The sequence below is a fragment of the Rana temporaria genome, chromosome 7 (assembly GCF_905171775.1).
Source record: "Rana temporaria chromosome 7, aRanTem1.1, whole genome shotgun sequence".
Taxonomy (NCBI): Eukaryota; Metazoa; Chordata; class Amphibia; order Anura; family Ranidae; genus Rana; species Rana temporaria.
This window is the reverse complement of record NC_053495.1, coordinates 14,152,445-14,274,340: the sequence shown is the minus strand read 5'-3', so window position 1 is coordinate 14,274,340 and position 121,896 is coordinate 14,152,445. Positions and strand designations below refer to the sequence as shown.

Below are 121,896 nucleotides of genomic sequence, written 5' to 3'. Positions count from 1 at the left end.
ATAAATCACAGGTTTATTTATTTATTTTGGGGGGGGGGGTTCTGGCATTCAGTTTTTGAGAATCGTGATCTTTAGTCTAAGCAAAAGAATCGTGATTCTCATTTTGACCAGAATCGTGCAGCTCTAATAGGAAGCAAGAGGAATTTTCTTCAAAATGAGGGGGAAGTCCCATCTAAGGCCCCGTACACACGAGAGGATTTATCCGCAGATACGGTCCAGCGGACCGTTTCCACGGATAAATCCTCTCAAAGATTTCCGCTGATTTCGATGGGATGGAGTGTACACACCATCGCATTGAAATCCGCGCGGAAATCCTCTGCCGATGACGTGTCGCGCCGTCGCCGCTATTATGACGCGGCGACGGGCGCGACGCTGTCATATAAGGAATTCCACGCATGCGTCAAATCATTACGACGCGTGCGGGGAATCCCTTTGGACGAATGGATCCGGTAAGTCTGTACAGACGAGCGGATCCATCCGTTGGAATGGATTCCAGCAGATGGATTTGTTGTGCAGCACAGCAAATATCCGATCTGCTGGAATCCATCCCAGAGGAGATTTCTCCGCGGAAACAGATCCGCTGGCGTGTACACACCATAGGATCTATCCGCAGAAACCCATTTGCTGGGATTTATCTGCGGATGGATTCTATCGTGTGTACGGGGCCTTAGACATTTGCCACCAGAACTGGAATATTTACTGTTCTGGTGACAGCTATTTTTCATCATTTTTGTCCTGGTGCAAAGGACGGGGAGGGGGGGGGGGGAGCTTACCAGTGGAGGACACAGAGTGCAATAAACACTTTTTAATACTTCCCTCAGTCTAACAAAGCAGAAATTAAGGAAACATCCATCCTCCCAAGGACACCAAACAAAACAGAGCAGATGTGAGGTGGGAGGGGTTATGGCCTCAATAGGCTGGCCTTTAGTTTCCATGTGCCTATTTCTCCTGTAGGTGGCAGTATAACCCTAGACTGCTTATAATCATTAAAGTGGATGTAAACCCCAATTTATTTTTTTGGATGTCACAATGTAGGGTATAAGATTTCCTATCATCGTCTGTACCCAGTCTTGCCACACGGAGTTAATCCAGCTCTGAGCAATCCTCTTATTGTTCAGTGAAATAAAACGGACTTGCAGAGAAAAACCTTAGCCCGTTCCGCCCCCTTGCTGTGAGTGACAGGTTATTTACATATCTCATGCACTAGCCTGGAGACAGGCATTATTTTTTAATTCCCACCCCTTTTCTAAAGTCATGTGGTTACTTTTCTGGATTTTTGATTGGATATTAGTGATCATAGCAGAATTCAGTGTAAGGAATACACAGGAAAAAATGCATGTTGAGTTACCAACATCACGACTCCACCTACCGAGCTCCAGACAACAGACCCACCCACAGAATCTGCAGTTTAACAGACAGAGGGGAGACATTTGACAGGTAAGGATACATGCAGGAGGCGTCTATATCCTTATAGATCAGCACTATGGCAGGAGATTAGAAAGGATGAGAGGGGCTTTACATCCACTTTAGGTTGTGTCCCTCTATGGATGATAAAGATGTTGGCTTTACAAAGATTTTTAGCCTTTGCTCAGAATTCTTATTTAATGTACATATAAAGTGTCCTGGCAGTCAGATTTCTACTCAGAGGGTCATTCCTGGTAGAAAAACTGCAGGATTTCCTCCTGCACAATAGCACACCCCTGATACGGGGTCACCACATGAACCTATGAATTCCAGTCTGACCCCCTCAGCACAGCGCAATGGGAAGCTAACTGAATCACGAATGCAAAATTAAAACAGGTTAACATTTCAGTAGCAAAGACACGTTGCGCCCGCAGCAAAAATCTGGATAAGACCTTGTGCCTCTTCCACAGGGGGAAGAAGGGGGGCGCTAGTACTGCTCTGTTAACAAGCCATGACCGACTGGCCGGGCCTCTCACAGAAAGACGATATACGGATTATGTAAACATTTGGAAACTCGGTGGTGCCCGTTCAGCCGCTCTTAGGGGACAAATTAGGGAACTCTCTGTAGATCTCCCGGATGATCATTTTGTCCATTTGACAATGAGGCCCTTCGTCTTCTTCGCCCAGGATACGTTGGCATATGCTATGCAGGTCTTGACGGCGATGGAGGTGCTGGAGATAGCCAGTTGAGCGGATGATGGCGTGCATCAAAGACAAGTATTCCATGCGAAGCTGCAAGACATAAAAAAGTGTGCATAAAAGTTTACTGGAATCCTTAAAATGGTTGTAAAACCTCACATATATCCAGTAGAGCGAACAGGCTCAGGTGATGCACAGAGACTAAACATTGAATAAAACGATAACTCAGGGATAAAATACTCACATACAAATGTGAAAAAAAAAGCATATCATTAATGATAACGGAGAAAAACATCTTAAATGGCGGCACCACACACCCATGCGTTTCACTCTCTAATGAGCTTCTTGACCTGCTGAAGAAGCTCATTAGAGAGCGTAACGCGTACAGGTGTGAGGTGCCGCCATTCAGGACAATTTTCTCCGTTATTGATATGCACGATTTTCATATAATATATATATTACAGTGGGGGGGAGATGTCTGCGGCTATTACAGTGGGGGGGGGAGATGTCTGTGGATATTACAGTGGGGGGGAGAGGTCTGCGGCTATTACAGTGGGGGGAGATGTCTGCGGCTATTACAGTGGGGGGAGATGTCTGCGGCTATTACAGTGGGGGAGATGTCTGCGGCTATTACAGTGGGGGGGAGATGTCTGCGGCTATTACAGTGGGGGGGAGATGTCTGCGGCTATTACAGTGGGGGGAGATGTCTGCGGCTATTACAGTGGGGGGAGATGTCTGCGGCTATTACAGTGGGGGGAGATGTCTGCGGCTATTACAGTGGGGGAGATGTCTGTGGATATTACAGTGGGGGGGAGATGTCTGTGGATATTACAGTGGGGGGGAGATGTCTGTGGATATTACAGTGGGGGGGAGAGGTCTGCGGATATTACAGTGGGGGGGAGAGGTCTGCGGCTATTACAGTGGGGGGAGATGTCTGCGGCTATTACAGTGGGGGGAGATGTCTGCGGCTATTACAGTGGGGGGAGATGTCTGCGGCTATTACAGTGGGGGGAGATGTCTGCGGCTATTACAGTGGGGGGAGATGTCTGCGGCTATTACAGTGGGGGGAGATGTCTGCGGCTATTACAGTGGGGGGAGATGTCTGCGGCTATTACAGTGGGGGGAGATGTCTGCGGCTATTACAGTGGGGGGAGATGTCTGCGGCTATTACAGTGGGGGGAGATGTCTGCGGCTATTACAGTGGGGGGAGATGTCTGCGGCTATTACAGTGGGGGGAGATGTCTGCGGCTATTACAGTGGGGGGAGATGTCTGCGGCTATTACAGTGGGGGGAGATGTCTGCGGCTATTACAGTGGGGGGGAGATGTCTGCGGCTATTACAGTGGGGGGAGATGTCTGCGGCTATTACAGTGGGGGGAGATGTCTGCGGCTATTACAGTGGGGGGAGATGTCTGCGGCTATTACAGTGGGGGGAGATGTCTGCGGCTATTACAGTGGGGGGAGATGTCTGCGGCTATTACAGTGGGGGGAGAGGTCTGTGGATATTACAGTGGGGGGAGATGTCTGCGGCTATTACAGTGGGGGGAGATGTCTGCGGCTATAACAGTGGGGGGAGATGTCTGTGGATATTACAGTGGGGGGAGATGTCTGCGGCTATTACAGTGGGGGGAGATGTCTGCGGCTATAACAGTGGGGGGAGATGTCTGTGGATATTACAGTGGGGGGAGATGTCTGTGGATATTACAGTGGGGGGAGAGGTCTGTGGATATTACAGTGGGGGAGATGTCTGTGGATATTACAGGGGGGGGAGATGTCTGTGGATATTACAGGGGGGGGAGATGTCTGTGGATATTACAGGGGGGGGAGATGTCTGTGGATATTACAGGGGGGGGAGATGTCTGTGGATATTACAGTGGGGGGAGATGTCTGTGGATATTACAGTGGGGGGAGATGTCTGTGGATATTACAGTGGGGGGGAGATGTCTGTGGATATTACAGTGGGGGGGGAGATGTCTGTGGATATTACAGTGGGGGAGATGTATGTGGATATTACAGTGGGGGGGGGAGAAGTCTGTGGATATTACAGTGGGGGGTGATGTCTGTGGATATTACAGTGGGGGGTGATGTCTGTGGATATTACAGTGGGGGGTGATGTCTGTGGATATTACAGTGGGGGGGAGATGTCTGTGGATATTACAGTGGGGGGGAGATGTCTGTGGATATTACAGTGGGGGAGATGTCTGTGGATATTACAGTGGGGGAGATGTCTGTGGATATTACAGTGGGGGAGATGTATGTGGATATTACAGTGGGGGGAGATGTCTGGAGATTACAGTGGGGGAGATGTCTGTGGAGATTACAGTTAGGCCTATATATGGTGGTGATCCGAAAAATGTATGTGCGTTATAATCGAAATCAGACGATTAAAAAATAAAAATAAAAAATTGGATTAATCGAACACGATTTTTTTTTATCAGTAACAGCCCTAATTATATATATACACACACACAAAAAATATTAAAGTGGATTCACTCTTAGTGGTGTGGGCAGCAATCACGTCAAGTCTATTAGTAGGCTATTATATTGATTATTTTATTTTAATTTTCACAATCACATTGTTTGTTGAATTGATTATATTTTCTTCACTATATGCTTCAAAGAATGTTCTTCAAACATCAACACTTCTTGCAGTTCTCTAGCAACAAGCACAGGGAATGCTTTGACTGAACCTTGAAATACAGAAGGCCGAAGAGAGAGCAAAGATCTGGCTGACTGTTTTCCACAATTATTCTGAAAGAGGAACTATGCTTTCCAGAGCAACCAACCATGCTCCTGTATCTACGGCCAGAAACAAATTCAGTGCTATAGGACATGAAACTATACCCTGCACGGCATTCCTCAATTTGGCACAATTATATTACAGAAACACATTGTACATTATATAATACTGTAATAGAGTGGATTATAGGATTTTACAAGCATTTTAAAACTAGGTCTTATTTTTGTGGTAGGGTTTATATTGCAGCCCTCCTGAAATATAGCGCTAGGTCTTATTTTCGGGGTAGGTCTTATTCTTGGGGAAACACGGTAGATGTCCTCGTCTGATGGCCAGCATTATATGTCTGAGCCCGGGTCATCCTGGACCCGCCCCCAGCCTGTGACTGGACAGTGAAAGGAGAAGCAGTACAGGGATGAGCTCGTCTCTCCACCCCCATCAGTATGCTTTTTGTCAGCACATGAACTGATAGGCTCCTTGTACTGAACTTTCCTCTCACACTCCATCCCTGCTGTATAGGGACTGTAAGAGGTTGATACCAAGTCACATTCAGGTCCTTAGACTGCTTGCATTTAACCACTTCCCGCCCAAGGACATCATATGACGTCCTGGACTTTCAGTGGGGATATCTGAAAGATGCCTGCAGCTACAGGCATCATTCAGATATCCATCACTTCAGCCGGCGAATCTCTGCACCATAAGAACGATCATAGCGGCGGTCCCGCCGCCATCTGGTGCTTCTCCGGGCTCTCCTTTGCCATCGGAGACCCGGAGAAACGATCCGCTGGCGTCCGATGGAAACCATAGTTATAGTTATAGTTAGTCAGGTTGAAAAAAGACACAAGTCCATCCAGTTCAACCACAAAAAATAAAAAAAATAAATAAAAAACACAATACAATCCTATACACCCAACTCCATACCCACAGTTGGAGTTGGGTGTATAGGATTGTATTGTGTTTTTTATTTTGTTTTTTTATTTTTTGTGGTTGAACTGGATGGACTTGTGTCTTTTTTCAACCTGACTAACTATAACTATAACTATGGTTTCCATCGGATGGTCACCAGTCATCTCTATGATCGTCGGAGGCCCGGGCGCGATGTTATGACGTCACGCCCGGGTCCCGGAATGTAAACACAGCCGCAATCGCGGCTGAAAGCATTAGATCGGTGAATTTTTTTTCACGATCTAATGCTTTCCAGCCTGGAGGAGAGATGTGGGGTCTTATTGACCACCCCACATCTCTCCATAAAGAGGACCTGTCGCAAACATTCCTATTACAAGGGATGTTTACATTCCTTGTAATAGGAATAAAAGTGATCAAAAAAAAAAAAAGACAAAAAAAAGTGTGAAAATAAAAGAAATCGAGTAAAATAAAAAATGAGATTAAATTCTTTTTTTTTTTATTAACGCCCCTATCCCCGGTAGCTCGCGTTTAGAAGCGAACACACACGCAAGTCCCGCCAACATATGTAAACGCCGTTCAAACCACACATGTGAGGTATCGCCGCGTGCGTTAGAGTGCCAGCAACAATTCTAGCACTAGACCTACTCTGTAACTCTAAATTTGTAACTTGTAAAAAAAATTAAGCAACGCCTATGGAGATTTTTAAGTACTGACGTTTGGCGCCATTCCATGAGTGTGCGCAATTTTAAAGCGTGACATGTTAGGTATCTATTTACTCGGCGTAACTTCATCTTTCACATTATACAAAAAAATTGGGCTAACTTCACTGTTTTGTTATTTTTTAATTCACAAAACTGTTTTTTTTCCCAAAAAAAAGGCGTTTGAAAAATATTTGCGCAAATACTGTGCGAGATAAAAAGTTGCAATGGCCGGCATTTTATTCCCTAGGGTGTCTGCTAAAAAAACATATATAGTGTTTGGGGGTTCTGAGTAATTTTCTAACAAAAAAAAATATGATTTATGCATGTAGGAGAGAAGTGCCAAAATAGGCCCGGTATGGAAGTGGTTAAAATATGAATTTTATGATGTATTAAGGATTACAAATATGCATTACGTTGCAACTTTTACAGGTGAAACTTGAATTTTTTTTTATGGGTTTCACCTGTATATCTGCCTCGAGCTCAGCTTTAAACATACTGAAAACTACTTTCAATGATATTCACATAAAAACATATTAGATTTTAAGGTTTACATATACGTCACACCTAGCGCTAGGGCACATGAAGTGGTTAAAAGCACAGTGCTCATTGTTGCGAATAATAGACTCTTGTCAGACACCCGGCATGGCTCACCTTGTCTCCAGGAGACAGATCTGCTATCTGGCGGACAATGATATCGATCATGACCATCATATCACTGTGATAGAAGATGTTCGCCGTCTCGGAGCTGGCGAAAACGTCCTGTAAGACCTTCAGAACGGAGTGCGGCGGCTGCGGCTGATGTTTGAAGATACAGACGGGATCGTCTGCAGATGAGGAGGAAGAAGCTTAGTGACCTCTTCATTATACACAAGGCAGGGAAAGCGCCGTGACTCGGATACTCACCTCCTCTGTTAAGAAGCAGCAGAAGCTTCTCTGTCAATATCTTGACATTGGGTCGCTTGCACAGAGTCTTCATAATCACGTTGTTCGCCGGAACTGCAGAAGTAAAAAAGTAAAATGAAAAAATACTGAAAATCGCTTATCTACAGTATTATTTATTTCATGTATCTATATAGATATGACAATATACACAGTGCTTTACATACTGTACATCAGTCCCTGCCCTCAAGGAGCCTACAATCTATGGTCCTTTTCTCAGGTGCATACATATACAGTGGATATAAAAAGTCTACACACCCCTGGGAAAATGTCAGGTTTCGGTGATGTAAAAAAGTGAGATAAAGATAAATAATTTCTAAACCTTTTCCACCTTTAATGTGACCTATAAATGCAACTCAATTGAAAAACAATCTGAAATCTTTTAACCACTTAAGCCCCGGACCAAAATGCAGCTAAAGGCCCAGGCCAGGTTTCGCGATTCGGCACTGCGTCGCTTTAACAGACAATTGCGCGGTCGTGCGTCGCGGCTCCCAAACAAAATTGGTGTCCTTTTTTCCCCACAAACAGAGCTTTCTTTTGGTGGTATCTGATCACCTCTGCAGTTTTTAGTTTTTGCGCTATAAACAAAAATAGAGCGACAATTTTGAAAAAAAAAAAATATTTTTTACTTTTTGCTATAATAAATATCCCCCAAAAATATATATATATCAGTTTAGGCCGATACGTATTCTTCTACATATTTTTCGTAAAAAAAAAAACGCAATAAGCGTTTATTGGTTTGCGCAAAAGTTATAGCGTTTACAAAATAGGGGGTATTTTTATTAATATTGTTGTTTACTAGTAATGGTGGCGATCAGCGTTTTTTTTTCGGTACTGCAACATTATGGCGGACACTTCGGACACTTCGGACACATTTTTGGGACCATTGGCATTTTTATAGCGATCAGTGCTATAAAAATGCACTAGGGGGCGGGGAAGGGGCCAAGTATGTTCCCTGGGTGTGTTCTAACTGTAGGGGGGGGGGGTGGACTGACTGGGGGAAATGACTGATCACTGTTCATACATTGTATGAACAGAAGATCAGCATTTCTCCCCCTGACAGGACCGGGAGCCGTGTGTTTACACACACAGCTCCCGGTCCCCGCTCTGTAACGAGCGATCGTGTGTGCCCGGCGGCGATCGCGTCCGCCAGGCATGCGCACGGGAGCAAGCGGGGGGCACGTGCGCGACGCCGCGAGAGCCGACTTCCCTCCGCAAAACGACGGCGGCTGGTTGGCATGTGGTTGGTTAAACTTTTCTATGGATAGAACACAGAAAAGCTTCTTTTGGTATCTTGTGTCACCTCTAGCAGAAGAGATGGTAAAAATGATGGTGAATACACAGCAAACACACCTGCAATGTGCAGATTAAAGGCTAGCAGCACGTTGATGAACAGATCCGGCAGCTGCTCGGTGGTGTCAGAAGGCAGGCCGTCCTCAATGACATCCAGCAGGAACTGAATAAACTGGGAGTTGAGATGCTCTGCAATGAGAGAAACATAAATGTATTTACATGGACAGGTGGGGGAGACCATAGGGGAGGAGTCAGGGATTAGTGGAACCACATACAATGTCCAATGTCTAAAGCCAACCATAGACAACGAGATTTTCTGTCCTGCAAACACAGTTCTGCCCCGTGCACACGATCAGAAATTCCAACAGCAAAAGTCCGATGTGAGCTTTTGAAACCGAAATTCCGACCGTGTGTAGGCTCCATCGGACTTTTCCTGTCGGAATTTCGGCCAACAAAAGATTGAGAGCTGGTTCTCAAATTTTCAGACGGAAAAAATTCCTATCGGAAAATCTGAGCAGTCTGTAGCAATTTCGACGAGCAAAATTCCGACGCATGCTCGGAAGCATTGAACTTAATTTTCTCGGCTCGTCGTAGTGTTTTCTACGTCACCGCGTTCTTGACGGACGAAAGTTCAGAGAACTTGTGTGACCGTGTGAATGCAAGACAAGCTTGAGCGGAATTCCGTCAGAAAAACCATCCAAGGTTTTTCCGATGGATGGGAGAACACAGTGATGACAGCTAGCGGCTATAATAGCTGCTAGCAATAACTGCATGTAAAATCCGACAGGCTGGTTGTACCCAAGATGATTGATCGATCAACTTGGGTACATTCAGCCTGCCCATACATGGTTCGAATCTCGGCTAGTTCAGCAGGGATTTGAACTGGCTTAAAGCGGATGTCCGCTGAAAAAAAAAATATTAAAAGCCAGCAGCTACAAATACTGCAGCTGCTGACTTTTAATATAAGGACACTTACCTGTCCTGGAGTCCAGCGCCGTCCGCAGCAGAGGACGAGCGATCGCTCGTCACTCTGCTGCTCCCCCCGCCATCCTGGGTGAGGGAACCAGGAAGTGAAGCGCTCCGGCTTCACTGCCCGGTTCCCTACGGCGCATGCGCGAGTCGCGCTACTCCTGCCGGTTGGCTCCCGCTGTGTCTTGGGAGCCGAGTGTTCCCAGAACGGGGGGGGGGCGGCCGGGAGGTGACGTCATGCCCGCAGTCTGCCCGAGACTGTGTGGCCGGAAGTGGGTGCAAATACCTGGTATCTACACCCCCCTCCCCCCTGAAAGGTGTCAAATGTGACACCGGAGGGGGGAGGGTTCCGATTAGGGTGGAGCTCCGGGGGGGAAACAAATTGTCACAGATGCCAGCAGGTGTGTCTGGAGGAAATCTATTTCATCAGTTCACATCACAGCCTGAGTGCAAAGATCCCATCACATGAACCTGTGTGCACCTAGGCCCAGATTCACAAAGGAGATACTCCGTCGTATCTCTGTTTCTATCTATGCGGCTGATTCATAGAATCAGCCGCATAGATATCCCTAAGATCCGACAGGTGTAATTGTTTTACACTGTCGGATCTTAGGATGCAGTACCGCGGCCACCGCTGGGGGGGTTCACGTCGTAAACCAGCGTCGGGTATGCAAATTAGGAGTTACGGCGATGCACGACGGTTTTTCGCGTTCGCTACGTCGCCGCTAGTCTAGTTTCCCGTCGCAAAGTTAGTCGTCGTTTTGGGTGCCTTAACTTTAGACAGCAAACGTATTGCTGTCTAAAGTATGGCCGTCGTTCCCGCGTCAGAATTTAAAACTTCACGCCGTTTGCGTAACACGTCAGGGAAAACGGAAGTACGCTACGCACGCCGCCTTTTGCAAAAATGAGGTCAGTTCGTGGCAAAGCACGGCGGGAATTTCGAAACGGAGCATGCGCAGTAGGTCCGGCGCGGGAGCGCGCCTAATTTAAATGGTACCCGCCCATTCGATTTGGATTGCCTTGCGCCGGACGTATTTACGATACACCGCCGCAAGTTTCCAGGTAAGTGCTTTGTGGATCGGGCACTAAAACTGAAAACTTGCGGCGGTGTAACGTAAACGGCTTACGTTACACGGGCGCAATTGTACCTGAATCTGGCCCCTAGAACCTAAAACTGGCCATGAATTCCTCCATTCACACAAATGAAGTGGATGAAGGAAAAACTAGCCACATCAGGGGGCCCCGGGGGCACAACCCCATTGATACATGTTTGATATCAGAGGACTGGACACTTACCATAATGGTGATAAGGAAGAGGTTCTCCCATAGAGAAAATCATGGACAGGACTAATGCTGAATAACACATTTTCTGGTGTTCTGCAAGAGAAAACAGTCACCGGTTCAGGAGATATACAGGACCAGGTACACAGAGATGCCGGCTTCTATAGGAACAATATACACAGCATTACTATTGGAGGAGAGACGGACTTCTAGAGCCGAAAGGATTTACACTTTTCCTTATTCTAAAAGTACGAAGTACAGAAAACCAAACCAACCAATTACACTTTACTTATCTGAAACTGGCGAGTAAACTCCCATACATAATGTGTACCTATAGCCAAGCTTATAACAAGGCCTACCTATAGGTACTGTAAATTCCTCCTAAATGTGCGCCGTTTAGGAGATATTTACTGTACCTGGCAACGGTTACGTCATTGGCGCATGCGCTCTGAAGGAACGGCGACCCTGGCCGTTTCTTCAGGGCCATGTGCCATAAAACGGTGGCTCTGTAAACATTGGTCAAAGCCCTTCCAGATGCGGGCTGTCACCGACAAGGCTTCCATCTTCACCTGTCTTCCTTCCAGGGTCACAGACTCCGGCTGTGTTAGGGCTCTTTCACACGGGAGGCCCGTTCAGGTCCGCCTGTCAGCGCTCCGTGCTCCTCTATGGAGCCGCGGATGTCAGCGGTGACATGCCCGCTGACATCCGACCCGCTCCGCCAAAGTGCGACGGAGGAAAAACCTACTTTTCCATCTGTCTGGCGGATCGGGTGAACACGGACAGACGGTCCGTGTTCATCCAATCCCCCTATAAGCACAGTGTGCGGGGACCGCCCTGTGATACGCCGGCTCAGAGGGGATTAACGGAGTGATCCTCATGTGAAAGGGGCCTATGTGGCTGAAGTCTGCGAACCTGAAAGGAAGACGGGTAAAGATGGAAGCCTTGTCAGCAGTGGGCTTTGTTCTAAGGCAAGTTTCACATAATGTGCTAGTATGCAATGCAAGATAGAAGGCAACACATATGTGCATAGATTATAAATATATATATATAATAATAATTTAAAAAAAACACACACACACACGACAGACAGACATTCTAAATATATATTTTTTCCTTTTCTATAAGTAATCACATTCCCTCTGTTCTCAGCTGCATAAAGAGCTCAGAGAGCTGGAGGAGGAGAAACAGCAGTACACTGGGTCCTCCCAGTAAATGGCTGTGTGTGTGTGGGGGAGGGGGGGGGGGGGTCTGCACAAGATCATTGGGGACAGCAAGCTGAGTTCCCAGCACAGCCAGAAAACTGACCACGTTATGCTCTCATGCCTAGTGTGGTCAACTTGTAATAGGAACGTTGAGGGACTGGCAGGAACACCAGGGGTTTCAAACAAATGAAGCAATACAAAAAAAACAGGAGACTCTCATAGTACATGGTACAGCAGGCACATATCAGGAATATGAAATGTTGGGGTAACATTCTTTAACTACTTGCCGACCAGCCGCCGTAGCAGTTCTACGGCGGCAGGTCGGCTCCCCTGCGCGAGAGCCCGTAGTATAACGTCGGCTCTCTAAGCGGCCACTAGGGGCGCGTGCCTGACTCCCGTGCGCGTGCCTGGCGGGCGCGATCGCCGCCGGGCATCCGCGATTGCTCGTTACAGAGCGAGGACCGGGAGCTGTGTGTGTAAACTCGCAGCTCCTGGTCCTGTCAGGGGAGAAATGCCTGACCAGCGATTTGTCATTTCCCCAAGTCAGTCGCACCCCCCCCCCTTCAGTTAGAACACACCCAGGGAACATACTTAACCCCTTCCCCGCCCCCTAGTGTTAACCCCTTCCCAGCCAGTGGCATTTTTATAGTAATCCTATGCATTTTTATAGCACTGTTTGTTATAAAAATGCCAATGGTCCCAAAAATGTGTCCGAAGTGTCCGCCATAATGTCGCAGTACCGAAAAAAACAAAACCGATGATCGCCGCCATTACTAGTAAAAAAAAAAATATTAATAAAAATGCCATAAAACTACCCCATATTTTGTAAACGCTATAAATTTTGCGCAAACCAATCAAACGTTTATTGCTAATTTTTTTTATATATTTTTGGGGGATATTTATTATAGCAAAAAGTAAAAAATATATATTTTTTTCAAAATTGTCGCTCTATTTTTGTTTATAGCGCAAAAACTAAAAACCACAGAGGTGATCAAAAACCACCAAAAGAAAGCTCTATTTGTGGGGAAAAAAGGACGACAATTTTGTTTGGGAGCCACGTCGCACGACCGCGTAATTGTCAGTTAAAGCGACGCAGTGCCGAATCGCAAAAAGTGCTCTGGTCTTTGACCAGCAATATGGTCCGGGGGTTAAGTGGTTAAAGCAGATATAAACCCAATTAGTGGAATGTTCAATGATTTACCCTGTTAATGTATTTACAGTAGAAGTTTACAATCTTTTACAATGTGATGGTTTAATTAAAATAATATCCAATGAAGTCCTTGCTCAGGCACGTCCTCCAATTGCTCTCTTACCCCATCACCCCCCTGATGATCAGGGACGGTCGGGGTAAACATTGCACAGACATGGACCACCGTTGTCACCATCCTAAAGCCGATCCAGAGCAATGATGCCCCTGACATTGGACATTGCTGCTGCAGGAGATCAGCAAAGGATAAAACATAAAAAAAGGGTGAAAACTATTTTAAAGCGAGAGTTCACCCGAATTTTTTTTTGAACATTAGATTGATGCTCATTTTGTGAAGGGGAATCGGGTAGTTTTTTTTTTTAAATCGAAGCAGTACTTACCGTTTTAGAGATAGATCTTCTCCGCCACTTCCGGGTATGGTCTTCGGGACTGGGCATTCCTATTTGATTGACAGGCTTCCGACGGTCGCATACATCGCGTCACGAGTAGCCGAAAGAAGCCGAACGTAGGTGTGGCTCTATAGGGCGCCTGCGCACCGACGTTCGGCTACTTTCGGAAAATCGTGACGCGATGGATGCGACCGTCAGAAGCCTGTCAATCAAATAGAAAATCCCAGTCCCACAACCCATACCAGGAAGCGGCGGAGAAGATCGCTCTCTAAAATGGTAAGTACTGCTTCGATTTTAAAAAAACTACCCGATTACCATTCACAAAATGAGCATCAATCTAATGTTAAAAATTAACTTTTCGGGTGAACCTCCACTTTAATCTGAAAAAAATAATAATAATAATAATAATAATAATAATAATAATAATAATGGCGTTGTGCGTGTCACACGGCGCCTTAGCAAGCCAAATGTCATCCAGTTAGGGCTTAATCCACATTAAGCCTGAAAAAGCCAAACCTTTGACATCTTTACATTATTGTCTAATGACTTTCATAAAAACCTCTCTTCGGCAAGCTGCCATCCCAACATCCAAGTGGGAATTTCGCGCTCGCAGATCACAAAAACACCGCACGGTATCGACCAAGCGGAATAAATCGAGGAATTTAAGGAATTAATTTTAGGGATTAGTGGTGGAATGTTTACACTCTAATGGAGTTACAATTACACGCAATTAGCGGTGCGTTTCCAATACTTCCGTGTGCGCCGCTGACATCAGAATACATTTTATTTTAAATACCTAGGGTTGTGGGAGGAGGCAGGAGCAACTGTCAACATGCATGGCTGTCAGTCCCGGTGGAAAAACTCCAAACACTTCAAAGGCCTTAAAACGTTTAACCAGTTGGCTTCAGACCTATGGAGCAGTTGACACGGATCCCAGGGAGAGCTCACTGAAGATTTTTTTTTTTTTTTTATATTCCCAAACTGAAAAGGGGCCACTGACTGTATCACCGAGTGGAAAAAGGATTATAACCGACAATGGAGCAGTCACCAGCTTTGAATTCCTAAGACCCAAAACAGCTTATGTTGTCTACAATTCAAGGTCACTCAATGTGGGGACGGGAAGACGGTCTTGCGAGTAAATCATCTATAAATAAGACGACCTTGCTACAAGTCGATTAGTTTGGCTTGACTTTGAGAAGAGCGATTAAAACAAAAACGGGACTAACAAAAAAACAAACATCTGAGCTATTGTCACACCGAATTCCTTCTAACCGTGCTGGTTGCCCGGGAAGCTTCCGATTTGAATAATTTCGGAGTCGCTGAAACAGGACCGCAAAAATTAAAAAAAAACTCCTGGCTGCCTCGCATTTGGGCGATGGAAATTTGGAAGCAAAAAAACCAGAGACAGATAATTTACGAAGAGTTTAAACATTGATCGGATGCAGTCACTGTTCGCTCGACAGTTTTGCACCCGGCTCCTTAGATCCTGAAATCACATTTTGTGGAGCCAGGTGATACCAAGAAGGCCACCCATGGATGGAATTTTGCATAACTGAGCAGCAATCAGCCAAAATTCGAGCCATGCCTTATGGTATAATTCAAGTGGTTGTAAAGGCACAAGTTTTTTTTACCTTCGTGCATTCTATGCAAGAAGGTAAAAAACCTTGCGTGCAGCAGCCTCCCCCTAATACTTACCTGAGTCTTGCCTCTCCGGGGACTCTTACTCCTGATTGGCTTTTGTCAATCACAGGCAGTAAGTCGATAAGATGATGAAGGGGGTGGGGCTGAGCTGCAGATTCGTGTCTGATTGGACACACAGAGCAGTGGATCGGGTGCCCCCAGAGCAAGCTGCTGGCTCTGGGGGCATTAAGCAGGAGGGAGGGGCCAGGAGTGCCAACAAGGAACCAGAGAAGAGGCCTGCCCGGTGCAAAATCACTGCACAGAGCAGGCAAACATAATGTTTTTTTAAATAAGGAGGAGACTTGTATATCATTTTAAAGGCAAAACTTTTTTTTTTATTTCAGTTTTGAATAGAGTGGAGACTATGGTTTAGTGACAGGTTAGAGGTCAGGATGAGACTATGGTTTAGGGACAGGTTAGAGGTCAGGATGAGACTATGGTTTAGTGGCAGGTTAGAGGCTGGGATGAGACTATGGTTTAGTGGCAGGTTAGAGGCTGGGATGAGACTATGGTTTAGGGACAGGTTAGAGGTCAGGATGAGACTATGGTTTAGTGGCAGGTTAGAGGTCAGGATGAGACTATGGTTTAGTGGTAGGTTAGAGAGGCCAGGATGAGACTATGGTTTAGGGACAGGTTAGAGGTCAGGATGAGACTATGGTTTAGTGGTAGGTTAGAGAGGCCAGGATGAGACTATGGTTTAGGGACAGGTTAGAGGTCAGGATGAGACTATGGTTTAGTGACAGGTTAGAGGTCAGGATGAGACTATGGTTTAGTGACAGGTTAGAGGTCAGGATGAGACTATGGTTTAGTGACAGGTTAGAGGTCAGGATGAGACTATGGTTTAGGGACAGGTTAGAGGCTGGGATGAGACTATGGTTTAGGGACAGGTTAGAGGTCAGGGTGAGACTATGGTTTAGCGACAGGTTAGAGGCTGGGATGAGACTATGGTTTAGTGACAGGTTAGAGGTCAGGATGAGACTATGGTTTAGGGACAGGTTAGAGGCTGGGATGAGACTATGGTTTAGGGACAGGTTAGAGGTCAGAATGAGACTATGGTTTAGGGACAGGTTAGAGGCTGGGATGAGACTATGGTTTAGGGACAGGTTAGAAGTCAGGATGAGACTATGGTTTAGTGGCAGGTTAGAGGCTGGAATGAGACTATGGTTCAGTGGTAGGTTAGAGAGGCCAGGATGAGACTATGGCTTAGGGACAGGTTAGAGGTCAGGATGAGACTATGGTTTAGGGACAGGTTAGAGGTCAGGATGAGACTATGGTTTAGTGGTAGGTTAGAGAGGCCAGGATGAGACTATGGTTTAGTGACAGGTTAGAGGCTGGGATGAGACAATGGTTTAGGGACAGGTTAGAGGCTGGGATGAGACTATGGTTTAGTGACAGGTTAGAGAGGCCAGAATGAGACTATGGTTAAGTGACAGGTTAGAGGTCAGGATGAGACTATGGTTTAGGGACAGGTTAGAGGCTGGGATGATACTGTGGTTTAGGGACAGGTTAGAGGTCAGGATGAGACTATGGTTTAGGGACAGGTTAGAGATCAGGATGAAACTATCCTTTAGTGACAGGTTAGAGGTCAGGATGAGACTATGGTTTAGGGACAGGTTAGAGGTCAGGGTGAGACTATGGTTTAGGGACAGGTTAGAGGTCAGGGTGAGACTATGGTTTAGTGGCAGGTTAGAGGTCAGGATGAGACTATGGTTTAGTGGCAGGTTAGAGGCTGGGATGAGACTATGGTTTAGGGACAGGTTAGAAGTCAGGATGAAACTATCCTTTAGTGACAGGTTAGAAAGGCCAGGATGAGACTATGGTTTAGTGACAGGTTAGAGGTCAGGATGAGACTATGGTTTAGGGACAGGTTAGAGGCTGAGATGAGACTATGGTTTAGTGGTAGGTTAGAGAGGCCAGGATGAGACTATGGTTTAGTGGTAGGTTAGAGAGGCCAGGATGAGACTATGGTTTAGGGACAGGTAAGAAATCAGAATGGAGCCAAGGGTTAGGGTCAGACCAGACTGAGGCTACATCTTAGGCACAGGTTAAAGGTCAGGGTGAATTTTTTTTTTTTCAATGGACTGCAGTTATATTATGTGGTCAGTCTAAAAGCAAGTCAGTGCTTGGTGTAGTTCTTGTTCAAGAAACGCTCCTTGTATCCAAGTAAATCTTAGGATAAAGCCTCCTAAACCTCAGAGATGAGTGCGCTTTAAGATGACACAATTGGCGGTTTTCCACACACGGCGCACTGTGGTTTTCCAATCACTTATTTATACAGCGTACACGTTCTGTAACGTCTTGCGGTGATTTATAAATGGTTATTCTCTTCGATCAGGGAACACAGAGGACCGGAGCATTCCGGCTGCCTCAGCTCCACCAGCCGACCCTACTTTGACTTGAAGGCTTTCAACACAAAGTGACATTCATTTAGTGCGCATAATAAATACATAAAGTCAGGCTGCGCTAGATCAAAGAGCGTATAAATGTGACAAAGCCCAAACATACAATAAAATGAGAGGAAGAAATAAGCCACCTAGAAACCAGGAAAGCTGTCCACCCAACATTGCCCGGCCTCTGGAGAAATTCAGGGTTTATTTTTCCTCCGAATCTGTACGGAATATCATTGTAAAAGCAACAGCCATCTCGTGAAGCTTAAAGTGGACCTTTGCAGTCTGCATGTATAAATTCCTAGCATGTCACCTATAAAAAAATCGACCGTATATATTTTTTTTTTAAAATGCTCCACCTCATTAAAAAGCCACTCGAGCTCCATTTGGAGCCTAGGCCGAGATGAGGTCATCAGTCTGCTGCAGCTAGGAGGAAGCATTTAGCCCTGGCTCACTATGCTGCGACTTCTCATGCAACTTGCAAGTGAAGAAATGTCACCAGCAGACCAAGGATTCCTCAAAAAGGGTCCTGTCAGGGAAATGGCCATAGAAGAAGTACTGGCTATCTTGCCACTAGAAGAAATGGGCGCCATAGGCACATCATGTGACAGGTGGATCCTCCTGCTGGCCTATAAATGGCTGCCACTGTCTGATCCAAATTGCTGGATTGTCGTCAGTCTTCCTGAGCCTCTGTACTACTGCTGTTTGGATTTCCTGTTGTGACCCGGCTTGTCCCTGACCTGTCTGATCCGCTCTCCTGGTTTGACCCCCTGGCTTGCTTTACTGACTTGTTACCTTCTCCAGCACCCGATCCCGGCTTGTTTCATGGACTTTGCTTTAGTTATCTGTTCCTGCCTGTTTTCCAATACCAGATTTTTGGCTTGTCTCCGTTCATGCAACCTGCATCTCCTGCCTGGATCCACAGTGTTTGATCCCCAGCCAAGTTCCATTGTTGCTCCTTGTGCACACCTTGCCAAGTGTTACCGAGGATTCCTAGAGACTGCAGCCCAGCAGTGTTTCCTGTATTCTTCAGGCACTCGCCAGCCCTGTGCTTCTCTGGGCACTACACCCTCTGTACCCAACCTCAGAGGTGTACTGCACTCATTCGCAAGGGGAGCCCTCTCTGCATTTTGGCCTCCAACCAGGTACGTGACAGGTCCAAAGCTTTTTTTTTTCGTGGTCAAGTAGTACATATGAGGCAATGTTTCGGAGCCGCGTAGTGCCCCTTCGTCAGGCAAGTCAGACATCCGTTATTACTGAATAGCCATTCCCAGGAACATGTGCCTGGAGAATATTGTGTTTGTACTTGCTGCGACGTTCAACATAAAAAGTCGCATAACAAATCAAAACATTAATTTTAAATGGGTATTGTCATAATTGCTGCGATTGGCCCTGTCACAGTAGCCCTTTACTATGTGATCAGCTGTGTCCAAACATAGGTGATCACATGTAAACAGACTTGCTGGATATGAGCAGTCCTTTCCTCTTAGTCCCCTTTCACACTTATACGACTTGTCTCACGATTTTGGACTGCAAAATCGTATGACAAAGTCATTCTCCATGATTTTCAATGACTACCATTCATACTGGCACGACTTTAGGTAGTGCCGACTTCAAAGTAGTCCTTGCACTTACTGGTCCGATTTTGATGCCACTTACACAGGCATTCATTGAAATTGCGGCCGCAAATGGCGGTAAAATCGTGCGACTTTGAAGTCGTACAAGTGTGAAAGGGGGCGAACATTGTGTCTGTATAAGGAAAGGAGAGACGTTAGGCGGCAAGCCTATCAGCACATGGTTGACACTGATAATAAGGACATTGATCATCAGTGACGACCCAACAGTGCCAACCCACCAGCACATATCAGTGAAGGAGAAAAATTACCTATTAGCAAAAAAAATTAAACCCAGTGGTGATTCAATAAAAAGAAAGCTCTGTCTCCAAAAGAATTATAAAAAATGTCATATGGGTACAGTGTTGCATGACCGCGCAACTGACCGCGATGAAAGCAGAAAATTGTCCTGGGTAGAAAAGGGATGGCAGTGACCAGTAATGAAGTGATAAACACCCACATGTCAGAAATCTGTATCCATGGGCGGCTAAGGTTTCTGTGCTCAGAGCGCACTCACAGCACAGTGACCGAGCTGTCACACAGCGCCTCATCATGTGACCACTGGGACATCCAATCACTCCCGGGTGTAAAGCAGCGCCGCCATCGGGGTGGGAATTACAGCTCATACACATGTAGGGGGCCCTGGTGTCCCAAGGGTCCCCGGCCACCCAGGCCCTAACCAAAAAGACAGTTGTTGCGGCTGTAGTAACTAGCTTTAAAAGCTAAAGAAAGGTGATCGCAGAGTGAGCGATGCACTCCAAGGAATCTGGCTTCCTTTACCTTAGTGCAGTCCTCCTTCACTTACCTCATCCTTCCATTTTGCTTTTAAATGTCCTTATTTCTTCTGAGAAATCCTCACTTCCTGTTCTTCTGTCTGTAACTCCACACAGTAATGCGAGGCTTTCTCCCTGGTGTGGAGTGTCGTGCTCGCCCCCTCCCTTGAACTACGGAGAGTCAGGACGCTCTCTACGCTGCAGATAGAGAAATGAGCGGTATTTTAGTGGGCGTCCTGACTCTCCTGTAGTCTAAGGGAAAGGGCGAACACGACACTGACACGATCAGTGAGTCCAGGGGGTGTGTCCATGACAACCGGTCCGAGAAGAAGCAGGTTGACCGACGCTGGTCGTCATTCAACCTAGAAGAGGAACACCTTCTAGTAGAGTTGTGGGAAAAAAAGAGATTTTTAATACAGCTTACCTGTAAAATCTTTTTCTTGGAGTACATCACGGGACACAGAGCGGCATTCATTACTATATGGGTTATATGGAGTACCTTCAGGTGTAGACACTGGCAATCTCAAACAGGAAATGCCCCTCCCTATATAACCCCCTCCCATAGGAGGAGTACCTCAGTTTTGTAGCAAGCAGTATGCCTCCCAAAATGGTCCTCAAAAAAGAGGGGTGGGAGCTCTGTGTCCCGTGATGTACTCCAAGAAAAAGATTTTACAGGTAAGCTGTATTAAAAATCTCTTTTTCTTTATCGTACATCACGGGACACAGAGCGGCATTCATTACTATATGGGATGTCCCAAAGCAATGCTTACAATGAGGGGAGGGAGAACATCTCCAAGACAAAAGGATTTAATTTAGAGATATACTCAAATCATAATAAATCCAACTTAGTTGAGAAAAATAAAAATTTTAAATTTAACTCGAACAAGAGGAGCCCCCGGAATCCGAGGGTCTCAAACTGCAGCCTGCAGCACTGCCTGCCCGAAGGCAGTATCAGTATTCCTTCTTACGTCCAACTTGTAGAATTTTGTAAACGTGTGGACAGAAGACCAGGTTGCCGCCTTGCAAACTTGAGCCATAGAGATCTGGTGGTGTGCTGCCCAGGAGGCGCCCATGGCCCTAGTAGAATGAGCCTTTAATGATACTGGAGGAGGCAACCCTTTCAAGCCGTAGGCCTGAGTGATTAATTGCTTAATCCACCTAGAAATGGTGGACTTTGCAGCTGCCTGCCCCTTCTTGGGCCCATCCGGTAGAATGAACAGCACATCTGTCTTCCGGATCTTCTTTGTAGCTTTAAGATAGGCCTTCATGGCCCTGACAATATCCAAGGTATGCAGCAACCCTTCCTTTCTGGAAGTAGGTTTAGGGAAGAAGGATGGTAATACCAAATCCTGGTTCAAATGAAAACTGGATATGACCTTCGGAAGGAAGGAAGGATGAGGGCGGAGAACGACCCTGTCCTTATGAAAAACAAGATATGGTTCCTTACAGGATAAGGCTGCCAGCTCCGAAACTCTTCTTGCGGAAACTATGGCAACCAAAAATACTAACTTCCTTGTCAGTAGAACCAAAGGAATATCAGCCAACGGCTCAAACGGTTGTTTCTGTAAACTTGACAGAACAAGATTTAAATCCCACGGACAAAGCGGGGATTTAACTGGAGGTCTAATACGTAAGACCCCTTGAAGGAAGGTCTTAACCAGCGAGTGGGTGGCCAGCGGCCGCTGAAACCACACTGACAGAGCAGAAATCTGTCCTTTGATTGTGCTTAATGCCAATCCTTTATCCACTCCTAGCTGGAGAAAACTTAATACTCTATCGATGGTAAATTTGCGAGAAAGCCATCGCTTGGACTCACACCAGCCTACATAGGCCTTCCAGACCCTGTAATAAATCACCCTAGAGACCGGTTTCCTGGCTCTGATTAGGGTAGAGATTACTTTCTGAGACAGACCTCTACCCCTGAGAATCAGGGATTCAGCTTCCAGGCCGTCAAATTTAGATGCCGTAAGGCAGGGTGGAGGATCGGACCTTGCGATAGCAGGTCTGGCCGTAGAGGAAGAGTCCAAGGGTCTCCCACTACCATCCTTAAGATTAGTGAGTACCATGCCCTTCTGGGCCATGCTGGAGCTACCAGGATGACTGGTATGTGCTCCACCCGGATCCTGCGCAGCAGGCGGGGTAGTAACTGGAGCGGGGGAAACGCATAAAGAAGTTTGAACTGATGCCAAGGGCAAACCAACGCATCGGTTCCGCAGGCCATCGGATCCCTTGAGCGGGACATGAACCTGTCTAGTTTCTTGTTGAGTCTCGATGCCATGATATCCACGTCCGGCACTCCCCATCTTTGGCAGAGTGCTTGAAAGACTAGTGGATGCAGAGACCATTCCCCCGGCCATAGAGTCTGGCGGCTTAAGAAGTCCGCCTGAAAGTTGTCCACTCCTGGAATGAATATTGCCGATATGCAGGGCACATGAGCCTCTGCCCATAGAAGAATCAAGCTCACCTCTCTCTGAGCGGCTTGACTCCTGGTTCCCCCTTGGTGATTTATGTGTGCCACGGCCGTGGCATTGTCTGATTGAATTCTCACCGGGAACCCCTGCAATTTTGACGTCCAAGCCCTGAGGGCTAGTCGAGCAGCTCTGAGCTCCTAGATGTTGATGGGCAACTGCTTCTCTGGCTTTGCCCAAGTACCTTGGCGAGTGCAACCATCCAAAATTGCTCCCCAGCCCGTCAGGCTGGCGTCTGTGGTCACTATCTTCCAAGCCACTGGGCTGAAAGACCTCCCCTTCAGTAGATTCTGAGGGTCTAACCACCAACACAGACTTTGTCGGACTCTTGATGAGAGCGGCAACGGGATATCCAAGGCCTGTGGCCTTCTGCTCCATGCTGACAGGATGGCTGCCTGTAGGATGCGAGTGTGGCTCTGGGCGTATGGTACCGCCTCGAAATGTGGCCACCATCTTGCCTAGTAACCTCATACATAGGCGAATAGTCGGTTCTTTCTTGCTTAGAACCAGTAGGATTAATTCCTTGATGGCTTTTACCTTCCTCAGAGGTAGGAACACTCCTTGTTGTTCTGTGTCTAATCTCATGCCGAGATATTCCAACTGCTTTGTGGGCTGGAAAGCTGACTTTTCTCGATTTAGGACCCAGCCGAACCTCTCGAGGTATTGGACCGTGAGGGCCACTGCTCGCTCCAAGCCGGGAGACGAGTGATCTATGACTAGGAGGTCGTCCAGGTATGCTAGGATCGTGACCCCTTGGATCCTTAGTTTGGCTAGGATTGGAGCTAGGACCTTCGTGAACACCCGGGGGGCCGTAGCCAACCCGAAGGGAAGCGCCACGAATTGGAAGTGACGCGAAGCCACCATGAAGCGTAGATATCTTTGATGTGGCTGATAAATTGGAACATGAAGGTAGGCATCCTTTATGTCTATGGACGCCATGAAGTCGTCCTTCTGGAGTGTGGCAGCTGCTGACCGCACGGATTCCATCCGAAATGAGCGGATCTTTAGATATGCATTTACCATCTTTAGGTCCAAAATTGGCAATCTTTAGGTCCAAAATTGGCCTGACATCTCCATTGGATTTTGGGATGATGAATAGGTTGGAGTAGAAACCCAGCCCCTGTTCCAGGACTGGTACCTCTACTATTACCTCCTGGGAAAGTAGATCTAATGCCGAACTTAATGCGGCTCCCTTCTCCGGATCGTTTGGAATCCTCGACTCCTGGAAATGAGGAGGAGGAAACCTTAGGAAATCTAGTTTGTAGCCTGTGGCCACGGAAGACCGTACCCACTCGTCGGGAATGCTGGCTTCCCAAATCTCTGAAAAGAGTCGCAGCCTTCCCCCCACCTTCGTGGGTGGGGGCGCCCCTTCATAAGGTTGGCTTGGGGGCTGGTTTTGCTGGTTTGCGAAACCACTGCCTTTTGCCTCTAACAGCCTGTCCTTGTGATCTGCTGTTGAAGCCGAAGTTTGCTTTTGCAGGAGGCCGTCGATACTGCTTGGCATTAGAGGGCCCCTGCCCAGGGGAATACTGTCGTTTAAACGCAGGTCCCTGAACCTTCTTCTTAGTTGGCAAGAGAGTACTCTTGCCGTTTGAAATGGTCTGAATGTATTTATCTAGGTCTTCTCCGAAGAGTCGTCCTCCATGGAAGGGGAACCCTACCAGGAGCTTCTTGCATGGGGGCTCAGCCTCCCAGCTTTTTAACCATAAGAGTCTTCTCATATGGATAAGGGATAACGATAAACGTGACGCTTGCTGGATAGAATCCTTGATTGCGTCTACCGTAAAACATATGGCCTTAGGGACATCCGAAAATTTTTCTGCCTGCTGGGCCGGAATAAGTTTAAGCATCTGCTTAAATTGATCCGATAATGCTTGAGCGACCCCAATCGCAGCCACAGCTGGCTGTACTACTGCCCCTGCAGTAGTGAAGGAGTTCTTAAGTAGTGCTTCCAAGCGCTTATCAACTGGATCCTTGAACACCTGTATGTTTTCTACAGGGCATGTTAACGATCTGTTAACACATGAGATGGCTGCGTCCACTGCAGGAGTAGCCCATCTTTTGGAAAAATTTTCTTCCATAGGATATAGGACAGAGAACCTTTTAGGTGGTAAGAAGATCTTATCTGGCTTGTTCCAATCTTGGAACAAAATTCCCTCTAATAGAGGATGGATCGGAAACACAGCATTGCTTTGAGGCGCCCTCAGTGAGCCCAAAGCTGAAACCGTCGATACCTGGAGATCTGGTACTGGCAAGTTGAATGTCCTATGGACCAAGTCCGACAATCCTTGAATCCACCAGCTCTCCCTCAGGGAGACTGCCCCAGACTCCTCTGTATCCGGGTCTTCGATCCCTGAACCTACTTGGTCCGTGTCCAAGAGGTCGTCCAATTCCCCTGAGGAAAGGACCTCCTCTTCTGAGGGTCCGCGCTCGGGCGACGGAGATCTATTCCACTTACTGCCCCGCATAGCTGCGGATATCATTTTTCCCATGCTTTTCTGCATCTCTTTTAAAGAGGTGAGTAATACCTCCTCCGTGACCATCTTAGGGTTGGACTGACCCGCGTCAGCTCCAGCCCCAGATCCCGATGGCCCCAAGGCTCCCTGTAGGGAAAACAGCGGCATACCATGGTACAATACCGAGGTACACCTGCTACCTATTGGTATTTGGAACTATAAAAGTTAATTGTCCAAACACCTGTTTGGGGGATAAAAAAATGCTTCCTCTCCCCTAGATGACTTTTTTTTTTTTTTTTCGTTTTTGTTTCAAATCCAGGAAAGAAAAAACATTCTGTCCCCCTGAGTAGTATTGCAAAGAAAAACTATGAGATGGAAAAGAAACAGCCTATTTCTAGGCTTGAAAAAACAGTCCTCTGAAGACTGCAATATCCTTTCTGGCCACTGTGTGTCCTCGGCGCCCCGTGCTGCCGCTCTGGTCTTTCTCCTCAGTTCCAAAGTATTGATGGAACAAACAAGGAAGGGCCGCCCCTTCCTTTAAGCCACTGACCCACCCTTACCCCCCAGCAACCTCAAACAGGAAATGCCCCTCCCGACAGGGGGAGGGGGGGGGGGATTTTGGGAGGAAGGGACCTCTCTGTTCCAGCAAACTGCAGCCTGCAGCCTGGAACCATGAGGAGGTCAGCGTTTTGCCTGCTTGCAGGCTCTGAGGAGGAAGACTGAATGGAGCATCGCCTGGAGGCCTGCAGGTAAGCAAAGCTCTCTGACACACACATATATTTTTATATAACACAGGCCCCACTCAATGCTTTTCCAACACTACAAGGGAGGTCACATCTTATGGGGAATAATACATAGAGAGCCATCCTATCTTTATGATATGTGACTAGTTTGCCAGATGCAGTGCATAACTTTAGGCATGTCCCCTGTGACCCCCCAGAAAAAAACCTGCTAAGAACCAAGTTCCGCAAGTTTTCCCCTCACTTACCTGCTCCATGCCGCAGGACTTTGCCAAGCAAGAGGCCCAATCTTCCCCCATCTCCGTGGGGATGTCTAGACCTTCAGGCCCTGGGTTCCTATGAAGGATCCACTGTCCTGGGCCCATATAGCACCCTGGCAACAGAAAACTTTAGGTACCCAAAGGTTTCTAAGTTCTGGGCCCAGGGTCCAGCTCTCTAAAAAGAAAAGCATTATGGGCTATACCCCAAGGGTTTGGGGTCCGGTTACTGACCACTTTAGCGCTGAGGCTTTTTTGGACAGAACCGGTAGCTCACCTAATCCCAAGGATGCGGAGGCAAGCTAAACCATGACTAACACCTAAGACACTGGCGTAAAAACTGAGGTACTCCTCCTATGGGAGGGGGTTATATAGGGAGGGGCATTTCCTGTTTGAGATTGCCAGTGTCTACACCTGAAGGTACTCCATATAACCCATATAGTAATGAATGCCGCTCTGTGTCCCGTGATGTACGATAAAGAAACAGGGCCGGATTAAATGTAACTACTACAGCACAGGCTGCTTTTTTATTTGTAATCGTTTTTTTTAAAACTAGAGTTCTTCTTTAAGACTGGAGCACACCGTTGTCTTTACCCCCCCTCAGTGTACACTAATCCATCAATCACACATCTCTCTATGGAACAGACAGTTATTATATTGCTTTCTACAATCACACAATCCACTTTCTACAATTGCCTTCCTGAAATTTAAGCAAAAAAAAAAAAAAGTGCTTTTACTGCTGTAGCGCCGTGCCTTGATCTATCAATCAGTAAAATTCCCCCTGAAAGGTAGCAGAAAAACAATCACGCACAAAAAAAAAAAAAGCAGATCATTACCTGGTCATATGACCACTTTTGCTATTCTATAATTGTCATGGCAACCGACCCTATTCAAAATGTCCGCACAATCGAACAAAGAAGGGGGCCGCGTGTAAAACGACTTCAATCGCCATAAATCTTTCCCACAGCTGCCACAGCTGGATTTCTGTTATAATATTTTCCCTTTTACTTACAAAAATAAATGAAAAAAATCCCAGGCTGAGAGTCTTGCTCTACAAAAAAAAAAAATTGTGTGCCGGCGAGTTCACTACCAAATCCCGATTCGTTAGGGAGCATGGCTGTCATAGCGAAAAGCTTTTGTATTTCTTTTTTTCTGCATTCAAGGGAAGAATACACTAGGGCCGAAACAACGAATCGATTAATCAACAACTAATCGATTATGAAATTAATCGATTACAATTAGAGGTCAACCGATATGGGTTTTTCTCTGGCCGATGCCGATATTTAGAAATCGGGGCGGCCGATATATGATGCCAATTTTTGAGGCCCATATTTTAGGCCGTTTTTTTTTTGGTGCCACTGGATGCCACTAATTGGCACTGAAAGATGGTACTAGCAGATGGCACTGATTGGCAGGAGGCACTAATTGACCCTGGCAGGTGGCACTGATTGGCAGATGGCACCGATTGGCACCAACAGGTGACACTGGAAAGTGGCACTGGTTGGCAATAGTTAGCACTGGCAGGTGGCACTGATGGCTTTAGTTGGCACTGGCAGGTGGCACTGGTATTGGCAGATGGCACTGGATGGAAGGTGGCAATGGTGCAAAAAAAAAGTGTCACCACCCTCAGTACAGACCCCCTCTCCCTCCAGTATAGACACCCACTCCCCCCTTAGTACAGACACCAGAGAGCGGTGATATATATATTTTTTTATTCCTGAATAAACAAAAAGAGTTCACAAAGCCAGTGTACATTCACTTTAGACAATAACAACCCATCAAGTGATGTTTTCTCGCTATAGGTGATGCAAAGCCTTTACCTTGGGTATGTGTCTGCATGTCACGAGCCAGCTCCATAGGAAGGACACAGTTCACCAACGAGGAAATAATGGAAGCATCCAGACTGCACATGGCCCCGAAACACTTCAGCAGCAGCAGACGCAGAGCAACCCTGTGCTCCTGTCATTTAGGAGAGATACAAGAGCATAGATGTTATAAAAACACTATAAAGAACCAATAAAGCAGTGGTTCTCAACCTTTTAGTGCCGTGACCCCTTGATAACATTTCCCAAGTTGTGGGGGACCCCTAACAGTAAAATTATTTTCGTAGCGTGGGTTGACAGCACCCAAGGCAAGACAAGTAATTTGCACCCCTAACCCATGGAAATTTAGCGGTACTGAGCCCCTCCACTCGTACACTATTAATACCTCATATGGTACATTTTAGGATTTATCTATCTCTTTGTTCCCCTATCTTTCCCTTTTATCTCTCGCTATCCAAGTTTCTTGTCTTTCCCCCTCTCTCTAGCCATCTTTTTTTTCTCCCTTTCTTTCTTCCTCTCCTCTTTTCCTCTCCCTTCCATGTATTCTCTATTTTTATTCCTTCTCTTACTCCTTGGTGGGGGGGGGGGTGGGATGAGTGGCAATGCTTGGGGGTTGTTCTGATCACCCTTAGGTGCTCTTGATCATGGTCATCTGCTAATCTGAGAACTGTAGTGGGGCCTTTTAATGGCAACTAGAATCACAGGTAGTGTTACCCACTGTCTCCGACTTTGTGGTGCCTCGTAGCAGTGACAACTATGCAGAAATCAGGAGATGGGGTCTCCTCCAGCCCCTCCCACCTCACAATCCTCACCAGTCAGTGGACCTCTAGTCTGGGTGGGCAGCCGTGGGCTCCAGGAACAGCCCAGCTGGGCAGACACAAAAAAGGCTGAGAGAGGGGTGCGGGCTTCAGGAACAGCCCAGGATTTGGTGACCCCTGGCAAATCATCACTTGACCCCCGAGGGGGTCCCGACACCCCAGGTTGAGAACCACTGCAATAAAGCCTTAGCCACAAACATCCTACTAGGATTCGAGCATGAAAATAGGAAGCTTCCTGGTAAAGGATCGGATCCAAGTCTTGTCTTACCGCCTTTGAGGGCTGGGGGTTGTGGTAAATGGAGGGGGGGGGGGGGGGGGCGGTGGAAAGGGTGAAAGCTGTAATTGAGCTTTTAAGTATATAAAGCAGAAAAGGACAAACTCAACGAGATGACGAGGGAATTCAAGAAAAATAAAAAATAAACAGAAAAAAAAACGAAATGCTGCCAGGAAATATTGCTTTGTTTGCGGGCTGCCAGATGCTTTCTACACTCCGGTAAACTTGCCTTACTCTGTGCCAGGAATCGGGGGAGACTCCACTCACCATCTGATAATAGGACACCAGAGACTCCAGAGCCTCGGCCTGGTTCCTCTTGCACATCTTCTTGCACACTTCGGGGTCTGCATCGGTCTGAAAAGAGAAGGGCAGATAATTTACTGCTTGTGAAGAACCAAGACAGATTATGGGGCAGATTGGGGCCCCACAGGAAAGGTAACAATTTTTGGGCCCCTATCCCTTTAACCACTTAAGACCCGGACCAAAATGCAGCTAAAAGCCCAGGCCAGGTTTTGCGATTCGGCACTGCGTTGCTTTAACAGACAATTGCGCGGTCGTGCGACGTGGCTCACAAACAAAATTGACGTCCTTTTTTTCCCCACAAATAGAGCTTTCTTTTGGTGGTATTTGATCACCTCTACGGTTTTTATTTTTTGCGCTATAAACAAAAATAGAGCGACAATTTTGAAAAAAATTCAATATTTAAAATGTTTTGCTATAATAAATATCCCCCAAATTTTTTTTCCCTCAGTTTAGGACGATACGTATTCTTCTACATATTTTTGGTAAAAAAAAAAAAACGCAATAAGCGTTTATCAGTTGGTTTGCGCAAAATTTATAGCGTTTACAAAATAGGGGATAGTTTTATTGCATTTTTATAAATTCTTTTTTTTACTACTAATGGCGGTGATCAGCGATTTTTTTCGTGACTGCGACATTATGGCAGACACTTCGCACAATTTTGACACATTTTTTGGGACCATTGTCCTTTTCATAGCAAAAAATGCATTTAAATTGCATTGTTTACTTTCACAGGCTGAACAGGCTGTCTGTTGCACCTGTCCCTCCTAGGCGCACTAACGTCGGGAGGGACAGACTGCAGCTGGACGGCTCTGTATGCAAGGGACCTTACAATTTATGTCTCCGGTGCTAGATCTCCCAAGAAATGTTTATTTAAAGGGGCTGTAAAGATTTGTTTTTTATTTTCTAAATAGGTTCCTTTTAAGCTAGTGCATTGTTGGTTCACGTACCTTTTCCGTCAATTTCCCTTCTAAATGTTTTTTTCTTTGATTGAATTTCTCACTTCCTGTTCCTCCTCAGTAAGCTTGCCCCCATCAGCCAAGCCGTTCTGGCTGGGGGTTAGTCAGTGTGCTCGCCCCCTCCCTTGGGACTACATCCCTGCAAAGAGAGACTTTGGGCCAGATTCACAAAAGAGATATGCCGGAGTATCTACTGATACTCCGGCGTATTTTCAAATTTGCCGCGTTGTATCTTAATTTGTGATTCACAAACAAGATACGACGGCTTTTGGCTAAGATCCGACAGGCTTACGGCTTCGTACGCCTTCGGATCTTAGGCTGCAATACTTCGGCCGCCGCTGGGTGGAGTTTGCGTCGTTTTCCAGCGACAGGGGTATGCAAATTAGCTTTTACGGCGATCCACGGAGTCGTTTTTTCCCGTCACATAGTTAAGGCTGCTTTTTCATGCCTTAACTTTAGACCAGCCATGTTAAAGTATGGCCGTCGTTCCCGCGTCTAATTTTAAATTTTTTTTTCGGCGCAAGTACGTTACGCACGTCGCCATTCACAAACACGTCGGGGCGCCGTAATTTCACGCAAAGCACGTCGGGAAATTTACTAACGGAGCATGCGCAGAACAAAAAAAAATTCTAACATTATATCCAGCCCAGTTCTGCAAATAACATGACACTGACCTTTTTTTTTTCCCCCTGTAGATATCGTTTAGCCATAGAATTCACCGCGGCTTCCGGGTAGGGAATCCCGCGGGAGTAGGCGTTCCTATTGACATGCCAATCAATTGGCATGCTAAACGACGGCGCACACAGCGCGTCACGACTTCCCGAAGGAAGCTCGGGTCGGTTTGGCTCTATTCGGTGCCGGTGCGTAGAAGTGAGCATGTGAAATTCCCAGGTGATGTAGAGCAACAATGGGTGTAGCTGGACGCGTGATTTTAATTTGCATCATGATGATAGGAACTTGAAACCATTAGATACTCACCAAAATGACCAGAAGCTCCTCCAAATAACAAAGGATGACATTCTCATCTTCGTACAGAGCCCAGCTCCGCTGCTGGGAATCATCTTTGTGCCGGGTCAGGTCTGTAAAGATAACTTCCAAACGCTGCTCATCATGGCAGATCTGCCCAGATGGTAATCCAGACCTGGAATCCTGACAACCACAAAAGATTTATTTAGGCATCAATAAAAAAGAAAAAAAAAAAAAAAAAACACAACAAGATTCAAGTGATACTAAAAGTTGTGAGCGTGTGCGCTCCTGAGCGCTCGCTGTGCGACTCCTCCATAGACACACAGAGCCAGTAACCCAAGCCCTCGCTCCATCCCATCAGCACCCTATGGCTCTGCTGCCCTCAGTGTCTCCTGTGAAAACAGAAAGTGAAGGGTGCAGTGGTGGAGGCGGCGACATCGCTGGAGCCATGACATGGGGTCAGGTAGGGTTTAGGGACAGGGGGGTCTGGGACAAGTAGTGGGCATTTTTTTTACCTTAACACAGAGAATGCATTAAGGTGAAAACGTTTAAAATAAAATCTAAAATTGTCCCTGGGTCCAAATATATATGGCCCCAACTGTGTGTGTGTGTGTGTGCGTGTGCGTGCGCATGTGTCATTGAAAGACATGCAAAGAATGTTGAGACATATTGGCCTGTAAAACACTGCTGAGATGCCAGAATTCGGCATTCACACCTGGTTTCTTGGCTGCTAAAAAGAAAAAAAAGAGCGCATAGCTCTAAATTAAGATTGTTGGTGCGCCTGGACAAGTTGTCGAAATGTAGGATCTGCCAGGGCCAGCAGTGCTACATCTAAACTGGAAGAGGCCAAAACTGACCCAGAGACATGGTTCCTCCATGGAGCCCAGATAAGTGTCAAAGCATTCCCATGAACCCCAAGGGCCCTTTCACATGGGCGGATCAGTGATGATACGCTCCGTGTGTACGCATTTGCTCAGCGGGGATCCTCCGTAAAATCCCCGCTGAGCTGGCAGCTGACAGGGCGGTCCCCGCACACTGTGCAGGGACCGCCCTGTCTTTCCTCCGCTCTCCCCTATGGGGGATCGGATGAACACGGATCGTATGTCCGTATTCATCCGATCCGGCAGATGGAAGAAAAATAGGATTTTCTTCCGTCTGCAAATACGGATCTTTGCGGAGGCGGACAATTACGGGTGTCAGCGGATGACCATGTATGTCCTGTTTTCATCTGCAACGGACAGATGAAAATGCGGACATACGGTCCGTACGTGTGAAAGGGCCCTTAGGGCTCTTTCACACGGGCGGCCCATTCAGGTCCGCCTGACAGTTATTTTTGCGGACCTGAACAGGCGCTCCATGCTCCTCTATGGAGCCGCGGATGTCAGCGGTGACATGCCCGCTGACATCCGACCCGCCAAGGTGTGACGGAGGAAAAACCTACTTTTCCATCCGTCTGGCGGATCGGATCGGGTGAACATGGACAGACGGTCCGTGTTCATCCGATCCCCCCATAAGGGAGAGCGGCTGAAAAGACAGGGTGGTCCATGCACAGTGTGCAGGGACCGCCCTGTCATCCACCGGCTCAGCTGGGATCAACGGAGCGATCCCCGCTGAGCAAGCATTACTGATCCGCCCCGTGTGAAAGGGGCCTTACAGGTACAGGTCCACTCCTCTGCCTCCGTGATCTCCGTCACCTTCCCAATCAAGTCCTGTTTACTTAGAACATGTGTGCCCGACTCTGCTTTTAACTAAACTTGGCACATCCATGGTGTACTGCCAGCTGTACCCCTACTCACCTGATACCAGAACAGTCAAGTTCCAGCCCACAGTGTCAGCACCAGTGTACTTGTGCCTTTCCATCACCCGTGCGGGTACAGTCTCAATTTCCAGGGGTACTTGGATGGAAACGTGCAAGAGGTCACCCTTGTCATCTTGGGCTCTACAAACACACAGGGCTGGATTCAAAAAAAGAGTTAGGCCGGTGTATCAGTAGATACGCCGACGTAACTCGGAATCTAAGCCCGTCATAAGTTTAAGTGTATGCTCAAACCGAGATACACTTAAACCTAGCCAAGATACGATGGTGCTGGCCGCTAGGTGGCGCTTCCGTTGATTTCAGCGTAGAATATGAAAATGACTAGATACGCCGATTCACGAACGTACGCTTGCCCGTCGCAGTAAAGATACGCTGTTTCTGTAAGAGATACGCCGCGTAAAGATAAAGCTGCCCCCTAGGTGGCGTAGCCAATGTTAAGTATGGCCGTCGTTCCCGCGTCGAAATTTGAAAATTTTACGTCGTTTGCGCAAGTCGTCCGTGAATGGGGCTGGACGTAATTTGCGTTCACGTCGAAACCAATGACGTCCTTGCGGCGTACTTTGGAGCAATGCACACTGGGATATGTCCACGGACGGCGCATGCGCCGTTCGTAAAAAAACGTCAATCACGTCGGGTCACCAATCATTTACATAAAACACACCCCTTCATCCTCATTTGAATTAGGCGCGCTTACGCCGGCCCCATTCACGCTACGCCGCCGTAACTTAGCAGGCAAGTGCTTTGTGAATACAGCACTTGCCTCTCTGACTTACGGCGGCGTAGCATAAATACGAAACGCTACGCCGCCTCAAAGATGCGCCGATCTACGTGAATCCAGCCCACAGTCGTGAGACTCATGGGTTCAACATCAGCAGCCAGTCTGGCCCAGTACTGGTGACATGACCAGCTGACAGAGGAAGCCAAGACTGGAGTTATTATAGCAACAAGTTGTTTTTTTTTTTCCCCAACATTCCATCAAATCACGGAGTTTAAGCATTAAGCTTAAAAAAAAAAAGAAGAAGGAAGGACTTTAATTTAGAGTTCAGACCCGATTTAAATTATGCCCCCAGATCGAGAGAAATGATGTTTCAAGCCGGCGGCATTTGACAGTGTGTAATTTTAATGGACTAATGACGGCACCGCACCATATTTCAAGCCGTAATTTCACTCATGATCGCCGCACTATTAGCGGCTTTTCATTTTAACCAGGGCGGGAAAAAAGTACAAAGCGCAGAATAATAATAACTGATCTCATTTCAAGCTTCCGCGGTCTAATTAAAGGTAGCCGCGAACGCAAGGAATTTTCGTGACAAATGTGACAATAAAATCCTTAATTAGAATTCGGCTGCTGGATTTTTAGAATAAAACATACACTTGTGCACAATTTCACAGAAACTTAGAAAATCCTTCACCGACGGCAAATTCTTTTCACGGAGCTGAACGATCGGTCTTTATAAATGAAACATATTTGAATACCAAAAGAATAATAATAATAATAAAAAAAAAAAAAAACACACCACTATTGGCAATGTTTGGAATTCAAGGTCAAAAGCTGACAGACGTTCATTTTAAGTGACAAGTAAAAAAGAAACCAAAAAAATTAAAAATTAAATAAAAAAAAAAGATAGGAGACAAAATGTCTGCATTCCTAAAATATATTTTTTTTAAAGAGTGGGTTGAGAATTTTGATAAAAGCAATGTTGGAAATGTTTTCCTTGGGAAATGCTGCTCTTTTTATTCATTAGAGTTACAACGGTATCAACGCAAGCTGCCAAATGGGCAACGCAATGGACAGAGCACTTCACATGCAAATTAGATTATCCCAAGAAGCGGACTCCATTGCAAACTATGGGCCTCATGTTCCAAAAAGTCAGTAGGGCATTTACCACCCAAGAGCCCCCAATCAGATTCAGATTATTCCATGTGACTGCACCTGGCTATCATAAAACTCGTTTTCTGGTCCCCTGATGCTTGAAACCCTGGATCTGTTGCAATCTACTGGACGTTTTCCTGCACTGCGGCAAGACGGTGCTTCAGGTATTCACACCTGTCCTCATTAGCAAACTTTAAAGGGGTTGTAAACCCTTGTTTTTTTTTTTTGTTTTTTTTAAATAACATACATGTCATACTTACCTCCACTGTGCAGTTAGTTTTGCACAGAGTAGCCCCGATCCTCAACATTTGGGGTCCTCCGGCAGTGCTGGTGGCTCCTCGCCACATTGAGTGCCCACGTTGGGGAAACGCTCTCCTAGGGTGGACACCAGTGCGGGCGCGCTCCCGAGTCCGGCTTCTGTGTACATTCATAGAATGCAGGACTCGGCCCTGCCCCCGGGTGCCCACGTCATTGGGTTTGATTGACAGCAGCAGGAGCCAATGGCTGCGCTGCTGTCAATCTATCCAATCAAGAGCGGAGACAACGGGCAGAGAGGTAGAGTGCATCTCTGCCGAGGGAACGAACAGGCTCAGGTGAGTAAAACGGGGGGTTGGGGGGCCAGTCAGCGCGAGAAGTTTTTTCAACTTAATGCATAGGATTCAATTAAATGGAGGCCATAGCAGCAAGCATGTGCCTGAATAAGTTCAGTCGTTTATGGCTGTACAGTGTACAATAATAAAGACGGTTCCTTATAGCGACACTTCGAAAGTCTAAGGCAGGCCCATATATTATGCAATTCTCTTTCTTTTAACCACGTGTTGAAGGAAAGAAAATTGCTAGGTCGTCCCCCCCCCCCCCCCCCCCCATCAACACATTTAGTGTGGAAGAGAGAATTCCTTCCTACTGCGCTTTTGTATTCCGACAGCAGGTTTTCCCACCAACAGAATACAATGATCACTGCAGCCAGCTACAGCACCCCTGTCAGTAGTGAATGGTTTGCCTCATCCCTCTAACTGCTACATCTACAATAGCCCTTATTCTTAAAAACAGGCTTACTAGCCAGATCTCTAGGTGAAAATAAAAGAAAGAAAGCCTAAAAACCCATCAATGAATTGATAAGCTGCATTATAATATAAATGATTGCTTTTGGGTTTAATACGACTTTCAGCTTTAAGGCTGGGGTCACACTGGTGCAATGTTAGACATCGCATGCAATTCACACTGCACTGCAGATTACATGCGATGTCTGTGCGAAAGGAATTCAGCCAGATTGCATGGCTGAATTTGCATCAAATTCGCACCTTAGCCCAGGGTTCACACTGGGCTGCGGGAATGAAGCCGTGCGAGTTTAGCTGAACTCACTCGATTTCACTCCCGCTTGTCAGTCTCGATTTTGGCTGCAATCGCAGACATCTGTGTAGTTTCTGAAATCTCAAAAAGTAGTACAGAAACTACTTTTTGAACGCTGCACCGATTAGGACAGTGCCATTGCCGGCAAATGCCGCCAATTTGACATGTCAACTCGCACCAGTGTGAACCAGAGCAAAATGTTGCAGGACATTTTTTGTCCGCACTGGAATCGGATCGCACAAGTGTTTACACCCATGCAATCCTATTCCTGCACCATTTGGCAGTTTGCACTGCAATCCGATCTGGGGGTGTCATTAAATTTACATTGACACCCACATGGGGATTGCAGATGTCAATGCAAAGCGCCGGCAGGTGACATGCGATGTGAGAACCCGCACTGGAATCACGGTGGTTCCCGCAACGCATATGTGTGAACTCGCATGATTTCAACCCGGCAACGCACTCAGACTTAAAGCGGAGGTTCACCCTAAATTTCATGTTTGTCTAAATCTAACCACTAGCCATCGTTTAAGCACAATCCGTTTTTTTTTTTTTTAATCCGACTCCTTACCTTTGTAATGCCGCATTTAGTGTTGTGTCAGTCATCCATCCCCCGCGGGAGTGGGCGTGTATTATCTTTTCCCCGACAAGCGCTATGTCTCCTGGGAGTGAGTGATGAGAATCCCAGGAGACGCGCTGTACTGTAATCCCACGATATCTCGCGGGTCACGTGATTCGGCAACTGTGCAGTGTTGACGCTCGCCGTCAACACTGCACATGCGCAGGATAGAGTGGTGAATGCTGGGACGTCAGCATTCACCGTATCCCGGAAGGACATCCTGGTGGGCTTCAGAGTGCCCACAATCAAGATGGAAACGTCCATCTATGAATTTTATAAAGCAGGGGTCTCCAAACTGCGGCCCGAGGGCCAGATGTGGGCCTTTGCTTGCTTCTATACAGCCCTTGGGGTGCTATTGCTTCCACTGATATGAGGCACTATTCCTCACACTGACACCAACAATGGGGCACTCTTTCTTCCACTGATACTAATGATGGGATACTATTCCTCCTTCTAATTGGGACACCACTCCGCCTATTGAACACCAATCACGAGGCCATGTTTATCGTCACCAATACCAAAATTTTCTGCCCCTGCTGGCCACAAACCGGCCCTCCTAAAGTCTGAAGGACAATAAACTGGCCCTTTGCTTGAAAAGTTTGAAGACCCCTGTTATAAAGTATCGTTTGCGGGACAAAAACAATGCTGGCGGCTACACGATTGGGACACATGAGTTGCCGATTACCAAAGGTAAGAGAGAGCCAGAAGGATCCAAAAAAAAAAACCTAAAACCCGCGGAACCCCCGCTTTAAGGGGCGATTTGACAGTCATCTGTGTGGGTTCCTGTTCAGGTGTCTATACAAAATCGCCCCCCGAAGTCGCCAAAAGTAATACAGGAACCACTTTTTGGGATCGGTGCCACTGCCAGCAATAGCCACCGATTTGACATGTAAAAATCGCATGAGAAATCGTGTTTTTAAGAAAAAGGCGTGAATGGGTTGCAAGGTTTGCTCATTACTAGCAAATTTACACCAGAGAATGTCAAATGAAAGCTTTTCATCCAGCAATAAAGGCAGCGATTTCCTGACTGCGTCCAGCACCTCCCAGCAAAATCAGGAACGAAGTCCAGCGTGCTTTACACTGGAAGGCTTTCTGTTGTTGGTTTAATCAAACAATTTTTTTTTTTAAAACCTGTTCTTTGAATGGTTTTGCCTATCCAGCAGCTGCGCTCCTACCAGGAAGCGATCCAGCGATGGAGCACACAGCTGCGTACAGCACTATAAAATCTCAATTAAAGAGAGAAAACAGCTGTATGGCTGCCACACAAACATACACAGGGGCTGTGCGGAGCATAATCTGCCTCCCGCGAGTGCAGCCTTCCAGAGCCTGCATAAAGAGGCAACCCGCCACCCATTCCTCTTTCTACAGGAGGAGAAAAGAAAGGCAACTATAGAAAATACTATTATAGCCAAATGTCAATGAAAAACCAAGACTGCATTTAGGATGGGGGTGAAAACATCGAGCACCTGTAGTGCCCATTATAAAAAAAAAAATTTTACATTTTATCTGAAATGTTGCTTATTTATAGTGTATGTTCTGAAGTATAACCTAAATATATTTTGCCTTTCCTGGTTTCTTCCTCGCCCTTATCAATATGTTATTTACATTCTTAACCACCTTCCACCTGGCCGCTGTACATATACGGCCAGGTGGGCGCTTCCTCCTCGGTGGACGTTCAGGAACGTCCCTCAGAAGGAGTGGGATCACGCGCACGTGACCGCACATGGGCACGATCCCGATGCGCTTGTGTCACCTGAACACGCCGCATCTCTGATCGGCAGAAGGGCTCTGTGATTGGCCCTCCTGATCACATGACAGCTGTGTCCAATCACCGAAGATCCACCACTACTGAAGAGCAGTGGCACTGGTCAGCTATGATATCTGACCAATTCCCGATCTGCACCCACTACTCCTCTACCACGGGACTACAGCTGACGAAAATCAGAATCCCAAGCAAGTGGCTGGGGCAGTAGTAGAGGAGTAGTCAGAATTGCAATTGGTCAGATATCATAGCCGACCAGTGCCACTGCTCTTCAGTAGTGGTGGATCTTCGGTGTTGGCACAGAAATTCGAACCCCTGTCCCCACTCGCTCTGGAGGACTGGGGTAGTGCACACTTAACCTCTCTCACCCCCCCTCTCCCCTCCCCCTAATTCTTTCACCCCACCTCTGAAGATGTGGCGCTCTAATAGAAAGAGGAAAGCCTAAAGGAGGAAGGGGTGGATCTCAAACAGGAAGGGGTAGGACAAATTTAGATGGGGGGGGTGTTGCCAATTTTAGTCTTGCCTAGGGCAGCTCAAAACCAAAATACACTACTGTCCATATATAAAGCATAACAACAAATGCGTATAAGGCCTCGTACACACGATAGGTTAACCAGAAGACAACGGTCTGAAGGACCGTTTTCATCGGTCAAAACCGATCGTGTGTGGGCCCCATAGGTTATTTAGTTAAAAAAAAAAGCCAACTTGCTTTAAAATTAACCGATGGATTCCTAACCGATAGGTCAAAACCGATCGTTCGTAGGCACGACCATCGGTTAAAAATCCACGCATGCTCAGAATCAAGTCGACGCATGCTTGGAAGCATTGAACTTCGTTTTTTTCAGCACGCCGTTGTGTTTTACGTCACCGCGTTCTGACACGATTGGTTATATAACCTATGGTGTGTAGGCGTGACGGACCATCAGTCAGCTTCATCGGTTAACCGATGACAACTGTCCTTCAGACCATTGTCCTCTGGTTAACCTATCGTGTGTACGAGGCTTTAGGGTTCATTTACAGCAGGGTTTTACAAATTTGCTTGGAATCTAGGAGCCAGCTCAAAAAGTTAGGAGCCAGAAAACGCACCCCGTCCCGACGAGCTTGCGCGCAGAAGCGAACACATACGTAAGCAGCGCCCACATATGTAAACGGTGTTCAAACCACACATGTGAGGTATCGCCGCGATTGGTAGAGCGAGAGCAATAATTCTAGCCCTAGACCTCCTCTGTAACTCAAAACATGCAACCTGTAGATTTTTTTAAACGTCGCCTATGAAGATTTTAAAGGGTAAAAGTTTGTCGGCATTCCACGAGCGGACGCAATTTTGAAGCGTGACATGTTGGGTATGAATTTACTCGGCGTAACATTATCTTTCATAATATTTAAAAAAATGGGGATAACTTTACTGTTGTCTTATTTTTTTATTTAAAAAAGTGTAATTTCTTCACAAAAAAGTGCGCTTGTAAGACCGCTGCGCAAATACAACGTGACAGAAAGTATTGCAACGATCGCCATTTTATTCTCTACGGTGTTAGGATAAAAAAATATATATAAATGTTTGGGGGTTCTAATTAGAGGGAAGAAGATGGCAGTGAAAAATAGTGAAAAATGACATTAGAATTGCTGTTTAACTTGTAATGCTTAACTTGTAATACCAACTGCCACCACCAGATGGCGCCAGCTCACCTTCCAAGCCAAGTCGCCAGGACACTATTTCTAGTCGTCATGGCGACCTGGATTTGTCGAGCCCTGATTTACAGGCATCTATCTTAAATGCCCAATGTAAATTTACTGGTGCTTTTTCAAGCGCGTACAGCTTGCCATACGTGAGAATGTTGTACTGTTGTGAATGCCCAATGCCTCATTGCATCAGTGTTTACCCGCAGAGCTGAACCTGGGACAACAAGCTCCCATCGAACATTTGTAGTCAGAAATTCCGATCGTGTGTACGCGGCATTAGACCAACAAATGTAAGTAGGCACAGATACATGAAAAAGGGAAAAAATGAACAACATAATTATGGAAGTCACTACAAGAGCGAGATATCTATATCTCAGAGCTGAACCTTCCCAGGAGATCTGGATTGGGAAGCAGGCGGCTGCATTACAGAAAAGAAGTTTAATTTAATTTATTGAATGTAATTCTCCGGAGAGCTCATTTGAGAATACGGCCTCATTTATTAGTGAATTTCTCCTGCTGGGCGGGTTATAATTACATACATGCATGTCTGGTGCAGGCTGGGACACAGCGCCGGGGCTCGCAGGAAGGTCGGTGCATATAGGGGAGTGTAGGATTACCAATTACTCCCCATTTTATCAAATATACAGGAAAGGGAAATTTATTTATTGGACACCAAAGCATTCTGAAACAATAGCTGCAAGCTGTAGAGCTCTCATAGAAGAGAAAATAGAATTAGGAACCATTTCCTACTACAGTAAAGGGCAGCGGAAACCACAAACCTCTGTAGGAACAATTACATTTTATTTATTTGCTCCCCATTATAAACTGCCCTTTGAAATGACACTTTGTTACAATGTTGTGTAGTGAGTGTACAGTTTGTATAACAGTGTAAATTTGCTGTCCCCTCAAATAACTCAACACAGCCATTAAAGCGGAGTTCTACCCAAAAGTGTAACTTCCGCTTAAACCACTCCTCGCCCCCTTACAGGCCACATTTGGCATGTCATTTTCTTGGGGGGGGGTGGGACTTCCTGTCCCACTTCCTCCTTCCGCCCAGGGGCCGCTAAGGCCAGCCCTCAAAATTTCAACTCGCCTGCTCGCATTTGGCGAGTTGAAATAAGTTGAGGGCGAGCATGAAAGAGGGTTGCCAACTGTCTGTTTTTACAGATGGCTGCTGCCCATAAAAAATATGGCCACGGGCAGGCTTTAGAACTGTGCAAGCTCAGTGCTGAGGCCAGGCCAGGCTCAGACAAGGGGCAGACAGCTAGGCGCATACTTGGTGACATCACGGCAGCGGAGCCTTTTATCAATCACAGGCTACCGCAGGGGTAGCTGGGATGATCCAGGGACACGGCAGCCCGAGTGCGGAGGCATCTCATGAGTTCCGGCTGCCTCCTTGGAGCCCTGGATGGTGTGCCCGAAAGAGGCCAAGTAAAGGAGAGGCGGGGAGCAGAGCCCAGGCGGAGTTGGTACAGCTATCCCCACCAAAGGGTAAGACCAGCCGGGGAGAAGGAGGAATGAAAGTAGTTTGCGTAAGTGAATCGTGAATGGCGCTGGATGCCATTCACGTTCACTTTGAAGCAAATGATGTCCTTGCGACGTCATTTACCGCCATGCACGTCGGGAAAGTTTCCAGACGGAGCATGCGCTCTACGCTCGGCAACACGCCTAATTTAAATGATTCCCGCCCCCTACGGGATCATTTGCATTAGGCGCCCTTACGCAGGGCATTTTTGAAGAGCGCCCACGCAAATTACGTGGCTACTGCTTCATGAATGAAGCGTAGCGCAGGTTAAAAGGCGCAGGGTAAAAAGGGTACACTGCGCCTCCGTAAGGAGCACGCAGCTGTACCTGAATCTACCCCAGTATATTCCCACATAACAGGTTTCCTTTAATACCCAACAAATGTCATTAGACAGACAAGAAAAAAAAACCCTTGTCAGCGCGTGTAATCTAAACGAACATTTGAATGCAATTAACATGACAAGAGTATCCTGCAGAGCAATTAAATAATAACAGTAATTAGCAGTCACTCGATGATAGATTACAAAACATGGGAGAATTTTACTGACGTATCTGTGTGTAAAACAAGAGGCGGTAGCTGTGCGGTGGTAAAGGTCCGGTTACGGCACAGCTGCAGGCTTCACGTTCACCCGTCATTTATACAGCGGAGACAGACATGTTACATGGAAAGCGTTCTTTAGGGAGGAGCTCCAGGGAACACATAAAATGAAAAGTCGCGAATCACTTACACATTTGGTGCAAAAATTTTAGTGCAAATTTTTTTGGTGTGTTGTGGTTTAGTGTCAATGTGACACGAGTTTGCTGTCATTTTTAACCACTTAAGCCCCGGACCATTATGTAGCTAAAAAGGACCAGGCCCCTTTTTGCGATTCGGCAATGCGTCACTTTAACTGACAATTGCGCGGTCGTGGCTCCCAAACAAAATTGGCGTCCTTTCTTTCCCACAAATAGAGCTTTCTTTAGTGGTGTTTAATGACCTCTGCGGTTTTTATTTTTTGTGCTATAAACAAAAATAGAGCGTCAATTTTGAAAAAAAAAAATATATATATATATATATATATATATATATATATATATATATATATATATATATATATATATATATATATATATTTTTTACTTTTTGCTATAATAAATATCCCCAAAAAGGATATAAAAAAAAAAATAATAAATCGCAATAAGAGTTTATGGATTGGTTTGCAATAAAACTATCCCCTATTTGGTAGACGCTATAAATTTTGCGTTTTTATTAATAATTTTTTTTCTAGTAATGGCGGCGATCATCGATTTTTATCGTGACTGCGACATTATGGTGGACACATCGGACACTTTTGACACTATTTTGGGACCATTGTCATTTTTACAGCGAACAGTGCTATAAAAATTCACCGATTACTGTAAAAATGATCTTACTGTTCTTACTGTGGGGGCGTGGCTGTGCATGTGACGTCACTGAACGTTGTTCCCTATGACAGGGAACAGACGATCAGTCACAGCCACACTAGGAAGCACGGGGAGAGGTTTGTTTACACTTACCTCATAATTCTGTCCTTTAATGGCAACCAATGAAGGGATCTCAGTGAAGACGAGATTGATTCCCATGTTTTTTTCCCAGTCACGAGTCGAGCGGCCGTATTTTGAACGACTTGCAGACAAGAGATTTGGTATTGGGTTTCCAACCCTGAAGATCCTAAGCGGTATAGCTGTTCGGTGGGGGGGGGGCCATCTGAGGAGAACCAACGAGAGGCTGGAGATTCAATAGGGTCTCGACAAACCACCGGGGATCGAGGTATCCGGACACTGAGGCTGGTCACCTGTCAGTCGGTACCTGAAAGCAATTTGAAGGAGATCCAGGCGTAATTCTATCAAGGAGGTTCATCTCCGTAACCACAATCAGGAGGGTCTGTGGCAGAGGTTTCTCCCCCCGAGTCCATTCAAGGAGGGTCTGTGGCAGAGGGTTCTCCCCGAGTCCATTCCAGGAGGGTTTGTGGCAGAGGTTTCTCCCCGAGTCCATTCCAGGAGGGCCTGTGGCAGAGGTTTCTCCCCGAGTCCATTCCAGGAGGGTTTGTGGCAGAGGTTTCTCCCCGAGTCCATTCCAGGAGGGCCTGTGGCAGAGGTTTCTCCCCGAGTCCATTCCAGGAGGGCCTGTGGCAGAGGTTTCTCCCCGAGTCCATTCCAGGAGGGCCTGTGGCAGAGGTTTCTCCCCGAGTCCATTCCAGGAGGGCCTGTGGCAGAGGTTTCTCCCCGAGTCCATTCCAGGAGGGCCTGTGGCAGAGGTTTCTCCCCGAGTCCATTCCAGGAGGGCCTGTGGCAGAGGTTTCTCCCCGAGTCCATTCCAGGAGGGCCTGTGGCAGAGGTTTCTCCCCGAGTCCATTCCAGGAGGGCCTGTGGCAGAGGTTTCTCCCCGAGTCCATTCCAGGAGGGCCTGTGGCAGAGGTTTCTCCCCGAGTCCATTCCAGGAGGGCCTGTGGCAGAGGTTTCTCCCCGAGTCCATTCCAGGAGGGCCTGTGGCAGAGGTTTCTCCCCGAGTCCATTCCAGGAGGGCCTGTGGCAGAGGTTTCTCCCCGAGTCCATTCCAGGAGGGCCTGTGGCAGAGGTTTCTCCCCGAGTCCATTCCAGGAGGGCCTGTGGCAGAGGTTTCTCCCCAAGTCCATTCCAGGAGGGCCTGTGGCAGAGGTTTCTCCCCGAGTCCATTCCAGGAGGGCCTGTGGCAGAGGTTTCTCCCCGAGTCCATTCCAGGAGGGTCTGTGGCAGAGACTTTTTCCTAAAGGTTCCAGTTCATTCCAGGAGGGTCTGTGGCAGAGACTTTTCCCTAAAGGTTCCAGTTCATTCCAGGAGGGTCTGTGGCAGAGACTTTTCCCTAAAGGTTCCAGTTCATTCCAGGAGGGTCTGTGGCAGAGACTTTTCCCTAAAGGTTCCAGTTCATTCCAGGAGGGTCTGTGGCAGAGACTTTTTCCTTAAAGGTTCGAGTGATACTCTGGCTGCCAGGTCAGTGAGAGAGGCCTGTCCAGGTACGCTATTCCCACTCAAGCAGGAGTGGCGCAAGAAGTGCAACACGTGGGAGCAGGACTGTTTCCCTATTGCTACACCTGAATCTGCTATTCTCCTTCTCCTTTCAACTCTACCTTCTTCATTACAAGTTTTATCGTTTTTACCCGGCTGGGTAATAAAGAGCACAGCAAAAGACACCTGTCGTGGACATTCCGGGCCAGATTCAGATACAATTACGTTGCTCCATGGCAGCGTAACGTATCCGATTTACGTTACACCGCCACAGGTTTACAGCGTAAGTGCCTGATTCTCAAAACTCTTACCTGTAAACTTGCGGCGGTGTAACGTAAATGCGCTCGGCGCAAGCCCGCCCAATTGAAAAGGGGCGGGCACCATATAAATTAGACGCGTTCCTGCGCCGAACGTACTGCGCATGCTCCGTCGGGTAGATAGGAGATACGCCGTCGCATCTCTTCTGTGAATCTGGCCCCCCATTACTACTGCTAGATGCACCATTCACCCCTAAGAAGGCAAAGGAGCCACGAGGTAACATGCCACCCAAAAACAAACCAGGAGCTCCTTCGGGGGTAGTGCTACATTTAAATTAAAGTTTTTGCGCCCAGAGTTCAGCTTTAACGCTAGTCGTGTAGCACAGGCAGATGCCATGTAGGCTGGTGGCACAGAGTGGATCAATTAAGCCCCAGGAATGAGACGTCTTCCTGCTGGAGGAGGGAAGTAGTAAGAAGAAAATAAATCACATCAATTACTCGTCTGTCGCATAAGAACGGCTGAAATCACATTTATATTATGTAGATGAGATATTCCTCATCTATAATCGCACATTCACTGCCCTCATTTATAATTGATATCAGGAATGAGCCCTAGTTGTATATTTAGGAAAGAAAGCCAAACGTTTTTAATGTGGTAAATATAAAGTTCAGCACACAAATGTAATAAACGGCATGGAAAATAAAGCGGAACTCCGGGAAAATATAAATAAAGGACCCCCTTAGTAAGTCGGGCTTCCCCCCTTCCAGGGACACACCAGGGCTCTGATCTCTCCGCTGGGTTTATAGACGGCAGGGAAAACTGAGGGGAGAATTCACTTTAAAGCCCCACTCTGGCATTTCTACACAAACAACCTTCACATGAAGGAACTCTCAGCACTGCAAGGGTTAAATGTTGAAATATCCTTCCGTCGCTCTCAGCCTCCGCTAAATTCTTTTTTTGTTGCTGCTGCGATCAGACTTCCTGGTTATAGGGTGGCTACGTTTGTTTTCCATGGTCCCACTGTATGTAGGAATGTAGCCACCCTCTTATGATGTACTGTGGACTATGGGATGTGTAGTAAGCATAAAGCAGTGCACGTGACCGCAACTAACATGCACCGCTAGTACCACATAAAAGGGAAGTGAAGGGGTTCAGGGACTCAAAGAGAGAATTACAAGGGAGTCTTAAAAAAAAAAAAAAAATGTATATATATATATATGTAAGAAAGAAAGAAAGAAAGAAAGAAAGAAAGAAAGAAAGAAAGAAAGAAAGAAAGAAAGAAAGAAAGAAAGAAAGAAAGAAAGAAAGAAAGAAAGAAAGAAAGAAATTAGACTGTGGACTATGGGATGTGTAGTGTGCATAGAGCAGTGCATGTGACTGCAACCAACATGCACCGCTCGTACCCACATAAAGAAGTGAGGGGGAAAAGGAGGGGTTCGGGGGACTCAAAAAGGGCATTACAAGGGAGGCATAAAAAAACATCCAGTAGTATATATTATATATATAAAAAATAGCGAGAAAGAAAGAGAAGGTGAAAAAGAGATAGATATAGAGAGAGAGCGCGAGAAGGAGAGCTAGAGAGCGAGAGAGAGAGAGAGAAGGAGAGCTAGAGAGCGAGAGAGAAGGAGAGCTAGAGAGCGAGAGAGAGAGAGAGAGAGAGAGAGAGAGAGAGAGAGAGAGAGAAGGAGAGCGAGAAGGAGAGCTAGAGAGCGAGAAGGAGAGCTAGAGAGCGAGAGAGCGAGAAGGAGAGCGAGAGAGCGAGAGAGAAGGAGAGCTAGAGAGCGAGAGCGAGAGAGAAGGAGAGCGAGAGAGAAGGAGAGCTAGAGAGGAGAGCTAGAGAGCGAGAGAGAGAAGGAGAGCTAGAGAGCGAGAGCGAGAGAGCGAGAGAAGGAGAGCTAGAGAGCGAGAGAGAAAGAGAGCTAGAGAGAAGGAGAGCTAGAGAGCGAGAGCGAGAGAGAGAAGGAGAGCTAGAGAGAGAGAGAGAGAGAGAGAGAGAGAGAGAGAGAGAGAGAGAGAGAGAGAGCGAGAGAGCGAGAGAGAGCTAGAGAGCGAGAGAGCGAGAGAGAGCTAGAGAGCGAGAGAGCGAGAGAGAGCTAGAGAGCGAGAGAGCGAGAGAGAAGGAGAGCGAGAGAGAAGGAGAGCGAGAGAGAAGGAGAGCTAGAGAGAAGAAGGAGAGCTAGAGAGAAGGAGAGCTAGAGAGCGAGAGGGGGAGAAGGAGAGCGAGAGAGAGAGAAGGAGAGCGAGAGAGAGAGAAGGAGAGCGAGAGAGAGAGAAGGAGAGCGAGAGAGAGAGAAGGAGAGCTAGAAAGCGAGAGAGAGGGAGAGCTAGAGAGCGAGAGAGAGGGAGAGCTAGAGAGCGAGAGAGAAGGAGAGCGAGAGAGAAGGAGAGCTAGAGAGCGAGAGAGAGAGAAGGAGAGCTAGAGAGCGAGAGAGAGAGAAGGAGAGCTAGAGAGAGAAGGAGAGCGAGAGAGAGAGAAGGAGAGCGAGAGCGAGAGAAGGAGAGCTAGAGAGAGAAGGAGAGCGAGAGAAGGAGAGCTAGAGAGAGAAGGAGAGCGAGAGAGAGAGAGAAGGAGAGCGAGAGAGAGAGAGAAGGAGAGCGAGAGAGAGAGAGAAGGAGAGCGAGAGAGAGAGAGAAGGAGAGCGAGAGAGAGAGAGAAGGAGAGCGAGAGAGAGAGAGAGAGAGAGAGAAGGAGAGCGAGAGAGCGAGAGAGAGAGAGAGAGAGAGAAGGAGAGCGAGAGAGAGAGAGAGAGAGAGAAGGAGAGCGAGAGAGAGAGAGAAGGAGAGCGAGAGAGAGAAGGAGAGCGAGAGAGAGAGAGAAGGAGAGCGAGAGAGAGAGAGAAGGAGAGCGAGAGAGAGAGAGAAGGAGAGCGAGAGAGAGAGAGAAGGAGAGCGAGAGAGAGAAGGAGAGCTAGAAAGCGAGAGAGAAGGAGAGCTAGAAAGCGAGAGAGAGGGAGAGCTAGAGAGCGAGAGAGAAGAAGGAGAGCTAGAGAGCGAGAGAGAAGAAGGAGAGCTAGAGAGCGAGAGAGAAGGAGAGCTAGAGAGCGAGAGAGAAGGAGAGCTAGAGAGCGAGAGAGAAGGAGAGCTAGAGAGCGAGAGAGAAGGAGAGCTAGAGAGCGAGAGAGAAGGAGAGCTAGAGAGCGAGAGAGAAGGAGAGCTAGAGAGCGAGAGAGAAGGAGAGCTAGAGAGCGAGAGAGAAGGAGAGCTAGAGAGCAGGAGAGCTAGAGAGCAGGAGAGCGAGAGAGCAGGAGAGCGAGAGAGCAGGAGAGCGAGAGAGCAGGAGAGCGAGAGAGCTAGAGAGCGAGAGAGCTAGAGAGCTAGAGAGCTAGAGAGCGAGAGAGAAGGAGAGCGAAGGAGAGCGAGAGAGCAGGAGAGCGAGAGAGCAGGAGAGCGAGAGAGCAGGAGAGCGAGAGAGCAGGAGAGCGAGAGAGCAGGAGAGCGAGAGAGCAGGAGAGCGAGAGAGCAGGAGAGCGAGAGAGCAGGAGAGCGAGAGCGAAGGAGAAAAAGAGCGAGAGCTAGAGAGCGAGAGAGAAGGAGAAAAAGAGCGAGAGCTAGAGAGCAGAGAGAGAGAGATAACACACATATACAGTCTTTGGAGAATAGAGTCATTGTTTAGTGTCACTTTAGCAATAAGCAAGGTGCCCCCCACTGCCAGAGTATTCTTTTTAATCCCGTTGAGTCTAACTTCAATGGTGAACAAACCTGACAGTTCTATATTTTTATATTTCGCACAACATGTCGTCTTATTACAGGAACACACAAGAGCCAGATTTCTCTGAACCACAAAGTACAAAACATATTCCAGAGACGGCTCAGAGAGCGAACATCCGATTCCAATTAGGGAGTTTGTCTTCATAATTTACAACATAACAGACATTTCTCTTTGTAGGAGGAAGAAGAAAAAAAAAAAAAGCACACATTATCTAAAAGAACAGCAAAAACACAGATGACAAACCTTTTACCGAGAAATAAACCTTCTATTAGCCGACTCAAAGTCAGACGTTTTGTTTAATTACTCCTAAACTGTACCGGATCGTCTAAAAGGTCCGTCATATCACCACGGCTTTCAAGGTTACTGATAATTACTGAAAAATTCATCTATACACTCAGCGCCCCCTACAGGTTGTTCCTCTACTGAACAGGATGCTTAGATTAGATATAGATGTGCGTCTAAATCTCCCTTTCCTCTGAAGCCCGATTCATGTTCAGCTTGTGCTTCAGAGGCTACTGACAGGTGGTGAGGAAGTGATGAGACGCCTCCACATCGCCTGTCTCTCTCTCATTGAAGACACCTATAGACGAAAACACTTCTAAGCGCAAGTTACCGCTGTTACAAGCAATTGGCGTTTCAAATGCCTCTGAACATCCGCCTTGAATGCATTTTATTTTTTGCTTTCCAAAAAAAGATTCTAATAACCTCAACTGCCTGGAAACGACTATAAATGACTTTGTCTACATGTACCGATAAGATAATATTGAGGAGAGTTCAGGGGCTGCTGAATTAAAATGCTAAACATTTTTTTTTAAAAAGGAAAAATAGGATTTTTTTTATACTCTCCTTTAGAACAGGGACATAACCCACAAGTCAAGATTGAAGGGAGCCGTGTCCGTCCATGGACGAAAGGAGAAAATAGGATTTTTTATACTCACCATAAAATCCTTTTCTCTGTTGTCCATGGACGGACACGGCTTCCCTTAAATCTTGACTTGTGGGTTATGTTCCTGTTCTATAGGAGAAGCAAACAGGAACATAACCCACAAGTCAAGATTTAAGGAAGCTGTGTCCGTCCATGATCGAAAAGAGAAAATGTTTTTTTTTAAAAAGACCTAAAACGCTGTTTTGCAGATTTTCAGACAGGATTGTAATTTATTATCATCCATGACAGACTCCCTTAGGCTTAAAGGGGTTGTAAAGCTTCCTTTTTTTTTTAAATAACAAACATGTCATACTTTCCTCCACTGTGCAGTTCGTTTTGGCCCCGATCCTAGTCTTCTGGGGGCCCTCGGCGGCTGTCTCTGCTCCTTCTCGCAAAAGCTTTCCACGTTCATGCGAGCTCCCTCGCATGGTGGAAAGCTTTTGCGAGCGCGCTCCTGTAAAACTGATTGATTATGAAAATAATCGCTCGTTTCAGCCCTATAGTCAATATTTCCACATGCCTGAAGGGGTTCTGCGCTTCTTCAAACACGTTGCACTTGGTCCTTTGTGATGCGCCCTTTCTGCAATAAAAGCTTTGGACGACATTTGACGATCCTTGGTGTGCTGGCTAATATGTGCCTTGACAGAACACGACAAGGCAAGACCTTAAAGTGGAGGTTCACCCAAAAAAAATTTTTTAAACATTACATTCAGCCGAGTTGTCCTAATGACAATCGGCTGCTTTTTGTTTTTTTCCCCGTACATACCGTAGTTTCACCGCCGCTTTCCGGTATGTCTTCTGCGGGACTGGGCGTTACTATCTGATTGACAGGCTTCCGACCGTTGCATACTACGCGTCACGAGTTGCCAAAAGAAGCCGAATGTCGGTGCGCAGGCGCCGTATAGAGCCACACCGACGTTCGGCTTCTTTCAGGAACTCGTGATGCGCTGTATGCGACGGTCGGAAGCCTGTCAATCAGATAGGAACGCCCAGTCCCGCAGAAGACATACCCGGAAGCAGCGGTGAAATACGGTATGTACGGGGGGAAAAAAAAACAGCCGAATGTCTTTAGGACAACTCGGCTGAATGTAATGTTAAATTAATTTTTGGGTGAACCCCCGCTTTAATAGGGATCAGCTGCAGAGAGACCAGAGGACATACTGGCGACTAGTCAGTTATCCTCTGCCTGCTTTTGGCACAGGTTTCAGAGTTTGGTTCCCCTTTAAAGTCTCTGCATTCCCATCACCTGCACAACACCGAATGACTGGTTATAAGCCAATGACCCTCGACCACCCACAAACTCCTCCACCACACTTACAAATACTCACAACCCCAAGATATGTGAACCTGCCGACAGCTTGGCAGTTTAGGTGTGCCGTTTTTTTGGAGTACAGTGATCGATACGTTCTCTTTAATTCCTACAGTTCAACAAACTGGCACATCTATTTTGACAAGATACAACAAAAAGACAGCAATGTTTCCTTGCCACGTAACTCACACCAGACACGATCATTCCAGAAATGAACCCCTCTTACCTTGTTTTCTATCAGAGAGATGAGAATCTGCTCCATCACAGGCCCGGTAGACGGTACCGTTGACTGAATGTGTCCGACAATCACTCCAATCGCCACGCGAGACAGCTCATAGCTAAGGTTGGTGTTCTTTCTGACCAGTTCAATTAACTCCGCACCCATGGACTTTGGCACACTGCTGGACCTGCTTGTAGGCTCCGTGGAGGCAGGCTTTGAAGGCGTTTTGGATTTGCTGTCATAAATGACGGAGTTGAACGCTTCCACGCTAGGAGGGGCCGGAGCCGTGCGCTTGGTCTGGGCATTTTGATGAATTTCGGCAAGATTCTCCTGCTCCGGAGGCCCCGGGGCTGCATGCTTACTGTGGGAGCTCAGGGATCCGGGGACCAAGGTGCAGGCCTCCAGGTTATGAGACACTGTAGTGTGCATGCTTCTACTGGGCACTGGTGGCGGGGTGTTACTGGGACTGGAAGTTGCCGAGATATGACAAGAGTCTGTGGAAGCTGTGCAGGCTGTGTCAAGAGACGACACGCTTGTAGTGGACATGTGCAGTATGGACCGGGAGGATTTGTCAGTGCTATCTGCAGAGTTTGTAAAGAAATTAATACTTTAATTAGGAGATTCAAAGATTTAACAGTGCCGACAGACGGCAGAAGAAAACACTTTTCTGGTCAAAAAGAATACACAGTTTTGAAGTAGATCTATACTGTTACAAAAACATCTAACTTTAAAGAATCAGTAGAAGCATAGGTGTGCGCAGCCTATTGCATTAGGGTGTGCACCCCAAAGCTCAAACACACACACACACACACACACACACACACACACACAAAATTGGCGTCCTTTTTTCCCCACAAATAGAGCTTTCTTTTGGTGGTATTTGATCACCTCTGCGGTTTTTATTTTTTGCGCTATAAACAAAAATAGAGTGACAATTTTGAAAAAAATGCAATATTTTTTACTTTTTGCTGTAATAAATATCCCCCAAAAACATATATAACTTTTTTTTTTTTTCCTCAGTTTAGGCCGATACGTATTCTTCTACATATTTTTGGTAAAAAAAAAAAAAAAATCGCAATAAGCGTTTATCGATTTGTTTGCGCAAAATTTATAGTGTTTACAAAATAGGGGATATTTTTATTGCATTTTTATTAATTTTTTTTTTTTTTTACTACTAATGGCGGCGATCAGCGATTTTTTTTCATGACTGCGACATTATGGTGGACACTTCGGACAATTTTGACACATTTTTGGGTCCATTGTCATTTTCACAGCAAAAAATGCATTTAAAATGCATTCTTTATTCTGAAAATGACAGTTGCAGTTTGGGAGTTAACCACAGGGGGCGCTGAAGGTGTTAGGCTTCACCTAGTGTGTGTTTACAACTGTAGGGGGGTGTGGCTGTAGGTCTGACGTCATCGATTGTGTCTCCCCTATAAAGGGGATGACACGATCGATGCGCCGTCACAGTGAAGCACGGGGAAGCCGTGTTTACATACGGCTCTCCCTGTTCTTCAGCTCCGGGGAGCGATCGCGAGGGGGCGGCTATAAACGAATAGCCGCGCCGTCGTCCCGGATCGCTCCCCGCGAGTTTCTGACCGCCGCATGTACCGGGGGGGACCCCCGGAAACGTACATGTACTCCCATATGCCTGTACGTGCCATTCTGTGGACGTACATGTACATGCGGCGGTCGGCAACTGGTTAATAAATTAATAAGGTTTTTTTTTTTACAATTTTTTAGGAGCCCTATTATGGGCCTTTGGTATCCAAACAACGTTTCTAGAATAAAATAAAAAAAGGAGCAATTTTACAGACTTTAAAACTGTATCAGAAAGAGACGCAGCAACCAAAATTATATCAAAAATTACTAAATTTGTTAAAATAACATGAATAAAACCATTAAGAGCCATATAAGCTGTTGGCCAAGCTATGTTGGCTTGTACTGTTCTGTCAAGAGGTTGACGCATTTCGCAATCTGCTTCCTCAGGACCGTTATATATCTTAACAGACAATAGTAGGCCTATCCAAAAAAATGACTTCCGACCCTTTTTTTTTTACATATGCTATAAGATTGCTAATACAACTAGTAGTTGGAATGTAGTACCTCCCATTCCAGACTGAGGCTTTCCCATTTGTCTGATACTACCTTATACACTGCTGGACAAACAGGTGGGCTGACTGGGCTGGAGAGGGGCAGAAACTCAGCTGAAGTTATTTTTTGCTAATCGGTGCACGATTGCCGCCATGACACCACCTGCCTGGAGTTTGTTTGTTCTCCCTGTGTTTTTGTTTCTTCCGGGTACTCCGGTTTCCTCCCACCCTCCAAAAGACATGCTGGTAGGTTTATTGGCTCCTGTCTAAAATTGGTCCTAGTATGTGTATTTATGAATGCGAATTAGGGACCTTCGATTGTAAGCTCCTTGAGAGCAGGGACTGATGTGAATGTACAATTGATATGTAAAGCTCTGCATAAATTGTTGGCGCTACCTGTAATAAATACCTGCTCCAGCTTATTCACTCACTAGGCAGTAAAGCCATGGTCAGGAGGACATGCCTGGCTGGAGTTATCCTCATAAGTTCTCTGCAAACAAAAAAAAATCTTTGCTTTTTTTTTTATTATTTTATTTTTTAGAAAAAACTGAACCTGGGGCTCCACTTTAAGAGGATGCAAAATTTCTCTCATGTTGCATCAAGTGGTCTAAAGATTAGTGTACTTGACACTTGTGGAATTCTATTTTATTTCTGTCCAGGTTTTAGACCCATTCCTCCCTACACAAGGAATCTTACCATCACAAATACAAACAGCTGTCAGGTCATCTGATCTGTATATAGGCTGTAGATTCTCCGGAGACAAAAGATACAATTTCTACTACTCCATAAATACCTCGCTCAGGAAGTCAGAGCATTGGGGTCCTCATCTGTGGCCAAGTGTTCCTTTAAGAATATTTTCCCTCTTCCATATACACATTAAAGTGGAGTTCCACCCATAAATATAACATTACATCAGTAGTTTAAAAAAAATGTCATTAGTCCTTTATGAAAAATTCATTTTTTTTTTAGATGCCTTCAAAGTGTTGTTGCTAGGCAGAATAGTTAATCTTCCCTCTTCCTGCACCTAGGTGCTTAAGCTTCCTAACCTACACCGCACAGACTCCTGGGAATGTAGTGGGTGTAACTTTCCAGGAGTCTGTGCACTCCCCAGTCTCAAAGAATCATGTGACTTGGACAGCACGGGTGCTGAAACCTGATCTGACACTGCTTGTGCAGCACTGAGCATGTGCGAGATCTCTAAGGCTGAAATCCAGGAAGTCATACAGTCTGGCTTCATGATGCCCACACTTAAGATGGCCCCAGTCAATTTCTATTTTATAAAGTGTCTAAATGCTGTAACAACCTAACAAAACGGACCTTAGTTTACAGACTAACTTTACTAGAATACATTAAGCTTGTGTATTACAGGGGTATTTATATATAAAAAGTGAAATTGTGGCCGGAACTCCGCTTTAAAAAGAACATGTGCTAGTGTAGTAGTGGAAGGGTATTGTGAGATAATGAAAAGCACTTTCCAGCCTATACCATCTTTTCAAGCGGTAGTAAACTGCACCTTCAAAAGAAAAAAAAAAACTACAAGACAAGTGGCATAATGTGCTAGTACTTACCTTAGAACCAAACCCACCAGCCAATTCACCGTTTAGGACAGGGGTCTTCAAACTATGGCCCTCCAGTTGTTCAGGAACTACAATTCCCATCATGCCTAGTCATGTCTGTGAATGTCAGAGTTTTGCAATGCCTTATGGGATGTGTAGTTCTGCAACAGCTGGACGGCCATAGTTTGAGGATCCCTGGTTTAGGAGATATTCTAATGAGCAGCAGCCAGTGACGTCACCGATGCATGCGCTCTGAAGGAACGGCATACCCATGCCCCGCTCCTTCAGAGCTGTGTGTCGTGCCAGAGACTCTCACATGCAAGCACGGGAGGGACGTCAATGCAGCTCAGCCATTCAAGCCTTGGCAGTCTGCGAACCTGGAAGGAAGACCGGGTGAAGATGTATGCCTCTGCAGTGGTGACAGAGCGCCGCTGGAAGGCTTTGTTTCTCATAATGTGCCAGTATGCAGTGCATAGTTTTAGTCTTTTAGGAAAAAAATAAAATGATATGCCTTATAACCACCAATGAGTAGTCCAAGGCTGGCCATACACGGTGCAAATGTCTTATCTGCAACCACGGGTTGCAGGAAAGAAATTTGCACGATTCCCTCATGAACACAGACAGTGCAATCCCTCCTGCTGAGCTACTGTCTGCTCCCAGGGGGTGGGCAGGGGAAGCTGTCCCCGCCGGGAGAAGACAGTGATTATTGCTAGTCAGGGGAAGCTGTCCCCGCCGGGAGAAGACAGTGATTATTGCTAGTCAGGGGAAGCTGTCCCCGCCGGGAGAAGATAGTGATTATTGCTAGAGAAGACAGTGATTGGACACGGCTGATCACGTGGTAAAGAGTCTTCGTCGGAGACTCTTTACCTAGATCGGTGTTGCGGGGTGTCAGACTGACACCCCGCAACAACGATCGTCGCGATGCGCCCCCGGGGGCGCGCATCGGCTCAATATCCTGAGAACATCATATGATGTCCAGTCAGGATATTCAAACCACTTTGCCAACGTCAATTTGCAATGGGCGGGCGGCAAGTGGTTAAAATGGCCACAGTCCGGCCCCCCCAAAGTCCGAGGGACAGTAAACTAGCCCCTCGTTTAGAAAGTTTGGAGACCCCTGATCTATCACCACAGACCACTATGTGGCGCCTGGTTATACACTGTTGTACCTTGTTGCCTATAGTGCATACGCACATAATTGATGCGTGTGTGAGTATTATGCAATGACATTAGAATGTTTTTTGTCTCATGCGATTTCTGTTCTTGAGATGTGTCATGCATTTTTTATGATCAATAAATATGTACCTCCTTTAATTCCCCTATACCATGTCTACAGCCTCAAAGTCCCAAACTGCTTCAATACCTGCAGCCAAATGTATGCAATTGCTCGTGCAGCAAGCACATGTGAGTGATCAGCCCTGGGTGCAAGGCAGTCTGCGTCCAGGGCTGATCACTTGCATGTGATCACTGCATGAACGAATGGCTAAAAGGAGCTGCAGGAGCCAGTAGCCTCCCATTGCTTTCAATGGGGCTACATCCCACAGCTAGTCGTGTGAACCCCTGCTAGGGTTCACGCATCTAATCAGAAGCAGGCCGCATTCGTAGGTATGAAAGCACCCTTTAAAGGCATGTTCTGTTATAGATTTCCCCCAGTTGTTATCCAACACAGGTGACTACAATGCAAGACTTATAGTCAAGTGAAGTTTATGGCTTACTTTTAGTAGTCTGTTTTGTCTGGGCACTTCTGAGTTTCTCTGGGGGAGGAGGTGTGGTAGGAGCAGCACGACGGGCCTGAGGGGGAACCTACAGAGAGACAGTGGAAATAAAATCTCAGTACTCTACAAGAAGAGAATATTAAAAAGCAACTGCAAGCAACCAGTAAAGCCAATCGATGAACTGCTAATGTCGTTTATGGAACATCGCCAAGGTTTAGTTTTTTGTTTCAAAATTCTTTAGAAGCTTCATCTCATTCTATGTGCATCATCAAAAGGAGAGGCAATTGTCAGCGCAGATACAAAGTGCATGTATAAGTAGGGGTATGGCGATTAGTAAATTAGAAATAATGGTAACAGGCAGTTCAATGGTTAAAAATACAGGTGATGTGGCTGTTCAATGGCGGCTGCTATCCCCACTCGGTTCCCTTTTTAGGTTCAAAGTGGCCTGGCTTTCCTAACTCTCCTTCAATGAAATTCATAAGACAGGCCTACTTGCACGTGCAGAAATGTCAGCGCCCCAGTGAATCCTCTCCAAAATGGCATTGTAATTAGGTGGCCCATACTTTCCCTACTTCGATTCAATGTGCCCTCTTACACCATCCCACACTCCCTGCAAATTTTACGGAGCACACGTCACAGAAGATTGCCTGGCCATTTGCAGCGTGGCTCGCGCATGCGCAGTGCGTGCCCGGCTGTGAAGCCACAGCCGGGCGCCCACAGTAAGAATGGCGGCACCGTGGAGAGGAGGGGGGGGGCTTAGTTTCCGATAAGGATGAATCACAGGCAGCGAGACATTTCCTGGTCTCTGCAGCCACGCGTCGGAACTCCTTGCCTGTGATTAGCGCCGCGCCGACTTCTAGGCGGGCTCTGCAGGTGAAGTGTATGAACACTTATTAAAGTCATTAGCTACGCTTTTTGTAGCTGCTGACTTTTTTTTTCCGGCAGGCCTCCGCTTTAAGGCTCCATATATAGCCACTCTATGGTCCAGCGTCAGTAGACTGCTGTCTAATAATTGTTTAATAATTTCCATGTCACAGGTTGAATGTGACACCATCATGCTTTACTGGAATGCAGCTCAAAGTCAATACAAGCTTTAACATACCTGGTAGGTGGCGTCTTCCTCAGACGTCACATCTGAGTTGGGCAAACTCATGTGATGGTCAAAACCACTCCGGCAAACACCGTTAGGCTGTCGGCCGGAATCCAAGTGGTGGTCACTAGACGAGGCGTTCAAGGAGTTTGAATGGCCGGTCGGTGAGTGGGTCTTTCGAGACTGAGTTTCCTTCCTGTGATGGATAAGTTTTCTATAAAAGAAAAATGTAAAAACTGTCTGAACATAAAAAAGGTACAGCCAAGCCACAATCATAGTGCAGAGATTAAGGTACACATTGAAATAAAACACTGAAAGGTCTAATATTCAAAAAGAAAGGACAACTGGATGCATAAATACAAGGATCCCACGTCTTATGTCCACAAGTATTTCTTAAAGCGGAGCTCCACCCAAAAGGGGAAGTTCCGCATTAAGGCCTCCTTCCCAGCTTCGATTGCTAGGCATCCGCTCCCTCTTCCGCTTTGATCACCTTAAGCGGTGATGCCAATAGCAAAGATGCTGGCGCCACCGAGGGGAGGACATGGAGAAAACGGCTGCGATGAGCACACTGCTGGATCGAGGGAAAGGTGAGCGGCTGTTTATTAAAAGTCAGCAGCTAGAGTTTCTGTAGCTGCTGACTTAATTTTCACCTAAGAGACTGGAGCTCCGCCGCTTTAACCACTTGACCTCCAGAAGATTTACCCCCCCCCCCTTCATGACCACCCAATTTTTTGCGATACGGCACTGCATTATTTTAACCGACAATTGCGCAGCCATGCAACGCTGTACACAAATAAAATGTACCCTAATTTTCCAGGAAAAAATTTGGTTTTGGGATATACTCTCCATATAAGACTACCCCCTTCCTACTAGTCTTTCTGGAAGCTGAGGGGTAGCCGGAACCGCTGACAGAAACAGGCTTTTTTCAAATCTCACTGTGCCATTACATTACATGCCTCACTGTGCCATTACATTACATGCCCCCACTGTGCCATTACATTACATGCCCTCACTGTGCCATTACATTGCATGCCCCCACTGTGCCATTACATGCCCCCACTGTGCCATTACATTACATGCCCCCACTGTGCCATTACATTACATGCCCCCACTGTGCCGTGCCATCACTTGCCCCCACTGTGCCATCACTTGCCCCCACTGTGCCATCACTTGCCCCCACTGTGCCATCACTTGCCCCCACTGTGCCATCACTTGCCCCCACTGTGCCATCACTTGCCCCCACTGTGCCATCACTCACGTTTTGTTGATTCTGACAAGCTGATGACAGTCTCCATGCTGCGAGCGTCCATGATTTAACAGCCGCTCCTTCTCCTCAGAGTGTCCTGTGATAGGCGGAACACAAATTTTCCCAGCAGCGCCTCTGTTCTGTGTTCCGCCTATCACGGACGTCCCAGAGTCGTTTCTGGGAAAATTTGTGTTCCGCCTATCACAGGACAGTCTGAGAAGGAGCGGCTTTTAAATCATGGACGCTCGCAGCACGGAGACTGTCACCGGCGTATAAGACGACCCCCGACTTTGGATGCATTTTTTTGCATCCAGAAAGTCGTCTTATACACTGGAAAATCCGGTATGTGCCCCCCCCCGTCCCACAAAAAGAGCTTTCTTTTGGTGGTATTTGATCGACACTGTAAAAAAAAGAGCTATAAAACATATCCAATATAAAAATAAATCATTTTTTCCCCATAAAATTTAGGCCTATCAATATTCTGCTACATATTTTTGGTGTATATTGATTGGTTTATGCAAAAGCTACAGCATCTACAAACTATGGGATATATACTCAAATTATTATTTATTTCTCCTTACCAGGATTGGAGACGATCAGCAAATTATAGCGGGACTGTGATATTGCAGTGGACAATCTGACAAACCTGTCTCTTGTCCAGTAAAAAGTCTAGGCTTAGGACACCATGCACAGCTCTCTCTCTCACTCTTGTGAGAGTTTGCCAGGAAAGGAGGGTGGATGAGTCATAAGAGGGCCAATGAGAGCTGCAGAGCTGGAGGTGTTCCTCTGTGTAAATCCAGGAAGTGAACAGGCAGCAGGTTCAGCTGCCCACAGTTAAAATGGTTGCTGTCAGACTCGGTGGAGGGAGATTTCTGCAGAATATTTGTACAGAATCCCAGTATATATAAAATAATATGCAAAGTGGTTGGAGGGAAGCTTCAGAATGGCAAAGATGTTTTTATTACACATTATGTGAGCAGACTGCAGTTCTTTTAATGCAGGGAATGCAGTAGTAGGGTACAAAATGTTTTAATCTAAGAACCAATTTAACTTGTATTGTAGAATTGAGGGGCATTCGTGGCTGTTCTGAGCTCCTCTTTATCATGCTGATGTTTGCTGCACTTACTGTAGGACATCTCTTTGCTCCAGGTTGTATTTGCCCCCGTTCTTCATGGCGGCATTGTGTATGGCCTCGATGGCACGATCGATGGATTGGAGAACCACGTCTTGTTCCTGCACCTGGAAATGAACAAAGACCTTGTTAAAACAGGAACATGCGCCGCTCACCACGGGCAATGCCCAGGGCAAAAGTGGTTTCTGTGAAAAGATCAACATTCAAAAGATGGTTGCAAAAAAGAAAAAAAAAAAGAAGTATAATGGCAAAAGCATTGCTATCCACAATAGCACATAATAGTGGACCTAACATCAGAGATAGTTCTTTCTAGTCAAGTCCATGTAGCGGTCAATGATTTGTATAAAAAAAAAAAAACACCCACACTATATATATATATATATACATACACACATATATATATATATACACATACATACATACATACATACATACATACATATGTATATATATAATCCCATATCCCACTCTCTTAATACTTTCAAGTCCATGCCAAGTAGGGTTGTCCCGATACCACTCTAATACCGAGTACAAGTACCGATTCCCCCCCCCCCCCCCCCAGTACTCGCCGATACTTTTTTTTTTTTAATGTCATGTGACAATTTGAATAATGGGCACTGACGAATGGATGGCACTGATGTCACTTATAGGTAGGCACTGATGGGCACTTGCATAGTAAATGACATGAATGAGGAGAGGAGAGCCGCCGCAAGTTTTACAGGCAAGTGCTTTATTCACAAAGAACTTGCCTGTAAAGTTGCGGCGGCGTAGCGTAAATCCCCCGGCGCAAGCCCGCCTAATTCAAATGAGCCGGGTAGGGGGCGTGGAACATTTAAATTAGGCGCGTTCCCGCGCCGAACGTAATGCGCATGCGCCTTCCCTAAAATTTCCCGACGTGCATTGCACTAAATGACGTCATTGGTTTCGACGTGAACGTAAGAAGCGTCCAGCCCCATTCACGGACGACTTACGCAAACAGCGTAAATTTTTAAATTTCAACGCGGGAATGACGGCCATACTCAACATTGGTTGACCCTCATATAGCAGGGGCAACTTTACGCGTCGCAAATCTAACGTAAACATCGTAACTTCACTGCGTCGACCGCGCGTACGTTCGGGAATTCGCGTATTTTGCTAATTTGCATACTCGACGGGGAAAACGACACCTAGCGGCGAAAAAAAATTGCATTTAAGATCCGACAGCGTAAGAGCCTTACGCCTGTCGGATCTAATGGATATCTATGCGTAACTGATTCTAAGAATCAGTCGCATAGATACGACGGCCCAGATTAGGACTTACGTAAGCCCTTTGAGAATCTGGGCCCGAGTCTACTTCCCAGGCTCACAGATGACAAATCATCAGTCACTCTCACATTGCTACAAAGTCATAATGTTGCAATGTGATCACTGGGGAAGAGAAGAAGTGTCTGTATTGCTACAGCGGTTCTACCCCAAATACCAACTCTTGGCAAAGTGACTATTGGCAACATTTATTGACGTTTTTGGAAAGAATATACAAAACTGAAGCCACAATGTTTCTTTTTTTGCCCAGAGGAAATTGCCTGACAAACCCCCCCCCCCCCCCCCCTTTAAAAAGGCTAGAAGACACGTGAGACCTTTAAATGTAGCAAATCAAAAGCTCCGTTTTCTTTGAGCACAAAGCAGATAAAACGGAACGATGGCCGTCGCAGAGGTTAGCGCACGCAGTGACATTTAAGTCGCAGTTGTGTTTTTTAGGTAACTGTGGCAACAAGTTACTTTGCAGTACCGTTAGTGTTGAATTTCTCCAAGCTGCTCATGGTTTTTTCTCTTTTTTTTGTACTACAAGGCAAAAAAGAAAAAAGAAAAAAGGAAGCCTGGCATATTGCATGCACGTCCTCATGTGAAAGACGACATACAAGGTCAGATCATCACTGTGCTGTATATAACCTGTGCAGAGAGCAGAGATGTGGGAGGGGCCCAGCAGGCTCCACCCTCTACGGGCTGCCTGCACAAAAAAAACAGGAGGGGGCGGAGACAAGACCAGTCACCCTGCACAAAGAAGAGAGAAGAGGTCTATTGCAGGGACCGCCATTTTATTCTCTAGGGCAGGGGTCCTCAAACTCCGGCCCGCCAGTGTGATTTACACGGCCCGCGGACTGCCCCTTTAATATCGCAGCAATCCCCCTCCCCTCCGCTACCCATTTATCACACAAGATTACTAACATGGTAGGTCTGGACAAAAAGGCGGGTCTTCTGAGTTAAGCGGTGGGGCGGTTTCAGCAAACACCTGCCTTCCACTAGCAGAGTCCCGCCCTTTGTCCGGACCCACCATGCTTCGCATCTTGTGTGATTGAGGTAGCAGAAAGGCGGAGTGCTGGGATGTTATAGAAGGGGCAGCAGTGTAATATCGATGGGGGGGGGGGGGTCTGTGATGGGGGAGCTATGCGAGGAGAGGAGTTTGTGTTGGGTGGGCTTTGTGATGGGGGGAGGGAGTCTGATGGGGAGGATCTGCTATGGGGGTCTGTGATGGGGGGAGGGGTCTGTTATTCTGGGATTTGTGATGTAGAGGAGTTTGTGGTGGGGGGGCTTTGTGACTTTGTGATGAAGAGAAGTTTGTGTTGGGGGGTGATCCGTGATGGGGGAGTTCCATGATGGGGGGGGGGATCTGTCATGGGGGAGCTATGTGAGGAGAGGCGTTTGTATTGGGTGGGCTTTATGATGGGGGGGAGGGAGTCTGATGGGGAGGATCTGCTATGGGGGTCTGTGATGGGGGAGGGGTCTGTTATGGTTTTTTTTTTGATGGAGAGGAGTTTGTGGTGGGAGGGCTTTGTGATTAAGAGAAGTTTGTGTTGGGGGCGCTCCGTGATGGGGGGGGGGGAACTGTGAGGAGAGGAGTTTGTGTTGGGTGGGCTTTGTGATTGGGGGGGGGGGGGTGAGTCTGATGGGGAGGATCTGCTATGGGGGGGGGGGTCTGTTATGGGGGGTTTTTGATGGAGAGAAGTTTGTGGTGGGGGGGCTTTGTGATGAAGAGAAGTTTGTGTTGGGGGAGGTCTGTGATGGGGGATTTCTGTGATGGTGGTGCTATGTGAGGAGAGGAGTTTGTGTTGGGTGGGCTTTGTGATGGGGGGGGGGGGGGAAGTCTGATGGGGAGGATCTGCTATGGGGGGGGTCTGTTATTCTGGGCTTTGTGATGGAGAGGAGTTTGTGTTGGGGGGGCTTTATGATGGGGAGGAACTGTTATGGGGGCTTTTTGATGGAGGAGTTTGTGGTGCTGGTGGTGGGGGGGTCTGTTATTGGGGGCTTTGTGATGGGGGTCAGGGGGGCTTTGTGATGGGGGTCAGTTATTGGGATCTTTGTGATGGAGAAGTTTGTGTTGGGGGGGGATATGTGATGGAGAGGAATCTGATGGGGGGAGTTCCGGATGAGGGGGGTCTGTGATGAGGGGGGCCTGTTTTGGGGAGGGGTCTGTGATGAGGGGAGTCTGAAATACTAATAGGTTTACATTGATTAAAATTGTTCTTTATTTTAAACATTGTATTGTTTTTGCCTGTTTTCTTTTTGCACTTCAAATAAGATGTGTGCATAGGTTCATATTTTTTTTTAAACTATAGTCCGGCCCCCCAACAGTCTGAGGGACCGTGAACTGGCCCTTTGTTTAAAAAGTTTGAGGACCCCTGCTCTAGGGTGATAGAGAGATTATATATATATATATATATATATATATATATATATATATATATATATATATATATATATATATATATATATATATATATATATATATATATATATATATATATTTATATTTATATTTGGAGGTTCTAGGAAAAAAGAAAAAAAAATAATAAAGAGGCTCGGGGCTGTAGTGTTTTTTTTTTAAATATGCACAAGATTATTTTTTTGGGGGGGAAAAACAAGCAATCTACACTACCAGTACTGAAGGTTAAAACAATAAAAATGATTTTATCCCTTAAAACCCCCTCTTTCCCTGTGAATGCAATCTATGAAAGGAGAGGTGTACACATGCATGACAAAATGCGATCATCTTGCTTTATTACCAATCACTTGTAACACTGGAAGACACAGAATACGGTTTTCCATTTGGATTGCGTCTCTGTAACGCACGCAGACATTCTAGAGAAAGCAGCTGCCTCCAATATGTGAATATGTTCAGACATGATTTGAAAATAAACTTGTCTTGTTAAAAATAATGCAGCCACTCGGTCCCAGAGCTGGTGACGGGCAAGAGATTGGTGATAAACGTCGGAACGAAGAAAAAGGACTGGAGATATAATGACATCACAATGGGAGAGACAAGGAGAACACAGCTAGAGGCAATCTTCACAGACTGGAGGAATCTCCGAGGTTCTGTCCACACAATTCTGCAAGGCTGGGGAGAGTCGGCTTGTATTTGATAAGCTGTCAGCGCGGTGACACGCAGATCTTCAATGTAGGCCGGCACAGAAGTACAAATTCTCTCTACTACAGATATCTGGAGGACGGTCTATTTTGTACAGTGAGCGCACAAAATGCAATAACCTGCAAGGCAGAGACCTAATTACTTGTGTCTGTTTTTCTGTTTGTTGGCGCTCCATTTGGGAGAAAAATAAATAAATAAATAAATAAATAAATAAAATAAATAATGGAGGAATCCGATAACATCCTGCGTCTGCATGCTCGGGATGATGTACTAGCCATTACACACCATGAACATTATTTCCTAAGGGTGACATCTGATGGCAAACAACTCCCCGAGAACAAGAGATGGAAAATATCTGCCTGCTTTCCCTCAACAAAAGAAAAATAAAGCATTGTTTGTCGTAAACGTTTTAAAAATGTAATAATGAGTGCCTCCAGCTTTTAGAGATTCTCAATATGGCTTCCTAGGAGACTGAAGGGGCCCAACGGTGGCCGGCTCAAAACTGATATTGGGGAATCGATGGCAAGCGTAAAAAAACGAGTTCCACCTAAAAATGGAACTTCCTCTTTTTGGACCCCCCCCCCTTCCGTGTCAATTTGGCACCTTTCAGCAGGGAGGAGGGAGCAGATACCCGTGTAATCCAGGCATTTGCTCCCACTTCCGGGCATTGGTCGCCACGGCAACCTATGCCACATCTGATGCCTACTTTGTACACCCCCCGCTGTCATCTGGGAGACACACAGGTCCCAGAAGACAGCAGGGACCAGTGGTATCGCGCAGCGCAACTCGTGCATGCGCAGTAAGAAACCAGGAAGTGAAGACACAAGGCTTCACTTCCCAATTCCCTTCCCAAAGATGGCGGCGCCGAGAGCCGAGGGACAGATCAGCTTCTGGTGCCAACATCACAGGCGCCCTGGACAGGTAAGTGTCCATATATAAAAAGTCAGCAGCTGCAGTATTTGAAGCTGCTGACGTAAAACATTTATATTTTTTATTTTGGCAGAACTCCGCTTTGAAGGGCATATCCACCTAACCAGTTCTGCTCTCACATCTGTGGACCTGAGCAACTTTTACATTTCAGCTATGACCGGTTTATTTGGCAGTAACTTCGTTCACCTTTACAGGAAAAAAAAAAGTGAACGGTGGAAACCTCCCCACAACCTCCTGATCCCCACTGTACTTGCCTCAGGGGTTGCCGAGCTGTCAGCACCCCTGTAGAAAAGTCCAGAGGTCTAGGGATTTGAAATCTCTGATCCTCTACTTCATTCTCATTGGTCCCTGAAATGCTGACGGAGAAGAGCGAGGATTTCAGAACCATGAATCACTGGGCCAGCTGCAGGGGGGGGGGGGGGGGTGGTGTTAGTTAAATTTTCAAAGATCAATTGCCCTGGCCGCACACTACAGGCTCGCCCAAGTAAGACTAGGATCCAAAACATGCCTGTGCTCACCCCAAGTCAAAATACAACTAAAGCAGATCTTCACCCCCACCCTCATTTTTTTTTCTGTAAACTGATACTAAAAAGGTTCCCCCCCCCATTAAGAAAAACAAACATGTTGTACTTGCCTGCCCTGTGTAATGGTTTTGCACAGAGCAGCCCAGATCCTCCTCTTCTCGGGTCCCTCTTCTGTGCTCCTGGCCCCTCCCTCCTGTTGAGTGCTCCCACAGCAAGCAGCTTGCAAGAGGGGGCATCCGAGCCGTGCTGCAGCTCCGTGTGTCCATTCAAATGCGGAGCCATGGCCCAGTTCAGCCCCCTTTCTCTCCTCATTGGCTCACTGACTTTGACTGACAGCAGCGGGAGCTGCTACTGTGTCTAAACCAATGAGGAGGAGAGTCCCGGACAGCCAAGTGTCTTGTGCAACAAAACTGGATCGAGATGGACCTCAAGTATTGGGGGGGGGGGGGCTGCTGCACCCTTTAAAGGGGAGTTTCAGCCTTTTTATGTTTATTAAAAGTCAGCAGCTACAAAAAGTGTAGCAGCTGACTTTAACAGACACTTACCTGTTCCACGGTCCAGCGATGCGGCCGTACAGAGTGTCGCTCCTCTCCTCTGCACCTCCATTCACATCCTGGGCACCTGGCCATGACAGCTTTAGGCTTCACGGCCCGGGCACGCACTGCGCTCCCAGAATGGACAGACGAGCTCCTGGGACCGGCCACGCATCCCAGGAGATCGCATAGGAGGGAGGGGCCGCCTAGGGGCAGAGGAGGGGTCGCATAGGCGGTCCCTACGTGGAAGTAGGAAGTGGAACAGGAAGTTCAACTCCTACTGAAGCCCCCACTCCCCAAATGACATGCCAAATGTGGCATGTAAGGGGGTGAGGAGTGCTTAAAGTGGAAGTTCAACTTTTGGGTGGAACTCTGCTTTAAGCTTAACAAACAATGTTTCAAGACAATGTTTGCACGTTAGAGCGGCACGATTAATCGTGAAGAATTGAAATCGCAATCTTTTTCCCTTCCCGATCTTCAAAACAGCAAGTCATGATCTTTCTAACATGTGCAGAGAGTTCTCACAGCTGGAAAAACAAAATCCAGGCAGCCTCCCAAGTGGAAACAAAGTATCTTTTTGTTCCTTTATCAAAGAAAAGGAAGTTTAAATGGTTAAAGACCAAACCTTTTCTGACATTTGTTGCTTACAAGTAAAAAAAAATCATTATTTTCTGCTAGAAAATTACTTGGAACACCCAAACATGATATATATATTTTTTTTAGCAGAGACCCTAGAGAATAAAATGGTGGTTGTTGCAATATTTTATGTCACACCGTAATTGCACAGCAGTTTTTCAAACGTAATTTTTTTTAACAAAATACACGTTAATGAATTAAAAAAATGAAACAGCAAAGTTAGCCCAATTTTTTTGTATAATGTGTAAGAAGATGTTACACCGCGAGAATCGTGATCTTTATTCTAAGCAAAAAAAATTGGGATTCTCATTTTGGGCAGAATCGTGCAGATCTATTGCATGTGCATAAAAAATGTATGAAATTTGAAATATAATTTAGAGCCCAATTATCACGGACTGTTAATGCTGACGGAGCCGCGATCTCTGGCAGGGGATCTCAATCTATTTCCCCCTTTACAGCAGGTCCTGGCAGAGGATCGATAACACACTGCAGCAGGAACGGCGCACAAGCTGCCTCCAGCGGTTCTCGCGTCTACACACTGCTGGGAGGGCTCTCTGTCAGCATTCTGAAGAGGAAAAAATTGAAATAAAGAAACACTGGGGAAATGAAGGAAAGCTATACATCTACTTGCAGACAAAAGATTATTATTGCATTCCAGGAGACATCCTCATCTGTGTGTCACAATGTGAGAGAACGTCAGGAAATGTACAGACACGGGACATAAAAAGCGACAAGTAGAACATGAGGAGGGATGAGGTTCGGGTTTGCGCTGCCTTGGGTTTTAGGTCTGTGGTTCTGGTGATATTTGTGCAGATGATTCGCCCAGAAGATTTTATTAAAGTGGCACTTTACCCATAACAACGTCATGAAAAATATATTTTTTTTAGCAAGGAACATACATTCCACACCAATAATTATTCTACCAAAATGTGTGTGTGCTGCAAACTGCCTCCAGCATCCCTCCTGTTTCTTCTTGCTGGAGGCGGCCATTTTGCTGAAGCCCAGGACCCTGGAACAGCAGTAAATCATGAAGTGGAACTTAAATCGGAAGTTCCACCCAAAAAGAACATGCTGAGGGAACAGTTAACCCCTTGATCACCCCCTAGTGTTAACCCCTTCTCTGCCAGTGTGACATTTTACACAGTAATCGGTGCATATAAATGTCAATGTGCCCAAAAATGTGTCAAACGTGTCCCCAATCTGTCCGCCACAATACCGCAAAAAACTAAAAAAAAAAAAGCCATAAATCTTTCCTATAGTTTGAAGACGCTATAACTTTTGCACAAACCAATCAATATACGCTTATTGCGGTTTTTTTTACCAAAAATATTTAGAATTATACATATAGTCCTAAACTGATGAAAAAACGCCATTTACGTCGGGTCACAACGTATTTACATAAAACACGCCCCCATCACATCCATTTGAATTGCGCGCCCTTACGCCGCCAAAGTTACACTACGCCGCTGTAACTTACGGAATGGTGCCCCCGTCGCTGGCACCAGTGGGGAGGAATGGCGCCCCCGTCGCTGGCGCCAGTGGGGAGGAATAGCGCCCCCGTCGCTGGCGCCAGTGGGGAGGAATAGCGCCCCCGTCGCCAGTGGGGAGGAATAGCGCCCCCGTCGCTGGCGCCAGTGGGGAGGTATAGCGCCCCGTCGCCAGTGGGGAGGAATAGCGCCCCGTCGCTGGCGCCAGTGGGGAGGTATAGCGCCCCGTCGCTGGCGCCAGTGGGGAGGTATAGCGCCCCCTCGCTGGCGCCAGTGGGGAGGTATAGCGCCCCCTCGCTGGCGCCAGTGGGGAGGTATAGCGCCCCCTCGCTGGCGCCAGTGGGGAGGTATAGCGCCCCCTCGCTGGCGCCAGTGGGGAGGTATAGCGCCCCCTCGCTGGCGCCAGTGGGGAGGAATAGCGCCCCGTCGCTGGCGCCAGAGAGCGAATTTAACATGGAACAACATTGCGATTTCAGTACACATAAATGTGAACGCAGGCGCCAGGACACAATTTTTAGTCACCACGGCGACCTGGCGTCTGGGATTTGTCGAGCCCTCTATAGAAACCAATCAGTTTCAAGGTTTTATTGTAAAAATTTAATTGAACAAGGTGAAGTTAGAAGCAGATTGGCTCCAACGTAGAGCAGCACCAGATTCTGAGTGCTCCAGTTTTAGTACATCTCCCCCCCCCCCCCCCCCCCATTGTGTCACTGCTAGCTACCTGGAAACAAAAGTTTTTTGGACCAGAATTTTTTTTGGTACTAGACTTCTATACTGTCCTTGTTCTTGCCATCTTCCTCCCAATCTCTTCATGTCACGAGCGACAGATGACAGAGACAATAAATCATCTTTTCTATTCGATTTACTGCCATTGTGCTTCCATTCTACACTAATGAATGAAAAAAGAAAAGTACCTACGCTAACAATAATTACAATGATTAAATCTTCATTGGTTTGATTTTGATAAGCAGTGGATCTTCCATATTCTATTAATCCGACTTAATTTGCCTCTCTGCAAAAACGGATGTAACGGTCCTGTGAAGTGCTAATTAATGTCAGAGATTAATCATAGAGTTCTGCATGGCCGTGCTTGAGCGGGTTGTTTGCACGGCGTTGGGTGCCGCAGCGGGTCAGGGACAGCGGGGGGGGGGCAAGACATGATATTCTCTTGTGCTACATGGAAAGACTGTTCAAGTGCTAAATGGATTAGGTGATGCTTTCAGATCGACTTTATTCAGACAAAAAATATTATTGAGAAATAAAAAACATTTTTCAAGCAATTACAATGGGATTTTTCTGCCTTTAAGATTTTAACTAAACAAATGCAAAAACCACACCGGATTGGCAAGCTGTAATATACTACAATGGGTATAGAAAAAGAAAATGACTCAAATCAGGTGTAGCCAAATCACCTTCTTAACCACTTCAGCCATGGAAGAATTTACCCCCTTCCTGACCAGAGCAGTTTTTGCGATTCGGCACTGCGTCGATTTAACGGACAATTGCGCGGTCGTATGATGCTGTACCCAAACAAAATTGACGTCCTTTTTTCCCCACAAATAGAGCTTTCTTTTGGTGGTATGCGATCACCTCTGCGGTTTTTATTTTTTGCACTATAAGCACCACTAATAGAAACAATGGGGCAGATCCACAAAGAAGATACGCCGCGTAACTTCTAATTTGCTCCGGCGTATCTTTGTTTTGTATCCACAAAACAAGATACGCCTGAAGCTGTGCTAGATGCGACTGGCGTACGTCTTAGTACGCCGTCGGATCTAAGGTGCATATTTACGCTGGCCGCTAGGTGGCGTATCCGTCGATTTGCGCGTTGAGTATGCAAATTAGCTAGATACAGCGATCCACGAACGTACGTGAGTGAGTAACTTGTATAGCGCAGCAAATGCGAACTTAATCGCCTCACGGCGCTTGGCGTCCAGAGTTGTACAGGTCTTTCAGAAGAGGTGGGTCTTTAGCTTTTTCCTGAATGCCCGATGGTTTTCTTCCAAGCGGATGGTCGTGGGTAGAGCATTCCAGAGCCGTGGTCCTTGGACCGAAAATCTTCGTTCTCCTTTCGATTTGTAGCGGGATTTAGGAATTTGGAGAAGGTTTTGGTCGGTTGACCGGAGCATGCGATTGGTGACGTACGGTTTTATTTTCGGAGCTTTTCCCTGTGTACATTTGTGGGTGAGGCAGAGCGTCTTGAATGTCACCCTGTCTTGTACGGCGCATTTTTTTTACGTAGTTTCCGTAAGGCTTTTTTCGGCGTATAGTTACCCCTGCTATATGAGGCGTATCCTATGTTAAGTATGGCCGTCATTCCCGCGTCGAATTTTTCGAATTTTTTACGTCGTTTAGGGCTTTGCATAGAATGACGTTCACGTCGTAAGCATTGGCTTGTTCCGGGTTAATTTCGAGCATGCGCACTGGGATACCCCCACGGACGGCGCATGCGCCGTTTCTAAAAAAATTGCATTTACGTCGGGTCACGATGTATTTACATAAAACACGCCCCCATCACATCCATTTGAATTGCGTGCCCTTACGCCGCCAAAGTTACACTACGCCGCCGTAACTTACAGGGCGAATTCTTTGAGGATAAGGAAAATACGCTGTAAGTTACGGCGGCGTAGTGTATCAGAGATACGCTACGCCGGCCGCAAAAATGCGCCAGGCTACGTGGATCTGGCCCCATATCTGCAAACTTTTATTCTGGGTTTCCTTAGGCCTCGTACACACGATAGGTTAACCAGAGGACAACGGTCTGATGAACCGTTTTCAACGGTCAAAACCGATCGTGTGTGGGCCCCATAGGGTATTTAACCATAGGTTAAAAAAAAGTCAACTTGCTTTAAATTTAACCAATGGATTCCTAACTGATGGGAAAAAAAACGATCGTTAGTAGGCACGACCATCGGTTAAAAATCCACGCATGCTCAGAATCAAGTCGACGCTTGCTCGGAAGCATTGAACTTCGTTTTTTTCAGCACGTCGTTGTGTTTTACGTCACCGCGTTCTGACACGATCGTTTTTTTAACCGATGGTGTGTAGGCGCGACGGACCATCAGTCAGCTTCATCGGTTAACCGGCGACAACGGTCCATCAGACCGTTCTCATCGGATGGACTGATCGTGTGTACGAGGCTTTACACTTTAATAAAGCCGTATGTGGCCCGCGATCCTGCGTGCAGCCGAATTCCCTTGTACTCGTTTCCAACTGACATTTCATCTTCCCTACCTTCTCCGAGAGGTTGTAACAATAAATTTAATACATCAGAAGCACAGTGTTGTTCTCTGGCTCTGAATGATTAGATGCCGTCTCTCTGTTCTCTCTTCTTTTATTATCTGGGGTTTTGGCGTAGGTTGTACGCCGCCTGTCAAGCGGCTGAACATCTTCATGCCACGGGAAATTCAACATTCACTCCAGGGTTAGAATAATTGACTACAATAACTGTCGTCCTCGCGTGCACCGACAGAGGTAAAAAAAAAAAAAAAAAAAAAAATGAAGGCCGTCTGCGGGGACTAAAAATAGCGCCAGCTGTTCCCTAGACAAAACGCATCAAAGCGCAAAGGTAGGATCCAGGTGACAAGTTCGCTCGATGCAATTCTGAGGTAAAGGCCAGCGAAAATCTCTTTTTAATGCAATTGTCGCTCTTGTTATTTTATGAGCATCGTGAGCGGTAGCTGCCATGATTTTCATGATTGCCATATTGATTTTTTTTTTTTTTTTTTAAAGCGCATACAAGGCTGCAAAAAAAACAAAAATGAATTATAGAAGACTGGCGGAGGAGAGGGGCTGCGAGGAACGCGTCTTGTTGTCTCAGCGCAAACAGTGAAAAACAGGAACATCCGTCTGCTTTTTATTATTAATTCAAGCAAAGAAATAGGGTGGGAAATTACGTTATACTAAAAATTGACACGGCCTGGTGTGAACGCGGGCTTATGGCGAGATACTCCCAGTAGGAAATAAAGTCTTAGGCTGGGTTCACACTGGTACAACACGACAGCCCTGCGACTCTTTGCCCTGCGACTTGAAGTCCGACATGCGTCCGACTTCAATGAACAGGGGGCCAGATTCACAAAGAGATACAACGGTGTATCTCCTGATACGCCGTCGTATCTCTGACTTAAACTGGTCATATCTTTGCGCCTGATTCATAGAATCAGTTACGCATAGATATGGCTAAGATCTGACAGTGTTACACTGTGTTACACCGTCGGATCTTATTTTCAATTTGAAAATGGCGCGGGGGGGCGTTTCCGCTGATTTACGTTGAATAATATGTAAATCAGCGAGATACGCGAATTCACGAACGTACGCGGACCCGACGCAGTGTTGTTACGACGTTTCCGTAGCGGTTTTCCCGGCGTATACTTACCCCTGCTTCTATGAGGCGCAGCCAATGTTAGGTATAGCCGGCGTTCCCGCGTCGAGTTTGAATTTTTTTACGTCGTTTGCGTACGCCGATTCAGAAACCCGCGCGTCGCAAGTTACGCTCACGTCGAAACCACTGACGTCCTAGTGACGTCAGTGGGAGCAATGCACGCCGGGAAATTTCGCGGACGGCGCATGCTCATTTAAATCGGCGCGGGAACGCGCCTGATTTAAATAGTACACTCCCCCTAGCCGCGGAATTTGAATTCCGCCGGGGGTTTTACGATCCGCCGCCGCAAGTTTGGAGGCAAGTGGTTTGTGAATTACCCACTTGCCTCTCAAACTTGCGGCAGCGGATCTTAAATCAGATAGATCGAGCGGATCTAAGCATCCGCTGATCTACGTGAATCTGGCCCAGGGATCCTACTAAAGCGGGGGTCCACCTAAACAAAAAAATATTAAAAGTCAGCAGCTACAAATATGGCAGCTGCTGACTTTTAATAAATGGACACTTACCTGTCCAGGGTGCCCGCGATGCCGGCAGCAGTAGACGAGCGTTGCGGCTTCACTGCCCGGTTCCCTACTGCGCATGCGTGAGTCGTGCTGCGCATCTTCACTGGTCCCCGCTGGGTTCTGGAAACTGTGCGTTTCCCAGAACACAGCGGGGGGGAGTGGCATAGATACCCGCAGATTCTGTGGCTATCTATGCCCGGAAGTGGGTGCAAATACCTGTATTATATTGTATTAAAGGTGCCAAATGTGACACCGGAGGGAGGGCAGGGTTCCGAAAAGTGGAGATTCACTTTTTGTGTGGACCTCTGCTTTAATCCCCAACAATACCAGGCACTGTGTCCGGTATGAATCTTGAGGGGAAACTCTACGCAAAATAAAAAACCGGCATGGGTTCCCCCTTTAAGAGCATACCAGGCCCTTCAGCCCGCTTCTCAATTCGTGGCAGCCTCCCTGCTTCTCAATTTCAGGCGGCAGCACCCCCCCCCCCCCCGGTTCTCTTCTCCAGGGGTCCCATGACTGAAGCTGTGTAAGGGGCCCCATAATTCCTGATGACGGCCCTGTTCAGAGGCCAGCTATAAAACGGTGCATAGCTTTGTACAGGCCACGGCTCTCCAGGGCTGTGCATTCGGGGGGCCATACACCCGCACCTTCATGGATGTCACATTCAGGACAGTGAGTGTCTGTGCAGCTTCTGCATCCCAACTGACAACTATGGAACTGCAGACACAGGGGTGGCATGCCAATTCCATGTGCCGGTTCATCCGTGTGCCAGTAAAACACGGCTCCGCACAGGGCATGAATTAAAAATTCCCAAGTGAACAAGGTCTAATAAAGAAATTGCTTATGTCCCTGCAACTAATTTCCAGCCACATTAAAGGAAATCTAAACCAACAGCTTAGCTACAGAAACGTGGCCGAGGTCCAAGAATCTGCAATACATTACAAGTCAATCATTAAAACATGATGACGTTTGTCAGCGAACGACAAAAGCCACATTTACTAAACCACAAAAAAAATATTCCTTCTTTACTAAAGTTTTGCCAGAAACACAACTTCCCACCAACAAAACAAACAAATGGGGATTTTCTGGTCTGGCCGTACAACGATTACATTTCCAGACCCAGGAAAGGCGGAAAGTGATCTGTGCTTTTAATTCCAGCAGAGTAAAAATCGGGAGCTGGCAAAGTTTCAACAAGCAGGCCGGGGTGCCTTGTGCCAAATATAAATCACTGCAAAGTTAGCGGCCACGGCTGCAGTTCTCCTGAATGCCAGCAGATGGCAAAATGAGCCACTGATAAGAGGACAGCAAGGACATGTAGAAGAAAATAGGATACTCAACGAAAGGGCAACAAGGGCAGTACAGGACACAAATAAAACACCCAACGGCTGTAAATGATCCCAAGGCCCCTTTCAGACGGACGGCAGTTTTGCCGCAATTAAAAGCATGTACATTTTCAGTGAAATTCAAGGCTCTGGGCACTGCGATTAGCTGCATTTGTACATTGCGATTACGTGTGGTTACATGCGGCCGCGTTTAGCTGCGGTAGTCATTTCCATAGCAAACCTTTTTATTTATTTTTGATTATGATGTGCTTCCTGTTTTTTTTTTTCTCACGCTGCTATCCGCAGTTGACACAAAAGACTGCGATTACCTGCGGTTAAGTGCATATAGCTGCGCTAAATCGCACCTGGACGCATTCAATTCTATTTTTTCTATTCGCACCAAACCGCATGCAACGAAATCGCAGCTAAACGTTGTGTGTGAATGGGGCCATAGGAAAGCATTGTGTGCTTTTAGCTGCGGTAGAAAAATAGAAAATCCGCAGCTAAAAGCACCATTCTATCCGTCCGTCTGAAAGGCCCCTTAAAGAGACCTTGTCACCGACTCATAAAAAAAAAAAAAAAGCAAGTAATAAAAAAACACAAAAAAAAAAAAAAAAAAAGCAAATATGTTAAATGCACCCCAGATACCATAGGCCCTTTGAGGGCAACCATGCTGCCAAAATCACCTGCAATTAAATAGATTTTGAGACCCCTGCTATAGAGGGTCATTCGAATGAATCTGCCAACATCACATCCAAGATGATCAGACTGCAACTCTAACTTTGTGGCATATCGGAAGGCGATAGGCTTGTTGGCAAATTTCACATACGGCACACCTGGCGCGCAACTCGCTCCCAGAAACCTGCGCGCGCAACTCGCTCCCAGAAACCAATGCGCCAACCTCGCTCCCAGAAACCAATGCGCCAACCTCGCTCCCAGAAACCAATGCGCCAACCTCGCTCCCAGAAACCAATGCGCCAACCTCGCTCCCAGAAACCAATGCGCCAAACTCGCTCCCAGAAACCAATGCGCCAAACTCGCTCCCAGAAACCAATGCGCCAAACTCGCTCCCAGAAACCAATGCGCCAAACTCGCTCCCAGAAACCAATGCGCCAAACTCGCTCCCAGAAACCAATGCGCCAAACTCGCTCCCAGAAACCAATGCGCCAAACTCGCTCCCAGAACCCGGCGCCAAACTCGCTCCCAGAACCATACCTTATAGTAGGTGGTCATATAGTTATGGCTGATCAGTGTATATCCCACATGTGAAGAGTTCAATGGCTACAGAGATTCCTTTAGATTTACCACCAGTGGTGCAATGCCCGGGCCTGCCTGGTAGAGAAAAAGGTGAATAGAACACGTAGGTCGTGCCTCAGCCTATGTCGTTGCTGCCAAACCTATAGGGGAGATCATACAATCAGAATTGAACACACAGTATTGTGCCTAAAAGGTAAAAGGAGTGATCACGCTGATTTTAGCACAGCTGCAGATCTTTCTGGGAAGTATTTTTGTGGTTTTGGAATTTCTCTTTAACATGAAACATCTCATTTATGCAGAAACCTTGGGCAGGATTAACTTCCCTTGCTAATAATTTACCCGGCAAGTAGGCTTCCCAGTGTTTCCAGAATTGGAATCCTGACATTCGAGAGACAGCGAGGCGGCTCAGCGGCGCTTCGCTCTCAAGCTGTACAGAGGGAGCTTTAAAGGAGCGCTCCACCCCAACAGCTATATGTACCGCTAGAATGTGACAACCGCATCCCTTATCGACTAGGGGGGAAAAAGTATAAAACACATTTAAACTACGACTTCCAGCTGCTGCTTTTTTATTTTTCTTTGCAAAAGAGCAATTAACCACTTAAGGACCCCTTCACCCCGATATATGTCGGCAGAATGGCACGGCTGGGCACATCCACCTACATGTATGTGGCCCTTTAAGCCCAGCCGTGGGGTCGCACCGGCGCGTGCACGCGACCCGGTCCGAAGCTCCGTGACCGCGGGACCTGATCGCCACCGGTGTCCCGCGATCGGTCCTCCGGAGCTGAAGAACGGGGAGAGCTGTGTGTAAACACACCTTCCCTGTTCTTTGTTGTGGCGCGGTCATTGATCGTGTTTTCCCTGATATAGGGAAACATGATCAATGACGTCACACGTCCAGCCCCGCCCCCCTACAGTTAGAAACACATATGAGGTCACACTTAAACCCTTCAGCGCCTCCTAGTGGTTAACTCCCAAAACTGCAATTGTCATTTTCACAGTAAACAATGCATTTTTATAGCACTTTTTGCTGTGAAAATGACAATGGTCCCAAAAATGTGTCCGCCATAATTGTCTGATGTGTCGCGGTCACGAAAAAAAAAATAATAATAATAATATCGCTAATCGCCACCATTAGTAGTAGTAAAAAAAAAAATAATAATATAAAAATGCAATAAAACTATCTCCTATTTTGTAAACGCTATAAATTTTGCGCAAACCAATCGATAAACGCATTTTGCGATTTTTTTTTTTACCAAAAATAGGTAGAAGAATACGTATCGGCCTAAACTGAGGAAAAAAATGTTTTTTTTATATCTTTTTTGGGGATATTTATTATAGCAAAAAAGTAAAAAATATTGTTTTTTTTTTCAAAATTGTCGCTCTATTTTTGTTTATAGCGCAAAAAATTAAAACCGCAGAGGTGATCAAATACCACCAAAAGAAAGCTCGATTTGTGGGAAGCTCCATTTGTGGGAAAAAAAGGACGCCAATTTTGTTTGGGAGCCACGTCGCACGACTGCGCAATTGTCAGTTGAAGCGACACAGTGCCGAATCGCAAAAACTGGTCAGGTCCTTTACCTGCATAAAGGTCCGGGTCTTAAGTGGTTAAAATTTAATTATAGTTTCCTTTTTTCCACAGCCACAAGCCGAGCATTTGGCTTGTGGCTGTAGCGCAGTCCCATTGACTTGAATGGGTGAGATTATCAGATGGTGCCATCTGTCAAGAGAAGCTGCATTAAAATTTGATGCAACTGAGGCAAAGCATTGCAACATCTGACTGTATGTTAGGTTTTTAGATGAGTGGTTGAGGGGGGGGGGGGGTAAAACTGTGGCTCAACCACGTGTTTATTTTACTGCCAACTGGAGTCCCATGTGAAAGTGTCCTAGCTCCAAATATGTTTCGTCACATGCAACATCAGCAGCATGGATGTATAGCAATGCAGAAAAAAAAATAAAGCTGCACTATAATATTATTATTATTAATAATAATAATAATAAATACAATTAATAAAGTGCAGCTTTATTTTATTCTGCATTGTTCTACATCCTTGCCCCTGATGACGTCACATATGACAAAACGCGTTAGTTGGAGCTAGTACAAACATTCATCACCATGCATGCCAAAACTCATGCAAACACCAGCAAACAGAAAACATAGCAAACGTGAAGATTTGAGCTGCACCGCCCACTCACCACAACTGAAAACTGAATGCTGCCTGCCCACTAAAATTGAGCATTTAGCATGCAGGCAGCGTGAATTCTTACTATAGCATTTTTTGAAAGTGTGTAAAATTGTGCGAACTTGCCTGCATTTAAAAACTGCACATTCATTGGGAAGGGTACCCCAAACCTTGTCCATTCCCAGACTTAGTTGGGGTAGGCGGTACACTTTGGTGGGGGTGGGTCAGCCACGCCCTGTGACCTAGCCATATTCTTCAATGGGAAACCCTAACCCTCACTCTAACCCCTGACCCTCTAACACGTATTTGGAAAAAGAAAATGCAGGAAGCTTGAAGCGCAATAAAAGGTACATGAACTACAACGCCACGTTTGTCACTCATTGGTCAGCCCACTAACAGGAAGGATGTCCTATGCGTGTAGCGCAACGTCTGGTGCCGAAGGTCATAATGTGAATGGGGCCTTTAAGAAATGCGCAGGCGAATGGAGAATACTTGCACATCCAATCTATTCCACCCACACCAAACAATAGCTATTTCTTAAAGTGGTTGTAAACCCTTACAGACCCCTTTTATCTACTGATAAGCCTAGATTAAAGGGGTTGTAAAGGTACAATTTATTTTTCCTTAAATAGCTTCCTTTACCTTAGTGCAGTCCTCCTTCACTTACCTCATCCTTCCATTTTGCTTTTAAATGTCCTTATTTCTTCTGAGAAATGTTCACTTCCTGTTCTTCTGTCTGTAACTCCACACAGTAATGCGAGGCTTTCTCTCTAGTGTGGAGTGTCGTGCTCGCCCCCTCCCTTGAACTACAGGAGAGTCAGGACACCCACTAACACACAGCTCCTTTATCTGCAACGTAGAGAGCGTCCTGACTCTCCTGTAGTCCAAGGGAGGGGGCGATCACGACACTCCACACCAGGGAGAAAGCCTCGCATTACTGTGTGGAGTTACAGACAGAAGAACAGGAAGTGAGGATTTCTCAGAAGAAATAAGGACATTTAAAAGCAAAATGGAAGGATGAGGTAAGTGAAGGAGGACTGCACTAAGGTAAAGGAAGCTATTTAGAAAGAAAAAAAAAAAAAAAAAATTGTACCTTTACAACCCCTTAAGGCCCCTTTCACACGTGGCGGATCAGTAATTATCCGCCCGTGAACCTCTGCTTGCTCAGCGGGGATCGCTCCGTTGATTCCCGCTGAGCCGGCGGATGACAGGGCGGTCCCCGCACACTGTGCAGGGACCGCCCTGTCTTTTCTCCGCTCTCCCCTATGGGGGGGGGATCGGATGAACACTCACTGTCTGTCCGTGTTCACCCGATACACCAGACGGATGGAAAAGTAGGTTTTTCCTCCGTCACACTTTGGCGGATCGGAGCGGGTCGGATGTCAGCGGGCATGTCACCGCTGACATCCGCGGCTCCATAGAGGAGCACAGAGCGCCCGTTCAGGTCCGCCTAAAAAACTGGCAGGCGGACGTGAATGGGCCGCCCGTGTGAAAGAGCCCTAAGGCTTACCTGTAGGCGCAAGAAATATCTCCTAAACCTACAGGCGCACTGTGGAAACCTTTAGAAATGGTGAGCATGCGGTTTCTAAAAGGCGATCGTGCCGTGACTGGCGGCTCCTGCGCGCATGCACGGGAGTGACGTCATTGCGACTCCGGCAAGTCACAGAGCCGGAGCCGCGATACCCAGAAGTCACTCCGGGAGAGAGGGCGACGGAGGAGGGGAACAAGAACCGCTGCGGGGGCTTCGATCTCAGGTAAGTAATTCATACTAGTATTATTATTATTATTATTATTATTATTATACAGGATTTACATAGCGCCAACAGTTTGCTCAGCGCTTTACATCAGGGAAGACAGTACAGTCACAGTACAAATCAATACAGGAGGGATCAGAGGGCCCTGCTCGTTAGAGCTTACAATCTAGAAGGGAGGGTCAAGTGGAACAAAGGGTAGTAGCTGTGGGAGATGATCTGATGTTGTAAAGCGCTGCGTAAACTGTTGGCGCTATATAAATCCTGTATAATAATAATAATCAGATGGACTCAAATGAAAATACAGTTAGGGGTGGGAAGGATAGGCTTCTCTGAAGAGGAGGGTTTTCAGGGATCCTCTAAAAGCCAATAGAGAAGGAGATAGGCGGATAGATTGGGGGTAAGGAGTTCCATAGGCTTGGAGAGGCTCTGGAAAAGTCCTGGAGACAAGCTCATTATGCCTTTGTCTTGCAGGATGATTTCTTCCTCTTTAACCACTATAGGAGAAAGTTTTACATCCTTTTGAAAAGATTTCTCCAAAAAAAAAAAAAAAAAAAAAAAATACAAAGAAGGGGAAAATAAGGGCAGAATGATTAAACACGGGAATTACAGCTGACAGGCGCAGACAGACAAGCACATAAACCTTCTAAAACCACGTGAAATCTCATATTAAATGCCATCAATAACGTCACACAAAGAGGCCTAATCTAATTTGTACTATTAATTTTACGCAGGGAAGCTTGATTAAATTATCCTCACATTTCATGAGAACGGAATGCTAATACAAGAGTTCAACTGATTAAAAGTAAAGAGCATGAAACCCAAGAGGAATACTAAAACACAAAACGCATGAGCACTGCAAGTCCTACTTCACAGAGTCCACTCAATCTAACTTGAAAGTGGACCTACCATCAGATAGTTACAATGTTGCAGTCTGAGAAGATGCTTCCTCCTGCCTGCAGCTCACACGATCCAAAAATCTGACACGGAAAATACCGCTTTCGACGCGATCGTACGATAAATCGGATTGTTGGTACAGAGCTATCGAGAGCCGATCACGACAGTTCATCCGAAATTATTTTAATCGGACATGCACGAAAATTTCTCGTACGATTTTTGTTTAACCACTTAAAGTGGAGGTTCACCCTAAAACAATTATATAACATTACATCCAGCATACTAACGACATGTACAGTATGCTGGCGCCCGGTCGCAATTGCGACAAGAAATTGTGACCTGTCGCCACCGCCCGCCGGTAATTCAGGCCGCGGCTTTGCGGCCTTCACAGAAGGAAGCTTAGGCCTGCAGAAGGCCGCAAAGCCGCGGCCTTAATTACCGGATGCTGCGATCACACGGGGGGGATAGTGAGGACGCACGGAGACACAGGATCCTGTGTCTCCGTGCACCCCCACCGAGCGATCACGGCGGGCCCGCGCCCGCCGGTAATTGAGGCCGCGGCTTTGCGGCCTTCTGCAGGCCTAAGCTTCCTTCTGTGATCTGGCGCCATCTTGTGGTGGCCGTTGGCATTACAAGTAAAACAGCAGTTCTAATTTGCCATCTCCTTCCCTCTAATTAGAACCCCCAAACATATTTTTTATTCTAACAGCCTAGAGAATAAAATGGCGGTCATTGCAATACTTTCCGTCACACCGTATTTGCGCAGCGGTCTTACAAGCGCACTTTTTTGGGGGGAAAATACTTTTTTTTTTAATAAAAAAAATAAGACAACAGTAAAGTTAGCCCAATTTTTTTTTATATTGTGAAAGATAATGTTACGCCGAGTAAATGGATACCCAACATGTCACGCTTCAAAATTACGTCCGCTCGAGGAATGGCGTCAAACTTTTACCCTTTAAAATCTCCATAGGCGACGTTTAATAAATTCTACAGGTTGCATGTTTTGAGTTACAGAGGAGGTCTAGGGCTAGAATTATTGCTCTCGCTCTACCAATCGCGGCGATACCTCACATGTGTGGTTTGAATACCGTTTACATATGCGGGCGCTACTCACGTATGTGTTCGCTTCTGCGTGCAAGCTCGTCCGGACGGGGTGCGTTTTCTGGCTCCTAACCTTTTTAGCTGGCTCCGAGATTCCAAGCAAATTTGTCAAACCCTGCTGTAACCACACACTGCCCTTTAGAGTCAAAGTCCAGCGCGAGTTGTGTTCAACGAGGAAACGCGATGGCAAATTAAAACGTACTAACACATACCCACCAGGGAAGAGCATAAACATCTACAGTCTATATGGCACAGCAACCTTAATGAGCCTCCAGGGAACGGCCCTGCTGAGCGCGACTCCCGGATTTTAATAATGCATGGCAGAAGCCCACAGGGGCCCGACCCGTGCTTCATCGCTACCACAACACTGTAAATTATGTATGCAACAAGGCCTTGTAAATGAAAAGTAAACAGCTGCTATCAGCGCTCTGATTTGTGGCGGCTATTTTAGCATTCTTTCATAATTAGAAACATTTCAACAAAGTTATTTTAGGATGACTTATCTCCGCACAGAGCACATTACATTACAAGTTAATGAGGAGCCTGCCGGCTAAATAATAGCCGTGTGACAGAATCAGGTGATGAGAATTGAAGTAATGGAAGATTGAATACCCAATACCCTGCCAAAGGAACAGCACAGACCCAATTCTCCGTCAACAGAAAGAGCGCAGACCCAATTCTCCGTCAACAGAAAGAGCGCAGACCCAAGTCTCCGTCAACAGAAAGAGCGCAGACCCAAGTCTCCGTCAACAGAAAGAGCGCAGACCCAAGTCTCCGTCAACAGAAAGAGCGCAGACCCAAGTCTCCGTCAACAGAAAGAGCGCAGACCCAAGTCTCCGTCAACAGAAAGAGCGCAGACCCAAGTCTCCGTCAACAGAAAGAGCGCAGACCCAAGTCTCCGTCAACAGAAAGAGCGCAGACCCAAGTCTCCGTCAACAGAAAGAGCGCAGACCCAAGTCTCCGTCAACAGAAAGAGCGCACACCCAAGTCTCCGTCAACAGAAAGAGCGCACACCCAAGTCTCCGTCAACAGAAAGAGCGCACACCCAAGTCTCCGTCAACAGAAAGAGCGCACACCCAAGTCTCCGTCAACAGAAAGAGCGCACACCCAAGTCTCCGTCAACAGAAAGAGCGCACACCCAAGTCTCCGTCAACAGAAAGAGCGCAGACCCAAGTCTCCGTCAACAGAAAGAGCGCAGACCCAAGTCTCCGTCAACAGAAAGAGCGCAGACCCAAGTCTCCGTCAACAGAAAGAGCGCAGACCCAAGTCTCCGTCAACAGAAAGAGCGCAGACCCAAGTCTCCGTCAACAGAAAGAGCGCAGACCCAAGTCTCCGTCAACAGAAAGAGCGCAGACCCAAGTCTCCGTCAACAGAAAGAGCGCAGACCCAAGTCTCCGTCAACAGAAAGAGCGCAGACCCAAGTCTCCGTCAACAGAAAGAGCGCAGACCCAAGTCTCCGTCAACAGAAAGAGCGCAGACCCAAGTCTCCGTCAACAGAAAGAGCGCAGACCCAAGTCTCCGTCAACAGAAAGAGCGCAGACCCAAGTCTCCGTCAACAGAAAGAGCGCAGACCCAAGTCTCCGTCAACAGAAAGAGCGCAGACCCAAGTCTCCGTCAACAGAAAGAGCGCAGACCCAATTCTACATCAACAGAAGAGCGCAGACCCAATTCTCCGTCAACAGAAAGAGCGCAGACCCAATTCTTCATCAACAGAAAGAGCGCAGACCCAATTCTCCGTCAACAGAAGACTTACTGCTCTGTAGTCTGGTGCTGCTCCTTGATCTGGGAGCAGAAGGTCAAGGACCCCGTTTCCGGAGGAGTGTTAATTGGAGAACTGAGAGGAATGGCAGTGGGGAGACTGGCACTGAAGCCTTAAAGTGATACTAAAGTCTCTTTTCTTTTTTTAAATAACAAACATGTTATACTTGCCTACCCTGTGCAGTTGGTTTTGCACAGAGCAGCTCAGATCCCCCTCCTCTCAGGTCCCTCTTTGGTGCTCCTGGCCCCTCCCTCCTGTTGAGTGCCCCCACAGCAAACAGCTTGCTAGAACTCACTCTCTCTCCTCATTGGCCGACTGGCTTTGATTGACAGCATCGGGAGCAAATGGCACCATGCTGCTGTCTCAGCCAATGAGGGGGGGGGGGGGAAGTCCCGGCCAGCCAAGACACGCCTACAACATCGCAGGATCTAGATGGAGCTCAGGTAAGTATTAGAGGGGCTGCTGCACAGAGAAGACTTTTTATCTTATTAAAAAAAAGCCTTCTGCCTTTACAACCACCATAGGATTTTTTTTTTATCCCAATGCATTCTCTGCATTAAAAAGGTAAAAAAATGAAATAAAAATTAAATAGTGATATTGGTGCATCCCTAAAATTAGATTATGTACATTTAGGAAAGTATCCAGGTGTTTTTTTTTAAAGCAATCTTCCGAGTTGGCCAGAACCACCTCTGCAGGGAGTCTATTCCACATTTTCACAGCTCTTACTGTGAAGAAACCTTTCAGTATTTGGAGATGAAATCTCTTTTCCTCTAGAACAGCGGTTCTCAACCTTCTGACGCCATGACCCCTTGATAAAGTTTCCCAAGTTGTGGGGACCCCTAACAGTAAAATTATTTGCGTGGCAAGACAAGTAATTAGCGCCCCTAACCCACAGACATTTAGCGCTCACAGAGTACCTTCCACTCATACAACCCCTTAAAACCCCTTATGGTACATGGACAGCCCTGCTGGTGGGCCGCAAATGACAGGAAGAGCGATGTGGGTTTCAGGAACAGCCCAGGATTTGGTGACCCCTGGCAAATCATCATTTGACCCCCGAGGGGGTCCCAACCCCCAGGTTGAGAACCACTGCTCTAGAAGTAAAGAGTGCCCCCTTGTCCTCCGTGATGACCTTAAAGGGGTTGTAAAGGTACAATTTTTTCCCTAAATAGCTTCCTTTCCCTTAGTGCAGTCCTCCTTCACTTACCTCATCCTTCCATTTTGCTTTTAAATGTCCTTATTTCTTCTGAGAAATCCTCACTTCCTGTTCTTCTGTCTGTAACTCCACACCGTAATGTTAAGCTCTCCCTGGTGTGGAGAAAGCCTCTTGAGGGGGCGAGCAGGAGTGTCAGGACACTCTACTTTGCAGATAGGAAGAAAGGAGCAGTGTGTTAGTGGGCATCCTGACACTCCTGCTCGCCCCCTCCCCACTTAAGAGGCTTTCTCCACACCAGGGAGAAAGCCTCGCATTACTGTGTGGAGTTACAGACAGAAGAACAGGAAGTGAGGATTTCTCAGAAGAAATAAGGACATTTAAAAGCAAAATGGAAGGATGAGGTAAGTGAAGGAGGACTGAACTAAGGTAAAGGAAGATATTTAGGGAAAAATTACCTTTACAACCCCTTTAAAGTAAATAACTTATCACACCGAGTTCACTATATGGACCAATTAAGGCTCCATTCACACCTTGGCGTTCCAGGGGGAAACGCCGCGATTCAGATACGCCACAAATCCTGGGACGCCCTCGCAAACCCAGTTATTTTTTTGAATGGCACCAAATCGCGGTGGAATTTTGCCACCCGATGAATCGCAGTAAAAAAACGTGCAAACAAAGGCGGGATGCCAATTGCGGCAAAAAACGCAGCACGATTTGGTGCCATGCAAAATAGCGGGGATCACAAGAACATCACGTGATTCGTGGCGCTTCCAAATCGCGGCGATTCCGTCCGCAAAACGGAACGCCCGAGGTGTGAATGGAGCCTTATGTATTTGTACATGTTGATCACATCCCCCCCCCCTTAATCTCCTCTTCTCAAGAGAAGGAATTCAGTTCCTCTCATCTTTCCTCATAGCGGAGCTCCTCCGCGCCTCTCGTGACCTGGGTGTCGCTCACGGAACAGTTTTAGGTTAGAAGATCATTTTTTTTTCCCTGTAATCTTTTCTTGTTATAGTTTATTGTAACACTTCATGCCTTCATTTTCCAAGTGACATTTCTTCAATGTAAGCAGATTTTACCTTAATTTATGAAATGCAGTGATTAGACGGCTAATGTGCAGCTTATAAAGCGTGGAAAGGACTTGCTGTTGCGTTAAATGAGACATTTTACACGAGACGATGAGAAATTTGTTCTAGTAATTGAATATCCTTGAGGTCAGATAAATGAAAGTTATGTACAAATAATGCTTTCCTGCAATTCTATATAACACGGCCCTGGAAAACCCATCGCCAGATGAAAAGGTTTCATTTTAGAGGGGTGATAGGCAATGGCGACCCTAGGGGGGGCCATACTAGCGCATTATGAAATACTTACCTTGGAACGAAGTGTGAGGAACTTACCTGGTTCACGCCGAGAGAGATGTCATCTTGCCTTGGCGTGTCTTCCGGGTATGACGTCCTCGTCTTTTAAAGCCACTGGGGGGGGGGGGGGTGTGCGCACCCGCCGCGTTACTGGGAACACGATGCGCGCACCTGCGATGGCTGCCGGGCACCCACGATTGCCCAGTAACTGAGCAGGACCGTGTAAACACAGAGATCCACGTCCTGTCAGGGAGAGGAGACCGATGCTGTGTCCCTGGTACATAGGGACACAGATCGGTCACCTCCCCCAGTCAGTCCCCTCCCCCTACAGTTAGAATCACTCACTAGGCTACACATTTAACCCCTTCCTCGCCCCCTAGTGTTAACCCCTTCCTTGCCAGTCACATTTATACAGTAATCAGTGCATATTTATAGCACTGTTCACTGTATAAATGCCAATGGTCCCAAAAATGTGTCAAAAGTGTCCGATGTGTCCGCTATAATGTCGCAGTCCCAATAAAAAAAAAAAAAAAAATGCAAATCGCTGCCATTCCTAGTAAAAAATAAATAAATAAAAAAAAACACACATAATTATGTCCCCTATTTTGTAGGCGCTATAACTTTTGCGCAAACCAGTCACTATACGCCTATTGCGATTTTTTTTTTTTTTACCAAAAATATGTAGAAGAATCGGCCTAAACTGAGAATTTTTTTTTTTTTTTTTTTAAATGTGATTTTTTTTATAGCAAAAAGTAAAAAATATTGTGTTTTTTTTTCAAAATTGTTGCTCTATTTTTGTTTATAGCGCAAAAAATAAAAACCGCAGAGGTGATCAAATACCACCAAAAGAAAGCTCTATTTGTGAAAAAAAAAAAAAAAGGACGTAAATTTTGTTTGGGAGCCACGTCGCACGATTTTAATTTCCTAAGGGGAAGTGAAGCGCTCCGGCTTCACTGCCCGGTTCCCTATGGCGCATGCGCGAGTCGCGCTACGCCTGCCGATTGGCTCCCGCTGTGTTCTGGGAGCCGAGTGTTCCCAGAACACAACAGGGCGGGGGGAGGTGACGTCATGCCCGCAGTTTACCCGAGACTGTGTGGCCGGGAGTGGTGTGCAAATACCTGAGGGGTATTGTACAATATGAGGTCAAACCGAAACAATTTAGATTTGTATGCAGTCAGTTACATAGTTGCAGGTAAATCTAAAGGAAATTGAATAAGATAATTGTATAATGTATGGTCAGCTTTCTACAACCGATAGCATGCATCTCTACAGATGTTCACGAGAGATCTTTGATTATACCAGTCACCTGAGCCCTGCGCCTTCCTCTGTGTGACCACATCGGCCGCGCTGTCACACGCTCTCCACCTAACAAATGACAGCGTCCCTCTTGTATGAGGATCTCCACTGACAGACTCACCAACAATAAAGCTCACATACCGAGCCAAGCACTTCAAATACGGCGCACAAAGGCCACATTGATTCCAATGTAAAAGAGCTCACTGTATCTGCACAGCACAACGGTTTGTATTAAAGAGGATCCCCGCCAAGCACTGTTTGCATCTAAATTGGCGCACATAACAAAGATGTCATCTCAGGCAAACGATAACATTATCTTTGAATGGGGGGGGGGCACTAATGGTAAGGGGGGCCTCTGTGGGGAAAATATACATTAGGACCGGTGTTGGCTCTTCTTACTCTGCATGGCAAAGAAGGCCGGGGCAGAACCAGGAAAATTCAGCAGCAGCTTCCTCAATCGGGGGTGGGTAGGACAACTCCAAAGGGCACTCCCGAATGTAAGGGGGGGGGGGGGGCTGATTCCAATGGCCACGCCTAGATGGAGCCAATATATATTCTTGGTGTAAAAAAATAAATAAAATATGGATTGGTTTGCGCAAAATTTATAGAGTCTACAAACTATGGGATAGATTAATAGCATTTTAAATAATATATATATATATATATATATATATACACACATACATATATATATATACACATACATACATAATATATATTTTTTACTAGTAATGACGGTGAGCAGAGATTTTTAGCGGGACTGCGGCAGACAGATTGGACACTATTAACGTTTATACATCGATCAGTAGTATAAAAATGCACGGATTACTGTGTAAAATGTCACTGGCAGGGAAGGGGTTAACACTAGGGTGGCGATCAAGGGGTTAATTTTGTTCCCTAGGGAGGGGTTTCTAACTGTGGGGGGGATGGGACTGCCTGGAGGAGGAGAGAGAGATCGCTGTTCCTGATCACTAAGAACAGCGGATCCCTGACAGAACGGGAATCTGCTTTATTTATATTGACAGATCCCTGTTCTGGATGCTGCCGGCCACGTGCATCAGCTCCCCCGCCGTGCAGCGGGCGCCTGCTATAGCCGGTAAAGGGACCAACATACAAATACGGCGATTTGCGGGAACAAGCCGACCTGACGCAGTATAATGAAGGTGGCTGGTCGGCAAGCAGTTAGGCCCCGCCCACTTTGCATTACATGAGCAATATGTTAAAAATCAGGTGTATATGGGGCCGAAAACACTTCCTGTCCTAGAGTGACAACCCACCATTCGGGATCTATAGAGGCCTTGTTGGCGACCACCCGTCCTTCTACATCCATGGGGGCCTTGTTGGCGACCACCTGCCCTTCCTCCCTCCATGGAGGCCGTGTTGGCGACCACCCGCCCTTCCTCCCTCCATGGAGGCCGTGTTGGCGACCACCCGCCCTTCTCCATCCATGGAGGCCTTGTTGGTGACCACCCACCCTTCTCCATCCATGGAGGCCTTGTTGGTGACCACCCGCCCTTCTCCATCCATGGGGGCCTTGTTGGCGACCACCCGCCCTTCTCCATCCATGGAGGCCTTGTTGGTGACCACCCACCCTTCTCCATCCATGGAGGCCTTGTTGGTGACCACCCACCCTTCTCCATCCATGGGGGCCTTGTTGGCGACCACCTGCCCTTCCTCCCTCCATGGAGGCCGTGTTGGCGACCACCCGCCCTTCTCCATCCATGGGGGCCTTGTTGGCGACCACCCGCCCTTCTCCATCCATGGGGGCCTTGTTGGCGACCACCCACCCTTCTCCATCCATGGGGGCCTTGTTGGCGACCACCCACCCTTCTCCATCCATGGAGACCTTGTTGGCGACCACCCACCCTTCTCCATCCATGGAGACGTTGTTGGCGACCACCCACCCTTCTCCATCCATGGAGACGTTGTTGGCGACCACCCACCCTTCTCCATCCATGGAGACGTTGTTGGCGACCACCCACCCTTCTCCATCCATGGAGACGTTGTTGGCGACCACCCACCCTTCTCCATCCATGGAGACGTTGTTGGCGACCACCCACCCTTCTCCATCCATGGAGACGTTGTTGGCGACCACCCGCCCTTCTCCATCCATGGAGACGTTGTTGGCGACCACCCACCCTTCTCCATCTATGGAGTCCTTGTTGGCGACCCCCCGCCCTTCTCCATCTATGGAGACGTTGTTGGCGACCACCCACCCTTCATCTATTGAGATGTTGTTGGCGACCACCCACCCTTCTCCATCCATGGAGACGTTGTTGGCGACCACCCACCCTTCTCCATCCATGGAGACGTTGTTGGCGACCACCCACCCTTCTCCATCCATGGAGACGTTGTTGGCGACCACCCACCCTTCTCCATCTATGGAGTCCTTGTTGGCGACCCCCCGCCCTTCTCCATCTATGGAGACGTTGTTGGCGACCACCCACCCTTCATCTATTGAGATGTTGTTGGCGACCACCCACCCTTCTCCATCCATGGAGGCGTTGTTGGCGACCGCCCACCCTTCTCCATCTATGGAGACGTTGTTGGCGACCACCCACCCTTCTCCATCTATGGAGACGTTGTTGGCGACCACCCACCCTTCTCCATCTATGGAGACGTTGTTGGCGACCACCCACCCTTCTCCATCTATGGAGTCCTTGTTGGTGACCACCCGCCCTTCTCCATCTAGGAAGTGAGGACACTGGATTTGTCGCAGGATCAACGACAATGTTTGTAAATATGAAAAGGAACGCAGCCGCCACGTCTGGAGACTCGGAAGGTGCCATACGACATGTTTGTTGACGGGGTGTACATGTCCTTTAAATTCTTGGTAACCATGGAGACAGTGTAATCATGACATTTCTACAATGACAACCCTGTTGTTACACCCCCCCCCCAGCACTGACGTCACATGTCCCAGGAGCAGCTGACGTCACCAAGGCCAGGAAGAGCTGAGCAGCTGCTAGTGACGTCACCCTGCCCCCGCCCCCTTACCTTGATCCTCTCCAGGTAGGAGGCCGGTACGTAGCCCGTGTCCCCGCTGCTGCAGCGGCTGGCCAGCCACCAGTGCTGGTTAGTCCTCTCCACGATGAGGAAGCTCTCCCCGGCCGAGAAGGGCAGCGAGTTGGGCTCCGGGGAGCGGAAGGCGTACAGGGCTCGGTACATGGCGGCGTCCGGTTACCGAAGGGGGGGAGGGGGTTCCACCGCGGGGACTCTTTTTATTTCTCTCGCCCCGCTTGTCTGACTGAGCGCGTTCCCGAGCGGAGCCTGGCGGTCACGTGTGCCGCGCGCTCCCGACGGCACCCCTCTTTACTGCGCAGGGTACGCGCGCTGGCCGCTGGTTGTTTTCTTTTTTTTTTTTCTTTCTCTTTCGATCAAGACAACTTTATTGACAATAGAAAAAAAAAACAGCTCTCTGGGCTGTGTGTGTGATGTCAGAAGGGGCTGGACAAACTGACTTTGGAAATCTTCAGCTTCAGAAATGTCCAAGACTGGAACCAGGAATTCTGTCTGTCTGTCTGTCTGTCTGTCTGGATATATATCTATCTCTCTCTCTATATATATATATATATATATATATATATATATATATATATATATATATATATATATATATATATATATATATATATATATATATATATATATATATATATTAGAGCTAGGTGATTTTGGCCCCAAAATAAGCCCCCGTTCACACCTAGGCGTATATAAGCCTGTAGTGCGACGCCGCAGCCGCCCCTGAGACGCTGGAGGGATGATTTATTTTAATCATCTTTTATTTGATTTTAAACAACAAGGAAAACAGAGATTCACGAGTACAATCCAAAGAAAAGAAAAAGGAAAAAGAAACTAAACCCGAGGGGTATTCTTCCAGTTTAACCCCCTTTGATCATATATAACAGTAATATCAATTTAATTACCCATACAAAGAAAACAAACATTTCGAAAGAAAAAAACATTTCCCCATCTAATTAATCTTCATTCATAACCAGGGGGAGGAAAAACAAATTACGTTTTAAATTTTCTGATCCCTGTTTCTTTCCCCTCCCTCACTCCTCAAAAGTCAGGGCTCTCACCCTGACAGTACCTTTAATATCCCGTTTCGGTTCTGTCCCCTTCATGCGGGAAGCCAAAATCCCGCCATGATTGGGACATTTCCCCTGTATCTCCTTGTTTACTTTACTTAACCCCCCCCCACCCGTCCCTAACCCCTCCCCAATACCCATTAAACCCCCCAAAAAAAAAAAAAAAAAAAGGCAACGCCCCTGCCTGCCTCTCCCCCCGGACCCCGCAGCAGTCATCCCACCTTCAGTCTACATCCATCAAGGCTTTCCCCTCCTCCGAATATCTGAATATGTTCCATTCCGCCCACGTTTCCAAGTAGACCCTCCGCTTCTGCCTTGAGGTCCATACTAGGTCCTCCATTCTGTTCAAGTTTTCCACTCTATTAAGCCACATCTTAATAGATGGGGCCCTTGTCTGTTTCCACAGCCCTGGAATGCAAGCCCGGGCTGCGTTCAGGAGATGGCACACCACTGTTTTCCTGTAGCGCCTCACTGATATTTCCACATCCTGAAGTATGAAAAAAGACCATTCAGTTGGTAGTTGTTCCTTACAAAATCTTTGTGTAATTTCCCGGACCCTACTCCAGTATCCTAGAATCTTAGGACAAGCCCAAAAAATATGCATGAGAGTTCCTCCTTCCCGCCCACACCTCCAACATCTGTCTGTCATGTCTGGAAAACATTTACTCAAAATCTCAGGGGTCCGATACCACTGAGACAAGATTTTATAATTCATCTCTTGTGTCTTTATACACATGGATGTTTCGAAAATATTCCCTATTATCTTAGTTTTTTGATCTTCTGTAAAAGGTCTTCCTAATTCCCGTTCCCACTTATTAAAGAAGGGTAACTGAGAATCCGCTGATGGAGTATTAAGTAACGCACTAATTCTTGAGAGGGAGTGCCGTAGAGTCCCCTGCCCGCTACAGTACCTCTCGAACATTGTCAGGGTTCGGCAGTACCTAACTGGTGGTTTTAAGGTGTCTAAAAAGTGGTACAGTTGTAGGGATCTCCAAAAGTCTAATTGGTAAGGGGAGTCTATCCTCTCCATTTCCTGCCTGGGAATCCAAGCGCCCTCCCTCAGGAAATGCGATGCTTGGAACCACCCCTGTTCCATTAGCTTACTAAAGGGGCCGTTCAATGACCCTGGTACAAACTGCGGATTTCCCAAAATTGGGAAAAGGGGTGAATCCTCCGTCGATAGTATCCCCCGTACAAATAGCTTGTGTGCCACCCGCAAGGTAGGTCCTATCAGCGGATGTCTTTTCATTTCTGTTGGGAGAGCCCGGTAACACCATGCTGCCCGCTGTAGGATACTACCGCATTGGTCCTGCTCTAGCCCCGGCCATAACTTTTCTCCAGTGTGTCGGCTCCAATCAATAAGTCGACACAGTAATGTTGCTTGGTAATATCTAAAAATATCCGGGGCAGCAATTCCTCCGTCCCGTTTGGCCAGTGATATAGTATGAGCCTTAATTCTTGGGCGTTTATTTGCCCAAATAAACTTATTAATAAGAACCTGTATGTTACGACCCTGATTCTGAGAACACTCTGTCTCAAGTTTAGACTCCAGCTGTAGAGGCCTATCAGAATTAACCACCAGCTCACTCTCACTGAACTATAAGAGTATGGGGTCTATATCATCATATCCTCTGATTGGAGCAAAACATGTAGAAATAGTTTAATACTTGTTAAACTATATAGTAACCTTTGTCTAGAGCAATGACAAGGATAAGTCTTTAGTAAGTGCTTTTTGAATATATAGGTACTGAACTTGAGTCATGTAGGAAATTAGCACTCCTGATATAACATATAGAAGCAAAACCTCAATATATTTAGAGCAAGTATCTCAATAGTTAATATGTATTTCTGAAAGAGAGAGGAGAAGGTAGTCCAGGCTATGGGCAACAACACTAACTATATGGCAAAATAGTCTTTAAACACAAGCAGTTAAAGAGGTAGTGTGGACCAGGTCAGTTTGCATAGTAGTAGATGGTAATCCCAATGTGCAATAATATGCTCTATATAATTATGCAGTTTAAGAAGTAGTGTGAACCAGGTCTGTTTGCACAGGAGTAGATGGTAATCCCTTTATGCAGTAATATGCTATATATCCTTATGCAGTTTAAGAAGTAGTGTGAACCAGGTCTGTTTGCACAGGAGTAGATGGTAATCCCTTTATGCAGTAATATGCTATATATCCTTATGCAGTTTAAGAAGTAGTGTGGACCAGGTCTGTTTGCACAGGAGTAGATGGTAATCCCTTTATGCAGTAATATGCTATATATCCTTATGCAGTTTAAGAAGTAGTGTGGACCAGGTCTGTTTGCACAGGAGTAGATGGTAATCCCAATATGCAGTAATATACTCTATATACTTGCGGTTAGGAGGTAGTCCAGACTGGGAAAATAAGCACAGGTGTAACGCTGGTGGTCCTTCTATCTAGTATAGCAACTAAGATCAGGATCCAAGTATCCCAAAAGTGAAGTTCAAGGTTGGTGTGAGTTGGTGGAGGGTCTCCAGGTGGCGACAGGGTCCAACAGGAATATTCCAACAACCTGTCGCCAGTGCTGGAGGTTTAAATAGCCCGGTCTCCCATGCACGCCGAGCGCCGCACACTGGAACGCACTTCCGCGTTCCAGCGTGGAGCGCAGACGTCCGCGTACCGGAAGTGACGCGGATGTCTTTGTGAATGGAGCGCAGCTGTCATATTAGGTAAAGCTGCGCTCCTAGTACATAAATTAACGCTAATAGCGTTACATACTCCCCTCCTCAAGGGGGCCCATCCGGGGCGCCTAATAGGAGATGGTTTATCAGGATATTTGTGATGGAACTGCTTAATAAGTCTAGGGGCATGAATATCTGATGAGCATTCCCAGGAATCATCTGTGGGAGAATAGCCTTTCCAACGAATCAAGTATTGAATGGAAGAACCTCTCCTCCTAGAATCCAAAATTTTCTCTACTTGATATTCAGTCTCACCAAAAACTTGAACTGGTGGAGGAGGTTGTGGATCTCTGTTTGGAAAAGGGTTTGGTTTGAAAGGTTTAATTAATGAAACATGGAAGGATGGATGAATCTTCCAATCGGAGGGTAGAATTAATCTGACAGCATTATTGTTAATGATGTGGGAAATTGGAAAAGGTCCCGTGTACTGACGGCCAAGTTTCTTAGAAGGAATCTTGAGTCGTAAATTCCTAGTAGATAACCATACCAAATCTCCAATCTTATAAGATGGGGGTCTTGTTCTATGAGAATCGTAGTACTTCTTTTGTCTAATCTGCGCATCTTCAAGATTAGAACGGAGAGTATCTAGAGTATCCTTTATGGTTGATAAAAGATTCTGAACAGCAGGGACATTAGTTGAAGGAAAAGTAGACGGTAAATTATTAGGATGAAAACCATAATTTGCGTAAAAAGGTGAAAACTGGGAGGATGAACTGGAGGCGTTGTTGTAAGCAAATTCTGCATGTGGAAGTAAATGAAACCAGTCGTCTTGGAGGTGGGTGCAGTAACAGCGCAGATATTGTTCCAGTGTTTGATTTACCCGTTCTGTTTGCCCATTAGTTTGGGGGTGATAGGCGGTAGACATGCGATGATCTATTTGTAGCGTTTGACAGAGAGCTTTCCAGAATCTGGAAATGAATTGTGAGCCTCTATCTGAAATGATCTGAGATGGTAAGCCATGAAGTTTAAGAATATTGGATATGAAAGCCTTTGCCGTCTCTTGAGAGGTTGGTAACCTCTTCAAAGGTACAAAATGGGCCATCTTTGTTAAAACATCAACTGTGACCATGATGGTGTTTGTTCCATTTGACCTTGGGAGGTCAACTATGAAATCCATAGAAATAACGTCCCAAGGTCTATTTGGTACTGGGATAGAAGTTAATAGACCATAGGGAGGTTTTCTAGAATGTTTGTTGGTGGCACAGGTCTGACAAGAATTAACATAGTCCTGAACTGTCTTTGTGAGATTTGGCCACCAGTAATTTCTCTTGACTAGATGAAGGGTCTTAGTAATGCCAGGATGTCCTGCAAGTGGAGCATCATGAAGTTGTTTTAGTAACATAAGTTGCAATTTTGGTGGAACATATATCTTGTTGTTAAAAGTTAATAGTCCGTTAGACTCTTGTTGTAAACCCATAGGTAAATGAGATCTCTCTTTAGTGAGGGTTTGAATAAGCAATTTATTGAAGGTCATAGTAGTACCCAGAATCCTATTGGATGGAATAATTGAAAATGGTGGAATCTCCAATGTTTGTTCTTCATGCATACGAGACAAAGAGTCTGCTTTAGTATTTTGAGTGCCAGGAAGGTAGGAAATAACAAAATTGAATCTATCGAAAAATAGACTCCATCTGACTTGACGGGCAGAGAGAGTTTTGCAAGATTTTAAGTGTTGTAAATTTCGATGATCAGTGAGGATGGTGATAGTATGTGTTGAACCCTCCAGCAAATGTCTCCAGTTAGAGAGAGCATCTCTTATTGCTAGTAATTCTTTCTCGCCAATAGGATAATTTTTTTCCGCTGAGGAGAGTGTCCTGGAAAAAAAGGCAACTGGATGTAGTGGTTCCGATAATGTAGGTTGTTGGGAGAGTACAGCGCCAAGAGCAAAATGCGAAGCATCTACTTCTAATGTAAAATGGTATGATGGATTTGGCAATTGAAGAATAGGAGCAGAAGTGTAACTATTCTTGAGTGTGTCAAAAGATTTCTGTGCATCATCATTCCAAACAAAAGGTATCTTTGAACTGGTTAAGCTGGTTAATGGTCTCACAATAGCTGAAAAGTTCTTTATGAACTTTCTGTAGTAATTTGAAAAACCGAGAAATCTCTGAAGAGCTTTCCTAGTTTGTGGTGCAGGCCAGGACAGAATACAATCTACCTTAGATCGATCCATCTGAACTCCACTAGGAGTAATTTGGTAACCCAAGAAGGAAATAGTAGTTTGACTGAATACACACTTTTCAAGTTTTGCATACAAAGAGTGTGTCCTAAGCCTAGCCAGAACCCAGCGCACATGTTTGTGATGTTCATCCTGATTCTCAGAATAAATTAAGATGTCGTCCAAATAAATTACAACGCAAATATCAAGTAGATCATGAAAAATATCATTAATGAACCACTGAAAAGTTGCTGGAGCGTTACACAAACCAAAAGGCATCACACAATACTCAAAAAGGCCATATCGGGTTTTGAAGGCAGTTTTCCATTCGTCACCCGAACGGATTCTGATCAGATTATATGCACCTCTGAGGTCCAGTTTTGTATAGATCTTGGCGTTCTGTAGACGCTCAATGAGTTCCGGAATGAGTGGTAATGGGTATCTATTTTTTACAGTGATATTATTGAGGGAACGATAATCAATGATTGGTCGGAGTGAACCATCTTTATTCTTTACAAAAAAGAGAGCTGCACTTGCTGAAGAGGTGGAGTTCCTAATAAACCCCTTTTTTAGATTCTCATCGAGGTACTCTTTTAAATGTACAAGCTCTGGTTGAGAGAGGGGGTAGATTCGAGCAGTAGGAATAGGACTGTCGGGAATAAGGTCTATGGGACAGTCGTAAATTCTATGTGGAGGAAGTTTATCTGCATTAGTCTTACTGAATACATCAAGGAAATCATGTAAATATTCAGGTAGGTCATGTGGAATGGCGTCAGAGAAAGAGATGATGCATGGGGAATAACAGAACTGTTTACAATAATCAGACTGTAAAGAAATTGATTTGGTGGACCATAAGAAAATAGGCTGATGAAGAAGTAACCATGGGAGGCCTAGAACAATGGGAAAGACAGGTGAGGAAATAATATCAAATTTGAGGGTCTCAGAATGACCAGTGGCACATGTAACCTTTAGGGGAGATGTCTGAGATATAACAGGACCATGAGTTGAACTGGACCCATCAATAAAAGTGAGTGACACTGGATTTTGCTTAAACACACAGGGAATTTTATTTGATTCTACAATACTTGAATCTATAAAGTTGCCGCAGGCTCCGCTGTCGACCATTGCTTCAATGGAAATCTCTTCTTGATCCCACTGTAGAGTAAGAAGGATAAAGATATATCGATTAGACGTGGAAAGGGATGAGTCTAATTTATTAATGTGGGAAAATTTACCATCAGAGTTTTTCTTAAGTAGAGGACAGGTAGACACAATGTGGTCTGGAGCTGAACAATAAAGACATAGATTATTGGCTCTACGGCGTTGCTTTTCTGCTGGAGTCAAAGGTCCTCTTATAGTTCCAAGTTCCATTGGAGACTCTTTTGAAGGCGATCTGAATCTCCTGAAGGAAGTGACTGGGTATGTATTTGCACGTTCTGCCTTTCTCTCACGCAGACGGCGATCGATAGTCACTGATAGGTGCATGAGGTCTTCTAGAGTATCAGGGAGCACGACGCGAGCAAGCTCATCCTTCATAGCCTCTGATAAACCCAAACGAAATTGATTTCTAAGAGCAATCTCTGACCATTGGGTCTCCCTGCTCCAGCATTTAAATTCTGAAATAAAGTCCTCCACAGGCCTCTTACCCTGTTTGAGGGTTCTGATTGAATTTTCAGCTGTTAGCTGTTTGTTAGGATCTTCATATAAGAGAGACATCTCATTAATGAAAGTATCAAAAGCTCCCAAAAGATCTCCATGTTCTTCTATGTATGTATCAGCCCACACTCTGGGTTCACCTCTGAGATAGGTAACTAAAGTGAGGATCTTTATTCTATCAGAGTAATAAGTGCGCGGACGTAATTCGTACATCAAACGACATGAACTAATAAATTGTTTATAATTCTTCCTTTCACCAGAAAAAAGTTCTGGTGGGCAGACCTTAGCTTCAGGTCTGTCTCTAGCTTGTGCATGATTGAGATTGCGTAAGGTATCATTCTGAACACGCAATTCATTCATGTTAGCAGTCAGGTTATCCACTCTTTGGGAGAGTGTAACTAAATGATTTGCAAGTTCAGCTGGATCCATCTTGAATGTTTCCCTTTTTTTTTTTTTTTTTTTTTTTTTTAAAGTGGTTGGAATATTATGTTACGACCCTGATTCTGAGAACACTCTGTCTCAAGTTTAGACTCCAGCTGTAGAGGCCTATCAGAATTAACCACCAGCTCACTCTCACTGAACTATAAGAGTATGGGGTCTATATCATCATATCCTCTGATTGGAGCAAAACATGTAGAAATAGTTTAATACTTGTTAAACTATATAGTAACCTTTGTCTAGAGCAATGACAAGGATAAGTCTTTAGTAAGTGCTTTTTGAATATATAGGTACTGAACTTGAGTCATGTAGGAAATTAGCACTCCTGATATAACATATAGAAGCAAAACCTCAATATATTTAGAGCAAGTATCTCAATAGTTAATATGTATTTCTGAAAGAGAGAGGAGAAGGTAGTCCAGGCTATGGGCAACAACACTAACTATATGGCAAAATAGTCTTTAAACACAAGCAGTTAAAGAGGTAGTGTGGACCAGGTCAGTTTGCATAGTAGTAGATGGTAATCCCAATGTGCAATAATATGCTCTATATAATTATGCAGTTTAAGAAGTAGTGTGAACCAGGTCTGTTTGCACAGGAGTAGATGGTCTTATGCAGTTTAAGAAGTAGTGTGGACCAGGTCTGTTTGCACAGGAGTAGATGGTAATCCCAATATGCAGTAATATACTCTATATACTTGCGGTTAGGAGGTAGTCCAGACTGGGAAAATAAGCACAGGTGTAACGCTGGTGGTCCTTCTATCTAGTATAGCAACTAAGATCAGGATCCAAGTATCCCAAAAGTGAAGTTCAAGGTTGGTGTGAGTTGGTGGAGGGTCTCCAGGTGGCGACAGGGTCCAACAGGAATATTCCAACAACCTGTCGCCAGTGCTGGAGGTTTAAATAGCCCGGTCTCCCATGCACGCCGAGCGCCGCACACTGGAACGCACTTCCGCGTTCCAGCGTGGAGCGCAGACGTCCGCGTACCGGAAGTGACGCGGATGTCTTTGTGAATGGAGCGCAGCTGTCATATTAGGTAAAGCTGCGCTCCTAGTACATAAATTAACGCTAATAGCGTTACACTGTACCTGCCTGAAGAAAGATCTGGGTATTGCTATCGGGAGGGTCTGAAAGAGGTACAGAAATTTGGGTAATATGCTCATTTTAATGATGCTAGATCTCCCCAGCCACGAGTGAAACCCCCTATGCCATCCATCCAGGAGGGCCCGTATTTTGGACAACAAGGGCAGAAAATTAAGCTTAAAAACTTGTGTTAGGTCCGCCGGTATGAGAGTTCCCAAGTATGTAAGGGCAGTGTCAGACCATTTAAATTTAAATTTTGATTTCAATATCCTTAATTCTCTCCCCGGGATCGCCACTCCCATCGCTTCCGATTTATCATAATTAATCTTGAAATTTGACCATTCGCCGTACAGACCTAATTCTTGTTCCAAATTGGGGAGGGATTCACTCGGGCTGGTCAAACTAAACATCATGTCATCAGCATAGGCTGAAATTTTATATTCTGTACCTCTCAGAGACACCCCCTTGATACCTGGGTTCAGGCGGATCCTGCTCAGTAGTGGTTCAACCGTCAGGGCAAATAAGAGTGGTGACAGGGGGCAACCCTGCCTTGTCCCATTTGATAGTTTAAAAGGTGGTGACAGTATACCATTCACTCTAACCTGTGCCGTTGGTTGCGTGTAGTTGCTTATGATCCACTGCAGCATCTTTCTCCCGAACCCCATGTGCCTTAATACTGCAAACATAAATTGCCAGTTGATCCGGTCAAATGCTTTCTCTGCATCCGTACCTAAAAAGACACATGGGGTTCGGGTGGTGCCTACCAGATGGATCAAGTTCATAGTCTTGACTGTATTGTCTCGGGCTTCCCGCAACTGCACGAATCCCACCTGGTCTTTGTGGACAAGCCCTGGTATGTTCTGCTGTATCTGCCCAGCCAAGATCTTGGCAAAGAGCTTCAGGTCTTCGTTCAACAACGAAATAGGTCTATAACTTCCACATTGGGAGGGGTCCTTTCCTTCTTTAGGAATCACCGCTATCACCGCCTTTAATGACTCGTTATGGAGGGCGCCTATATCCCCTAGGCCATTAAACAAATCTACCATAAATAAACCCAATTCAGGCATAAAAGTTCTATAATATTGAGTGGTATATCCGTCCGGTCCCGGAGCCTTCCCTCCCTTCCCCTTCTTCACTACCTGCTGCAATTCCTCTATTGTAATTGGTTTTTCCATTTCCTGGCTCGTTTCTGGTGTTAAGCTTGGGATACCTGAGGTTGCTATGTAGTTACCCATCTCCGCCTGGTCCTGAGGGTTTATTTGCAAGTTATATAGGGAGCTGTAGAAATCCCCAAACCTCCCTGCTATCTCTCTGGGCAGCACAATTTTCTCCCCCTCTATACCCTGAATCATCGGGATGTAGGTTTTGGTCTGTTGTTCTTTTAATGCACTGGCCAATTGTTTCCCACTTTTGTTACCAAATTCATAGTTCTGCCTTTTGCCGTTTTGAATTGCCCATTTGGCCTTCTGTAAAAGTAATTCTGTAATTTGTCTACGTGCCGCCCTTAGTTCGCGTTCCAGCACAGGGTTAGGATTATGCTTATGTTTTATCTCCAGCTTTGCAATTTCTGTCATAAGAGTTGTTACCCTCAGCTCCCTCTCTCTTTTTATCCTTGCCCCGTGTTTCATTAGAACCCCCCTTATTACCGCCTTGTGGGCCTCCCACACTACCCCCATATTACAATTTGGGGTCATGTTAGCCTCAAAATACCACCTCAATTCCTTCCGCACGTCCTCTAGTACAACCTCCTCCTGCAATAGACTTTCGTTCAATCTCCAAGACCCCGTCCCTCCTGACCACGAGTCTCCCAATGTATATTTTAGGACAATTGGTGCATGATCTGTCCACGTGATCTCGCCGATTACAACCTCTTTTACAGAGTGTAACTGATTATGTGGGATAAAATAATAATCTATGCGCGAATAACTCTTGTGCGGAATAGAATAAAAAGAATAGTCTCGTTCCCCTGGGTGCGTCAGTCTCCATACATCTGTCAACCGAGTCTGTTGCAGCATCTGCTGGACTCTCCTCCGGGTCCCCCCCATAACGGAAGATCCACCCGAAGATGTATCCAGCTTTGGATCGAGTGGCATGTTCAGATCTCCACCCATTATCAACTGTCCTTCCTGGAAGTCTGCCAGTTTATCTAGAAACTTCCTCAGGAAACGGTCTTGGTATGTATTAGGGGAATAAAAGGTGGCCAGAGTTATTACCTTGCCACCTACATTCCCTTTCAGGGCCAAGTATTGCCCCCCCGGGTCTACCAAGGATTCTGTCAATGACCATGGAGTATTGTTAGATATTAAAATAGACACTCCTCCTCTTCTAGCCTCTGGATTTGTCGCATGGTATACCAACGGGAAGGGTCTACCTGAAAGAAAGGTGGGCCCGCCCGTCCTAAAGTGGGTCTCTTGTACCAGAGCAATATTGCATCTGGAGGGATGATTTCACATTGCCCTCTATGGAGATGGTTCACATCTCCACGCCGAACGCCGTACGCGTGCCACCTGAAAACAAGTCCCGGACCTTTTTTTCAGGCGGCTTTCGGCGTTCGGCATAGGAGATGTGAACCATCTCCATAGAGGGGGTAAGGCTGCATTCACAATCGCGGCGTTTTGTCGCCGCAAATCGCGGTACAAAACGCCGCAATTTGTCGCCGCAATTCGCGGGACAAAACGCTGCGATTTTGTACGCCATGGTGTGAATGCAGCCTAAATCTGTGATTTAAAAAAAAAAAAAAACTCGATTCACGAATCAAATCAAGTTTTTTTTTTTATTTTTTTTTTTTTTATGATGGACGCCGCGCCGGTCCTACATTTTTATGAGAGGCCGCGGCTTCGGCCTAGTCCGCCACAATCCTGGGAAAAGGCCGCGGACTAGGCTGAAGCCGTGGCCTTGCCTAAAAAATTGTGCTCGCCGCGATCCTGGGAAAAGCCAGCGAGCGGCGGCCTTTTCCCAGGATCGCAGGGAGCTGCGGGCAAATTTTTTTTAGGCGAGGCCGCGGCTTCGGCCTAGTCCGCCGAGAGCCGGTCCTATGGAAAAAAAAATAATCTATTTGGTCAAAATCTGAATCGATTTGCCCTCGCAACTCGATTCAAGATTCAAATCGATTTTTTCCCCAGCCCTAATATATGTATATGTGTGTGTGTGTGTGTATATGTATATGTATATATATATGTATATATATATATATATATATATATATATATATATATATAATCTGATTATTATTAGGATATGATCTAAAAGTTGAATTAATTAATTAAATACAAAAAGGGGAACTCGTATATTATATAGATTCATTACACATAGGCCGCGTACACACGGGCAAACATGTACGATGAAACTGGTCCGCCGGACCGTTTTCACCGTACATGTCTGCCCGGGGCTTTCTGTATGATGGCTGTACTAACCATCGTACAGAAATCCGCGCGTAAACAATACGCGGGGCGTGTCCGTGCCGTCGCCGAGTGGGCGGCCCTGCCAGTTAAATGCTTCCACGCATGCGTCAAAGTCATTCGACGCATGCGAGGGATGGCGGGCGCTCGGACATGTACGGTAGGTCTGTACAGACGACCGAACATGTCCGAGCAGGCAGGATTCCAGCGGACTGTTTTAAAACAAGTCCAGAAATATTTGCCCGCTGGGAAAAGGCCCGGCGGGCAAATGTTTGCTGGAATCCTGCCCGCTCGGGCCTACACACGACCGAACATGTCTGCTGAAACTGGTCCGTGGACCAGTTTCAGCAGACATGTTCGGTCGTCTGTACGGCCCAATAGAGTTCTATCTCTCAAGCATTTTTTTCTTTTAACCACTTCTTGCCGGGAAGTATGTAGCGGCAGTTCAGCCACTTGATTGTTCTAGAAGAATCAAGGATCATCTTTATTATCTAGAGGCAGGTTTGCTCTATACACCTATTTGTAAACATGTGGGGTTGCACCACAGCTATGATCCATCTTTCATTACTTTCTTTGCATTAGAAGTAATCTCCCCTCCGGAAAGAGGAGGGGACTTTGACAAAAAAATCCTTCAACGAGAGGCCCGTTGGATTTTTGACCAACGAGCCACCTATGTACCAGGGCTCAACACATCCCTGTCATTTAAACCTTTCTTATAGGGAAATGTCATGGCCGTAATTGATCATCACTAAACTTTATTAAAATACACCCTATGTATTCATTCATTATTGGCGTAAATCATAGAGATTTAATTTATAAACTGCATATATACTTCAATATAGGTCGCCGGGTCGGGGCTAATTATGTCTTTTGCCTGGTACACTAGCCCTATGTAGATCTAATAAACCAATTTTGGTTAAATATATGATATAAACTTTATGATCTATGACTAGATTGCTTCTCCCTCTACTACTGGCTGATATGTATCTTTTATGCTTTGTTTCTTGTTTTGTTTTGTTATGCTTTATTTTGCTAGGAGTGCATCTTGTTTCATTTTTGTTTTGTTTTATTTTAGTTTGCCTTGTTATATTCAGCCTTATGAATCAATAATTGGAAAATGTGAAAACTTTCCAAAAATACTTACTACTGTAGATGTCTCGTTCATTAACCTGTTCCCTGATAAGACAATGTGAAAATAAACCATTGGATATCTAGCTGAGAGAAATCATTAGTATATTCTAATATATCCTTTTACAGTCAAATACACGTTTTATTGCGTATAACTTATTATTAGTGTTTACTAAAACTTTCTGTTTGCGTTTTTTAAGCTCTGAACTATTCCATCTATCATATGGAGGGTTTCCTGATGCGGGGGTAGGTCCGATTCTGCACAGCTTTGGTGTGGCCAATCACAGGTCCCAACACAGGGGGCGTGCTTTCCTTGACGCCTCCCGTTCCTATCAACAACATCAGATGGGATGCGCGCGCACATCCGGCCACTTTTTCTTTTCTTTTTTTTTTCTTTTCTGGCCGGTCCGAGACTGTTAATACATGTCTCCTCCCTATGCGCTCCAGCTTACATCATCACGCTGGAGCGCATAGGATGCGCGCGCAAGTGTCTTGGGACACGTGGACCGGAAGTGACGCCAGGGGTCATTCCTGACTCTCTTCACTTCCGGTGGAGATGTTGCTCTTAAGGTCACCGCTGACACAGTGTGTGTCAGACGCTGACTTGGACGGCTTGAGGGAGGACATCACACCACACGTGGAACGCTGCTTTAGTTAGCCTTCTGGTATCACGATACAAATAAGGTAATTACTTTCCAGTCCATTTCTTTAAGATTTAATCCTCCATGTAGGATTTTCTGGTCATATGCACGAACCTAACCTATTTACTATCCTGTCTGTTTATAGAATCGGAACTGAAATACATATAACTGCCCTTGGATTGTTCTGACAGCATTGCCTTTAACTATAATGCTACTGGGATATTATATCCCTCTAGGACAACAGTATACATTATTATACACTCCATGTCATTAACCATCTAAGGTAAACTTTTTTCCTTTTCAATTATATCCTTCTTTAATAGACGGGTACTACGTTGCAATGCAATAGTTACCTTTTCAAATTAAATTGAATTCATTTATATACCTATATGCATACACATTCTGTACTTTACTTACTTATAGAATTTACTATGAATTCAGTATGAACTCCATTGGACTCTATTGACAGCATTAACCCTATATCCAAACTTCACTACTATTGAGGTAATACTCTCTAGTTTTATACATATTTACTAGACTTTATCCATACTTATTTAGTGCATAGATATTTACTCTGTCTATGTCCATTTAAATACAAGATATTTACTTTACTTTATTTTAAAAAATGTCTATAAATATACATGGATACTTCCTTAATCTGCTGTATTATTATTATTCTTTCTTTTCTTTTCATACTTTTATTCTTAATTCCTTAGGAGAGAATTAGATACAACGTACAAATACCTGTATCTCTTCCTCCTCAATTGTGGTGAACCCCCTCTATACATCTCATTGTCCGCACCTGCTAAAATCAAGTGGATCTGGTCTCCACTGATTGAAAGTGCAGCAGTCAATACCTCCTGTCCGCATCAGGTTCGCCTTCGTTATTTTCTTAGCAGCTTGTTCTGCCAGGTTCTTTGAGCTTTTTTAAACATAAATTGGTAAGCGCACTATATTCTCTTATATATTTTTTGTACATGTGTTGAACACTCATTTACAAAGTCTAAAGATATTACATTGACCATACCTGTATTAATGATGAATTTTTATGTCATACACAGACCATTTCATGTAAATAAGGAACAGAAGTATCATGCAAGCCCTGATGAAGCACATCTAGTGCGAAACTAGTTGGCAATATCGCATCTACTTTTCTTCTAATTATAACTCTCATTTCCTTTTTTGTATAAATCATGTAAATTTGGTCGTGATCATGTATTTTTCACTTTGCTAACTTATTTTATGAAATGTGAAACCTTATATCTATATAAATAAATTATTTTTGATATCTAAAAACCTTGTGTTTTGTGCGCCTACCTTCGATACTAAGAGCAACACACCTCACGTAAAAATCCCTATATTTGGAGAGGAGATTTCTTTCCTCCCCTTATATAAGCTAACCTTTTTATTGTTTATAATTTTGATGGGATTGTGAGTGACTGCTGCTCAAGAGGAAGTCATTCATTCACCTACATACTTGTTTCTACACGACCGAACATGTCTGCTGAAACTGGTCCGTGGACCAGTTTCAGCAGACATGTTCGGTCGTCTGTACGGCCCAATAGAGTTCTATCTCTCAAGCATTTTTTTCTTTTAACCACTTCTTGCCGGGAAGTATGTAGCGGCAGTTCAGCCACTTGATTGTTTGTGTGTTTGTGGAGAAAGGTGGGTTTGATGGAGTAGGGTGGGTGGTCGCCAACAACGTCTCCATAGATGGAGAAGGGCGGGTGGTCGCCAACAAGGCCTCCATGGATGGAGAAGGGTGGGTGGTCGCCAACAACGTCTCCATAGATGGAGAAGGGCGGGTGGTCGCCAACAACGTCTCCATAGATGGAGAAAGGCGGGTGGTCGCCAACAACGTCTCCATAGATGGAGAAGGGCGGGTGGTCGCCAACAACGTCTCCATAGATGGAGAAGGGTGGGTGGTCGCCAACAACGTCTCCATAGATGGAGAAGGGTGGGTGGTCGCCAACAACGTCTCCATAGATGGAGAAGGGTGGGTGGTCGCCAACAACGTCTCCATAGATGGAGAAGGGTGGGTGGTCGCCAACAACGTCTCCATGGATGGAGAAGGGTGGGTGGTCGCCAACAACGTCTCCATGATAGATGGAGAAGGGTAGGTGGTCGCCAACAACGTCTCCATGGATGGAGAAGGGCGGGTGGTCGCCAACAACGTCTCCATAGATGGAGAAGGGCGGGTGGTCGCCAACAACGTCTCCATGGATGGAGAAGGGCGGGTGGTCGCCAACAACGTCTCCATGGATGGAGAAGGGCGGGTGGTTGCCAACAACGTCTCCATGGATGGAGAAGGGCGGGTGGTCGCCAACAACGTCTCCATGGATGGAGAAGGGCGGGTGGTCGCCAACAACGTCTCCATAGATGGAGAAGGGCGGGTGGTCGCCAACAACGTCTCCATAGATGGAGAAGGGCGGGTGGTCGCCAACAACGTCTCCATAGATGGAGAAGGGTGGGTGGTCGCCAACAAGGCCTCCATGGACGGCGCAGGCCGTCGTATCTTAGGCATGTTTAAGTGTATCTCAGTTTGAGAATACATTTAAACATACGACGGCCTTAGATTCGGAGTTACGTCGGCGTATCTACCGGCGTAACGCTTTGTGAATCCGGCCCATAGAGCATAGACAATATGGGCTGACACAGGTCTTCAAACCCTGCTGCTTCCTCACCAATAAAAGTCCAGCTAATAGCACCCAGCTCTGCAGCACACTGATATACTTCCATGATAAACCTCATCCAAATTCCTGGAAGAACATTTTTAAATCCTTTAGCTCTCAGCCTATGTGTGTGACCATAGCGCCTCCAAGTGGCTGCATTGATAAATTGCACCTTCCATATATTCACACTGCACATTCAGAAGACCATTAAAGTGAAACTGCAGTCCGCTCACATAATTTGTAATAAACACATCTTTGCCATTCTGAAGCTTCCATCCAACCACTTTGCATATTATTTTATATAGACTGTGATTCTGTACTTGCCAAATATGCTGCAGAAATCTCCCTCCACTGCATCTGGCTGCAGCCATTTTATTTGTGGGCAGCTGAAGCTGCTACCTGTTCACTTCCTGGATTTAAACAGACACACACCTCCAGCTCTGCAGCTCTCATTGGCCCTCTTATGACTCATCTCCCCCCTGTCGGCTGGGGAGCACCGATTTTTCAAAGCGGGGCACCCCTTCCATAGACTCCCATGTTAAACAGTAATTTCTATGGTGACTTTGGGGACCCGGTACCGGACGGTCGTAGGTCCCCTGGACCTGGAACTTGGCACACATGTTGCCCCATTTCTCCTCTACAAGTGTGCAAAGGTTGTTGTCTGGGAGACCTACGGCTGCGGAGCACCGATTTTTTTCAAAGCTGGGCACCCCTTTCATAGACTCCCATGTCAAACGTCAGTCTAGTCATGGGCACAGTGAGGCATGGGCACAGTGAGGCAATAGATTCAATACTTTTTATTTTCATAGCAATACAGGTTATACATTTATACATGCATTTTAACCAGATACATGCTCTTGCTTCTAACATTCACAATCCCCCCCTGCATCCAATCACCCCCTGCCTCCATCGTCCCCTGCCTCCATCCCCCTCTGCGGTGCCACCAACAACCCCTGTCTCCATCCCCACCCTCTGCGATGCCCCCATCACCCTCTGCGGTGCCTCCAATCACCCCCTGTCACTAACACCCCCTGCCTCCAATCTCCCCCTGCCCCCAATCACCCCCTGCCTCCATCCCCCTCTGCGGAGCCACCAACAACCCCTGTCTCCATCTCCCACCCTCTGCCACCATCCCCCTCTGTGGTGCCTCCAATCACCCCCTGCCACTAACACCCCCTGCCTCTAACACCCCCTGCCTCCAATCTCCCCCTGCCACCACCCCCCTCTGCGGTGCCACCCCAGCCACCATCACCCCCTGCCTCCAATCTCCTCCTGCCACCATTGCCCCCTGCCACCACCCCCCTCTGCGGTGCCACCCCAGCCACCATCATCCCCTGCCTCCAATCTCCATGTGCAGCTCCAAGCCAAACCGATCTCGGCTTTTTTTACTGGCACATTCCCGCAACTACGGACATTTACAAACGGGGGGGAAAAAAAAGGGCCCGTTTTTACGGACTGTCCATAAAAATACAGACTTTAGACAATATATTATCTCTATCTTGGCAGTTTGATAATCGAATAATAATTGGCCTGGGTCTATTTCCAGAGGAGGAGGCACGACTTGTTATACGATGTGCTTGTTCTATTGCAAACGTTTTAGAAAAGCCCTCCACCCCAAAAATGTCCATTAACTTAATTGAAGGCTGATTGGCCTCCTTCTTGTTCCAGTAGATCTAGTATACGGACATTGTTACGTCTTTGTCTGTTCTCCATTCCCTCCATTTTCTGATGTTGACCTTTTATCTGTGTTTTCATAAGATTTATATGACTAATGGCTAATGATTGGCGGATGTCGGCGGACATCGAGTCCACAGTAGCCGCAGATCAGCTCCCGCTGTGTATAATCGCAGCAGGAGCGGGTCGCCGGCAGCGTGCCCCAGACCCGGAAATGCAGGATCGCCTACTAGGTTCGTGATCCTGTGTGGCAGAGCCTCCATGCCGCCGTATATGTAAGTTATACGTTCGGCAAGCGGTTAAAAAAAAATGCATTACACTTTATGCGAGTTTTAGAAAATACTTTACGCTTGGCGCCCAAAGTGGTGCAGGAGCTTCTTTATGGGCAACAAATGTGCATAGGGCAGCCTATGTGTGCGTGCAAATCGCTCAACCAAAATTGCGTGCGAAAATACGGCTTAAAAGTCAGGTTTGAAATGTCGGCTTTATGTCAACAGTGCTAAGAGCCCAGCCGTGGATCGCGAGCGCGCCGTCGGCAGCACACTCGCGACCTGGTCCTGTGACCGTGCCTGCGGGACCCGCGGATCCGATCGCCGCCGGTGTCCCACGATCGGGTCACAGAGCTGAAGAACGGGGAGAGGTAAGTGTAAACAAAACTTTCCCTGTGCTTCCTAGTGTGACTGCCACTGATCGTCTGTTCCCTGTCATAGGGAACGACGATCAGTGATGTCACACGCCAAGCCACGCCCCCAATCACTCCCTAGGAAACACTTAACCCCTTCAGCGCCCCCTATGGGTTAACCCCCTTCACTGCCAGTGTCATTTTCACAGTAATCGGTGCATTTTTATAGCACTTTTCGCTGCAAAAATGACAATGGCCCCAAAATAGTGTTAAAAGTGTCCGATGTGTCTGCCATAATGTCGCAGTCACGATAAAAATCGCTGATCACCGCCATTACTAGTAAAAAAAAAATTATTAGTACAAATGCCCCTATTTTGTAGACACTATTAGCCAGATTCAGAGAGGTTTACGCCGGCGTATCGTAACTCTGAATCTGCGCCGTCGTAAATTCAAGTGTATTCTCAAATTGAGAAACACTTAAATCTAGCTAAGATACGACAGCGGGCGCCGTCGTATCTTAGCTGTCTATTTAGGCCGGCCGCTAGGGGCGTGTGCGCTGATTTACGCCTAGAATGCGTAAATCAGCGAGATACGCCTATTCACGAACGTACGCTTGCCCGTCGCAGTAAAGATACGCCGTTTACGTAAGGCGTTTTCAGGCGTAAAGTTAGTCCACCAAAAAGCTGGCCCAGCCAATGTTGGGTATGGACGTCGGTCCCGCGTCAAATTTTTACGTCGTTTGCGTAAGTCGTCCGTGTAATTTACATTCACGTCTAAACCAATGAGTCTTTGCGGCGTAATTTGGAGCATGCGCACTGGGATACGTCCACGGACGGCGCATGCGCCGTTCGATAAAAACGTCATTTACGTGGGGTCATGCTTTATTTACATAAAACACGCCAAACTCTTCACAATTTGAATTAGGCGCGCTTACGCCGGCACATTTACGCTACGCCGCCGTAACTTAGGACGCAAGTGCTTTGTGAATACAGCACTTGCCTCTCTAACTTACGGCGGCATAGCGTATATGCCTAACGTTAGGCACGGGTACGTGAATCTAGCTATATAACTTTTGCACAAACCAATCAATAAGCGCTTATTGCGATTTTTTTTTTGTTTTGTTTTACCAAAAATATGTAGAAGAATACGTATCGGACTAAACTGAGGAAAAATAATGTTTTTTTATACCTTTTTAGGGGATATTTATTATAGTAAAAAGTAAAAAATATTGAATTTTTTTTAAACTGTTGCTCTGTTTTTGTTTATAGCGCAAAGAATAAAAGCCGCAATTGTCAGTTAAAGCGACGCAGTACCAAATCGCAAAAAGGGGCCTGGTCCTTTAGCTACAAAATGGTCCAGGGCTCAAGTGGTTAATATAAAGATTAGCAAGAAGCAAAAGCTACTCGTCCCTGGGTGGGCTTGAACCACCAACCTTTCGGTTAACAGCCGAACGCGCTAACCGATTGCGCCACAGAGACTCATGGCAGAGCTTGTGGAGAGCTCGGCTTATGACAGTTACTATTATTGGCTTCTGCTTCCAGGTGAAGATTGTTTTGTATTACATTGTAACACTTTGTTGCTATTTATAGAAGGAAGTCTAGATAGAGAATGGGAGTGCAGCACGAGGCTGGAAAAGAGGGACTGGAGCATGGAGGGGAGGGGCTGGATCAGTAGGGTGAAGAGGAGGCCTGAACAGGAACAGCAGCCGAAATAGCTCAGTTGGGAGAGCGTTAGACTGAAGATCTAAAGGTCCCTGGTTCGATCCCGGGTTTCGGCAAGAGGCTTTCATTTATTTTTTTTCTTCCACAGCTTCCTTAATTTTTTTTCCTTTGGTTTGGTATCTCCTACTATTTATTTTCGTTTTTACAAAAGTCACACATTTTAATGCCTAAATATATAGGCCCGGATTCAGAGAGCAGTTACGACGGCGTATTACCGGATACGCCGTCGTAACTCTGAGAGTGCGGGAGGTCGTATCTATGCGCCTGATTCATAGAATCAGTTACGCATAGATTTCCCTAAGATCCGACCGGCATAAGTGTCTTACACCGTCGTATCTTAGGCTGCATATTTACGCTGGCCACTAGGTGGCGCTTCCGTAGATTTACGCGAGGAATATGCTAATTAGGTAGATACGCCGATTCAGAAACGTCCACCCGGCGCATTTTTTTATGTTCGCCTTTTTCCGGCGTAAAGTTACCCCTGCTATATGAGGGGTATCTTATGTTAAGTATGGACGTCGTTCCTGCGTCGAATTTAGAAAATTTTTACGTCGTTTGCGTAAGTCTTTCGCGAATAGGGCTGTACGTAAGTTACGTTCACGTCTAAAGCAATGACAATTTGCGGCGTAATTTATCTTATGTTAAGTATGGACGTCGTTCCTGCGTCGAATTTTGAAAAATTGACGTCGTTTGCGTAAGTCGTTCGCGAATAGGGCTGTACGTAAGTTACGTTCACGTCTAAAGCAATGTAATTTAGAGCGGCGTAATTTAGAGCATGCGCACTGGGATTGAGTGACCCCTTCGCACTGCCCCCACAGAGAGTGACCCCTTTGGGGGCAGTGCGATGCAGTCACTCTCTGTGGGGGCAGTACAAAGGGGTCACTCTCTGTGGGGGAAGTACAAAGGGGTCACTCTCTGTGGGGGCAGTGCGAAGCAGTCACTCTCTGTGGGGGCAGTACGAAGGGGTTACTCTCTGTGGGGGCAGTACGAAGGGGTCACTCTCTGTGGGGGCAGTGCGAAGCGGTCACTCTCTGTGGGGGCAGTGCGAAGGGGTCACTCTCTGTGGGGGCAGTGCGAAGGGGTCACTCTCTGTGGGGGCAGTGCGAAGGGGTCGTCTCTGTGGGGGCAGTGCGAAGCGGTCACTCTCTGTGGGGGCAGTGCAAAGGGGTCACTCTCTGTGGGGGCAGTGCAAAGGGGTCACTCTCTGTGGGGGCAGTGCAAAGGGGTCACTCTCTGTGGGGGCAGTGCGAAGCGGTCACTCTCTGTGGGGGAAGTGCAAAGGGGTCACTCTCTATGGGGGCAGTGCAAAGGGGTCACTCTCTGTGGGGGCAGTGTAAAGGGGTCACTCTCTGTGGGGACAGTGCGAAGGGGTCACTCGCTGTTGGGGCAGTGCGAAGGGGTCACTCGCTGTGGGGGCAGTGCGAAGGGGTAACTCTCTGTTGGGGCAGTGCGAAGGGGTCACTCGCTGTTGGGGCAGTGCGAAGGGGTCACTCGCTGTTGGGGACAGTGCGAAGGGGTCACTCGCTGTTGGGGACAGTGCGAAGCAGTCACTCTCTGTGGGGGCAGTACGAAGGGGTCACTCTCTGTGGGGGCAGTGCGAAGCGGTCACTCTCTGTGGGGGCAGTGCGAAGGGGTCGTCTCTGTGGGGGCAGTGCGAAGGGGTCACTCTCTGTGGGGGCAGTGCAAAGGGGTCACTCTCTGTGGGGGCAGTGCAAAGGGGTCACTCTCTGTGGGGGCAGTGCGAAGCGGTCAATCTCTGTGGGGGCAGTGCGAAGGGGTCACTCTCTGTGGGGCATTTCAAAGGGGTCACTCTCTGTGGGGGCAGTGCGAAGCGGTCACTCTCTGTGGGGGCAGTGCGAAGCGGTCACTCTCTGTGGGGGCAGTGCGAAGCGGTCAATCTCTGTGGGGGCAGTGCAAAGGGGTCTCTCTCTGTGGGGGCAGTGCGAAGGGGTCACTCTCTGTGGGGGCAGTGCGAAGCGGTCAATCTCTGTGGGGGCAGTGCAAAGGGGTCTCTCTCTGTGGGGGCAGTGCGAAGCGGTCACTCTCTGTGGGGGCAGTGCGAAGGGGTCAATCTCTGTGGGGGCAGTGCAAAGGGGTCTCTCTCTGTGGGGGCAGTGCGAAGCGGTCACTCTCTGTGGGGGCAGTGCGAAGGGGTCAATCTCTGTGTGTGGGGGTGAAAGTTTTCCAGCCATCAGAATACAGTGATCACTTCTGTCAGCTATAGTAGCCAGCATTGATCGCCTCAAAGTCCACCAATATTCGCTTTTCTAACACTGAAACGCCACTCCGGGTATCGGGAAGCGCAGGTCTGTTACCAGCCACCTGATTGGCTGAAAGGACACGCGCTGCTATTGGACGCCTATCAGGGGAAGGGATGGAGACGCATGGAGGACATAGCTTGCCGCTGTCTGTCCCGCTATAAGGTCCCACAGCTCGCCGCCGTCACCCACTGCCCGACCCGCCACTGAGATAGGGTAAGTGCTGACCAGACGGCGAGCGGGCAGGGGGTCACAGTGACAATTTTTGATGGGCAGAGTGTCAGCATTTGATATGAGGATGGCCATTGTTAGCCCATTAGACCTCCAAATCCTGTGAGCAACATGTGCAGATTTGCATTACAATTCATGTCCTTGCGCATATTTATAGCTATAAACAAGGCCTTCAGACTCATACTAAGAGATTTGAAGGAGGCTATTTGGAGGCGTCTCCTGCAGTCTGTCTCCTACCTCTCCTCCAGTGGCGGTGCGTCCATAAAGGGCGCTGAAGCGCCGCCCCCTCTCTTCCGTCACCCCTCTATCACCAATAGATAGATTCATGCATTGCATGAATCTATCTATTGTCGCCGCTGCCCCCACTATTTAGGTGTCAGGCCCCTTGTTGGGCACCGGGCATCTGAATTACAGCAAAGGTTTTTTTTTTGGAAGCGACTGATTAGAGCCGGGGGACCTAATAGGCGTCCTGATTAGAGCCATAGGCTTCCAAATTGGTGAACAGCGGGCGCAATGCTGTGCGTTCGCTGTTTACTCGCAAATCGCTTTAGTAACACTGACCCGCCTCTCAGCCAATCAGGTGCCTATCAGGCGTCCAATCATAGCAGAGGATGGGAAGAGGACGGGAGAAGACATTGAGGACTCGGAGCGTGGAGGACAGTGCCGTGACCTGAGACAGGTAAGTGTCGGGCGATGCACACTGGCAGCATTTGATGGGGCACAGTAGTGGCAATTGATGGGGCACAGTAGTGGCAATTGATGGGGCACAGTAGCGGCAATTGATGGGGCACACTGGCGGCAACTGATGGGGCACACTGGCTGCAATTGATGGGGCACACTTGCAGCAATTGATGGGGCACACTGTCAGCAATCGATGGGCACGCTGGCAGCAATTGATGGGTACAGTAGCTGTGTTTGATGGCACAGTGGCGTCATTTATGGGCGCAGTGGCTGCGTTTGATGGGCACAGTGGCTGCGTTTGATGGGCACAGTGGCGTAATTTATGGGCGCAGTGGCTGCGTTTGATGGGCACAGTGGCTGCGTTTAATGGGCACAGTGGCTGTGTTTGGTGGGCGCAGTGGCTGCGTTTGATGGGCACAGTGGCTGCTTTTGATGGGCACAGTGGCTGTGTTTTATGGGCACAGTGGCGTAATTTATGGGCGCAGTGGCTGCGTTTGATGGGCACAGTGGCTGCGTTTGATGGGCACAGTGGCTGTGTTTGATGGCACAGTGGCGTCATTTATGGGCGCAGTGGCTGTGTTTGATGGGCACAGTGGCTGCATTTGATGGGCACAGTGGCTGTGTTTGATGGGCACAGTGGCTGTGTTTGATGATTTTTTTTTCAGTTTATTTGCGCCCCCCCCCAAAAAAAATTGAGCACCAGCCGCCACTGCTCTCCTCCATTCCAATGCTACCGCCTCCAGTACCCTTGGCATTCAGCACTTGCGGAAGTGTTGGATGCTGTGTCCCTTGCCACGCGCTATGGTTTCTTCCTCCGGCCTCTACATCAATACAGGACTAGCAGTGACCCATGGGGTCAAAGAATGGGACCACAATGGACAGCAGGGAGCACAGGCATCTGACAGAGGGAAGGGTCACTTTAAGACTGCTGTATACACTTTTATCTCACTTTTGTTGGGTAAGCTGCAACACCGTTGACATCCCAGAGATGTGTGGGCAGACACGCTGGCAGCAGAGGGAATTCTTTAGCCGTTACACTCGGTGCAAATAAATAGTTTGGCCTTATTTAACCCTATATCTCATTTAGAATTTTTTTCTAGTCTGTTTTTATTAACAGTTGTCAGCTGAGCCTGGCACAAGTGACTGGTGGTTGGACTGGCTCCATCTCTTGATGGCTATGAGAGGGTTCCAGAGGACAAAAATCAGACAGGGGAGCAGCTCATGTCCTTGTCTACAGGAGGCACATGGACATATTTGGCTGGCAAAGGACAGAGCTGTCATTGTTTGACAACAGGGTATCACCTGGCATGATCAGTAATGGCTTCCAGTATTATATATATCTCTCTCATGACATGTGCTGTATTTCCAAGCTGATGGAAATCAGATTTGTATTGGCAAGAAGTATAACGACTTTCCAAGGACACTCTTGGAATATAAAGGTGCCTTTTATATAAAATTATTATATCTTGTTGAACCGCATTCCAAAATACGATTCCCCGCCTGCGAACCCATCATGAAAAAGCAAGTTCAAACAGCAGAATAAGACATGGAATGTTTACTTTTCTCACTGCCCACGCTGTTCAGTAGAAACCTTCTTGTGGGATCCACAGGGAAACTGACTCTTCCAGGTTTATTGATCTCCTGGGTCGCCAGCTCCTCGCTTGTTCTTCCAGCAGATCTCCATATTACCTCTGTATCCTGCATAGCTGTCACATACCTGGTGGAAGAGCCTGATACGATGAGGAAGGCCTTCTTACACCTCTGACTCGGGGCCCCTGATAGAGAAGGCAGGAGTACAGAGTTGCATGAGTGCCTATTGGACTTGCTAGTAGCAGGGCTGGACGGACTCTCAGGATCAAGCAGGGGAAGACCGTCAGTAGACCACAGTGGTGCAGGAGTGCCGGTTGGACACCAGTAAGCAGGAGACAGGAGCAGGCTGGCACAAGAGATGGCGGACAGGCACAGGCTGGTAGCAGACAGGCAGTGAGCAGCACCGGTGGAATATAGGCAGAGGCTCACAACAGGCAGTCCAGCAGCAATGGGGACAGAAGCAGAGTCAGACGAACTGGGTCATACCCAGGCAGATGGATCAGGTGCAGATGCATAGGCAGGAGCAATGTCAGGATTCAGGTCAAGTTAATAACAGATCAGTGGAGCAGTAGCAAGGGGAACAGGCGGAAGCGTGGTCAGAGGCAAGCCAGGATCAAGACAAGCTGGGTCGGTAACAGTAGTCAGATGCAGACTAACAGGTTACAGGTATGCATGGGAACACTGTAGACAAGATAGCACTGAAGCATGGCACAGGCTCAGTTTAAATATCCCGCTTGGCGCTAATGTGAGCAACAGATATGCATGTGTACAGCAGATGCACGTGTGTGCGTCTGCACGAGCATGTGCACAATTTCTATGAGCATGGACATAATTTATCCTGTGCCTATGCATAGGATGCTGTCTAGAAGACCCATCCTGTCTGCCGGAATGTCCTTCCCGACAATAGCGTAGGAGATACTGTATTTTTTGTATTTCAGTTATTGTCAAGCTGGGAACCCTGTGCACAAAAACCTCCACCAACTGCGGCTCAGAGAACAAATATATTGCACCCAATTTTTTTTTTTAAGGTTATTAAACTGGGGTTGTGGAGTTGTGGATAAATTAATAGGCCACACCATTTTATATTGCCAAATACAGTTTAGAACATTACAAAATCAAAATAATCATTAATGGGGGAGGGTTCAAAGTGGGGAGAGGTGGGTCAATACCAGAAGTTCCACAGGTTGAGTGGTGATGGCCCCAGGAGATGGAAAAAAGTGTAGTCAGAGGTCAAGCCAGGAGGAGAAGGAGGACAATTCTATTCTCCAGAAGGTCCACAAACCAAGTGGTGACGGTGACAAGGGATGGACAGAAGTGTAGACAGAGGTCAAGCCAGGAGGAAAAAAGGGCAATTCCAGAAGTTCCACAAACCAAGTGGTGAAGGTACCAAGGGATGGACAGAAGTGTAGTCTGAGGTCAAGCCGGAGGGAGAAGAAGGTAAATCCCAGAAGGTCCACAAACCAAGTGGTGAAGGAACCAAGGGATAGAAAGAAGTGTAGTTGGAGGTCAAGCCGGAGGGATCGAGAAGGAGGACAATTCCAAAAGATTAACAAACCAAAGTTGTGGATAAACAAATAGGCCACACCATTGCATATTGCCATATACAGTTTGGAATATTACAACATCAACAGCATCATTGATAGGAAGGAGGGTTCAAAATGAGGAGAGGTTGCTCAATACCAGAAGGTCCTTAGGTTGAGTGGTGATGGTGCCAAGAGATGGACAGAAGTGTGGACAGAGGCCAAGCCAGGAGGACAAAGGGGACAATTCCAGAAGGTCCACAAACCAAGTGGTGATGGTGCCAAGAGATGGACAGAAGTGTAGCCAGAGGCCAAGCCAGGAGGAGAAAGAGGACAATTCCAGAAGGTCCACAAGCCAAGTGGAGATGGTTCCAAGGGATGCACAGATGTGTAGTCAGAGGTCAAGCCAGGGGGAGAAGAAGGTAAGTCCCAGAAGGTCCACAAACCAAGTGGTGACGTTACTAAGGGATGGACCGAAGTGTAGTTGGAGGTCAAGCCGGAGGGAGAAGGAGGACAATTACAGAAGGTTCACAAACCAAAGTTGTGGATAAACAAATAGGCCACACCATTGCATATTGCCATATACAGTTTGGAATATTACAACATCAACAGCATCATTGATGGGAAGGAGGGTTCAAAGTGGCTCAATACCAGAAGGTCCATAGGTTGAGTGGTGATGGTGCCAAGAGGTGGACAAAAGTGTAGCCAGAGGCCAAGCCAGGAGGAGAAAGAGGACAATTCCAGAAGGTCCACAAGCCAACTGGAGATGGTTCCAAGGGATTCAGAGATTTGTAGTCAGAGGTCAAGCCAGGGGGAGAAGAATGTAAGTCCCAGAAGGTCCACAAACCAAGTGGTGAAGGAACCAAGGGATAGAAAGAAGTGTAGTTGGAGGTCAAGCCGGAGGGAGAAGGAGGACAATTCCAAAAGATTAATAAACCAAAGTTGTGGATAAACAAATAGGCCACACCATTGCATATTGCCATATACAGTTTGGAATATTACAACATCAACAGCATCATTGATGGGAAGGAGGGTTCAAAGTGGCTTAATACCAGAAGGTCCATAGGTTGAGTGGTGATGGTGCCAAGAGGTGGACAAAAGTGTAGCCAGAGGCCAAGCCAGGAGGAGAAAGAGGACAATTCCAGAAGGTCCACAAGCCAACTGGAGATGGTTCCAAGGGATTCAGAGATTTGTAGTCAGAGGTCAAGCCAGGGGGAGAAGAATGTAAGTCCCAGAAGGTCCACAAACCAAGTGGTGAAGTTGCCAAGGGATGGATCGAAGTGTAGTTGGAGGTCAAGCCGGAGGGAGAAGGAGGACAATTCCAAAAGATTAACAAACCAAAGTTGTAGATAAACAAATAGGCCACACCATTGCATGTTGCCAAATACAGTTTAGAATATTACAAAATCAACAGCATCATTGATGGGAAGGTTCAAAATAGGGAGAGGTTGCTCAATACCAAAAGGTCCACAGGTTGAGTGGTGATGGTGCCAAGAGATGGACAGAAGTGTAGCCAGAGGCCAAGCCAGGAGGACAATTCCAGAAGGTCCACAAACCAAGTGGTGATGGTACCAAGGGATGGACAGAAGTGTAGTTAGAAGTCAAGCCAGGAGGAGGAAGAATGTCAATTTCAGAAGATCCACAAACCAAGAGGACGAGGTAAGAAACAAATAAAATCAAGCGCTCACTAAAAATGAAATGTAAGAGATGGAAATATACATATAAGGAAAGGGGAAAGAAATGGTGAAACTCATGTGAAAGCTGAAAAGATTGAAAAATGAACATGGAAAGGATTTTTTTTGGGGGGGGGGGGAAGGGGGGGGAGGGGCTGTGATCGATTCAGCTGTCCATGAGAGAGTTGATATATAATCAAAATTAGTATACTGAAGAAAAAAAGTTTTTTAAAAAAGAGTTTTTTAAAAAAAGATGATTTAAATTATTTGTGATAAAAATTCAGTCCATTGGAGAATTCATGAAACTGTAGCACAAAATGTTTTAAATAGAATATATACACTCTTGCTTGGAGGGCTGCCAGCTGTCGAGAAGAAGTAGTTCTGGAACAACAATAAGAAAAACAAAAAGCGGCGCCCTCTAAGCGTAGTAAGAAGTTTAATGAGGACAAACAACAACAAATCATATAGGAGGTTACTCACAAAAATACAGAGATTAAGGATATTGGAATAATGGTGTCATCTGAGACTTGCATCTGGAGTGTGAGGACTCTGCTGATGGGGTCTTCTTGCAGGCTTCAGGCAGCGTGATGGTGGATCCACACAGTGGGGGCCGGGGGCGGTATCTCTGGGGGTCCCTCGATGGTATTACAGCACTGTTTGTTAGGAGAGACAAGCAGGCAGGCAGAGACGCCACATTCGGCGCAGTGGAACGCAAGCATTAGTTTTTGGAAAATAGATGTATAGATATATGAGGTGGACTACTCATTGGTGGCTTGGTGTTAAGAACAGAATGAGTAGTCCACCTCATATATCTATACATCTATTTTCCAAAAACTAATGCTTGAATTTTGTTATTGCTAACTACACACATATATATATGTACATTTTATATGTATGTGGTTTTTTAATTAATTTTCATTCCTTCTTGTAATTTTATAACTTTTGCTGATTGTTATTTATAGTTTTAAGCCTGTCCTGTACTAGTCCCTCGTGAGATTTCCCATATATTGTGATACTGTTTTTCGATTCTCCGTTTTTCGATTGCCCGCTATGTAAAGATGATTTCCGGGTATTGTAGTATCAACCAATCAGCTCCGTTCGAGCTGTTCTTCTGTCCCTCAACCAAGATGGCCCCCATAGAGCCTGACGAAGAGACACGCATGTCTCGAACGCGTGCACCGCCCTGAGACTGTACCCGGAAGTGACGCTCAGCTGTTTGCGCTCCACGGCTGCGTTCCACTGCGCCGAATGTGGCGTCTCTGCCTGCCTGCTTGTCTCTCCTAACAAACAGTGCTGTAATACCATCGAGGGACCCCCAGAGATACCGCCCCCGGCCCCCACTGTGTGGATCCACCATCACGCTGCCTGAAGCCTGCAAGAAGACCCCATCAGCAGAGTCCTCACACTCCAGATGCAAGTCTCAGATGACACCATTATTCCAATATCCTTAATCTCTGTATTTTTGTGAGTAACCTCCTATATGATTTGTTGTTGTTTGTCCTCATTAAACTTCTTACTACGCTTAGAGGGCGCCGCTTTTTGTTTTTCTTCAAGAGGACGAGGTGATGGTATCAAGGGATGGACAGAAGTGTAGTTGGAGTTCCAGCCAGGGGGAGAAGGAGTTCAATTCCAGATGGTCCACAAGCAGACCACGTGGCTCTTGTAATCTGTTTACCTAATTATATGAAAGAATTGGACCTTGGAATTGAGTGCGAGACTGACTGCTCACAAATCAAAAATGTATTCCCTCTGTATATTAGGATAATAGATGAGGTGCTGAACGTGCGACCTGCTATGATCAGTGTACTTCAGCCGAAACTGGGAGTCTCAGCACTGGAAGTTTTACATGGCATACACTTCATTAGTACTAATTTATTTTTGCACATGTTCAAATATAGTTTTTGGCCAGAGTTCAGCTTTAAAATGGTAGTCTATAGCTCAGATGTAATTCCCATGTTGCAGTAAGCATAATCGAACAGCAGATGGCGGTATGCACCCAGCACATATAAATGGTAGGCATAGAGAAGTTGAGCATTCATAGCTGTCTGCAAAGCTCTTTTCATTGCCATGCTAAAGAGATCAGTGATCTCAGAAAGTGGATTTGCACTTGAAAATGAAGACTACAAAAATATGTTGACTCATTAAATTACACCAAGAGACCTGTGAAAATGATTCCTGCCAAAACTGATTTGTTACTGGAACGTAAATGTCGTATCGCTGCCAACAGGTCCTCTTCTGTAACCAAATCCTTCCCGCCCTTCATTCTTCTACACATCTCACCATCTTTGGTCTGATGCAGAACCCTAAAGTTATAAATTAAATATTAAAAATAATTTTATGATTAATACATTTTTTAAATACAT

General features: G+C 46.5%; 1 protein-coding gene and 2 non-coding genes across 3 annotated transcripts; 1 reads left to right on the top strand and 2 right to left on the bottom strand.

The window, feature by feature from the left end:
- Positions 1-1,587: 1,587 nt before the first annotated feature.
- On the bottom strand, positions 1,588-90,921 carry NCKIPSD (NCK interacting protein with SH3 domain). The gene is made up of 13 exons (XM_040358940.1): positions 90,591-90,921; positions 60,112-60,224; positions 57,752-57,953; positions 56,650-56,737; positions 51,295-51,869; positions 31,253-31,423; positions 29,283-29,369; positions 27,921-28,059; positions 10,944-11,024; positions 8,739-8,867; positions 7,350-7,442; positions 7,098-7,270; positions 1,588-2,196 (listed from the first exon to the last, which is right to left on the bottom strand). Exons 1-13 carry the CDS (start codon positions 90,759-90,761, stop codon positions 1,993-1,995), a joined length of 2,226 nt encoding a protein of 741 aa, XP_040214874.1. The 5' UTR covers positions 90,762-90,921; the 3' UTR covers positions 1,588-1,992.
- A 20,342-nt stretch (positions 90,922-111,263) lies between these two features.
- On the bottom strand, positions 111,264-111,337 carry TRNAN-GUU. The gene has a single exon. It is a non-coding gene; the product is annotated as a tRNA-Asn (tRNA).
- Positions 111,338-111,563: 226 nt separating this feature from the next.
- On the top strand, positions 111,564-111,636 carry TRNAF-GAA. Its single transcript has one exon. It is a non-coding gene; the product is annotated as a tRNA-Phe (tRNA).
- Positions 111,637-121,896: the final 10,260 nt, after the last annotated feature.

What these genes read in the sequence shown, in the direction of transcription:
- NCKIPSD (XM_040358940.1), bottom strand. Translation starts at nt 90,761, where the DNA reads ATGTACCGAGCCCTGTACGCCTTCCGCTCCCCGGAGCCCAACTCGCTG. An exon ending in CATGCAGACACATACCCAAG is followed by an intron (nt 11,025 to 27,920) that starts GTAAAGGCTTTG and finishes TTTCTCTTGCAG; the next exon opens with AACACCAGAAAATGTGTTAT. An exon ending in GCTGCTTCTTAACAGAGGAG is followed by an intron (nt 7,271 to 7,349) that starts GTGAGTATCCGA and finishes CCTCATCTGCAG; the next exon opens with ACGATCCCGTCTGTATCTTC.